The following is a 144,179-nucleotide window of genomic DNA, read 5'->3' as shown; positions in this document are numbered from 1 at the left end:
TTTTTTTTTCCTACGTTTGCATCCCTTTGCCCTGAAACTTAAGGAAAGGTTGTTGGCAAGACCGGTGGACATCACGTTGCATTTTGAAAGGGTAAGGAGAGGGACGGCTCAAGATTTGTCGAGCTTTCCTTGTCATCATGACAAGCTATCTACTTCTGCCTGTTAAAACATGTCACATCTGTTCTGCGAGGGATGGATGTAACCTCATCATCCCGAATTTACAGTGAAGAGGGCTGAGATACAGTTAACTAAGTGATGGAACTCGGATTTTGACTCATGTCCCTAACCACGCCGCCTCTCTACTTTTTCCTGTGTCGCCGAGGGCCAGAATGGTGGCCGACGTCGGTAGGCTTCTCTGAATATTGGTGGGAAAGGAGGCATGGTTATTCTCGCCAGACCATGATGCAATAGACAGAACTGCAGAGTCAAACCCGGCCGGGAACAGAGCTCAGGCCGCTTTGTCGTGGTCTCCCCTGCGGTCCAGGTGGCCTCGGCGATGGTTAGAGGACTACTAGCCTGATGCATCCCCGATTACCCGAGTCCTTCCTTCCCCAGAGGATCATGAGGGTCTGTGAGGCAGGTCTCTCGGCCTGGAGGGCTGAGTTAGTAGTATTTTTTGAGAACTCCCATCCAAAGTCTACCCCCAGGACTCACCGCGGACTCACAATTTCTTCAATCCGCGACCCCCAACCCTGGGCTGGTCCGGGGTGCTGGAGGCCAGCGGCGCGCTCAGATCGGTAGATTGGAGCGGGGATGCGATAATCCCATCGTTTCCCCGGGCGCCGCGGACAGAAAGAATCAGGCCGAGAATCCTGGGCGACTGGCTGGAGCGGCTGGCCTGGGTGGCGGGCGTGGGGAGTGGCTGAGGGCGGGCGTGAAAGGAGTGGAACCGGGCTAGGGGCGGAGGCTGGACGCGGGTGGCATGCAATGGGGGCCGGGGCCGCAGGCGCAGCTGTGGTTTGGGAGTTGGGTCGAGAGGTGCCGCCGACCCTTCGCGGAGGTCACCTGGCCCAGAGGCGCAAGTACGGGCTAGCCAGTGGCCCCCTCTCCCCCGGGCTACCTCCCCCCTGGCGGGGATCTCTGCAGAGCGAAGCTGGCTGTAACCGGCCTCTGCCCTCTCTGTGGGGCCCCTCCTTCCCCACCCCTCCTTTCCCACCCCGGCAACAGCAGCCGCATTCGCACGGTCGCGGGCGGTCCAGGCCCGGGCTTGGGGTGCAGGTGGAGGGGAAGTCGGTTCAGGACTCGGAGCTCGAGGGGTCAGTATCCCAAATCTCAGCAGCGCAGAGCCGACCCGACGCCGCCGGGATGCGGAGAGAGCCCCCCGCCCCGTCGCGCTGCTTCCTCCTGGGGCCTTGGGTACCAACAGGCCTCTTGCTGCTGCTGGTCCTTCTCTTAAGACAAACCTGAGGATGTCCCCTCGTCGAGAAGCTGGGGAAGGACACGGCTGCAACAAAAAAGCTGCAATCGGTGTCCGGGGCCCAACCCGCCTCCAACTTAAGCAGGCATAAACATTTAGTGGGGAGTGTGCTTGGTTTCCCTAGGGGCGGGAACTGGGGGTGGGGGGGTGGGGACGAGACAGGATCTGTATTTTTACCTCTCGGATGGCCCCAGTATATGCGGTTCAGGGACCTCACAGGGAGAGGGCAGCCCTGCGGGGCGGAGAGGCGAGGGGTGTGAAGTCTGGCCTCGGCGGGATCGGCCTGTCCTCGGACCCTCGGCTCCGAGGGCACTGGGGACACGGGGGCGGTAAAAGACCTGCGCTCGAGGAAGGGACAGCGCAGCAGTGAAGTCAGGCCTGGGACCAGAACTCTGCGTTTAAGCCTATTCCTCCAGCAAGGCCGCCGCGCTGCGGTGCGTGTGTAGCTCCGATGCGCCACGCGCGCCTCTGCCCCGAATCCTCGGTACCTCCAGGCCGCCTTGGTGCGGTTGAATCTGCGGGGCTGGGGATCCCACTGAGACTTTGCGGGGTGGGGGGCAGCTCAGAGCACTTTGAGGAGCATCTTTGCAGACCCAGTCCGGCGACCGATGTGGCCTTTGCCAACTGGGAGGGTGATCAAGTGGCTGGAAACTTGGAGGGGGTTGAATTTTCTCTAGTTTGGGTCTTGGCGCCTGTTTAGACTCAGAGGGTAAGGCATCTGCCTGCCAGGCCGTGGACCCGGGTTCGATCCCTGGATCAAGAAGATCCCCTGGAGAAGGAAATGGCAACTCACTCTAGTATTCTTGCCTGGAGAATCCCACGGAGGGAGGAGCCTGGTGGGCTCCAGTCCACGGGGTCGCAAAGAGGCGGACAGGACTGAGCGACTTCACTTTCTTTCTTTCTAACCTGGGGTACAGGAGCAAACCGGGCCCCAGTCGACTCGATGAGAACAGGGGCGTCGCTTCCTGCCCGCCTCCGCGAGGGTCACGTCAGGCTTTCCAGGCAGTCGGGTTTGCGCCCGGCCTTGCAGCCAAGGCGAGCCACCTGCGGAGGCCGCGGGCGAAGAGTTGAGCTGAGCCCACACCTGGAACGTTCCCCTCCGCAGTTCCCTCCTCAAAGCCCTTTCCTTGCCCTTCTGAAATGAAGCGAGAGGCTCTGCCCCTCCCTGGGGTTGAAGGCAATGAAGTTGTCAGAGATTCGCAAGCAAACAGTGTTTCCTCCCCTTTACCTATCCAGGTGAATTATTTGCGGTGACTTCTAATTTCCTTCCCCCAAAGAAAACCATGTCTTCCCACCTTGCCACCTTTTTTTCTTTTTTTCCCTTTAAGCTTAAATGCTTATGAAAAATTGATGGAAAAACATCTTCAGTGGCCTTTGGGTTCTCCTAGAAAAACAACCCAAACCCAGACCTCACTAGTAATAGTGAAGACTGTAAAATTCAGCTCTTTATCCCTGGCTTCCCCAGTTTCCAAACTGACAACTCAAACGTGTTTGGACTTCAAAATGCCGAGCTTGATATCTGGCTCTTTTGCAAAGATGGCTTGGCTGATACATGACTGAAAATGTAAAATGGTAATTCCAACAGATTTGGAACCCATCTCTTTGTCTGGTTAATTCCACTATCAGCTGGCTGAGTGGCCGTGCTAGAACTGAAAGCTTTGTCAATGTATTGGCAGTTTATAGAAAATTTTAAAAATGTAGGCTATCGAGCTAATGACATTTAGCAAGAATACCATTAGAATTTTCCCTTATTTGCCATCCCCCCCCCTTGGTTCTTTTACATGGAATTCCGTATAAAATAGAAACTATTTCTATGAAAGTTTGCAGAGTGTTACAGTAACCAAAAATACAGGGAATGAAACAATTAAGGAGCACATACAGGCATATTAATTACCCTGCCTCGCACAGGCAGCTATATGTTCTACGTGGAGTTTTTCATTACTACATGAGCTGTTAAATGCATAGAATAGGTACATTTGTGGGCACATTAACACACTATGAGAACTTGAACTTGTTCATTTCCTGGCTTTTATGGGCCTGGTTGGGCTGTATGGGCTTGCTTTGCACATGCTCACATGCCCTGAACTCACATTGACTTCTAGAGTCCCACCTTCATGGTAGCGGGAGACAAGAAGAAATGGCATACGCCGCATGGTTAAGTGTAAGCTTCGTTGTCATATGTGCTGTTTTCTATGCCTGTATGACACATTCTGTAGTGTGTCTGGCCCAGGACAGAAGGAAGCCCTTGACTCCTTATGAAGCTGGGCCCGGGGGCCTTTGTTCAACCCATTGTCTTTTCTGAGACCACATGATAAGTCCATCATTACCTTGGAAGTTTTTATGTTTTTGCATTGGTTCGCCTAGGCTGTTCTCCCAAGTTTACCTGTCAAATATGCAACCTGAAATGAAGCTGTCCTGCTCCCTCAGCAGAGTACCTGTCCTCTTCCTTTGTACAAATGAGTTTGAAATAATTCTCACCCCTTCTCTCCACACAGTGAGCCACCTGTCACTCTCACCTGAGCTTCTAGGTACCTTTATTCTCAATCACAAATTTGAAAATAATGTTAATAGGATAATTGTGCTATGTGCTTAGTTGCTCAGTTGTGTCCAACTCTTTACGGCCCCATGGACCGTAGCCCACCGGGCTCCTCTGTACATTGAGATTCTCCCAGCAAGAATACTGGAGTGGGTTGCCATGCCCTCTTCCAGGGGATCTTCCCAACCCAGGGATCAAAGCCAGGTCTCCCGCACTGCAGGCATATTCGTTACCATTGAGCCACCAGGGAAGCCCATTAGATTCCTAGAAATGGAATTAATTAATTCCTAGAAATGGATTACTTAGTAAAGATCAGGTAGATTGGCATAGAAATGAATAGTCTTGGGTGTTGCAATAAATGGAATTAATTTACATTGTCTCTGTTGAAAAGCACTGCTTATGTATTCAAAACTGTGGAAAAGACTGCATATCTCTATATTGCATATGTATGTATTTAATTTTTTATTGGAGTATAGTTGCTTTACAATGTTGCCTTAGTTTCTGCTGTACAGCAAAATGAATCAGTTATACATACACATAATTTCACTCTTGTTTTTAGAGTCCCTTCCCTCCATATTTTTTTTCTTAGTTTTTTTTTAAGAAATAAGAATCTAGCAAAATGTAGCTTGCTTGAATCTGAAATGAAGATAAAGAACAAGACTTTAGATTCTACTTGACATCATCTTACATAAATAAAATTTAAAGTCAGCTTCAAGATAAGTCTTGAAATAAATATTTAAGATATGATTTGGCTTACATGTAAATGTCACATGAAGGAAAATACCACAATTGTTTTAACGATGGCAAATGGCTTTGAAGAAAAGTGAAAAATGTCATTTGTCATTTTTATATCCTATTTACAGGAACAGATAGTCAGATATTTTGATGGGGAAAATATGGTGGTTTTTTGGTGTGTGAGAAACTGTTTTATGAACAGTCCACATTTTCATATTTTATCTGCTGGGTATTGGCAGTTTATAATGGATGATTGGGGTCTGAACTGAATATAGATAGTTTTAAAACACAGGACTTGTCATTTTTGTCTAAAACTACTCCATATGATTTTTTTAAAGGGTCAAATCAAATGTGGAGGTAACAGTTATCATTTGAAAGCTTCTCATGTGCTAGACACCATGCTTCATATCTTATAAATATTATTTCATTTCCTCCTTATGAAAATCTCTGATACTACCCCCACTTAAGAGATAAGAAGATTGAGCCTTTGTGAGTGTAAGGAGCTTCTTTATGGTTATATAGATAGCAGTGGAACTGGGATCAACTAACTGTAAGATTCAAATTTTACTCACTACTCTAAGCTGCATCCCTCCATTGACATGAATAACCATGTTTCACTGAACAGTCTTGAATTCACAGAAACTTGTATTTAAAAAAAAAAGTGTTTACTAAATTAAATGGTTCAAGTTGAAATGGTAGAATTGGCTATGAACTTAGACTTTGAGAAAAATTACCTGGCTTTCAAGAAGGTGGTCTTATTTGCTAGGCCTAAAATGTTTTACTTTACTGTTCTGTTTTGAAATGTTATGTTTTGGAGCAAAACCAGTGGTAAGGTTCAGAAATGGAGATGCCAATATGAAGGATGAAATGCTGGAGCTATTTCAGCTGTAAACTGGAGGGAGCTGAATTGGGGGAGTTAATATGTATATCAGTTTTCATATCAGACAGTTTCATATGTCTGATAGATTTCATATAGCCCCTTTCTGCTGAAAACATTTTTATTTAACATTTGTTTGCTGAAAAGTGCAACTCCACAGGCCAAATTCCCTGGCTTGTGTACTGAAGATATTCAGCGTTTTGAGTGTTAAGAGGAGCTACAAATTAATCCCCGGGAAAAATTCCTTCCATTTCCAAGTCTGCCAATGCAGGATTTTCAGAAAGGATAGTTGACCAAGTAAATTAAACTCCCTTTGACTATGCAGATGTCAAGAAAGAGCAAACTTTTCAGAGCAAAATTATGAAACACAAGAATTTTTTTTTCTTCTCTTTGAAATACATTTTCTTCTTGCTCTCGGTATCTATGTAAGTTTGAGTTTCCTATGCAACTTTTAGTTTCTTTATTCTTTGTTACTGTGTGGTACTGCTTTTTTTTTTTTTCTTAATAGCCCAGGAGCAATATTATATAAGGAAAAATGAAAAGTTCCATTACAATCTCCAACTCTCTTAAATTGAAAAAAAAGTAAACTGGAATGAACATACATGCCATTGAAGGTTGGAATTTTAAATTTGGTTTTAATAGTCTCAATACTTAGAAACAGCAGAATTATTTTGTGGTTGAAGATTCTTTATTTAATAATATTTATAGAATGTGGTGAACACAGGTTGAGCAGGTTAATGTGCTGCCTTTTTAATAGGGAGCTATTGCTACTGGTTTCTCCTCCATGAGGCATGTACTTGGAGTTGTTTTTCAGGGCTGTGAGTGCTAATGAAGGCCAATTTAAAGCAATTTTCTTCAAGATTGCTGCTCAGCCCTGTCTGACTTCTAATTCCAAAACTTATGCCAGGCAGGAGGGTGTAGCGAGGGGTTAGTAAATACAATTATATTAATACTGGTCTTATTTTAGTTACTTACAGCTCGGTTACTTTGAAGGCAACCAGTCAATGAATACAGACCTGATACATTCAGTGCATTCATTATACTAATAAGTCTCGCATTGAAACAGATGTTGAAAGTCAGTGTGTGAGAAAGGGTGCGTAACTATTTACATTCGGCCTGAGCTTGCTCTGAGCTGATAAGTGATGGCCAAAGCTTCTCTTTTAAAACTCTAAACTGCATTAGATGAGTCACTGGCCTGTGTTATCTCAGCTATGTCACTGCTACGCTTGCCACAAAATTATTCTATTGTCAGTACATTTGAGAGGTAAAATTATTTTACTCTGCTATAGATATTATTTCTGTCTGTCTTTTCTGAGCAGGATGTGCTCTTTCCGGACGGATTTATTAACTTGAGATCGGCTTGAGCTGAATGTTGTGAACGTACATCGTTCAGGCTGAGGCTAGTTCAGTGATCTTTGCACAGTGAAAATTCAGTAGGGTGACTTCATTACAAGGAAAATAAAAGAAAAGAAATGACTTTGACACAGTCTTCTGTCATTTTGTAGCCTCTCAGTCGTTTTCAGGTTTCACTTTTCATTTTAAAAACAAAATTTTACAGGCTCCCATCCAAAGTATGTGATTTACTTCTGGCAACTAAAAAGAAATAAGTTGCTTTTGAAAACTTAGAAAGGTACCTCTAGGATTGAACATAATATTGCATAGGACTTAATTGGGTATAATATAATATTTTATACCTTAAATTCCCTTGAGACCAAAAATGAAACATCTTCTCTAAAGGACAAAAGATAAAAATGATTTTAAATGCAACTAAAAGGTAATTATATAAATAAGGCACTTATGTTCTCTCTTATTTTTTAATTATGTCACCTTGTCTAAGACAGGATGAAAATTTCCAAGGAGGCAAGTTTAAGGATACCTAATTTGCAATCAAAACTAGTAGGTTGATATTTGCAAATTCTTTTGTAAATTTTGAGTAGTTAAATGGAGATCATTTGATTTCTCAGTGACATTTTGTGGGACTTAAAAAGAAAATGGATGGTGAATGCTACATAAATTTTGGTATTTGAAGAAAATTACTTAACCTCTTTCTCCAAGTCTCTGTTTATATCAATATATTACAATGTGCCCTTTTATATGAATGCTGCAATTATAGAGATAATGTAAATGAAATTTGAAATGAGGTAATTTAATTTTCAGCGTTAAGTCATTAATTTGCATTTTGTTCAATAATTTAATTTTTCATATTTGACTAATGATGAATTTTCCACATTGGGCCTTTTTTCTTCTAGTTTGTATTTTGACTTGCCTACAAAACAAATGCATTCCAAAAATTAAGACTTTGTGGTTGGCATTCAAAGCTTCTTTGAATATTAAGAAAAATGAGATATTTTATGAGTGCAATGAGCACTTTTCTGGTGTTCATTTGAAAAGAATATGGGGTTCATATCAATACAAATACTTTGAAGAGATTTTATTAAAATGTTCTCTCTCTCTGAGTTAGCCTTTGTCTTTCCATTTACGTGGAGAATAAGGAAGCATATATAATTTATTACTATTAAGGAACTTTATGAATGGCCTTTCTCATATTTCCCCCCTGGAAGCCATTAGATAATCTGTTTTTGTAATACTGAGTCAAACATTTGGTTTAGTATTCTTTTTTTCAGAACAGACCACATAATCATAGGATTATTAGGCATCTCATAATTTTTAGAGGTTGTCTTAAACCCATGCACCTTTATTCCAATGCTGAATTTCCTAAAGTTACAATCTTTAATTCTTGTTCTCAAAAGCAAACAAACAAAAAAATGTTACCCAAGATGCACATAAAACATGCATTAAAGGCGTTTCCTACTCTATGTTTTTTTATTATCCCTCTCCCTTACCACCCACCAGCCTTGTGGATTTAAGAGAGTCGACATAATTGAGTAAGTAAATTACCAAAACCTAGGCAGCTGCTGCAGACACCTAGCAACTGCCTGTTCCTTGGTTCTAATGTTCTCGTATTAGCACATTAAAACAAGCAGAAAGGGGGCTCTTAATTACGCCTTGCTTTATGGGAGCACAATAAATTCCTTTTGTTGACCTTACTGCACACTCAATGGTGTTTTTGTGCAGTGTTGTATTAAGAGATATCAAAAGTCATAGATTGAAGGATTATTCTGAGTATTTAAGGAACGTGTAAGTAGGTAGTAATGAACCCCCAATACAACCAAATCTGCTCGTCTCAATGCTAAAGTACCAGTTATTCAACATTTCAAACTGACAGCTTGTAAATGTAAATTTTATTAAATGCACAGCAATAAAAATTTGTAGGTTTCTGTCACTTTGAATTTTAGTGGCTCAAAATGAGGCCTCTAGCCTTTTAAATCACAGCAGGTAAAAGCAGAGTTCTCAAGCATTCAGCATTTTGAACCTTTTTTAGGTTTCACTGTGTGCATTTGCTCACATAATATCCTTTGCAGAATTCAAGAATGGATGTGTTATGTCACTAACAGGCCCACATTTTCCATCTCCTTTATATCACAGTTCACAAAATGTTTCTCTTACAACCCAAGAGGAGAGCGAGTGACAGATTTTGAAAGAAATAAGTCACAGAGATTTAAAAGAAAACATTAAAGCAATTATCCTCCAATTAAAAAGAAATTAAAAACAAAAATAAATCAAGAAAAATAAGAAAGTGCAACAAATAATATGAATGAACTGGTCAAGCTCATTCTCATGGAGATAATGGAAAATATAAATAAGCATGTAAAATAAGCATATAGAGAGACAATATAATGGGGAATAAAATCTTGGTTAAGATTTCCTAAAGATTTCTAAAACCTAGAAAGAAAGTGAAAAAACACACATATTTCAAGACTCACTTTATTGAACAAAATGATAACCGGTGTTTCACTTAAGGAAAGCCCAAAGCTAGATTTAAATAACAGTTGTTTGCTATGTTCTAAATTTAATGACAGGAGCATTTCATTTCTCTGTTTATTGTCCTATAGAGAAGTAGTCTCAATTGATACCTGACCAATATCAGAATTTAAACACAGTAATTGACTATGCAGTTTGTCAAGTAATATTACTTTACCTTAGTGAATATTATTGCTATAAATGACTTTTCTGATGAGACTTAGGAGAAAGCATTTGGCCACCTGTGGTTGTTAAATATCCCCCTGACACTTTTTGTAAGAGTTGAAGTATTACCCTGGTTTTGGCCACATTCCAGTTTGAGCTAATGGCATTCATCCTTTCGAAGTTGCCTTTGCAGTTTTAATTGGGTCTGACTCTTTTCTTCACTCTAAGGAGGCTTCACCCCTAAACATTCTCTTTCTGGCAGAAAGAGAGGAGACAGTCATCCTTCTTTGTCTAAATTTCTGGAGAGTATTACAATGTTCTGTGCATTGTCAAAGCAGTTAAAGATGAACTTCAGCAGTGCATGTGTACTTATCAGAGGGGTTTGTTGATTAGTCTCTCAATCGTGTCTGACTCCGCAACCTCACAGGACTGTAGCCCACCAGGCTCCTCTGTCCATGGGATTCTCCAGGCAAGAATGCCAGAGTGGGCTGCCATTTCCTCCTCCTGGGGATCTTCCCAACCCCGGGATCCAGTCTGCGTCTTCTGCATTGGCAGGCGGGTTCTTCACTGCTTAACCACAGGGGACGCCCCCATTCGTGGGCTTTAGCATTTATAGAATATAAATGTTATTTGCTGTGTTCATAGAATCTTCAAAAGATTTTACTTTTAGAGTACTTTGACAGATGATGTAAAGCGGTTTTGTTAACTTGAGTTTCAACAGCTTATCTTTGAAATGGTGGAAATCAAGAATGCTTTATCATAGTTCATAATATATGTAAAAATTATAATTACCAAGATAGTAATCACATTTTGTGGGGTTAATTCTTCTTTCTATGTTAAGAGTCAAAGTCCTTTCTCAAAGACCTGTGTGGATGAGCTAACATGTCTTTGACGCTGTTTCAATTTTAATGCCTCTTTTCTGCTGTATTCACTGAATCACAATGAGAGTTAAGTATAGAGGACACAGTAGTTGAATGGTTCTTAAGGTTTCCTTAGCTAATATGTTTAAATTTGAGAGGTAATCACTCTCAAGAATATTTCTATTTCTGTTTTCTTATCTTCCCCAATCACTTCTGCTGTTAAGGTCAACTCCCTCTCTTATTAGAACTAGCAACATTTTGGTGTATAGGTGGCTGTCCGAGGGAGGGAGATGAAATAAAAATAGAGGTGTGGCCTTAAAATCATGGAATTTCAGAGGTTGGAATGTAGGAGCTCACATGTAGCCAGCTCACATCTTAGTCCACTTCATGGTTTTTTTCTTTTTATTTTACATACGTGATATGTGGCTATTTAAAATATATAGACTGGATAAAGTAAAAGAATTTACTTTCTTTTCTCCTCTATCTTGTGTGCTGTGCTTGTGGTTTCTGACTCTTTGTGACCCCAAGGACTGTAGCCTGCCAGGCTCCTCTGTCTATGGGGATTGTCCAGGCAAGAATACTGGAGTGGGTTGGCATGCTGTCCTCAAGGGGATCTTCTCAACTCAGGGATCTAACTGGGTCTCCTTAATTGCAGGTGGATTCTTTACCAGCTGAGCTACCAGGGAAGCCCCTCTTCTATTTTGCTTCCCCCAGTCCTAGAAACCTCCCAGTGATAATTGCTTATATTACTTCGGTATTGGTCCTTCCAACCACAAATGCATTTTCACACATAATTTTGTTTCATGTGATATATTTCAAACATAATTGGAATCACTCCACATCGCTATACCATATGCTTTTTTTCACCTTGTAATGTTATCTAAGGAGCTTTCCACATTTGTACATATAGATATACCTACTTCTTTTAAATTGGGGCTTGTAAATCCATAGTATGAAGCACCTCCCAACTGTTGATTATTTCATTTTTATAACCAGGTCCCTTTACCCTTTTTATATAAATGGGGGAATTATTGCTCTAGAGTAAGTACCTGACTGACTGATTCAGAAATATCTGATGCTAAGACTTGACTCTTGTTTCAACTTGAGAAAACTCTGAAGAACACTTTGTAGGGTGGGCTGAAGCCTCAGTAGGAGCTGCATTCAGGGTCAGCTTCTCACTCCACCCAATCCAGAATTTCTTATAGAAGTATTCCACCAGAATGCTTGCTAAGAAACCTGCATGCAGTTCTCTGGTTCAAAATCTATTTCCAGGGAACCCAATCCAAGACACCTTATGGCTTCATGTGTTTCTTCCCTAAATGTGAATAATATGGCAACCAACTTTGGCAACTACTAATCTGTATCTATCAGATCTGTTCTTTTGTTTTTTTGAAATTCCACCTATAAGTGATATTGGGCTTCCCTTGTGGCTCAGCTGATGAAGAATCCACCTGCAATGTGGGAGACCTGGGTTCGATCCCTGGGTTAGGAAGATTCCCCTGGAGAAGAGAAAGGCTACCCACTGTAGTATTCTGGCCTGGAAAATTGCATGAACCATATAGCCCATGGGGTCGCAAAGAGTCGGACATGACTGATCGACTTTCACTTCCACTTCCACCATAAGTGATATCATACAGTCTTTGCTCACTCTGTGTGACTTATTTCATTTAGCATAATGCCCTTTAGGTCCTTCCATGTTGTCACAACTGGCAAGATCTCCTTTTTAATGGCTGAGTAATATTCTTTTATGTGTGTATATAGTGAAAGTTCAGAGGCAGAACAGGAAATGATTCAGAACTGAGGATTCAGTTCCTAGATGATTCAGTTGTTCAGAACTGGGGATTATGTCAATGGAATCCATAATTCCTATAGGCTCTAGGACTCAGTCTAAACATTCAGGGCTAAGCCCTGCCTGCAGTTAATACTAGAAGAAAAGGCACGGAAAGGATGAAGGGGAAGATGTAGAGAAGAGGAGAGCTGCTTCAAGTCATTTGGGGGAAGAAGATAAATGTTGATAAATAAATAGATGAATAAGGATGGAGGAATTTTGTTCATCAGAATTAGTTTCAGGTATATGACTATCTTTTAGGGACAATACAATGATTAGTATGAAGCACCCATTTCCAAACCCCCCTCTTGCCCTACACTCAATCCCAATATGCAGATGTAGGCTGGCAAAAAGAGCATGTAGGAGAAAGGAGGAGAAATCTAAAGCTCTAAGGGAAATTTGGAAAAAGAAGCCAGGGTAGCTGGGGGCTGCCTAGAAGAAAGAGGTTAGATGAGTGGCCTGGGTAAAAAAAAGGCTGAAACATAACATTTGAAGAACAAGAAGGTCTAAAGGGAGATCCGCTGTTTCCCATAAATTATGCAATTTCAGCCATCTTCCCCTCACGCTTTCTTAGATGAATGTCCTTCCCTGCCAAAGACCCTGTCTGCAACCCTGCCCTCCAGCTCCTGTTGGTTAGACCTGGAATGGACCCCTGAACTGAACCAAAGCAGTCAGATGCTCTCAGTGATTTCGAATTGGGATTCAGAGACAGAGAATTCATCTCTGTGTATAATTAGAATTACAGTCATGCAAGCCTGAAGGCTGAGGCATGGCTGTCTTCCAGAATGGGGCAAGAAAGCAGAGTATACCAGGCTAAATGGAGTGGAATAAATTATATGCCAAGAGAGAAATAAATACAAGAGATAGAGTGTCTCTCTCTCCTCCTTATGGATTTCTAGGTCTTGCTTAAAAGACCTCCTGTGGAACTTAATTCCATTCTTGTCCTTTGGTTCTATAGGGTACTCCTGTATCCCAGTAACAAAAATAACTAAGCCTAGTTCAAGGTACTGTCTACTAATTTAACCAAAAGAGTTTTCCACTTCTGAGAATTTATTCAAAGAAAGCAAAGGCACTAACTTGAGAAGATATGTACATCCCCATGTTCACTGCAGCATTGTTTAACATAACAAGACATGGAAACCACCTGTGTCTAGTTCAAGGGCTGAATGGATAAAAAAGATGTGAGATGGATATATGTATGTGTGTGTGTATGTATATCCATGTATATATATATATATATGCATACATAATGGAAAATTATTCAGCCATACAAAAAAGGAAATTTTGCCACTTCTGACAACATGAATGGAAATTGAAAGCTTTATGATAAGTGAAATAAGCCAGAGAGAGTGAGTAAAGACTGAAAGATATCACTGATATGTGGAATCTTAAAAAAATGAATCAATAAAAAAGAACAGAGCTCAAAGGTACAGATTGTTGTTTTTGTTGTTCGGTCGCTAAGTCGTGTCTGATTTTTTGTGACTCCATGAACTACAGCCAGCCAAGCTTCCCTGTCCTTCACTATCTCCTGGAGTTTGCTCAGATTCATGTCTGCTTTGGCCCCACCTCTTTACTTTTTCTGGAGCTATTAGTAATTGCCCTCTGCTCTTCTCCAGTATCATACTGGACACCTTATGACCTGGGGGATTCATCTTTTGGTGTTGTATATTTTTGCCTTTTCATACTGTTCATGGTGTTCTCACAGCAATAATACTGGAGTAGTTTGCCATTCCCTCCTCCACTGGACCACGTTTTGTCAGAACTCTCCACTGTGACCTATTCATCTTGGGTGGCCCTGCACAGCAGTGCTCATAGTTTCATTGAATTACGGAAGCTCCTTTGCCACAACGAGGTTGATGATCCATGAAGGAGAGATACAGATTGGTGGTTGCCAAAGTTGACCAAGTGGGTGGATGAAATGAGTGAAGGGGGTCCAAAGAAACATATTTCCAGTTATAAACTCAATAAATCCTAGAGATGTAATACACAGTATGGTGACTATGCTTAATAATATTATATTGTTTACTTGAAAATTGCTAAGATCACTGCAGATGGTGACTGCAGCCATGGAATCAAAAGATGCTTGCTCCTTAGAGGAAAAGCTATGACCAACCTAGACAGCATATTAAAAAGCAGAGACATTACTTTGCTGACAAAGGTCCATCTAGTCAAGGCTATGGTTTTCCCAGTCGTCATGTGTGGATGTGAGAGTTTGACCATAAAGAAAACTGAGTGCTAATGAATTGATGCTTCTGAACTGTGGTGTTGGATAAGACTCATGAGAGTTCCTTGAACTGCAAGGAGATCAAACCAGTCAATCTTAAAGGAAATCCGTCTTGAATATTAACTGGAAAAACTGTTGCTGAAGCTCCAATACTTTGGTCACCTGATGCAAAAAACTGATTCAATGGAAAAGACCCTGATGCTGGGAAAGACTGAAGGCAGAAGAAGAAGGGGACGACAGAGGATGGTTGGGTGGCATCACTGACTCGATGGACGTGAGTCTGAGCAAGCTCCGGGAGTTGGTGATGGACAGGGAAGCCTGGCGTGCTGCAGTCCATAGGGTTGCAAAGAGTCGGACACAGCTGAGCGACTGAACTGAACTGAAGAGAATAGATCTAAAGCTTCTCATCGCAAGAAAAAAAATTTAACTAAGATGATGGAAGTAAGCTAGACTTACCTGGGTGATCATTTCATAGTACATACAATACTGAATCACCATGAGGTACACCTGAAACTAATATGATGTTATATGCCAATTACATCTCAATTAAAAGAGTTTTAACTCAGAACATTGGCGTCTGAAGTTGGATTGCAAATAATAGCCCCTTGGGGATGAGAACTGTAGAATTGGCTCAGTTGAAGTGCTATAAAATGGCATGAATATGAAGTTTTCTCCAGAGTGGGACAGGAATATAGCTTGATTTTGTTACTTGCAACCAGGCAGATATGACTAATCACAGTTAGAGTGGGAAGATTAAAAATGCCAAGAGAAAACCATTTAACAAAAGCCCATAGAGATCACCGGAGAAAAGAACTAGATATGGACAGGAAGATCCAGTGTTTGTCAGGAAAAAGTATTCAGGAAGTGAACTGACAACAGTTTTTCTCTTCAGATGAAGAAAATCCTAGGTAGAAGTAAGGCAAATTTTACATTCAAATATGATTAAATATGAGCACTTATAAATGAAAAACGTAAAATGTAGCATGGTGTGTATAATTTGAAAAATGGAAGCATTGTGTATTTGCTTCCCCGGGGTGCAATGACAAAGTATCACAGGCTGAGTGGCTTAAGACACCAGAAATTTATTCTCTCATGGTTCTGAAATTGAGATGTCCAAAATCAAGGTGTCTCCAGGGCCATGCTTCCACTAAAGGCTCCAAAGGAGAATCTTTCTTTGTCTCTTTCATCTTTTGGAGGCTCTAGGCATTCCTTGGCTTGTGGCAGCATCACTGTAATCTCTGCCTTCTTCTTCACATTGCCTTCTTCTCTTTGTGTTTTCACAAGGTATTCCTCTCTGTGTTTCTTTCCTCTTCTAATAAGGACATTGGTTTTACTGAATTCAAAGCTCATGAAAATGTTCGTAACTCAGTTACAACTGTAAAGGCTATTTCCAAATCAGGTCACATTCATAAATGCTGGGGAATAGGATTTCCACATATCTTTTTGGAGGGGGACAATTCAACACAAAACATTGTATATAAATATATCTTTTTTTTATTATTATTTGGCCACCTGATGTGAAGAACTGATTCATTTGAAAAGACCCTCATGCTGGGAAATATTGAAGGTGGGAGGAGAAGGGGATGACAGAGGATGAGATGGTTGGATGGCATCACCGACTCAGTGGACATGAGTTTGAGTGAACTCCTGGAGTTGATGATAGACAGGGAGGCCTGGCGTGCTGCAGTCCATGGGGTCACAAAGGGATGGACACGACTGAGTGACTGAACTGAACTGAACTGAACTGAATTCAACACAAAACAGATAGTGTATAAATGCATCTTTTCTTATTCAGTAGACAGTTATTTTTCAGTCTGGGGCTATTGTAAATCATATCTTCAAAAAGAGGGCTACAAAAATGTCTCCCATCCTGGGTACCCTTCTGCAGTGTTCTTTACCACTCTCTCACTGGTAGATGGAGTGTAATTCCCCTCCCATGGAATCCAGCTAGTCTTGGTGAATTGCAATAACCAAGATAATGCAGCAGAAGTTTCATCACATGACTACTAAAGCTCCATCAGAAAATATTTTGCAGCTTCTGCCTAGGACTTCAGAGAAGGCATTGACAACCCACTCCAGTACTGTTGCCATGGACAGAGGGGCCTGGTAGGCTGCAGTCCATGGGGTCACTAGGAGTTGGACACGACTGAGCAACTTCACTTTCACTCTTCACTTTCATGCATTGGAGAAGGAAATGGCAACCCACTCCAGTGTTCTCGCCTGGAGAATCCTAGGGACGGGGGAGCCTGGTGGGTTGTCATCTCTGGGGTCGCACAGAGTCGGACACGACTGAAGCGACTTAGCGACTTAGCGACTTAGTCGTGTCCGACTCTGTGCGACCCCAGCCTAGGACTTGAGAATGCATGTTTCTAGTCACAGCTTTTTAGGGTACTCCCACTCAGAACACAGCCATGTCCTGTGGGAAGCCCAAGACACTGAGAGGCCACATGTAGATGTTTCTATTGACAGTCTCACTTGAGCCAAGTCTTCAAGCTGTCCTAGCACAAGATCCAGACATTGAGCGCAGAATGCTTCAGACTACTCCAGACTCAAGGCGTTTGTGTCACTCCCAGTCATTTGAGTCTTCCCAGCTGTAGCTTCAGCTATTGCGAAACACAGACAAGCCACTCCTGCTGTGCCCTGTCCAAATTCCTGATAAACAGAATCCCTGAGCATAATAAAATGGTGATTGTTTTATATTCCTAGTATGTGGTAATTTGTTCTGCTGCGATAGTAATTGGAATAGTGGGTCACAACTCATTAGTGTGATGTAAATGAATTTAGCGGGAAAATTAAACTAAAAGTTAAACATTTTATATTCTATGTCTTGAGATTTTTATTTTAAAATATAAATATAAATTTGCTGTTAAAAGTGATTGTATTTTGTCTTTGTGGTTTGGAAGGCTGTGTTAGAAAAATTATTGTTGTTGTTTAGTCATTAAATTGTGTCTGACTCTTTGTGACCCCATGTACTCTAGCCCGCCAGGCTCCTCTGTCTATGGGATGTTCCAGACTTTTGAACTGTGGTGTTGGAGAAGACTCTCGAGAGTCCCTTGGACTGCAAGGAGATCAAAACCATCAATCCTAAAGGAAATCAGTCCTGAATATTCATTGGAAGAACTGATGCTGAGTTGAAAGTCCAATACTTTGGCTGCCTGATGCGAAGAACTGACTCTTTGGAAAAGACCCTGATGGCAGGAGGAGAAGGGGATAACAGAGGATGAGATGGTTGGATGGCATTACCAACTTGATGGATATGAGTTTGAAAAAGCTCAGGGAGTTGGTGGTGGACAGGGAAGCCTGGCACGCTGCAGTCCATGGAGTCGCATAAACTGGACACAACTGAGTGACTGAACTGAACTGAACTGAAGCAGGAATACAGGAGTGGGTTGCCATTTCCTTCTTGGGGGATCTTCCTGACCCAGGGATTGAACCTGCATGTCCTGCATTGCAGGCAGACTCTTTACCACTGAGCTACAGTTATTCAAATGTAATAGCCAGCAGGAAAGATGTGCTGGAAAATCTACAAACTCAAGGATAAATGTGTGAAAAAGAACTTTTGACAATGGGAAAAATAGAAAGAAAAACAAATGCTTGTTATACAAGCAAACCCATAACTCCAGTTTGCATGGGCAGCTAGAGGATAAGAATGATTTCTTTTTAATCAAAAATTTTAAAATTTTAGTTTCAGATGTACAGTATAGTAACATCTGAAACTGTGAAACTATGTATACACACTTTTCCAGATTCTATCCCCTTATAAGTTATTATATAATACTGAGTATAATTCCCTCTGCTAAAAGCATCTACCTTCCAATGCAAGAGATGAGACAGGGGTTCCATCCCTGGGTCTGGAAGATCCCCTGGAGGAAGAAATGGCAGCCCATTCTAGTGTTCGTGCCTGGAGAATCCCATGGACAGAGGACCCTGGTGGGCTTTTGTCCATAGGGTTGCAAAGAGTCGGACTCAACTGAAGCAACTTCGCATGCCTGTACAACCCTAGACAACTCATTGGAAAAGACCCTGATGCTGGGAAAGATTGAAAGCAAAAGGGGAATAGGGCGTAGAGGATGAGGTGATTAGATAGCATCACTGACCCAATGAACCTGAATTTGAGCAAACTCTGGGAGATAGTATAGGACAGAGGAGATGGGCATGCTGCAGTCCATGGAATCGCGAAGAGTCTGACAAAACTTAGTGATTGAACAATCCCAGGAAGATTATATCATGCATCTAAAATTCAGTAGTTTCATCTATAAAATGGAGATTATAATAATACCTACTTCACAGAGTTGTTAAGAAATTACATAAGTTAATGTGCATCACCTAACAAAGAGCTCAGTTCAGTTCAGTTCAGTTCAGTCGCTCAGTCGTGTCCGACTCTTTGCGCACACCAGGCCTCCCTGTCCATCACCAATTCCCAGAGTTCACTCAGACTCACATCCATCAAGTCAGTGATGCCATCCAGCCATCTCATCCTCGGTCATCCCCTTCTCCTCCTGCCCCCAATTCCTCCCAGCATCAGAGTCTTTTCCAATGAGTCAGCTCTTCGCATGAGGTGGCCAAAGTACTGGAGTTTCAGCTTTAGCATCATTCCTTCCAAAGAAATCCCAGGGCTGATCTCCTTCAGAATGGACTGGTTGGATCTCCTTGCAGTCCAAGGGACTCTCAAGAGTCTTCTCCAACACCACAGTTCAAAAGCATCAGTTCTTCGGTGCTCAGCCTTCTTCACAGTCCAACTCTCACATCCATACATGACCACAGGAAAAACCATAGCCTTGACTAGACAGACCTTAGTCGGCAAAGTAATGTCTCTGCTTTTGAATATGCTATCTAGGTTCGTCATAACTTTTCTTCTAAGGAGTAAGCATCTTTTAATTTCATGGCTGCAGTCACCATCTGCAGTGATTTTGGAGCCCAAAAAAATAAAGTCTGACACTGTTTCCACTGTATCCCCATCTATTTCCCATGAAGTGATGGGACTGGATGCCATGATCTTCGTTTTCTGAATGGTGAGCTTTAAGCCAACTTTTTCACTCTCCTCTTTCACTTTCATCAAGAGGCTTTTTAGCTCCTCTTCACTTTCTGCCATAAGGGTGGTGTCATCTGCATATCTGAGGTTATTGATATTTCTCCTGGCAATCTTGATTCCAGCTTGTGTTTCTTCCAGGCCAGCGTTTCTCACGATGTACTCTGCATATAAGTTAAATAAGCAGGGTGACAATATACAGCCTTGATGTACTCCTTTTCCTGTTTGGAACCAGTCTGTTGTTCCATGTCCAGTTCTAACTGTTGCTTCCTGACCTGCATACAGATTTCTCAAGAGGCAGGTCAGGTGGTCTGATAGTCCCATCTCTTTCAGAATTTTCCAAGTGAGCTCAAATACATAAATAAGAAGCAGAAAATTCAGTACTCTGGCTTAGCTCTAAATAACTGAGGCAAATTAGTTGGTATGGTAGGCAGAATTCTAGGATGTTCCTCAAGATATCTACCTCCTGATGGATGCAGCTTGTGCGTGACTGTGATGGGATAGTCGATCCCATGCCTGGTTAGATTATGTGGCACAGGTGACTTCAGTTCAGTTCAGTCACTCAGTCGTGTCCGACTCTTTGCGACCCCATGGACTGCAGCACGCCAGGCCTCCCTGTCCATCGCCAGCTCCCGGAGTTTACTCAAACTCATGTCCATTGAGTCAGTGATGCCATCCAAACATCTCATCCTCTGCTGTCCCCTTCTCCTCCTGCCTTCAATCTTTCCCAGCTTGAGGGTCTTTTCAAATTAGTCAGTTCTTCGCATCAGGTGGCCAAAGTATTGGAGTTTCAGCTTCAGCATCAGTCCTTCCAATGAATATTCAGAACTGATTTCCTTTAGGATGGACTGGTTGGATATCCTTGCAGTCCAAGGGACTCTCAAGAGTCTTCTCCAGGTGACTTAAAGAATAGATTGTCTTTTCTATTAAAGAATAGACAGGTGACTTAAAGAATATATTGTCCTGGGTTGGTCTGACCTAATCAGGTGAACACTTACAAGGGCTCTTCCTAAAGCAAGAAATATGAAGCAAGAGATTTGATGCAAGGGAGGTTCTTGGTTGCGGGCTTTGGAGTGAAGGAAACCAAACAAGAAGGAATATAGATGGGCTCTGGGAACTAACAATTTATCTGATTCTTTCGGATTTTCGACTGTACACAGTCGTATCAATGCCAGATAATGACTGTTGTTTCTTAATGTCTGATCATTATAATTACTTCTCCTTAAGTTATGGTGCCAACTAGGATGGCCAGTACATCAGTAAGTAATATCAGTGACAGAGGGACCCCTCTTTCTAGGCTCAAATGGAAGCCTTGAATTATTTAACACAAAGTGTAGCGTTTACTACAGCTGCTGCTAGTGAAAGTTGCTCAGTCGTGTCTGACCCTTTGCAACCTCATGGACTGTAGCCCGCCAGGCTCCTCTGTCTATGGACTTCTCCAGGCAAGAATACTTGAGTGGGTAACCTTTCCCTTCTCCAGGGTATCTTCCCAACCCAGGGATCAAACCTAGGTCTTCCATGCTGCAGATGATTCTTCTTTTTTTTTTTTTTAATCTATAAATACAGAATTTATTGAAAATTTGGACATAAAGACCACAGAGGAACTGGGAAAGATCTCTTGAATATTAATATTTCTCTGTCTGTCATCAATACACTATCACCAGATTACAGATGGATTCTTTACCATTGGAGCCAAATTTCTTTATCAAAATAAGGGAGTTCCTTTCCATTTCCTATTTGTTAAAAAAAATTTTTTTAATCATGAAAGAATGTTGCCTTCTATTGAACTATAACCTTTTTATTTATCACCTGAGTGGTCATAATTTTTATTCTTTAATCTTTACATGTAATATATTGTATTATTTAATTTTATAGTGTCAAACCATCCTTGCATTCCTTGGATAAGCCCTACTTCATCGTGACTTTAGACCATTTTTCTCCATTTATTCCTTTCTCTCCCAGATTTATTTGCTATTTATTTGCTATTGTAGTGTATTTTATTTCTACACTTTAAAACAATATAGAATATTATTATTTTAATAACTTATAAACTCAGTATTCCTTTTTTTACACACATGTTGATCACTTTCTTTCTTCTTACATGTTAGTCCATATGAAATAATTTTTCCTGCCTCATGTGCAGCCTTTAAAATTTTCTTTAGAGTGAGTCTAATGATGGTAAATCATTTTTGTTGGCTTAATTTATCTCTTTGTACAGTACAATATTATTTCTGTGTATAGACATCTAGCATAACAGTTATTTTCTCTAGAACATTCAAGAACCCATTTGTCAGTCTTTTGACTTCTATGGCTGTTGAGAAGTCAAAAGTCCATATGCCACTCTTTTAATGATAACCTCATTTTAACACACTTTTCATCACACTGTTTTCATGATTGAGAATTTGGGATTGGCATGTACACACTGCCATATTTAAAATAGACTACCAACAAGAGCCTACTGTACAGCATAGACAACTCTGCTTAGTATTCTGTAATAACCTAAAAAAAAAAAAAGACACTTTCTTTGTCTTTGAATTGCACATCCACAGGGTGTATATGGATATGGATTTGTTTTTATTTAACTTGTTTGAGATTCATCGCAATTCTTGAAGCTGTGGATGAATGTCTTTCATAAATTTTTGGAAAACCTCATCCCTTATCAATAAAAATATTACACCTGCCCTGTGTTCTATTTCATCATGTTCTGGAGTTCAAGCTGGATGGTTTACCATTTCATTTTATCCTATGTTTCTCAATAGTTTATACTTTTCACCTTTTTTTCTTTCTGTTCTGCATTCTGGATACTATCATCTGGACTATCTTATTCACAAATTCTTTTTTTCATTTGTGTCAAATGTGTTTGTGTGTTTTTAATCTCAGTTATTTTAAATTTCATTTAAGAGATATTACTGGATTTCTGAATGTCTGCTTTGTTATTTTTTAATAAATTCCTTTTACCTGCAAAAATACTCCAGTTTTCAGACTTAGCTTTTATGTCTTTAAACGTACTGAGCATGTTTTTTTGTAATTTGTATTAATAATTCCATTCTGTTAGTTATTTTAGGTCTGTCTATGCTGTCTGTTATTTCTGGTGATTGTCATTCACAGTGCCTTATTTCCTTCTGTCTTAATTATCTTTGTGAACTGCTCATTTCTTCATGGAAAATTAGTCGTGGTGATGCTTTGTAACATAGGATAAGGGTGCCTTCTTCCAGGGATGATAAATTTTTGTTTTTTTCCTGTGCCTAGGAGCCCTAGGGCTGGAGACTAATTTTAAGCTAAATTCATGGTTTGAATTTTATCAGTTATATAAGTGGTGTATGTTTATTCTCATAGCTTGCTTTTTAACTTTGTTTACAGTGTTTTATCTTTTTAAACTAAAGTTGTTTTTTTTTATCTTAAGGGGATCATTATATATATTTTTTATCATTTTGTTTTTATTCTTGAACAGCTCCTTTCCTACCCCAAGTTGTATGTTGTATATTTTTATCTAAAATGATAGAAAGTTTTGATTTTCCCAACTATATATTATTTTAAAATATTTACTTACATTTGCTTATTTGGCTGTGTTGAATCTTGGTTGTGTCATGAGGGATCTTCCACTGTGGTGCATGGATGCTCTAACTGTGGTGCTTGGGCTCCAGAGCATGTAGGTTCAGTAGTCGTGATGTGGGGGCTTAGTTGCTCTGTGGCATGCGGAATCTCACCTCCCTAACCAGGGACTGAACCCATGTCCTCTGCATTGGAAGGCTATTGGACTACCAGGGAAGTCCCCAGATTATTTTTATTTACAGTGTAGGATGTAAATTTTTTTTCAAATGAATAACCAGTAGTCCAAGCATGATTTACCTACTAGTTCATCCTTCCCTCTCTGATTTGAAACACTGCACTTCCATGCATGTATAAGTCTGTTTCTGGATTCTCCATTCTATCCTAGTAGTGTCTTTGCCTCTACAATGTCTGTATGCTTTGTTCATCTTTTTCAAAATTACTTGGAACTTCAGGATTATCTTGTCAAGTACCATATTAATACTTGTTTCAAATTTAATCAAAAAGTATTTGGGGGCTTACAGTCCATGGGGTTGCAAAGAGTTGGACATGACTGAGTGACTAGGCACAGCACGGCACAGTATTTATGCAGACTTGGGGCTATTTTACAGTAATAACTTTAAAAATATTGCCTTTCACCTCTGAATATAGTATATATATATATCTTCATTTATTTCTTCAATGATGTGTTACAATTTTCTCAACAAAATTTTTGAACATTTTCTGTGTCTCATTACCTCATAGTTTTTGTGTTTCTTTTGTGAATGGTTTTTTTCTTTATAATTTCTAGTTGATTTAGTTGGCTTAGAAATACCATTATTGTGTGTGTGTGTGTTAATGTTGTAACCAGCAACCGTAATGAACTTTTTAGTATTATGAGTTTAGTGGAAGATTTACTTTGCTTTTCTATGTAGTTGATCATGTCATCTGCAAAGACAATTTTGTATTTCCTTTTTAATATTTATAAAGATACAAAGTGATAAAAATGTTAATCAAAGTGGGTATCAAGGGAACATATTTCAACATAAAAATGGCCACTTGTGACAAACCCAAAGTAATATCTTATTCAATGATGAAAAGCTGAAAGTCTTTCCTCTAAATTCAGGAAAAAGGACAAGGATGCCCACTTTTACCACTTCTATGTTAACACAGTTTTGGAAGCCCTAGCCATAGTAATCAGAAAAGAAAAAAGCCATCCAAATTGGAAGAGAAGTAAAACTGTCACTAATTATGCCACAAAAGCTGGCATAATACTTTGTATTGGAACTCTCAAAGTCTCCACCCCAAAACTACTAGAAGTGAATTCAGCAAAGTTGCAGGAGGCAGAATGATACAGGAATATACAGAAATATGTTGCTATTCTACACACTATCAGAAATAAAAAGTAAAAAAAAAAATTCCATTTAAAATCACATCTAAAAGAATAAAATACCTAGGAATAAACTTAAAGATGTGAAAGACCTATACTCTGAACACCATAAAACACAAAAGACCACTAATTGCCAAAGCAATTTTGAGAAAAAAGAATAAAGCTGGAGGTATTGTGCTCCCAGACCTCGGACTATACTACATAGTCACAGTAATCAATACAGCGTGGTAGTGGCACAAAATAGAGACACATAGACTCATGGGGTCACAAAGAGTCAGACACAAATTAGTGACTGAACAACAAGACTAGTGGGACAGAACAGAGAGCCCAGAAATAAACCCACACATCTATAGTCAATTAAGACAAAGGAGGCAAGAATATACAGTGGAGAAAAGACAGTCTCTTCAACAAGTGATGCTGGAAAAAATTAGACTGCTTCATGCAAACCAGTGAGATTAGAACATTTTCTCACACCATATACTCAAACTCAAAATACAGATAAAATAAACTTAAAGTGGATTAAAGACCTAAATTTAAGACTTGAAACTGTAAACCCCTTTAAGAGGAACATAGGCAAAACATTCTTTGACATTAAATCATAGCAATATTTTTCTGGATCTGTCCCTTGAGGCAAAAGAAATAACAAAAATAACAAATGTAACCTAATTAAAAGCTCTGGCACAGCAAAGGAAATCAATGACAAAATGAAAAGACAACACATAGGAATGGCAGAAAATATTAGCAAAGGATATGACCTATTAGGGGTTAATGTCCAAAATATATAAACAGCTCATACAACCCAACATCAAATAAAAAGAATCAATCAGAAATGGGTAGAAGACCTGAATAGACATTTTTTCTAAGAAGGCATATGGATGACTAATGAGCACATTAAAAGCTCCTCAATAATGCAATTATCAGAGAAATCGAAACAACAGTGAGATGTCACCTCACACCTGTCAGAATGCTGCTGCTGCTGCTAAGTCACTTCAGTCGTGTTCGACTCTGTGCGACCCCATAGACGGCAGCCCACCAGGCTCCCCTGTTCCTGGGATTCTCCAGGCAAGAGTACTGGAGTGGGTTGCCATTGCCTTCTCCAATGCATGAAAGTGAAAACTGAAAGTGAAGTCGCTCAGTCATGTCTGACTCTCTGCAACCCCATGGACTGCAGCCTACCAGGCTCCTCCATCGATGAGACTTTCCAGGCAAGAGTACTGGAGTGGGTTGCCATTGCCTTCTCCGCCTGTCAGAATGGCTATCATCAAACATCTACAAGTAAAAAATACTGGAGAAGGTAGGGAGAAAAGGGAACCCAAATATACTATTGATAGGAATGTTGGTAGGACATGGGTTTGAGCAAGTTCCAGGAGTTGGTGATGGACAGGGAAGCCTGGCATACTGTAGTTCATGGGGTCACAAACAGTTGGACACAACTGAGTGACTGAATTGACTGACTGAGGAATGTAAACTGGTAAAGTCATCATGGAAAATGGTATGGAGCTTCCTCATAAAGTTGAAAATAGAACCACCATGTGATCCAGTAATACCACTCCTGAGCACATATCCAGAAAAAACAAAACAACCCACTAATTTGAAAAGATACATACACCCCAGTGTGCATGGCAGCATTTATTTATAACAGGCAAGATATGGAAGCAACCCAAGTGCCCATCAACTGATGAATGAATAAGGAAGATATACACAGTGGAATATTATTCAGCCATTAAAAGAATAAGATCTGCAGCATTGTAGATGGACCTAGAGAATATTATGCTTTGTCAAATAAGTCAGAAAAAGACAAATACTATATGATATCACTTATACATGGAATCAAACAGATAATACAAATGAAATATTTGCAAAACAGAAACAAACTCACAGAAATAGGAAGCAAACTAGTGGCTACCAAAGAGGAAGACAGAAAGGGGCAGGAACAAATAGGGGCTTGGGATTAAGAGATGAAAACTACTATACTATGTATAAAATAAATTAGCAGCAGTGTGCGCAGCACGGGGAATTACAGCCTTTATCTTGTAATAACTTTTAGTAACTTTTAGTGGAGTTGCAAGGAGATCCAACCAGTCCATTCTGAAGGAGATCAGCCCTGGGATTTCTTTGGAAGGAATGATGCTAAAGCTGAAACTCCAGTACTTTGGCCACCTCATGCGAAGAGCTGACTCATTGGAAAAGACTCCGATGCTGGGAGGGATTGGGGGCAGGAGGAGAAGGGGATGACCGAGGATGAGATGGCTGGATGGCATCACTGACTCCATGGACATGAGTCTGAGTGACCTCCGGGAGATGGTGATGGACAGGGAGGCCTGGCGTGCTGCGATTCATGGGGTCGCAAAGAGTCGGACACGACTGAGCGACTGAACTGAACTGAATCTGTGAAAATACTGAATCGCAAGGCTATATACCTGAAATTAATATAATATTATAAATTGACTGTAAATTTTTAATATTTATTGTAATGTTTCGGAGTAATTTTGCCTCAGAGTAAGAAAGTTCCCTTCTATTCCTCATTTTATTAGAGGGTTTATTTTTTTTCCTAAATCATAAATAAATATGAACCCTTGGACTGTGCTTTTGTTCTCTGTAATCATAAGAGAATTAACATCTTTTGTCTTTTCAAGACCTGAAGTCGTTTATGCCTATAGTTTCATTTCTACCTACTGCTTTAACCTTCTGATTAACCATGATATATGTCTTGAATTCTATTTTATATGCTATTATTTAGTCTTATATGTACATAGTAGAGGAACTTGCCTCCAATAAAAACTTTATAGAACTATTTTAGCTAGGAGCTTGATTGATAGATGTTGTGGGTTGAATGGTGGCCTCTAAAAAGATATGTCTATGTCCTATGCTCTGAAACGTGCCAGTGAAACCATACGTGAAAAAGTGTCCTTACAGATGTAATTACATTAGGCATCTCAAGACAAGATCATCCTAGATTAACTAGAAAAGCTCTCAGTTCAATGACAATAGTCCTTCTAAGAGACATACAGAGGTCTTTTCCTCCTTGTCTATATCAGATAGCCATAAGTCAAGGAATGCTTAGAGCCGCCAGAAGCTAGAAGAGGCAAAAAAGGGTTCTTCACTAGAGTCTTCAAAAGGAGTATGGCTCTATGGACACTTTGATTTTGGACTTCTGACCTCCAGAACTGTGAACTAATACATTTCTCTTGGGGCAATTTGTTATAACACTTCTAGAAAACTCATAATATTCTGGTTATTCTTTTTCTATTTTCTTTTATGCAAACCTCTTCTATGAGCTTGTCTCTTGTCCTTTAGTGGAATATGGGTGGCCATCATCTTTTTCCACACAGTGAATCTCATTGTCTTCCAAAATGTCTCTGAGTTGGTGTTTTTTTTTTTTTTTTCTGGAAAGATTTGAAAATATTTTTTCTGAAATTAAGGTAAAGGCGTCACAGTGGTCACATGGAAAGGTCTGTTTCTTCTTATAGGCACTGACAGCAAGGAAGTTAAGTTGTCTCCTGACAAAAATACAAATCAGTTTCGTAGTTGATATAACATTATCGACAGTTATTGTTCAGTCGTTCAGTCATATCCAACTTCTTGCAACCTGATGGACTGCGTCCAGCACACTCTTCCGCTTCCCTTCACTTTCTCCTGGAGTTTGCTCAAACTCATATCCATTGAATTGATGAAACCATCCAACCATTTCATCCTCTGCCACCCACTCATGCCCTCAATCTTTCCCAGCATCAGGGTCTATTCCAACGAGTTGGCTCTTCACATCAGGTGGCCAGAGTATTGGAGCTTCAGTTTCAGCATCAGTTCCTCCAATGAATATTCAGCATTGATTTTCTTTAGGATTGATTGGCTTGATATCCTTGTTGTCCAAGGGACTCTTAAGAGTCTTCTCCAACACCACAGATCAAAAGCATCAATTCTTCAGCGCTCAGCTTTCTGTATGGTCCGACTCTCACGTCCGCACATGACTACTGAAAAAACCATAGTTTTGACTATATGGACCTTTGTTGGCAAAGTGATGTCTCTGCTTTTTAGTATGTTATCTAGGTTTGTCCTAGCTTTAATTTCAAGGAGCAATTTTCTTTCAATTTCATGGCTGCAGTCACCATCCTCAGTGATTTTGGAGCCCTAGAAAATAAAGTCTATTACTCTTTCCATTTTCTCCCCATCTTTTGTCATGATCTTAGTTTTTTGAATGTTGAGTTTTAAGCCAGCTTTTTCACTCTTCTCTTTCACCTACATCCAGAGGCTCCTTAGTTCTTCTTTGCTGTCTATCATTAGGATAGTGTTATCTGCATTTCTGAGGTTATTAATATTTGTCCCAGAAATTAAGACAAAGGACTGTACTTTCACATGGCATATGTGGGCAACATTTTTATTCACCTAGAAGAATCAGAGAGGGAAAATAAATCTATAAAAGTAGCTGACGTTTCTACATTGAGCATGTGCTCAGGTGAACAGTTCTGTGTGCATTCATGTGTGTGTGTGTGTTTTAAAGTGTGATTGTTTACAGTATTCAGGATATAGCCTTTTGTAATTTCCTGTACAATACTTTTTTAAGTCTGAGATATAACTTTTTTTGAAATAAACATTTCCCTTTAAAATGACTTAAATCTGCAAAATCTCGGACAGATAATATGGTACCACTATTAACACATGACTATTCATCACCTCAGAAATTAAGTACATTATGTGTAAGTAGAAAATTATTTTCAAGGTTTCTAGGATGGTATTAAATTGTCATTACTCTCTGAAAGCATGGATCTTCTGCTACCTTAGATCACCAGTAGAGGACCTTCCCATGCATTCCCAATAATAAGTACTTTTCTCATTGACTTAGAAAATTGATATTTTGGGTGAGGGCTTTGGAGAAAAGAAGCTGGAGTCTCGTAGATTTGTATATTATACAGTAGAGCTCAGAGACAGGTATGGTCCCCTCAAGTACTTCAGCTTGACCTGAACTACTGGAGTTCAGCTTCAACTTAATTGCAGCACAGCAAGGAGTCCCTTCTGGAAACCAGCTGCTTGATCAGGGATTCATTTATCAGGAGGATTATAACTCCAAACATTTTTCTAAACTGTTGTGGCCATTTAAAAAGGGAAAAAAAGAGGAGTCTGGGGAACTAATTAGGAAGGAGTGGCTCCCCTCTGAGTCCTGACCTTAACCCCACTGAGAAAGTGTGGGATTTGCTTTACCTAAGTAAGGAAAGAATATAAATAGTTGGCAAAAATGCTTTGTGGTATGAGTTCCAGCAAGTCATGAATTGGCCTGATACAGAGATGGAGAGAGGTAACAAAACACAAGAACAACTCCAAAAGCTTTAAAAGTAACAATTAAATGCATCATTGTAACACATCATTATTTTGTACTTTCCTGATTACAGGAAAATAAACTAATTTGAGTCTGTGATTGGTATATAAAATATGAAAAAAATTTTTTTGGTTTTTGGCAGATTATGAAGTGTTATCACAATAAGTCTAGGTGTTACTTTCTATTATTCCACTTAGTATATTGTGTTTTCCTATCTGCATTTTAATGTTTTTTATTAATCTGGAAAATGCTCAGGCTTAACCTTGTAGAATTCTTCCACATCTTCTCTTCTTTCTCCAACTCTGTATTACACCTTTTTTTTTTTAATCTTCTGTGTTTCTTAATCCTTCTTTCATTAAAAAAAAAAATCTCCTGATATATTTGAATTACATTCTGGGTAATTTCATTATGTCTATCTTCCAGTTACTGAGCTGTTTCAACTGGACTTGAGTTTGGACTGCTACTACTACTGCATAATCCATTCACTAAGATTTTCATTTCAGTGTTTGTAATTTTAATTTCTTAAAGTTCCATTTTTTCTTTTTTTTAATTTTTATTTTTACTTTATAATACTGTATTGGTTTTGCCATACATTGACATGAATCTGCCACAGGTGTACATGAGTTCCCAATCCTGAACACCCCTCCCACCTCCCACCCCATATCATCTCTCTGGATCATCCCTGTGTTGTGAGGACTTTATACAGTTTGCAAAGCTGCTAGGAGCAAATATTTAGCCTTTTTTCAAGCCTATTTCTGCCATATTAAGTAAACTGTAGGAAAAATGAAGATATAATCGCTAGGAAGCTCAAATGAACAAAAAGGAGTACCTCCTGGTATAGTCTGAAGAGTTCTTCAGAATATCGGCATTTAATTTGTCAAATTACTCTTGTGAGGTGCTTATTCTTATTTCCATTTTATGGGTAACAAAACTGAGACTTACCCAAGGCCTCCAAGCTAGTAATAAGTAGAGCTGAAATCAAACTCATGTTTTATGACTCTCATTTTATTCTATATTTCTTCCGATATTTATCCTTAAACATTTTTTACATTTATGCTATGAGTTATTAGAGTGTTGAGTAAGTAGGTAAAGGTGTACTATATTTCACTATGACACAATTAAACTTTCTCTGAAAAAAGCTACCTAAGCTCAGCCCAAGGTAATTCAAATGTTTCCTGAGTAAATGACAATGGGTTTTCAGAATAATTTTTTTCCCATCTTTTTTTTTTTTTAATTTCCTTACTTCCTACTTTGCTTTTCTATGTTTCTACCCCCTCCCTTAAGGGTCTTATATTCTGTAAAGCAATTTATAATTTGCAATTTATAAAAATTTAAAGTGAAAGAAAGTGAAAGTCACTCAGCCATGTCTGACTCTTTGCAACCCCAGAGACTGTAGCCTGCCAGGCTTCTCTGTCCATGGGATTTTCCAGGCAAGAATACCATTCCCTTCTCCAGGGGATCTTCCCAACCAGGGACTGAACCCAGGTCTCCTGCATTGCAGTCAGGTTCTTGACTGCCTGAGCCACCAGGGAAGCCCAGTAAATAAAAAATATCAAAACAAGACACTTTAATAATAGGGTCTAACACAGACTCACTAACACAGTTGTGCTGAGCATTGTTATCGTTCAGTTGCCAAGTCGAGTCCAACTCTTTGTGACCCCATGGACTGCAGCACCCCAGGCCTCCCTGTCCCTCACCATCTCCCAGAGTTCGCCCAGTTTTAGGTCCATTGTATACATACATATATTGCATTGTATACCTACCTATAATGTATGTATGTATAATATTGACAAACCCTATGAAGAAAGAATATTACTATAATCTGTTTTATAGATGAGGAAACCAAAACTCATAGAATTTAAATTACTTGTTCAAGCCCGTAAACTTGACCACAAATGAAATTAAATTTCTTTGACTCTAGGCCAGTGCTTTAACCACTCTGCTTGAGTAGATCTTCATGTTCTTACAATACGAATTTATTTGAGTTATAATTGCAAAGGCACTGAGAAAACTTTAAATACGTTCTGAATCAAAACAGTTATCAGTAAATTGAAGTCTTCACATATGTAGGGAGAAATTGAAATCTTTTTCATATGAATTTTGTATAGTGGAGATTTAAGTATTGAAAATCATTTGCTTACTGCTTTTAAGATTTCTTTCTCTATTGGAATTTTTTAGTTTTGGATTTTGTTTGATGTGTACAGTTTTAAAAATCTTCATTGAATTCATTACAATATTGCTTCTGTTTTATGTTTTGGATTTTGGTAATGAGGCATGTGGGATCTTAGCTCTTCAACCAGGTATTGCGGAGAAGGCAATGGCAACCCACTCCAGTACTCTTGCCTGGAAAATCCCATGGATGGAGGAGCCTGGTGGGCTGCAGTCCATGGGGTCGCTAAGAGTAAGACACAACTGAGCGACTTCACTTTCAGTTTTCACTTTCATGCATTGGAGAAGGAAATGGCAACCCACTCCAGTGTTCTTGCCTGGAGAATCCCAGGGACTGGGGAGCCTGGTGGGCTGCTGTCTACGGGATTGTGCAGAGTCGGACACGACTGAAGTGACTTAGCAGCAGCAGCAGCAACCAGGTATTGAACCTGCAGCCCCTGCATTAGAAGGCGAAGTCTTAACCACTGGACCATCAGGGAAGTCCATAGTTGCAGAGTTTCTGAAATAATGTTGTATACAACATTAATTTTATGCAATCTCAGTACAATAGAACTTTGGTCAAATAAGTTTGGGAAATTTGGGGTTAAAAAAGTCCAAAAGAGTGCTTTTTGCAATATTCTCAGAGTCTGTTAGGCTCAAGTGCATCATCATGTTCCAACAGTGGGATAGCTATAGCTGTTTGCAAACTTTATTTGAAAACCAATTCATGGGACTAGTGTCCCAAAGAACTTGCCTTTGGAAAATGCTATCCTGAAGGCAAGATGGTGTTTTATAATACCATCTTAATTGTCTGAATGTCTGAAACCTAATTTTAAAAACATAGGTAAACTGGAAATCCAGATGATGTATCTAAGGGACAATTACAGGTAAAGCAGTTATGATATATAGAGAAGAGCTGTGGAAAACAAGGTTTCTGAAGGGATCAAAGCAAAGGATATTAAGTCTTGGAGAATATCTGTACTGCTGCCAGTGCATGGAATCTGGAAATTCAGATTTTCATGAATACTCATGCAGTTCTCTACGCTAGTTCTTGATGGCCAGGGAAATGCCCATCCCCAAAGCTCCCACATTCATGTTCCAGGTAGTATTTTGCATTTCTACTGCAACTTCTAATTTTTGGGGGATGTTTTGACACGTATTACCTTATTTAACTGTGCCAGACTCACTGGTAGGTTGTGATAGGTCTGGTTTTCACAGCTGTGGAGGTGATTTGAGAACTCTCCTGCTTTACAAATTTTGGGTTTTGTCTGGAGCTTTGCTTTAGCAATCAATGAAGCACATCCCCAAGCAATGAGGCAGAACTGTGGACAGCTGGGAATCTGCAGCTCACACACCAGCCTGGGGTCCTCTTACAAACAAGATTTTTTTTTTTTCTTTTCAAACAAAGGCTCTTAGATGATTATGAAACCAACAGGTTTTCTATATTAGTGGAATCTTCTTGCCACACAATAAAGTTCTCATCTGCCCACTGTGAAAAGGGTTGTAGGTAACTATTTAGTCTTTTGTTGTTATTGATGTATTTTTGCATGTTGTTTTTCTGACTGCAACATACATTCACGTTTACTATAAAAATTTCATAAAATACAGAAATATATAACATGGAAAATGATAGTTTTCTATAATCTTGCTACTATTAATGGTTATAAATAACTTGGCTTAGAGTCAGATTTAGTTTCACTCTGCATTTGCTATCAACCATATATGTGTATCTTTATAATTTTTTTTGCCTGGTCCATGCAGCTTATGAGATTTTAGTGTCCTGACCAAGGATGGAACCTGGGCCCTAGGCAGTGAGAGTTTGAAGTCCTAACCTCTGGACCACTGGGGAATTGCCCAGTATCTTTATCATTTTAGTTTCAGAATAACATACAAAAAATTGTAGTAATTTTTAAGAATATACCTAAGTGAAGTATGAGAAAGTAGACAAACCAGTAAGCAACCCATTAGCCAAGTAAAAAAAAGAGAATTATACCAGTACTCTACATGCTTCTTTCGTGCCTTGGACTTCATCATTACCCACTTCTTTCTCCCCAGAGGTAACCATTATTTTGACTTTTAATACCACAGGGGTTTTCTTCAACTTTATGTAAATGGAACCATGGAGGATGTACTCATTTGTGTCTGAATTCTTTCATTCCACATTGTATTGATGAAATTCTTCCATATTGTCATGTAGCAATTTATTCATTTTCATTGCTGATGATATCTCATTATGTGAATATGTCACAATTCAATGGCTGATGGACATCTGGATATCTTCCAGTTTTGGAGCACTGTGAATAATGCTGCAATGAACATTCTTGCGCATGTCTTTAGCTGCATCTTGACTGCATAGAGAAGGGGATGGAAGAAGATGAGATGGTTGCGTGGCATCACCGACTCACTGGACATGAGTCTGAGCAAGCTCCGGGAGTTGGTGATGGACAGGGAAGCCTGGAGTGCTGCGTGCTGCAGTCCATGCAGTCACAAAGAATTGGACACAACTGAGTGACTGAACTGAACTGATCGGAGAGATACTAAGAAATGAAGTTATTGGACTATAAGTGAAGAGGAACTAAAGAGTCTCTTAGTGAGGATGAATGAGGAGAGTGAAAAAGCTGGCTTAAAACTCAACATTAGAAAAACTAAGATCATGGCATTCAGTCTGACCACTTCACGGCAAAAAGAAGGGGAGAAAGTTGAAACAGTGACAGATTTCATTTTCTTGGGCTTCAAAATCATTGCAGATGGTGACTGTAACTATGAAATCAAAAGACACTTACTCTTTGGAAGGAAAGCTATGACAAACCTAATTGTTGTTTGGTTGCTAAGTCGTGTCTGACTCTTTGAGAGCCCATGGACTGTAGCACACCAGGCTTCCTTGTCCTTCACTATCTCCTGGAGTTTGCTCAAACTTGTATCCATTGAGTCAGTGATGCTATCCGACCATCTCATCCTCTGTCACCCCAAACCTAGTCAATGTGTTAAAAAGCAGAGACATCACTTTGCCGACAAAGGTCCGAATAGTCAAAGCCATGGTTTTTCCAATGTCATATGGATGTGAGAGTTGGACATTAACAAGGTTGAGTGCCGAAGAATTGATGTGTTGAATCATGGTGCTGGAGAAGACTCTTGAGAGTCTCTTGGACTGCAAGGAGATCAAACCAATCAACCCTAAAGGAAATCAATCCCGAATATTCATTGGAAGGACTGATGCTCAATCTGAAGCTCCAATACTTTGGCCAACTGATGCAAAGAGCTGACTCATTGGAAAAGACCCTGATGCTGGGAAAGATAGAAGGCAGGAGGAGAATGGGGCAACAGAGGATGAGATGGTTGGATGGTATCATCGACTAAATGGACAGAAGTTTAAGCAAACTCTGGTAGATATAGCAGGATATGAAGCCTGGCATGTTGCAGTCCATGGGGTCGCAAAGAGTTGGACATGACTGAATGACTGAACAACAACAACCGGAAGGTCATATGTATCCAACTTTAGTACCTGATGCCTAACAACTTGCTGAAGGAGTGACAGAAATTTATGCTTAAACCAGCAGTGCATAGAATGCTCCACATTTTCAACACTTAGGGATGTCAGTCTTTGCAATTTTATTCTGGTGAGGGTATAGTGGTAGCCCATTGTGGTTTTCCTTTGCATTTATCTGATTATTAATGAAGTTAAGACTTTTTAAATGTTATTGGCTATTTTTTGAAATGTCTGTTCAAGTCTCGTGTCTAATATTCTGTTGATTTATTTGTGTCTCTTTCTTTTTGAACTCGGTTGTTGTTGCTTAGTTCCTAAGTGATGTCTGACTCTTGTATAAACCTTTTCAGTTCTAGATACAGTTCCCTTATGAGTTATATGAAATGAAGATATCTTTTTCCACTGTAGGGTTTTCATTTTTCATTTCCTTAAAGATGTTTTTTGATGAGAAGAGTTGTAAAATTTTAGTATAACTCATTTAATCAGCCTACAGTTGATTGGTTTCTTTTGGATTTTCTTTAAGAAGTCTTTGCCTACCCCAAGATTATGAAAATAGTTTTTCTAAGTTATCTTTTAAAACCTTTCTTATTTTTAAACTTAGCTTTATAAAATGCCTGGAATTGCTATGTGAATATGGTGTAGAATACAAGCTAGGGTTCATTTTTGTTTTCTATAAATATCCAGCTGACCCAAGATTATTCACTGAAAAGAGAGCCATTTTTCATTGCTTTGGGGTGCCACCTTTGTGATGCAGCAAGAAAAAAATGATCTCTTGGAATTCCAGTTATATATTTTAAAAATATTCTGTATATCTTCTATGGTCTTTTCTGTAATTTCTTCACCACTATGTTTCTGTCCTTCACTTATTTTCTTCTGAGTTATCTTTTGTCTTATTATTTCTCTCTTCAACTGTGTCTAATCTTCTATTAAATTTACTCATTGGGATTATTTCTGTTATTATATTTTTTATTGCTACTTTCCACTTGGTTCTCCTTTATATTTTCAACTTCCCTGACCAAATTCTCTATCTTGTTATATAAATCATTTCACATTTCAGTTATTTAACAAACATATTTTATATGTCCATTACCTGGATGTCTGTGGGTTGCTTCTGTTCACAGTTTCTCTTGATTTTTGGTTACAAAATTTTGGATTGATTGCTGGATATTGATAGTGAGAAATTGTAGAGATAATTTGACTCTCATATAGAGAGAATGGAGAAGGAAATGGCAACCTACTCCAGTACTCTTGCCTGGAAAATTCCATGGATGGAGGAGCCTGGTAGGCTACAGTCCATGGGATCGCAAAGAGTCAGACACGACTGAAGGACATCACTTTCTTTCTATAGTCCCTTTTGGAGAAGGAAATGGCAACTCACTCCAGTGTTCTTGCCTGGCAAATCCCATGGACAGAGGGGTCTGGTGGGGCTGCCGTCTATGGGGTTGCAAAGAGTTGGACACGAAAATCACTGCAGATGGTGACTGCAGCCATGAAATTAAAAGATGCTTACTCCTTGGAAGAAAAGTTATGACCAACCTAGATAGCATATTCAAAAGCAGAGACATTATTTTGCCAACTAAGGTCTGTCTAGTCAAGGCTATGGTTTTTCCTGTGGTCATGTATGGATGTGAGAGTTGGACTGTGAAGAAGGCTGATCACCGAAGAATTGATGCTTTTGAACTGTGGTGTTGGAGAAGACTCTTGAGGGTCCCTTGGACTACAAGGAGATCCAACCAGTCCATTCTGAAGGAGATCAGCCCTGGGATTTCTTTGGAAGGAATGATGCTAAAGCTGAAGCTCCAGTACTTTGGCCACCTCATGCGAAGAGTTGACTCATTGGAAAAGACTCTGATGCTGGGAGGAATTGGGGGCAGGAGGAGAAGGGGACGATCGAGGATGAGATGGCTGGATGGCATCACTGACTCGATGGATGTGAGTCTGAGTGAACTCCAGGAGTTGGTGATGAACAGGGAGGCGTGGCATGCTGCGATTCATGGGGTCGCAAAGAGTCGAACACGACTGAGCGACTGAACTGAACTGAACTGAACTGAACTGAAGCAGCTAACACACAGAGAGAGAATAGAGGTTTTTTTCTAGTACTCAGGGGCATCAGCATCTCAATTCAATGAGGAATTGCTGCTGCTGCTGCTAAGTCAATTCAGTCGTGTCCGACTCTGTGCAACCCCACAGACAGCAGCCCACCAGGCTCTCCCATCCCTGGGGTTCTCCAGGCAAGAACACTGGAGTGGGTTGCCATTTCCTTCTCCAGTGCATGAAAGTGAAAAGTGAAAGTGAAGTCGCACAGTCATGTCTGACTCTTCGCGACCCCATGGACTGCAGCCTACCAAGCTCCTCTGTTGATGGGATTTTCCAGGCAAGAGTACTGGAGTGGGTTGCCATTGCCTTCTCCGAATGAGGAATTTAAGTAACACAAAAATTGGCTTCAGCTTCTGTGGAGGTGATCTATTTCCACTTCACCCACCCTAACTCTTAAGATATAGCTTTTCAGGAACTTCTTAACCTGAAAAACGGGGACTGGTTTACAAGTGTTCCTCCTTTGTGATGTGCCTTGACCTTCACTGTTTCTATTTTATAATTTTAATTAACTTATTTTTGGTTGCACTGGGTCTTCATTGCTTTGTGAGGGCTTTCTCTATTTGCTGGTGAGTGGGGCCTACTCCTTCTTGCCATGCAAGGGCTTCTCATTGAGGTGGTTTCTCCTGTTGTGGAGCACAGACTCTGGGTGCTTGCACTTTAGTAGTTGTAGCACTCGGGCTCAATAGTTGTGGCTCACTGACTGTAGGGTGTGTGGGCTTCAGTAGTTGTGGTGCACAGGCTTAGCTGCTCTGAGGCATGTGGAATCTTCTTGCCCCAGGGATTGAATCCATGTCCCCTGCGTTGGCAGGTAGATTCTTAATCAGTTTTGCTAGCGGGGATGTCCTCGTCGTTTAACAAAATTTGGCTATGCTAAGACTTCATTGCAGTACGCTGGCTCTTCGTTACGAGCTTTTCTCTAGTTGTGGCATGCTGGCTTCTCTTGTTGTGGAGCACAGGCTCGAGAGCACGGAAGCTCAGTAGCTGTGGTATACTTAGTTGCACTGCAGCATATGGGATCTTAGTTCCCTGACCAGGGATTGAACCCAGGTCCTCTGTATTGGAAGGTGGATTTTAACTCTTGGACCACCAGGGAAGTCCTGACCTTCATTGTTTGCCGCTTCTTCTCCCAGCTCTGAGACTGTTAAAGTGCTATTTATTCTCTCCCTTGACTCTAGTCGTGAATCAGCAGGTACCTCCTGGGGAGAGTGGGCCTCAGGGCTTGTTTTTGATCTTTGAGCTTCCTTCCTCTGAGCTCCATAATTCCCCGTGTCATAACTCGGTAATTCTCTGATAATGTCAAATAGATTTAAAATATATTATGTATGCTGCTGCTAAGTCACTTCAGTCGTGTCCGACTCTGTGCGACCCCATAGAGGGTAGCCCACCAGGCTCTCCCGTCCCTGGGATTCTCCAGGCAAGAATATGGGAGTGGGTTGCCGTTTCCTTCTCCAATGCATGAAAGTGAAAAGTGAAAGTGAATTCGCTCAGTCCTGTCCGACTCCTAGCAACCCCATGGACCACAGCCTACCAGGCTCCTCCATCCATGGGATTTCCAGGCAAGAGTACTGGAGTGGGTTGCCATTGCCTTCTCTCATATTATGTATAACTTTTCTAATTTTCCTCATCTAATCTTTTTGTGGAAGCTTATATGATCCTAATGGTATTTTTTGCCACATGAGTATTTAAAATTTTATGTACACCTAAGTATTTAATTTTTTGACTGAGCTTCATGCCATGCCTATATGGTATGGCACTTAACTTTTTATCCTAATTTTTATGAACACACCTAGTGATGTAGACAGCTGGTAGTGATGGTGATGGAGCGGAGAAGGGAAAGAGTTGGGGACTAATAGCACCTGGGTAGTGACTATTATGGATGGCTCTATCTACAGGTGAAGGGACTGAGGCTCTACACTGGAGCCCTGGGTTTAAGGTAACCCGAATAGAAAGCAGTGACGCGTCAATACCGACCATATCTAATGATGTCCAGGAAGGTGATACCCGTTAGTACTGAGTGCTTATTATAAGCCGGCCATTGTACTATGTTACTTTGCAGTGGTTACTTTAATTCTCAACCCTATGAAAAAAGTGGTGCCTCTCTTTATAGATCAGGAAATTGAGGCTCAAGGTCACACCTCTAGTGAGTGAAGGTCTGTAATCAGAACTTCAGTTCGGCTGCCAGCGTACTTCCTTACTCTTCACTGCTTTCCCATTTGAATTCCCATAGTCTTTGAGAACTACTGTCTCTGAGCTAAGCTTTTTGTGACTTAAGCTTCCTAATTTGTAAAATGAGATAATTCTACCTAATTTATAGGGCTCCCATGAGGAGCGAACCTGATAATTCATGAAAAATAATTAACAAGGAGGCATAGTAGGCCGGCATTAATATTGTGTAATTTATCTATGTTGAAAAGTTCAATTATGTTTTTTACCTGCCCTACTGGACTGAGATCATCCAGAATAGCAGTTCTCGAAATTTTAGGGTTCAAGGCCTCCCTCACTCTTAAGAATTATTGTGGCCCCCCAAAGAGTTTTTATGTTAAGTTATAACTCTCATTATTGCATTGAAATGGATACCAAGAAACGTTTGCCCCTTTAGTGGTGATGCCATACAGATTATGCATCTTCTGGAAAACTTCTAAGTATATTTGTAAGCGCATGAACGTGAAAAAGGAAAGAAAAATGAATTATTAGGAAAGTAGTTTTGACTTTATTGGGATCCCGCTGGGTACCCCGGACCACACTTTGAGAACTGCGGCTCCAGCTTAAGCACTTCGTGAAGGAACCATCGGATTCCGCAGTTTGGCTAAGAAAACGCAGGATCTGAGGAGCAAAAATCGAGAAGGCAGCGCCAAGCCGACGTTGCACTCTCGCAGCATCGCCCCGCGGCAGTTACACTTTCTTAGCCATCGCTTGCTCCTCGGTTGCACTGCAGTTCTTCCCGGCGCGCGACCCTCAAGACCCACCCCGTTCCGAGGCCCCTCCTCCCCTGCGCGCGCTCCTCCCAGCAACCCGCGTCCCGGGCGCCCAGAGACAGGCCCCGCCCCGCCGCCTCTTCTCCGGGTCCGGACTCCCATGGCAACCGCGGAGCGCAGCCTGGATCCACCCCGCCCACCCGCCTAGTCAGGCTAAACCATTCGCTTCAGGGATCTCCACAGGGGGAGATGATGGAAAAAGAGGGATTTCACAGGACGTCTATGCGCTACTCTGCTCTTGTTTTTTCTACCTAGCTTAAATTTTTTTTCTCTTCATCTCGCTAACTGTGTGCGAGGGGTAGTGTCGAGTCTCGCCTGCTCGGTTCGAAGGCCCCCTCGGCCCAGGCCGGCACTTGGGCCGGCCCGCCAGGGAGGCTCGCGGTCTGCGCCGGTTGGCGCAGAGGCAGGGTCGCGCGCCCGACGTAGCGCGCGGTGGGGGCGGGGCTGCGCGCCCGACGTAGCGCGCGGTGGGGGGGCGGGGCCGGGCTCAGGGGGCGGGGCGGCGGGCAATATGGCGTCCGGCGAGTGATACCTCCAGTGGCCTCTGAGACACCGGCGCTGGGGGTGGGGGGAGTCCTGTCCCCGCTGCCGGGCTTCCTCCTCTCCCCCGCCCCCGGAGATCTCCCTCCTTCCTTTCCTTCTTCTATTTCGCGGGGGTGGGGTCGGTGGGAGGGAGGGTAGGCGGGCCTCGTTTCTGGGACACCATGTCGGACTCTGAGGAGGAGAGCCTGGACCGGCAACTGAAAATCGTCGTGCTGGGGGACGGCACCTCCGGGAAGGTCAGTCCTTTGGTGCGCCCGCCGTGCCAGGCCTGCAAGGAATCCCGGCGCGGCCCCGGCGCCTTTCAAACCTTCTCCTCCTCCCCGTTCCCCCGGGCGTCGCCTTATTTCCGCGAGTCCCGGGGCGTCTGGGCTCAGGCCCGCCAGGAGGTGGCTTGGGGCCCGACACAAATTAAACGCTTGAAGTCCGACGAGAGCTGTCCAGCTCCCTTAAAAAAAAAAGTCATTTCCTAATCCCTGCCTGGATCGCGAACTCTTACTTCTCTTCAAGACCTGAGCCAGCATCGCCTCCCTGGGAAGCTTTCCAGCTTCTCGCCTCTGAGGACTAGCAATGATCTGCCAAAACATCTTACCTGTTTTTCCTTTAGCCCGGGTCACACTTTGCGCCTTACCCCAACCCGGTTTACTGTTTCTGATGCCTCCGCTGCACTGGGAGCTCCCAAGAGCTTGATTCTGGAATCAGGCTCCCTGGGTGAGACAGCGGGGGCTCCCATCACTTTACTGGTCGAGTCACTGGAGGGCAAATTGCTATCCCTATTTGTGCTTCAGCTGTAGGATGGGTATGTTGATAGGGGTCGTTTCGGAGGGGTGAAGTGTGCGTATCCACAGTAAATGTAAACATCTACACTGCAGCTTGCAGCACACGGAGTGGCCGCACTAAACGTTAGTTTCTATGTTAGAGCATCATACCTGTTCATCTCTGTTCCCCAGCACAGCACCTGTCAACACAAGCATTCAATAAATATCTCTCGAGCTCCTCTTGTGGCCTGGGTGCTGAGGGCAAGGCTGCTGGCATGACAGATGGCATCCTTGCCTTAAAATCTGTCCTGTGATGACAGTTGATTGAATGAAGTGAGTGCGTGAGACTATCTAGCCGCCCGTCCCTTTACCTCCAAGGCAGGGGGTCTTTAACCCAGGGTCGGGGAGCTCCTGAAATGGAGTAAACATTGCCCGGACCTTGCTGTTTGAAGACCATCCGTAAGATCTTGAAGGATTCTGGATCCGCCCCGCCCCCCCAACGAGGAGCAGAGCCTCTGCCCAGGGAACCTCCACACCTGTCGCTTCTGTCAGTGGCGCCAACGCTGCCTCTGGTCATACTGCTAAAGTTTGTCTCCTTTCTTCTCCCGTCCCTTTTCCCCACCAGAGGCTCCAGAAACGGGAGTTTATTATTGTTACCAGGGTTCTGTTTTCCACTCGGTTTCCGTGTGCCTGGTGTAGTTTGGATGCTGGTTTTTGTGGTAACCACTGCTGATATGTCTTCCCTTGGCAGTTGGCACTGCAGCTGTTCGCCTCTTTCGTGCTTAGGGAAAGGTGTCATTCATAGGCAGAGTTTGGAGAATTCTGTTCATTTCTTTCTTGCCATCGTGATTCTTTGTTACTGATTTTTACTGTCGAGGAGAAACAATTCAATATTCTCTGATTACTTTTAAACATTTTGAGGAAGAAAAGAACTTGGAATCACTTTTCTTAGTCAAATATTATATACTTTTTGTACGTTTATAACAAGTTTTTGAGTGGATGAATTGCTTTAAATAAGTCAACATTGTTTCTAACACAATACAAACTTTGTTATATTTTTATAGTTTTTCTCATGATTCGTATATGCTTTTGAATGCCTTCTAATTTTTCACTTCCTAAATCTTTTTATCCTCCCCTCATAAAAATTTATTTCCTGTTTAAAATGATAGTGACTATAATACTAATACACCTAAAAAAAGACAAAAGTTGTCCATTATCCTATATTCTATCATAATTCTTTAAATTTTTGTTACTTTTTTCTCCCAGTACTCATTTGTTATCATGCATGTATTTCTCAATTGAAATCTGTTCATAACTTTTTACCTCCGTTTTTCCTCTAGCCTGTCATGTATTGTCCTCTTTTTGCTAATTTAGTGTGAATAATTATGACTTTTCATATCTAAAATTCTGTCTAATATGTGACAAAGTGTATTTTTCTCATTCTATATTATGGAATTAGGGATATTATTCTGCTCCAAAGGATACTGGTATTCTTTGTCATCTTGACTCATCTGTTTTAAAATTGTAAAGATGTTTTTTCTCCCAGAAATTTCTGGATACCAGCATCAGACATCTTACCTTTTTTTCATTGTTCATATGTCAAACTGCTATTTTTTTCCATGCCATATTCAGTTTTCAGATTATTGGCAGCTACCGATTCCCATTCTGTTTCTTTTACGGTCTTTTTCTTTTATGAATTCAGCCTCTCTTTCATTCTTACTTGTATCCTGATTTAACTCCTGTCCATTTTTTTCTAGCATCAGTTTTTTTTTTTTTGCTAGTTCTAATCAGGACATTTTTGTACACCCTCACAAAAGCAATAGAGTATTGCGATGACCACTAACAGTTTATGCAAGAGAAGTTTAGCACCTCCTTCCATTAACACATTTTTCTATTTCTTTCCTGTTTTGATTCCTTTGATTCATACTTTGAATTTTATTATATGTTAAGATTTTTTTTTGAGGCAAAATATCCTTTTATGGTGTCTTTTCAGTATTAGTAAAGGTAGTATGGTTAAAAATTGCTAGCAAAAGTTCACCAAACCAAAAAGAAAACTATAAAGAATCAGATTTGATAGATGGTTGCTCACTTCATAATTGTTTAAGAAAGGTATTTCTACAATGACTTCTGAGAAATAATCAAATGAGACAGATAACATAATATCTAGATAATTGGAGAGGAAGTGCCTCTTTCCTGCTGATTCAGATGCTCTTTAATTTTTGTAGTAAGATGTCTGGAGATGATGTAAGAACCTATTTTAATATTCGTTGTTCCTAATGACCTACACTTTTGACAAATTATACTTTATTCCAATTGAAAATTCTAGTTTTATATGTCTCAAAAGTGTGAGGGTAGGGCTATCAAAATCCAGAAGTCCTATTTTTGGGAAAAGAAACACTCTGCTGAAGTTACATGTGCCTTGGATTTCTCTTAGACTTATGAAAGTGTTTCAACCATCCATATATTAAACATTTTGAAATATCTGTAATAGTATAAGTATTGTTAATTACTTTCCTTTAGAACCCTTAGCCTCTTCATAGATAGTTTTGTCCTCTAAGTTAAATGAGTTCAGTGGCATAAACAGGCTAAATAATAAAAGGCTTTAAAAAGGAATGCTTACTTTTTTTTCTTCTGATCTCTCAGTTTTTATATTATCAAGGGAGCCAAATGAATTTTCATTTTGGTGTAGTAAGTTTATTTCTCAGAGTGTAGCAGATCATCTTATGGTACTCAATATATATTTGACCAAATATTTTAGCAATTTCTTACAAATGCTAATTATATAAACATTAGATGAATTGGAATTAGTGTGTGCAAATTGCCATTTATCTGAAAAATATGATTCTTATGTCAAAGGAATTTTAGGGTTTTTTTTGAAAGAAAGTTTGGCCCAGTTTTCTTTTGCACTTATGTCATAATTATAATAAGCTATATGTCATAATTATAGTAAGCTATCTTGCAAATTTTAGGTTTCATTATTTTAGGAGTTGACATCTAATTTTACTTTTAAAATAAAAAGGGTTATTTTTCTTTAACTTTGAGAATCTGTCTTGAAGAGCAGAAAAGCTTCATGACGCTCCCGTTCTCTTCTTTTAGAGGATGTTTACAAATAAATAGTGCATTACAAATGTTTAAGGAACTTTTGAGTTATTTCACTAGAATGATTAATTATTTGTTTGCATTGGTAAGAAATGGTACTGTAAAGAAACTAGGGTTTTGAGTGTAACTTTGAATTATTATTTAAAATATGTAGATATATATTTGTTCTAGTTATAATATTCTTGTGACTGTTAAGCTTTCTAGTTCTTGAATGGAATATATTTATTTTTGCCTGCTTAATATTAATCTTAAAAATTTCAATTTCTTCATTTAAAAAAAATACTATCAGTTCTATAGAATCATTTTCATTTACATGCAGAGAAAAATTAGACACATTTCTTAGGGGGGAAAAAAGAAATTGTATAAACAGGTTCTCCTTTCCTTAATTAGTTTTACTTCTTATTAGCTAAGGACACAAACTACTCAGATGTTTGACCTCAGAAATGAAACATCTGTGAAAGTTGTGTTGAGTTGATATATGGGGACATATAAAATTCAGATCTTTAATCATGTTGTTTTAGTTTTCTCTGTTGATAAATAGAAATTCTAATTTCTAGCAAGGAATAGGAGGTTGATAGTTAGGAGATATAAAGAGATTTAAAGAGATTTAGCTGATTAGTGTGTTGTTGCCACTGATAGCTGGTTGGCAAGTGAAATATACCTGGTGGAATGAAAAGTCCCTCTTCCCCTTGTAATTGATTAGAACTGCTTAAAGTTGCTTGGTATAATTGGGGTATAAATATTAAGATTATTTAATAAGATATAGTAGTGATTTTGTTTACATTTCTAAAGCCAAAGACATTAATTTTGATACTCTGTGCATCAATTTTTTAGACCTCCTTAGCTACCTGTTTTGCTCAAGAAACTTTTGGGAAACAATACAAACAAACTATAGGATTGGATTTCTTTTTGAGAAGAATAACATTGCCAGGTAAGAGACTAAAATGTCTTAACATAGAAAGTTGTTCACATCTGACAATAAGAGACATAAGCAGAAATGTGTAACATTCGGGTACTGTTTCTGTGTGAAAATATATGTAATCAGTAAATGTGTCTTAGGGAGGTTCTTTCATCAGCATCTATCGTGAAGACATACTGTTCGTGTGTGTAAGGAAGAAGTTTATATACTCCCCATGCTACACTGTTTTTGACCGTTGCACATTTTTTGAGGATAAACAATAGTTGCTTATAAAATTCTAACCTTAAAAACAAAATCATATGCCATATAATTATCAACAGATATTGTATAAACTAAATGTGAGAAGACTGGAAAGGATTATTTTTTTAAATGTTATTTTGATTAGCCTCTGCTTCAGTTTTTTGTTTGAGAGAAAGTTGGAACAGAAGTATAATGTAGCTATGGAACTTCTGTGCTCTAATATGTGAATGCTGTTTTATGCAAGGCAGCATGAAATTGCTGGCATTTAATAGACCACTAAAATTTAGGGTCCCTAGGCACTCATAAAAATACAGTTTGAGCATTCAAGATGTTTCAGTTCACCATGCAAAGAAACTATTTAGATGCCAGTTGCAGCACATTTTGTGGGAAATACAGGGAAATAATAACAAAAAAAGAGTGGTTTCTGTTTTAAGTTAGTTTCTGAACAATTGGGGCTTTAAAATGCTCTGTCCATTCACTTGTGCTTAAATTATGTGTTTAAAGTATTTTATTAAAAGCAGTTTGTCTTAATTGACTTCATAAACCAGTCTATCTCTCTTCTCTCTGAGGAAACACATTTGAATAAAAACAGTTGCAAGTGTAGTGTCAGATTCATGTACTGGACCGTGAGTGATATAGTGGGAAGGGGTTCAATAAATTCTAATATGATTGAACTATGTTAGTCTCTCAAATACTGCATCTATCAGACAACTCTCTATGAATGTTTTAGAACAGCTAATGCAAACTGTTGGTAATTGAAGGTATTCTGCATATCTCACTAGTAATATACTCTGTTATATTTTGATGGTTGTTACTCGACTACCAATGAAAAATAAGAAGATATAACTTCGGAAATGAATTCCAATTATCCATTACTAAGTTATTGTTCGAAAAGAGGTTTAATGAGAAACGTGTATATTTTGTTTCATTTGTATTTTTGTATGTATTAAAAACTGAAAATTTCCTTTTTATTATTAGCTTATGGATAGGTTAATGCTGATATAAATAGAATATTTACCCCAATCACTAGCAGAATACATGTAGAAATCAGATAATATATTTACTGAAAACTTATTTTACAACAGTTTCTTCAGAGATGCCAGCTGTACACAGAGAACCTCAGTATGTATTTAATTACTGTTTTGTTTCAGTGCTAACTAGCAGAAGCACTAACTTTCTGTATTATGAATATTATTTAATTTTTCTGATTTTTCAGTTCAAAGACTTAAGTAAAGGAGCAAGCACCTATTCAGACATTAAAAACATTTTAAGGCTGATTCTAAACATTTTATATGTGTAATACATGTTGATGATTTCTAGTTCTTTGCACAATACCAGCCATTTTTGAATTTTGATGACTTTGTAAAAAGTATTTGTTATTTTTGAAATCCAAATTTATAATATATTTTAGAGTAGAAAGTACTTAGGTTAAAGAAATGGCACTAGGAATTGCATACTCTTACTGAATGTATGTTTTAATTTTCCTGATTAAGCTTTTATTTTGATGGGCAGAGTTCCAGAAAAAAATTTTTTTTATATAAAGCAGTTGATTTTATTCTGTTTAGTGGATTTAAAATTATTGTATAAATGTTAGTAGGAAAAAATTGTAGTTTGATTTGATATTAATAGGTATATTAAGAAATAAGATGAATAAATGAAAGGTTTATAGTATACCCTTTGTATAGTTTAATTTTAATTCATTGTGCCCAGTGATTAATATTTATATCATTTGCTGAAACATTATAGGCAGCATTATTAAATTTATGGTGTAGCAGCACAGAAGGCAAATCTAGTATTTGTTAGTGTTCTAGTGAGTCTTCTATCCATTCAGATCCTTAGAGGTGTAATACCTCCTGTCCATCTATTGACATTCTCTTCATGCAAGTTTTCAAGGTCATTACTTTGCAAATACTCATCCATGTTAGTATATTTCATGATCTGGTATGCTGTATAGTCTGGATGCAACCACTGTGCAGATTTTACTGCTTAAAATAGTGTATCTGTTAGTCAGAGATTCTGCTGATAGAGCTTCTTAAGAGCCTAGTCAAAATACTTTCAGGAAGCTTGTGGGTACAGTCCAGTAAACAGCGTTCTACTGTGAAAAGGATTTCTAAGTCTTTAGTACAAGAAGTGGGCAGACTTGTGTTTTTAGTTCCATCTTGACTATGCAGCACTTTAAGTAAGGTTAACCAAGGCACCAAGTGTACTTTTACAAGGTCACTGTTGAATCCTCTTGGTGGCTTTGATTCATACCAAAAGCAACTTACCTGTATTTTGTCACCTCATTTATTTATTTTTTTCCCTAGTTAAATGTCATTTCTTACAGAGGAGCAGGAGTAGCATTTTGCATTTAGGATTAGATTGCTGACAGTTTCCTCCTTAACATTCTTTATTAGTTAGAAATTTATTTTAATGGATTATAGGATTTTAAAAATTTTGCAATGTTGATTATTTGAAAATTCTTAAATAGCTTTATGGGCTTGTCATTTTGAAAGTATACCAGAAGACTTAATATATTTTTGCTTGTTAGAACTAAAGGGAATATTAATTTGAATTCTGTATTATTTCCCAAATAGGAGGAACTCTGATTTATTTTTATGTGTTAATAAGCATAAAATTCAAATGTGGAGTTGAAAATACATTTCTTGATACATGAAACAACCATGAAGTTAATATCATTTGTTGAAGCTGTAACAAGAAAAGTTGTTTGTTTTTTGGTTAGCATTGTATATTAGTAGGTTATTAGTAATACACAGCTATTTTTATCTGAGGCACTAGAATATGTATATTAAAGAAAAACAAGCCAAAAACAATAAATAGTGTTTATTTGGAAAGGTATGGATTTAACAATTATTCCCTCAATATTGGAATATAAACCTCTCAGGTGGGAGATAGTTGAATAAATGATTTTAAGTCTTGAAATTATGTTGTCAGAATTTAAAAGTATGTAGTGAAGATGATACTTCTAAAGTTATAGATAGGATAGGGTCTAAATATCAGAATGTAAAGGAAAAAAAAGCTTCCTATTTCTTGATATAAAGTTGTTTATTGACCTTGAAGAAAATGATATTAAATGCCCTCTATTAAGTTTGCCTAAAATCTTTAAAAAGTTAACACTGTTGAGGACTGGTTTTTGAAGTAAACATTAACTAAAGAGTCTTGTTAGTAAAATGAATAGAGTACTGCCTGTTTATCTAGAGGCTCCTGAAACTATATGACATTCTTCTAGTGTCAACTAGCCCTTTCTCCCCTGCTTAATTTGAGACAGCATTGTAGCACAGTGAATTTTGAATTTAGATTTCTTAATTTTCTAGAATTTAATTTTCTTAAAATTTCTTAAAAATTTAGATTTTTAAGATACTGGCTTTATACAAGTTGTTGGGTGAGAATTCATCTGTAATGTTTTGGTTTTTGTGTTTGTAGAGCTCTAAGAACACTTCAGTCATTACTCTGTGAGTGTTGAAAGTGTGTATATGTGGGAAAGATGACTGGTGATAAACTTCAGTAGCTCTTATTAATGCTAATGGAAGTTCCTCATGTAAATCCTGCAGGTTGGCAGATGGAACAGAACTACATCCAGATAATGGAAAGGTTGTAATACAGACCCTACAAAACTTAGAGTTAAGGGTAAAAGTTGACTGGTTAATCTTGTGTTGTACTTTCTTTCCAGTTGCTAAGTTGAATGGTGTGACTAACATTCTCCAATTTTATTGTTTTGCATTGGTATAAAAATTCATATCTATATAACATTTTTTGGTTTGTTTTTGAAGTGAGACTAGTCTTCTGGTATCTAAGATTTTGAGTTTTCCTGATTTGCAAATCATTCAGAAAGATACATTTTTGGTGTGGGAGCTCATTTTGAAGGTGCTGATTGAGATTCTGTCCACCTTTGGAGAAAACAGCATAATTTTATTAGGAGAAACAGTCTGAAATGTTAAAATACAAAGCGTATTGAACTTGGTCCTTAAATTTTGTTGTTTAGTCACTAATTGCATTAATAATAGAGAATAAGAATAAATTTATAAATTTTTTATCAAGTAAATATTTTGCAAAATGGATGAAAGAATTTTAAAGATTGCCTTTTAGTAATTTAGAATGCTTTTATAATGTTTGTATGGGAAAGAGATTTGTGAAATCATCAAATAGATTTATTCTATTTTATGAGGGCTTTGAAGCACATATTATAATTAGTTTCCGTTGACTGCTTTGAACAGATATAAATGCATCATAACAATTTGTGATATCCTGGGTATAATCCTACATCAGTTCTGAATATGGCTGTCAAAATGTTTATATTTTATAAGTTAAATTTGAAAACATGTAATTTTAAAATTATGTTCACTATTGTATATAGTAGCTGACATTCAAATTTAAAACTTCATTTGAATTGAAACCTTGAGATTATTTTTGTAGTGTGTTGGTAATTTGTGAGTTTTATTTAGAATCTGTAGAGTTTAGAAGTTACAGCAAAATTCATTATATGCAATAAGGTAAATTTCAGTTTTAATTTTTAAATTATATCTTACTCCACACTCAAGTGCTGTATTGTTTTAGTCTCTGTATAAGAAAAAAAAAATTTTAAGGTTTAAGATGGTTGTGAATTAAAACTTTATTTATTTTCTTTTGTTTTGGAGGTGATTATAAATGTGGTTGCATGGAACTGGGGTTAAGTGTAAACCTAAATTTCCCACTGTTAATCTCTTTTGACAGCATTATTTCACAATTCCACTTATGTGAACATGCAGAATAAACATGCACATTAGGTTCAGAGTTTATCACTGTGACTTAATGTTCTGTGAAACTGTATTCAGTTGTTACATTGTTCCTGTTTTTCTTATTTTTATATTCTGTTTTATACTGTAGGAAGCTTGAATGTTACTCTTCAAGTTTGGGACATAGGAGGGCAGACAATAGGAGGCAAGATGTTGGATAAATATATCTATGGAGCACAGGTATGAAATGAATTCTGTGATTATTCCAATACTGAATATACTCTGCTTACAAGGACATAGACAGATACATACACACACCACACACACACATGCTGTTTCTACCTTGATTTTTACATCATGTGTAGGGAGACTGGTTTTACATTTGTGCTAATCCTTTTATTTCATCCTCCCTCAGAGTCATGTTTGGAATGATTTGGGTCAGGGAACTGGGTTAATCTTAATAGCTTTCATATGCTACTTGTATTACTAATATTACTGTTAGAAGTTTAATACATGTAGTAATAAATGATATTTTGATATTTAGTAACTGATTTTGGTCATATTCACCACTTACAGAATATATAAATTGAATGAAAATTATTAGAGAAGAAAATTTAATTTCATTTTAAATTGTAAGGACAAAAAACATATATCTGTATATACTTTTTATGATGAATTAGTTTCTTAAATGTTTATGTGTTCAGATTTAATAGATATATCAGAAAACTAAGTATGACTAACTGTATATATGAAGCACATACAGTTCTTTAACATGATAGTCATGTCTAGTGTGTGTTCAGAAGAAAGTCTATGTAGAGTAAGAAAAACTACTTGAATAATTATATAATAAAAATTCTTTGGCAACATGAGCTTATATAGATATATAGATTTTAAAATTAAATTATGCTAATAGAAAATATACATAGTAATCATTAATGTACTTAATTATTGACATGCTGTGTTTTTGCTCTTTCCTCCACTTTGAGTTAGTGTGTATCTTTTATATCATCATGAGGTATTGGGGGGTACTATTCATGATTCTCATTTAGTTCTTTGTTGGAGTTTGATGTTTTAAGTGGAGAATCATAACTTGGTTATGTGGAACTGTGTTGCTCATAAAAAAATGAATCTAGAAAATGAAGGCAGAGTTTTAAGCACTCTTCTATATGATGTTTGATGCTTAACAAATATCATTGCCTTAATTTTGGATGGAAAATAGATTCTGAGTTATTTTCTAAAATATGCAGAGAAGGCTGAGGCTCACATGGTTCTTGATCATGTCTGAAGGCCCTTGAGCTGTGTGTTTGCATTGTTGACATATAGATGAGGCTTTTAGGACTCCTCTTCGCCGTTTCTTCTACATGTTCTTTGTCTCCTGGAAAAAATTTCACCTGTGACCATATGACTTAATATTTTATGCCTGTTCATTTTCCTCTTAGAAAATATGTCTCAAGTTTTTGTGTCTGGCTTTTTTATTGTTGTTTCTTTCTATTTTAAACTGATTATGTTTAAAGTAGATAGTAAGGTAAAGAAAAATTATTGGACAGAGGTTTGTAGAAAGCCACAGTCCTTGTTTCATTCACCTAGTTGGCAAAATAGGATTTGAAAAATGACAGTTTCTTTTCTTTTTGCTCCATTAAAATCTATCTACATGGATACATATTTGATTTAAAAAAAATGAGAACTAGATTAGTCAAGCTTCTAATGATATTTGACTCTGAATGTAAAATAGAATAACTTTTTATGGTTCATAGATATATCTAGAGTTAGTGGTGAATGGGAAGTTTTTATGCATCTCAGAGTAAATAATATAACATTCAATTAAAAATTTTTTTTCATTTAAAAATTAGGGGAATATAATGTGTGTGGATTAGACTCTCTTAATTTTACCTTACTCCAAATCATTTAAAAATTTGATATATTTAGTGTTGGTTAAAACAAAATTTATCAAATTTGTTATTCGATTTATAGGAATTTAAAGTTTATTAATATTATAAAATTATTATATAAAATTAATATTGGTATGAAATTCACATAGTATACAAACATTTTCAAAATGTATAACCAGTGATGTTTAGTACATTTACAATGCTGTGTGACCATCCCCTCAAATCTTTATAGTTCTTTACAGTGTGTGTTTTATGCTATTATGTAGCTGGTTAAAGTCAGTAGACATTAATGGGCAAATTTGTAGAAATTTTGAAAACTTCCATCATCTTTGAGAATAGTTGAGTTTAGTAAAATGTCTGTATTCATTTCTAATGTAATTCATATTTTGGGAGAAAGAGAATGTCACATGAGATTTCTATTTTGAAGGTACTTGTTGATTTTATTTTTTGACAGTGCCTTACATTGTTTATATATTATAATCTCTGTAAAGCATATACCTTGGTTTATTTAAACAATGCAGTAAAGTATTTCTAGGAAGTACATGAACATTTTCATGAAATCATTCCAGGAAAGTAGAAATTCTGAAATGATAAAATGAATTGTCATAAATTTTTTCTGCTTTCCAGAAATTCTAAGTTAAATGCTATATAAAAATACAATAAAGTACAGTAGTTTCTTTTGTTAAAATATATGTAAACTTTTTTACCCAGACCAGAGAAGCTTTGACTACAGTTCTTTACTATAAATTGGGGAAAATGTTACTTTTAAAAACAATGCTAAAAAAAATAAATAAATAAAAATAAAAACAATGCTTTCATAAACATTTTAATAGTGTTTAATAATGTTGTATAATTATATAACTATTCCTCAAAGTAGATTTGTGTCTAGAATCATTGTAGATGCTGTATATTGCCCATCTAATGAATAGTTCAGATTTTTGTGCACATGCTATAGGGTAGAAATCTTTGAAAAATGTTTTGACAAGTTGTTTTGAGGACATCGGTATAATGAATTATTTAGGGTTTTGTTCTACGTTCTCTAACTTATATAATGTATATGGAAAGAATTATACATAATTGGACTATTAAGCTATGAATCTGTTTTTTTTTAAAGCATTTTTTATCATCCAGGAAGAAGTTTATTTGTTGGCTAGGAATTAACTTAGATTCAAATCAAACTGATTGTTTTACCTTCTTCACTTTTTACTGTCTTTACTTTTTCTCAACCAGCAGCATTGAATTTTAGTGATAGTGTATTGAATAGTGTTGGTTAAAACAAAATCGAGTTGACATCCAAGAAAACTCGTGAAGTATTTTGTCAAAAACTAGTTCTAAGAATTGAAGTACGTCCCAGTTAAATTCCCTGATTTTAAATTAACTTAAAATTTTCTAGGAGTCTTCAGAAAGATGTTATAGACTATTTTTCATAGTGGTTGCAAGCAAACACACAGCACATAGTGTTTAGTGCCGTGTAACCTGTGGCTAACAGAGGCTAATAACAAACCTCAGAGAAGGACTGGATGTTTCGTTTTTGTAGCTCTTTCCGCCCTGGAATCTAAGTGGTTTGCAAACACTGCTCTACTGAGTATAAACTCAATGAAGTGTAGTCATTTGTGAGGTAGAAGAACATAACTACTATTGTGTGCCAGTGCCCCACGCAGATGAGCCACCTTGTTAACCACCAGCAAAAGGATATGGTGCTTGTATGACAGCTGGGGAGATGGCAGATCTCGAACTTGGACTCCCTGAGACTCTGCTGTCTGTTACTGAGAATGTTTTTTTAGTTGGATATTTGCCAACTTGTAACTGATTATATTTACAGTCCTCTCTTGCATTAGTGTTGCTTCTTACAGGTTGTACTTATACAGTAAAATATATGTTATGACTATTGTATAATCTATATGATTTAATTCATTTCTATATTTAATTAAAATCTAAAGTAGATTATTTGTTGTACAAATAAGCAAGTAAAAATACCTGCATTTTGGGAGTGAGGAACCTTTCATTAAGTTGTATATATTGTATCTGTTAAATTTTAGAACTAAGTTTTGAAATACCTGATAATATTGTTAAGTGCTGCCACAGTGTTTGTTATTTCAAGATTGCTATTCATTATTCCTTTGAAAATGGTGTCCATTTGATTTACCGACTCATCATACTTATTTCGCATAGTGATAAGTGAAGCAGATGAAAACAAAGTGCTATCTAATATTATGTAGGTATCTACTAAAAGTCTTAAGGTTTATAAAGAGAAGAGTTTTTTTTTTTTTTTTACAATGGTGAAGTTAAGACAGAAAAATAGAGAAATTTTTATGAAGAGTTTATTAAGATGTAGAAGGACTAATTAAACTTAAGAGTGTGATTTCCAAAAGTCGTGGCAGAAAGATTTGGAAAGAAGAGGAGCATTTGGAGGGTCAGTTAGGAAGAGGAAGCACAGGGCAGGATAGGGATGAAGACATACATAGCAGAAGGATAAATGGTGGACAGATGTTTGATAGAAGAGGGTATCAGGGACATGAGACATGGTGGTGGGTTTAGATGGCTGCAAGGTTGCCAAGAGACAGTTATTTCCAGCAGTTCCCTGGAGATTCTTCTCAGAGTTCAGTTGTTGCCGAAATGTGTTGCATTTCAGAGGGAGTTGTACTTTCTGATAGTTTTCTGGAAGAGAGCTGGATTGATTGATGTGGTGAGAGACTCGGGGCTTTGAGGTGCTTGTATGATAGGCTCCCAAAGAGGTGAGTACTTAGAGGTCTGACTTTGGTGTGCTGAAGCTGGTGGGTAGAAGCTCTGGGAGTCTGTGGCAGCTTGTATGAGTTTTGGCAGTTTGTGTGTTTCAAAGCATTGGTTCATTTCATCTGTGTTCTCAAATTTTTGGCCGTGAAGTTGTTCATATTATTCCTTCATTATTATTTTAATGTCTATGGGAATCAGTAATGATCCCTCATTAATTTGTGTCTCTTTCTCAGTCTCTCTCTCTCTCTGGTCAGCCTGGCTAGAGGTTATCAGCTTTTGCTTTTGTTAATTTTCTCTATTGTTTTCATCTTTCCAGTTTCATTGATTTCTGCTCTAATTTTTATTATTTTTTCTTCTGTTTGTACTAAGTTTAAATTCCTCTTTTCCCTTAGTTTCCTAAAGTGGAAGCTTAGATTTTTGATGTTTCTTCTTGTGATATATGTATCACAAGAGATATATATATCACAAGATATATGTGTTACAGTCAGTGCTCTATATTTTCTTCTAAGCACTGTTTTTGCTGTATCTTCAAGTTTTGATAGATTGTATTTTATGTAAGATATTTTAAGTGTCTCCTGGGACTTCTTTTTTTTGACCCATGTGTTATTTAGAAGTATGTTTAATTTCCAAATATTTTGAGTTTTCGCAGCTATCTTTCTGTTATTGATTTCTAGTTTAATTCCATTGTAATCTAAGAACATGCTTGGTATGATTTCTATTCTTATAAATTTTGTTAAGTATGTTTTATGGCCCAGAATGTGAATGTTTGATGAATGTTTCATACAAACTTGAGAAGAGTGTACATTTTAATGCTGTTGGATGGACTGTTTTATAAATGATGAGATTAGATAAAGCTGATTGTTAGTGTTGTTCAGGTCAACTTTCTGACTTTCTGCTTGCTTGGTGTATCAATTAATGAAAAAGAGGTATTGATATCTCCAACTGTGCTAATGGGTCTGTGGGTTTTGAATTCCATACAGTTCTGTGAGTTTTGGCCTCCATATTTTGATATTCTGTTGTTAAGTATATATACACAAAGGATTATGTTTTCTTGGAGAATTAACCCCTTTATCATTATGCTGATCTTTATAAAACCTCATGATTTCCCTTATTCTGAAGTCTACTTTGTCTGAAATTTATATAGCTACTGCAGCTTTCTTTTTGCTTGTGTTACACGATATTTCTTTATCCCTTAATTTTTAACCTGTATCTTTGTATTTAAAGTGTGTTTCCTATAGGCAACATACAATTGAGTCTTGTTTTTTTGGAGTTTGTGTCTTGCAGCTCTTTCAAATATAGCCTTTTACTTATACTGGAGGCCTTTTGGTGTGTGGTGAAGTATGGAGGAGGGGAAACATTCTGTACCCTTATGATTAAGTCACAGCCTTGTGTGACTTAAGCATTTGTGCCCTTGAAAATGTCTTTTAATTGGTAAATTTAGACTGTTCACAGTTAAAGTGTTGACTGACATAGCTGGGTTCATAGCTTTCATGTTTTTTTCTGACCTTGTAATTGTTTCCCTCCCCTCCTTTCTGTCTTTTCTCATTTTAGTTGAGCATTTTATCTCTTTTCTTAGCCTGTCAATTATACTTAAACGTGAAACGTGAAGTCGCTCAGTCATGTCCGACTCTTTGCGACCCCGTGGACTGTATGTAGCCTACCAGGCTCCTCTGTCCATGGGATTCTCCAGGCAAGAATACTGGAGTGGGTTGCCATTTCCTTCTCCAGGGGATCTTCCCGATCCAGGGATCGAACCCAGGTCTCCCACATTGGAGGCAGACGCTTTAACCTCTGAGCCACCAGGGAAGCCCATTCTTTTTTAAGTAATTGCTCTGGAGTTCACAATATACATTTTAAACTAATTTAAGTCCATTTTCATACAATATTACATTGCTTCCTGTGCAGTTCATAAAATATTTCATAAAAGAATGTTCTCAGTTCATCTCTGCTGTCCCTGACGACATCAGTGTCTTTCATTTCGTATGCTATAATATAATCACTCAGTACATTAAATAGTTATATTTTAGATTAATTAAGAATAAGACAAATAAATGATTTTATTTTACCTTTTCTTGTTGCTTCTCTGATATGCTTCCTTTCTTTATATGGAACTGAGTTTCTGACGTGTATCATTTCCTTATTCTTGAAGAACCTCTTTTAACATTTCTTCCTAGGCAAGTCGTTTGGCTGTGAATTCTCTCAATTTTTGTCTGAGTAAGTCTTTTTTCTTCCTTACTTATGAAAGATAATCTTACATTTGAAATTTTAGATTGGTCCTTTTCTTCATTTCAGTGCTTTAAATATTTCATGTCATTCTTCCCTTGTGTGGTTTCAAATGAGAAATTCTGTATAATTCTTATCCTTGTTCTTCTACAGATAGGGTATTCCCTCGCTCCCCTCAGCTTCCGCCTTCTACCTTTTCTTAAGATTTTCCCTTTGTTTTTTGTTTTATGGAGTCTAAGTATATGATGTGCCTAGGTGTAGATATTTTTGTATTTATCCAACTTGGTGTTTTCTGAGATTCTTGGAACTGCGGTTTTGTGTCTAATTAATTTTGGCAATTTCTTGGCTATTATTACTTCACATATTTCTTAAGTTCCATCTTCTCTTTCTGATATTCTAGTCCCATGTATGTACACATTCAGAGTTGTCCCACAGTTCTTTGATATTATTCATTCTTTTTTCTCTTTTCATTACAGTTTTGTAAGTTTCTGTTAGGTTCAAATTTGCTGATTCTTTCCTAGGTTGTGTCTAGTCTACTGATGAGTCCATCAGTGGTCTTATTTCTGTTATAGTATCTTTGATATCTGGCATTTCCTTTTAATTGTTCTTTAGAGTTTCCATCTCTTTGTGTACTTTACTCACCCGTTCTTCCAGTTTTCTATCTTTTCCATTAGAGTCTTTAAAATATTATTCACAATTATTTTAAATTCCTGGTCTGATCATTCCAAAATCTGTCTCATGTTTGACTCTGGTTCTAATGCTTGCTTTTCTCTTCAAACTGCCTTTTAGTATGCCTTCTAAGTTTTTGTTGAAAACTAGACAAGATGTATGGACTGTTCAGTTCAGTTCAGTTGATCAATCGTGTCCTGCTCTTTGTGAACCCATGGACTGCAGCACACCAAGCTTCCCTGTGCATCACCAACTCCTGGAGCTTGCTCAAACTCATGTCCATTGAGTCAGTGATGCCATCCAACCATCTCATCCTCTGTCATCCCCTTCTCCTCCTGCCTTCAGTCTTTTCCAGCATCAGGGGCTTTTCCAGTGTCATTTCTTTGTATCTGGTGGCCAAAGTATTGTAGTTTCAGCTTCAGCATCAGTCCTTCAAATGAATATTCAGGACTGATCTCCTTTAGGATGGACTGATTGGATCTCCTTGCAGTCCAAGGGACTCTCAAGAGTATTCTCCAACACCACAGTTCAAAAGCATCAGTTCTTCGGCACTCAGCTTTCTTTACGGTCCAACACTTACATCCATACATGACTACTGGAAAAACCATAGCCTTGACTAGACAGACCTCTGTTGATATAGTAATGTCTCTGCTTTTTAATATGCTGTCTAGCTTTGTTATACCTTTTCTTCCAAGGAGCAAGTGTCTTTTAATTTCATGCAGTCACCATCTGCAATGATTTTGGAGCCCCCCAAAATAAAGTCTGTCACTGTTTCCATTGTCTCCCCATCTATTTGCCACGAAGTGATGGGACCAGATGCCATGATCTTAGTTACTTTGAATGTTGAGTTTTAAGCCAGCTTATTCACTCTCCTCTTTCACTTTCATCAGGAGGCTCTTTAGTTCCTCTTCATTTTCTGCCATAAGGGTGGTATCATCTGCATATCTGAATTTATTGATACTTGACCTGGGAATCTTGATTCCAGCTTGTGCTTCATTCAGCCCAAGATTTTGCATGATGTACTCTGCATAGAAGTTAAATAAGTAAGGTGATAATATATAGCCTTGATGCCCTCCTTTCCCCATTTGGAACCAGTCTGTTGTTCCATGTCCAGTTCTAACTGTTGCTTCTTGACCTGCATACAGATTTCTCAGGAGGCAGGTAAGGTGGTCTGGTATTCCCATCTCTTTAAGAATTTTCCACAGTTTATTGTGATTCACACAGTCAAAGGCTTTGGCATAGTCAATAAAGCAGAAGTAGGTGTTTTGCTGGACTTCTCTTGCTTTTTTTGTGATCTGACAGATGTTGGCAATTTCATTTCTGGTTCCTCTGCCTTTTCTAAATCCAGCTTGAACATCTGGAAGTTGTCAGTTCACATACTGTTGAAGCCAATCTTGGAGAATTTTGAGCATTTCTTTGCTAGCATGTGAGATGAGTACAATTGTGTGGTAGTTTGAAAATTCTTTGGCATTGCCTTTCTTTAGGATAAGAGCTCAAATAAATAGCCTTTTAATTAACTTGAGGTTGTATCTTAATTTGGCCAGGAGTTGTTCTGTGCTTAATGCTTACTGAAGCTTTAAATGCCAGAGACATGAAATGCTTTTAGTGTCCTTGTTTTTTTTCCTCCCCTGTCTTTTTGTGCGTCTTGAACTCTTCCTTAGTTGGAGTGTGTGTCTTGCAGCTCTTTCAAATGTAATCTTCCTTTCTTATCCTGGAGCCCTGTTGATGTGTGGTGAAGTATGGAGGGAGGGAAACATTCTATACTCTTATGATTAAGTCACAGCCTTGTGTGACTTCAGGATTTGTGTCCTTGGGCTATGACTTTCATAGGTATCTTTTAGCTTTTCTCATTTATGTGATATAGGTGGGCTAGAAGGGGCTGAAGTTGGAAAATGCCTGTGATAGAAAACTCTGATTAAGATTTTTTCCTGGAAAGTATGCCTTTTTTTGGAAAATGCTCTGGGCATATTTTACAGTGGTTACTTTCTCTTTCCTCCTACCAGAGCTATGAGGGTATTTTTCTTGATTCTTCACCATAGGTAAAACCCATGAAAGTATGAAGGTATCCCAAAAAGTATGTCTTCCAGGAGTTTCTGATCCTTAGGCTAGACCATGCAGACTTCAGCAGTTTGTCAAAATTACCATTTAAGTATGTCTACTATTTATTGGTTCTAGTGACTTTTTTTCCAGGTAAGCAGGATTTTGATGGTGACTTTTGGGATTCACTCCTCTTTCTCCGGATTTCAGGATGTCAATTTGCCCTACAAACTCAGCTGTCTGTTTGGTCTAAAAAAAAGTCTTTGATTTTCTGTTTGTCCAGCTTTTTTCTTAATGTAAGGACAAATGTGATGACTTCCAAACTCTTTACATGTCTGAGCTGAAACCGAAAGTCCTAGAACTTCTTTTGCTTTAATGTCTTTGGCTTTCTCATTTTCCTTTCTCAGTTTTTCACCACATTGATGTGATTCAAAACTGGTGCAAAGTTGTCATTTTAGGAGCAAAGATAAAAATCATAATTTTTCATTAAATGATATTGAAAAAGGAATATGTGAATCAATAGATATTTGGGTTGCTAGATTAATGGAAAGGTGTTTTTCTTTCTTTCTTTCTTATGAGTCGTGGACCAATTCATAGGTATTGCTGATTGGAGAATATTGGGATACATCGGTTTAAATGAGAAATTGGCAAACTTCCTTAAGGAACTAGATAGAAAATATTTTACGTTTTACAGGTCAGACTCTGTTGTGGCTACACAACTTTGCCCTCATAGTGCAAAAGCAGCCATTGATAAAACTTAAACAAGTGAGTGTGACTAGGTGTCAATAAAACTTTTTTTGTAAATATAGGCTATGAGCTGAATTTGACCTTGGGGCCATAGTTTACCGATTCCTAGTCTAGATCAGTTATAGTTTTTATTCTTTGGCTCTGGTCTAGTACTGATTATCAAAAGATGCTGGCCATGTTTTATTTGCATATATTCTATTATGTTCAGATATTGATCCATGTTGTGATGACTATTTTAATATATTGCTTAGAAGAGTTCTAAAAATTTTCAGGTTTAAGAGGCACCATAGGTCAAAATTACTGCAGATGGTGACTGCAGCCATGAAATTAAAAGATGCTTGCTCCTCAGACGGAAAGCTGACAAAAAGACAGTGTGTTAAAAAGCAGAGACATCACTTTGCTGACAAAGGTCCATACAGTCAAAGCTATAGTTTTTCCAGTAGTCACATACAGATGTGAGAGTTGGACCATAAAGAAGGCTGAGCGCCCAAGAATTGATGCTTTCAAATTGTGGTATAGGAGAAGACTCTTGAGAGTCCCTTGGACTGCAAGTATATCTAACCAGTCAGTTGTAAAGGAAATCAACCTTTCCTTCAGCGGAAGCTGAAGCTCCCAAATTTGGCCACCTAAGGAAAAGAGCATTTCATTGGAAAAAACCCTGACCCTGGGAGAGGTTGAGGACGAGGAGAAGGGGGCCACAGAGTATGAGATGGTTAGATAGCATCACCTACTCAATAGATATGAATTTGAGAAAACTCTGGGAGAAAGTGAAGGGCACGGAAGCCTGGTATGCTTCAGTTCATGGGGTCACAAAGAGTTGGACTTAGTGACTGTACAACAAATAGGTCAAAGCTCAATTTATGAGAGTGAAAGCTAGCTCAAAGTTACCTTGAAAATGATTCATATTCATTCAGAATAATAACAAAAAAGTTCCCAGTGATTGTGTAGTATCTTATTTTTAAATAAGTCTGTTTTTATTACTTCACGTAATAATGACAGGTATTATAAAGGTGGGTGACGAAATATTCCCCAAGATCAGTAGATGGTAGGGCCAGGACTATAATCCAAAGCTGATTTGACTTCCAGAGCAGAGCTCTAAGCATAATACATTGTATCACTCGTGTCAACTGAAGGTAGAGTCAATGGATTGAGTAGTAGCTTTGTTCAGAGGCTGTTTCTGGGACGTTATTTTTAGTAAGAAAAGTGGGATTATGCTTACTACTTCAAATAATTCTGTGCTGAGCATTATTTCAAAGCATTTAGGACTATAGAAATAGGTTTATAAGTTGCTAAAATAAATCAGACACATGATTTTGCATAAAGATTGTAGAGTCATTAAACTGGAAGGGATCATAGAGAGTGTTTAGGCAAATAACCTGAGACCCAGAGAAGCTAAGTGTAGTTTAACGAATGACTGTGCAATATATGTAAATTAAGCCTTCATGCTGTATGCCTTAAACTTATGTATGTCAACTATTTCGTGATAAAACTAGGGGGAAAAAAGAGCATAGGACTGAAAGGTCATAACAGTAGTGAGCTAGATCTGGATAGGGAGAGTCAGTTGTTAAAGTTTTAGGAATTTTTTTGAGCCAATTGTTGAATACATTTGTGATTACAATATATATATATATAAACTCATAAATTATATTAAAAACAAAGATTTATACGATCAAAATGTATCACTTACTGATTATTTTACTGTGTATTTCTGTTGTTTGTGCCCTTAAGGTTCTTTGTATCTAGTGTATCAAGTGTATCTATATAGTGGAAATGCTATATGGTGATGTCCTACCCAGCTCTGTTTGGTGAAGTAACATTGATAGATTTTAAATGACCACAGGAGAGTATTTATATTACAGAAATTGGCAAATGCTACAAATAACCCTCTCTCATCCTTTCCTCTCCTTACCATGCCTTAAGCTGGTTAATTAATACTTGCCAGCATACCGTTGCTGATGAGTTTTGTGTTATATACTTGTCTGTTTGTGTGCCTGGCTTTGTTGCAAGGCTGTGAGTTCCTTGAAGCTGGAATTTATGTTCCTAGTACCCAGCACAGTGCCTGGCGTATAACTGACTGACAAATGTTTATAGAGTAAATGAGTGGACTTTATATTCAGTCCTTGATTCAAATTCTGGCTCCCTGTGACCTTGTGTTTATTAGTGAAAATGAGGATAATACCAGTCTTGCATGATTTTTTGTGAGGAGGAATGAAAAGATCCAGATATCTCTCTGGAACATAATAGGTATAAGAAGTTGTCAACATTTGTGATTATAACTTAAGAAGAAGGAGACATAAATGCCATTAGGGTCCAGACTTATATATGCAGAGCTTTTATTAAGTGTTTGAGCATAAATTGGATGAGAATCAAGAATGTAGCAGTGTTATTTTGTGTGTGTACATCTCCTTCCCACACAAAATAATGGGATGTATTAAAAGGAATATGATATATAAGAGACAGGAAGCAATCCCTCTGTTATATTTGGCTTTGTTCAGACTCTTATTACAGTATCATATCCAGTTTAACATTGCTCATTTTAAAGAGGATGTCAAAAAACTATATGTAGCATGCCTTGGGAAGAACCAACAACTATGATTAAAAGGTTAGAAAATAGGTCCTTTGAGGCAAGTTTAAGGAATTGAGTTTGTTTATTCTGGAAAGGAGATGGTGAAAGAGTTACTTAACTATCTTCAAGTACATGAAGGGTTATTATGAGGAGGATACTCTCATGTTGTTCTCCTAATGCACAGAGGACTGAAAGAGGAAATCGACTTATTTCATTTAAAGAAAATTGTGTTAAACGCTGAAATTGACTATCAAGGGATGCGCCATGGGATCTCCATTTTTGAAAATATTTTAAAAGAGCAGCAGCAGATGGTTATTTATTAAAAAGTTTAAATGTTTGACCTTATGAAAGTGACAGGCAGAATTGTAGACCTTGCAGCTTTTTCCACCTCTATAATAAGATTTTCTTACATTTATTGAAAGTTATCAAGCGTATCCCAGATATCTTATTGGGATCTCACTTACAATTTGATATAATCATTCTTTATCTTGCTTTGTATCTTAACATCTTGAATGAAAACATTCAGTATTATCTGTCTGCTAATAACAGAATTAAAGTCAGATACAAACAGTCCTTGCTTGTATTTTTTATACTCAACATATCTATTACTTATGAGTATTTAGTATTAATATTTTTTAAAGCAGTATATTACAAATGTTGTGTAACTCTCTTATGACAGGGAGTCCTCTTGGTATATGATGTTACAAATTATCAAAGCTTTGAGAATTTAGAAGATTGGTATTCCGTGGTGAAGAAAGTGAGTGAGGAGTCAGAAACTCGGCCCCTGGTTGCCTTGGTGGGCAATAAAAGTAAGTTACAAATGTATGTTTATATGTAGTAAATATATTTGCCTATCTTCTAGTTTTTATCCCTAAAAGAAATGATGTTTGGAGACATAAGTAGCTCTTTTGGAAAAATAGCTTTTCTGGAGTGAGCAAGTTGAGAAAATTCATAAAGATGTGTGCAGTCTTTTCAGTAACAGTTCTGATGCTTGACCTGTCATAACTGCTCTGCTGCTTTGGCTGGTTCCCTGTTAAGGTAAGTTGTGTTCTGACAGTGTGTGTGTTTTGGCTTCCTGTGGTCTAAGGATGCAGCATGGACTATTGAGAACGGCAGCACAGCTGCAGATTTTTATGATATTGCACTGCAGCTTTAGCTCTGCCCCAGAGATTCTGAGAGATACATTTCATTAAATGGCACCCTGTTCCGGGGAAGGAAGCAGTGTCTGCATGGAATTCTGTGTGTATTATTCCTTGCCCTCATCGCTCATAGACTTTCTTTTTCTAAATTTTTGAGGTTTGCTTTTACATTATAATTTTTTTTTCTTGAGAAAGTGTATTATTGTGGGGAAGGTGTGGTGCTTGGTAGAAATGATGGATAATTTTTGAAATCTGTCTCTTGGGCTATGATATACAGCATGTAAGAATTATGAGACTGATTTCAGTACAGGATGGTTACTTGGTTCTTAGTCCTGCAATGCATTTACCCTGGAAAAGAGGACCTTAATAAGAGTTTTCAAATAGATATGATATGACCCAAACTTCTACAACTTATTTGAGGTCAGAGAAAAAGAAATGAATTTAAATTATACCATGGAGGATTCAGGTCAGAAACTGTTTCCTGACTGTAAGTGTTGTTAAATCAGTACCCAAGTTTACTATCAAGAGAATTATCTCCTCCAGAAGTCTTTAAACATATAGTGCATTTTTTGGGGGGGGATTTATAATTGTTTAGGAAATAGTACTTCCTGAAGGACCAAACCATGGTTTCTTCATTATGTGGTTTTGCACACTTAGATGAACATTTAATAAATCCAAGCCTTGCTTTAAAACCATTACAAAACAGGTGTGAATATAATTTCTCTGAAGAGTTAAAAATATAAATTTTATACTACTTTCTAGAAAACAGTATAATGTATCACAGAGTGGATGAAAACAGTTTTTATTAAGCTTTAATTAAATTTTGGTCATCTATTTTATAGATCTAACTAAGTGAATCAGATGCTTTTCAACTTATTGAAAACTCATTTTACAAATCATAAGTTTTGGTGAGCTTAGGTTCTATTTCTGAGTACAGCTTTTCATTTTAGAAGATCATTTGTTAGTGATTTGTCATGTCACCAAAGCATTGGCATACATTATAGTTAAATTTGTGCTTTATTGGAGGTTTCCCATCACCTTTTGGGAAATTACAGAGTAAGGAAGTGATGGGAGTTGGGATTTGTTTTTGTTTCTTTCAGGATATAATCTAACTACATCTGGAGTAATGGTGTGGTGGTGCACAATTATATACATTATGTTATGTGTTTATGCTATCCTGTGAGGCCTCCATCATTGGTCACTGTCAGGATGTCAGACTAGATGGGCTATTGGACTGTGCTGGTGATGCCATTCAGAGTTTTAAAAACAAACATTTACAGAAGTTATATGAACTTATGCAAAAAATTGTTACAGTGTTATGTTTGAGATTTAATAGCATGAAAACTGAAAGAATTTTTTTACTTTTGGAGTAATCCTTTTCTTGTATTTATATTACTAATACGCTGTTTCAGAATGAGATCATGTAATAGAGTATGTGATCACACATGTAAAATTAAGTGATTAGAGATGAACATTTATCTGGATACTGTTTACCATTATCTGTCACTGGCCCAGTTTCATATGATCAATATGTTCATGTAGTGAATGATCTTAACAGTTTGTTTCTAAGAGATAAGGCATTACATTATAGTAGTATTTTCTTTTTGAGGAGGTATAATCATATTAAAAAGCAAAGATTTTTTTTTTGATCAACACTAAGCTAGTTAAAGAGATTTTATTAAGAGTTTCTATATCAAGGGCCTCATGAACATTGGAAAGTCTTCCAAGTCAAGGAAGCAGCTCTCAGATTCAGAGAATGTTCCATAAGAAAAGATGCTCACAGTTATTCTGTCGCACCTTTTTCATTCATCACATGAGTGTCATATTTGTTCAGGCTATTGCTTCTCTTTTCTCCTCTTTTTCTTCCTTGGTTAATTGATTATTATTCCATTTTATCTCACTTATTGACTTATTATACATATTATATATTCATGTATTGTATTTTTAGTTGCTTCTTTAGAATTTTGGATTGGGTGGCCTATCCCTTCTCCAGCGGATCTTCCTGACCGAGGAATTAAACTGTGGTTTCCTGCACTGCAGGCAGATTCTTTACCAACTGAGCTATCAGGGAAGCCCAGAATTTTCAATATAGATCCTTAATTACTCTACCTTCAAATTATAGTATCCCTTTTCATGTGTAGCATTGTTTAACACTCCCTCAATCCTTTGTGTTATTTTTTTCAGACATTTTTAAATATTCTGTAAACAACTTTTGTTTTAAATAGTCACTTAGCTTTCAAAACAATTACAAATAAGAAAAAGGTGCACTTTATTTTGGTGTCCCAGGCGGTGCTAGTGGTAAGGAACCCATCTGGCAATGCAAGAGATGAAAAGAGATACAGATTCCATCCCTGGGTAGGGAGATCCCCTGGAGGAGGGCAATGCAACCACCTGTAGTATTCTTGCTTAGAGAATCCCATGGACAGAGAAGCCTGGTGGGCTACAGTCTATAGGGTTGCACAGAGTCAGACACAACTGAAGAGGCTTAGCACACATAGCACACACACGTTTTATTTTACCTTTAGTTATTACATTGCCAACACTTTCATTTATCTGTATACATCCAAGAGTCTGATAGTAGATTCTTTCTCTTTTAAGAACTTCCTTTAACATTTCTTTTAGAGTAGATCTATTGTCAATGAATTTAGGAAGACATTTGAAGCTGAATTATGATGATTATTATCTATATAGAGTCATTGTCTGCCTAACTGTGCTTTTAAAAATTCAACATTCTGTGCTATTCTGTGGAGCTTGAATGGAAAGCATATGTTGAAAAAGAAGCATGTGTAGACTAGGAAAATATTGACAGCAGTAGCCAACTTTCAGCCAAAGTTTAGCAAAAAGATAAGATACAGAGAAAATTTCTGTGCACAGAGTGTGTGTGATCAGCCCTGGGATTTCTTTGGAAGGAATGATGCTAAAGCTGAAACTCTAGTACTTTGGCCACCTTATGCGAAGAGTTGACTCATTGGAAAAGAGTCTGATGCTGGGAGGGATTGGGGGCAGGAGGAAAAGGGGACGACAGAGGATGAGATGGCTGGATGGCATCACCGACTGGATGGATGTGAGTCTGAGTGAACTCCGGGAGTTGGTGATGGACAGGGAGACCTGGCAGGCTGCTATTCATGGGGTTGCAAAGAGTCGGACACGACTGAGCGACTGAACTGAACTGAAGGACTTATATTACTTAGTTATAAAGTCATTTGTTTTTTATTAAAATATGGTAAATTCTCAGAAATTTGGGCTGAGGATTGAGGATAGTCCTAGGTAAAGGTGAATTACAGGTTTATTCATTTATTTTTTTAAATTTAGATTTATTTATTTTAATTGGAGGCTAATTACTTTACAATATTGTATTGGTTTTGCCATACATCAACATGAATCCGCCACGGGTGTACATGTCTTCCCAATCCTGAACCCCGATCCCTCCTCCCTCCCCATACCATCCCTCTGGGTCATCCCAGTGCACCAGCCCCAAGCATTCTGTATCCTGCATCGAACCTGGACTGGTGATTCGTTTTTTATATGATATTATACATAATACATCAGTACTTGAACCGTGAACTCCCTGATGTTCAAGCTGGTTTTAGAAAAGGCAGAGGAACCAGAGATCAAATTGCCAACATCTGCTGGATCATGGAAAAAGCAAGAGTTCCAGAAAAACATCTATTTCTGCTTTATTGACTATGCTAAAGCCTTTGACTGTGTGGATCACTATAAACTGTGGAAAATTCTGAAAGAGATGGGAATACCAGACCACCTAACCTGCCTCTTGAGAAATCTGTATGCAGGTCAGGAAGCAACAGTTAGAACTGGACATGGAACAACAGCCTGGTTCCAAATAGGAAAAGGAGTGTGTCAAGGCTGTATATTGTCAGTCTGCTTATTTAACTTATATGCAGAGTATATCATGAGAAACACTGGCCTGGAAGAAACACAAGCTGGAATCAAGATTGGCGGGAAAAATATCAGTAACTTCAGATATGCAGATGACACCACCCTTATGGCAGAAAATGAAGAGGAGCTAAAAAGCCTCTTGATGAAAGTGAAAGAGAGCGAAAAAGTTGGCTTAAAGCTCAACATTTAGAAAACAAAGATCATGGCATCCGGTCCCATCACTTCATGGGGAATAGATGGGGAAACAGTAGAAATAGTGTCAGACTTTATTTTCGGGGGCTGCAAAATCACTGCAGATGGTGACTGCAGTCATGAAATTAAAAGATGCTTGCTCCTTGGAAGAAAAGTTATGACCAACCTAGATAGTATATTCAAAAGCAGAGACATTACTTTGCCGACTAAGGTCCGTCTAGTCAAGGCTATGGTTTTTCCTGTGGTCATGTATGGATGTGAGAGTTGGACTGTGAAGGCAGAGTGCCAAAGAATTGATGCTTTTGAACTGTGGTGTTGGAGAAGACTCTTGAGAGTCCCTTGGACTGCAAGGAGATCCAACCAGTCCATTCTGAAGGAGATCAACCCTGGGATTTCTTTGGAAGGAACGATGCTAAAGCTGAAGCTCCAGTACTTTGGCCACCTCATGCGAAGAGTTGACTCATTGGAAAAGACTGATACTGGGAGGGATTGGGGGCAGGAAGAGAAGGGGACGACAGAGGATGAGATTGCTGGATGGCATCACTGACTCGATGGACGTGAGTCTGAGTGAACTCCGGGAGTTGGTGATGGACAGGGAGGCCTGGTGTGCTGCGATTCATGGGGTCACAAAGAGTCGGACATGACTGAGTGACTGAACTGAACTGAACTGATACATGTTTCAATGCCATTCTCCCAAATCATCCCACCCTCTCCCTCTCCCACAGAGTCCAAAAGACTGTTCTATACATCTGTGTCTCTTTTGTTCTCTCGCATACAGGGTTATCGTTACCATTTTCTAAATTCCATATATATGCGTTAGGATACTGTATTGGTGTTTTTCTTTCTGGCTTACTTCACTCTGTATAGTTGGCTCCAGTTTCATCCACCTCATTAGAACTGATTCAAATGTATTCTTTTTAATGGCTGAGTAATGCTCCATTGTGTATATGTAACAAAGCTTTCTTATCCATTCATCTGCTGATGGACATCTAGGTTGCTTCCGTGTCCTGGCTATTATAAACAGTGCTGCGATGAACATTGGGGTACATGTGTCTCTTTCAATTCTGGTTTCCTCGGTGTGTATGCCCAGCAGTGGGATTGGTGGGTCATAAGGCAGTTCTATTTCCAGTTTTTTAAGGAATCTCCACACTGTTTTCCATAGTGGCTGTACTAGTTTGCATTCCCACCAACAGTGTAGGAGGGTTCCCTTTTCTCCACACCCTCTCCAGCATTTATTGCTTGTAGACTTTTGGATCACAGCCATTCTGACTGGTGTGAAATGGTACCTCATTGTGGTTTTGATTTGCATTTCTCTGATAATGAGTGATGTTGAGCATCTTTTCATGTGTTTGTTAGCCATCTGTATGTCTTCTTTGGAGAAATGTCTGTTTAGTTCTTAGGCCCATTTTTTGATTGGGTCGTTTATTTTTCTGGAATTGAGCTGCATAAGTTGCTTGTATATTTTTGAGATTAGTTGTTTGTTAGTTGCTTCATTTACTATTATTTTCTCCCATTATTTTTGTAAAAATTGTGTTTTATTATGGTTAAATACAGAGAGTACCTAGAGTAGGTTAATGATATAGCCAGCAGAGGAAGGGACTTGCTTTAATGAAATAGAGTGTTAATTAGTAAGTTAATTATTTCAGTACATACTAAAAAGTATGTAATACATTTGACCCTTGAACATCACTGGGATTATAAACATAGTTCCTTCCTGCAGTCAAAAATTCACATTTTACTGAATTTTCAATTTCAATGACTATAGCCCCCTGTAAACATGGTTACTCTGTATCTGTGGTTCTGCATCCATGGATTGAACCAATCTTGGATCATGAGGTACTGTAGTATTTACTACTGAGAAAAAAATCTGCTTGTTAGTGGGTCTGCACAGTTCAAACCAGTGTTGATCAATGGTCAACTATACATAAAATAAAATATTTTATTTTATATTCAATTCTAAAAGGCTATAAAATACTAGTTAATGTTTTTTCTTTGTACTGTTTAAGATGGAAAATGAAGTATTTAGTCATGGTTAAGATCAGAGGGTTTTAAATTGAGACAGACTTTCCTTACAAGCCCCATTTTTCCCTCTACTAGAAGTGTAATACCATACAAGTTACTTTATTTCTTTAATTTCTTCATCTGGAAATAAGGATAATGGTTTCTGTTTTATAAAGTTGATTTAATGATTAAATAGGCTATTACATAAAAACACTTTTCCTATATACATAAGTGCTTGATAACTATTAATTATTATTATTAATCATATAGCCTTTTAAAAGCATGGACTATAACTTCAACTCCAGAAACCATAAATTACAGATTAGTAGAGCTGAAATAGAAATTTTACAAAAGTAGCCTGAAGGAAATGGTTCTTAAAGAATTCTTTCATCACCATCTTTTCTTGGTTTTTACCGTGATAGTTCTCGTACTATGTTTTGGGTTGGGCAGTTCATTCAGCAGACATTCTCGAGGGCCAGCTATGTGTATTCAGGTAGCCATTATTATTTTGCACAAGAGTAGAATCCAAGAGAATGCTTAAGCAATGTTTGGGACCTGCTAACCTGGGTCTTAATTATATTCTTTTTCTCTACCATCTTCAAGTTTTCTAGAAATTTGACCTTCTTTTGCTTTGTTTGGTTGTTGAGATTAATAAATAGTTATGTTCAAATTTCCATGGAAGGCCTTACTTTTCCCCAATGAGATTAAAAAAATTCGTTTGAAAGTAGTAACGTTCAGAATGGGAAAGAGGGTAAGCCATCTACTTATTCTGTGTGTTCTATGGAAGTTCGGTTGAAGTTTGATAATGTTTGCAGCTGCAAGTGCAGTGAGATGTCTCATAGACTACAATGACTATAGCCGCATAAGGACCTGGAGGCAATTATATTACCATCTAGGATAGCTTCTACAATTTGGGGAACCAAATGCACCAGGCCTAGACCTTGGTTTCCTGGCCTTGAAGGTCTTGCTGTCCCAACATTGGGGCACTCTCAGTTGACCAGAGCCTGTACTGCAGAGCCTAGGGATTTTCAGTTCATCTCCACTTACTACAGGCTTGTTACAAGTGGACCTGACCGTCTATCATGTGAACTATGGCACTAGCTTCCTAACTGTTCTTCCTGCTCCTAGCTTTGTTCTCCTACAATTCAGCTCCCAAACGGCAAATTGTGTTATATGACTTTTCTGCTTAAACCCCACTAGTGCCTTCTCATCACACTTAGAATGAAATCCAAACTCCTTATCCAGTTTCTCAAGCACAAGGTAATCTGGCTCCTACTTACCTCTCAGACTCATTTTCTACTAAATACTCCCTTGTCCACTATGTGTGTAAGGCACATTTCTTTTTTTTTTCTGTTCCTATAACATTCCAAGTTAATTTGTACTTTAGGGTTTCTTCTGCTTGATAGACTTTTCCTTCTGGCCTCTGCTTGGCTGGCTCCATTTTGTCATTTTTAACTCATCTTAAATGTCATCACCTCAGAGTTGCCTTCCTCGACCAATGAAATCTAAAGGAATCTAAAGTCTGTCAGGATGTCCTGTTTCAGTTATCTGCGTAGTCTCATTGTCATCTGGTATTATTTCTTGTTTGTTTCTTGTCTGTCTAAACTCTGTGAAAGCTGAGGATCTCATCACTTACAACAGTGCCTGAATGAATGAATACTGAATGAATGAATAAAAGCCTTTTCATGAAGACTCTGTTGAAATTAGAAGTGTTTATGGCCCGGGATATGTTATTCAGGGAAAATGGTTTCTTAATGAGGAAAAATACATATGTAGATACAGGGAATCTGTTAGATGGCCTTCAGACCCAACGGCCCTAGTGAATTCCACTCTGGTAAATAATGTCAGAGTTCCTTAGGAAACACATCGGGATTATATTATGCTGTATCATGTTTGAGATAAGATGTCATAGATTTTCTGTCATGATTTTAGATTAAGTAAATGTTAAAAAATGCAAATTTTGTTTCATTTTTTAAACTTTTACATATTGGTAGAACTGTACACTTTTAACTTTTAATTTGCAGATTAAAAATGTGTGTGTTTAATTTAAAAATCATAATCTGCACTCAAATGCAATTTTAGTTTTTCTTTTAGTGTTTCAGGGAAGGTTCAAATTAAAATGAAATGAACATCAGGAATATTAATTTTTTAAGATTAATTTTATATTCAATCCATGTTTTATAACTACATGACATTTTAATTTGTCATTTTGTTATTTTCTATCTTTAAGCTGTTATGTTTTCCTACTATCTGATCCATCACCTAGTTTCTCCCCTGACTAGCTAACATTCTCAGTTGGATAGATTGTAAACAGAAATTAACAGGGTTGCATAGGAGCTGCCCCCTTCCTGATTTATAGCTTCTTAGTTAGTGGAGGGGTGGTGGCTATCAGTAACTTGTATTGGGAGTAAGAATTATCACACTCCAGTATAGAGTGAATGGATGAATGATTTCTACTCTTAAAGATATTAAACAGATCCTTTCCCAAATAAAGACTAATAACTCAGATTTTTAAACAATCTTCATGACAGATGAGGGCATAGAGAAGAGTGCATCTACACTAATTAACAATGTTGAGTGTATATTCTTCTTAACAGTGATTGATTGTTCTTGGAGTACTATCTCTGCCCAGGAAGTGATGTTTTACACTGTGAGGTTCAAAGGTTGCATTTTAATGTACCCTGTAAGTTGTGTTCCCTGAACTCCATGGAAATGTATTAGTAAAACAAGTAAATTTTAAGTTGAAAATTTTACTGATCTTCTCAATAAAATTATCACAAGGCTTTTAGAGACTGTTCTTTATTCTTAGTAATAGAAGAGTGTAAGAGAAGGTTATAAGTCCAGCTTTAAGAACTTCAGGGGAATTTACATGAAAATACTTGCCTACACTGACTTTTTTGAGTCTTCAGAAATTCTTATTTTATCTGGAGAGTGGAAATGTGAAACTATGAAGTAAGTAACATTTACTTTGATTCCTGTTTTGAAGGATTAATATCAACTTCTATAAAAATTGTCATCTATAATATTAAGACAAAGTGAACAAATGAGTCATTATTACAAATTTGCGTAAGAGTTTACAATTTATAAAGCATAAACAAAAGCTTTTTTGAGGATTGGAAAAGTTCATTCTGTTTATACACTCTAAATTAAAAGTCTGCTCCTTATCCATTTATTTTAATACTTTGGTTCTTTTTGTTCCAGTAATAGTAATCCCAAGGTATCAGAGCCAAGTGTCTTTTTCAGATGGATCTGACAGTTCTGTTTCTGTGGCTTTATATGTATATTGCTTTCTCCTCTGTTTACATGTAAATTTTTTAAATAGAGCTATGATTATGTACTTACTGGAGGATGATGATAGCGTCTTATTCTGACGCTGGTAGCATCAGTATTCTGTATATTGAGTGAGAGTATTTTAATATAAATACTTATAGCTGTTCCTTTATGTGATACTTCACCCTACTACTGTACTTTTAAGAACATTTTGATAATATTTCAAGTTTAATTGATTGAGTAGTTTCCTCAAATAAACGCATAAGCTTGAATTCAGACTGGTATTGTGACTGATACGTTGGGGGGGAGAAAATGTCATATGAGTCCTCTTTCATAATACTCATTAAGAAACATTTTTCACCTGACAGTTGTTACAGTTATGTCATTTCATAGTTAACTTTTTTTTTTTAAGACAGCCTGCTTTAAACCATTTTTGCAGTATTATGGCTTACTTAGCTTGGGAAGTTTAAGGACTTTGTGGTTGTGTTTTTTCTTTTTTTTTAATTGGAGGCTAATTGCTTTACAGTATAGGGTTGGCCTCTGTCTTATGTGGTTTTGTTTTGTTTGGGAGGAGCTGTGTAAGGATTTTGGGCATAGCAATCTGTTTATATAATTTCTGTCTATCTTTTCTTGTCATGATATAGAAAGTTTATTAAATATTAAAGAAAGCATAATCCATCTTTTGTTTCTTTATGATGAATTTCTTTGAATTTAAGTTTTAGAAGAAAATTTAATGACTAAAAATTAAATTAATATTAAGTATTAAATAAAAGAATGCAGCTATAAAAACAGTTTTTTTTGTGTGTGAAAAAGAGATTTGAGATTTTCATCAATGTAATTTAAGCCCATTTAATAGTTTGCTTTATATTTGCAGTGATTATATAATAAATCCAATATGCATTAAAAGAATACTAGAGTGGGGATCAGAAAACTTTGTACTGCTGCTGTCATTTTTTTCTAACTTCATTACCTTGGCAGTTTATTCACTTAAGATGATCCTCATGTATAAGATGAGGGGATTGTACCAGATAATCATAAGCACCCTCTATTCCTAAAATATGATGACCCTAACTGTATTTAGATGTACGTCTGATTAATTGAGCATATTTGTTGATGTATAATTTTAAGAGAGTTTAACTTTACATGTAATTGAAATCCTGTCTTAATTTTAGGCTCATTTTATCATTCAGTTATTAATTATCCATTTTCCATATACATGAATAGATGCATATACCTAAAACAACAGTAATGATAAATCTTAGTATTGAATTCTTAGCTGTCTCTTTTGTTCCGCTGATCTATGTGTCTCTTTTTATGCCAGTACCATGCTGTTCTGATTACTGTAGCTTTGTAGTATAATCTGAAGCCAGGGAGCTTGATTTTAAAAAGCATTTCTTTTTAACTGAAGTTTGTTCTCGAGTTTAGAATTTAGTTAGTTTTCATTTTCTGTAACGTTTTCTAAAATTTCATATGAATGTCTAGTTTCTGCAATAAGTAAAACAATTCAGCAGTTATTTTCTTCGTCTGCTTTCTTATATCTTTTCTTATTTATTTCATCCATTCAGCAAATTGTCATTGAGCCCATACCTGTCTAGGTGTTCCAGTAGAGGAAGATAGGCAATAAATAAATAAGTATAATGTATAATGTATTAAATGGCTTTGTGTTGTGTAGATAGAGCAGGAAAGGAGAAAAAGGAATTCTTAGAAGAGAGTGTTAAGATTTTAAATATGGTAGTCAGGGAAAGTCTGAGAAGATTACATTTGAGCAGAGGCATAAGATGAGAGAGAGAGCCACATAGATACCTGGCCGAAGAGTTATCCAGGTAAAGGAAAAGAGTAGGTGCAAAGGCCTCCCTGAAGTATTTGGTTGTTGTTTCTTCTCTTAGAAACTGAAGAGGCACACATTGTCTGTGTGTACACGAGGGAGAGAAAGAAAGAGACAGGAGAGGGGGAGAGTCGGTAGCTGTGTGTATAGCTCTGTATGGGGAACGGTAACTGAAAGACTAGCATAGGATTGAAGCGTGATGAGAGAGAAGGGGAGGACAGGTCAGGAAAGACTGTTGGCCATTGTAAGGACTCTGACTTTTATTTGAATGAGATGAAAAGCCACTGAGGGGTTTGAAGAGAGTGAAATGATTTAACTTGAAAGGATTACTACAATTCCTATTTTGAGAATATACCATAGTGGTGAAAAGTGGAAGGAAGGTAAATGGAAACTTTTTGACAATCCAGGTGAGAAGTAGTGGTAATGGTGAAGTCCCAGGTGGCCCTAGTGGTAAAGAACCCACTTGCCAATGCAGGCCATCTCAAGGGCACAGGTTCAATCTCTGGGTCAGGAAGATCCCTTAGAGGAGGGCATGACAACCTACTTCATTATTCTTGCCTGGAGAATCGTATGGACAGAAGAGCCTGACAGGCTATAGTCCACAGGGTCACAAAGAGTTGGACACGATTAAAGTGAGTCTGAGTGAACTCCAGGAGTTGGTGATGGACAGGGAGGCCTGGCGTGCTGCGATTCATGGGGTCGCAAAGAGTCGGACACGGCTGAGCGACTGAACTGAACTGAAAGTGACTTTAACATCCATGAGAAGTGGTTGGCTTCTGGATATATTTGGAAGGTATTGATGGATATTTTTGTAGATTGGTTATGGAGTAGAGGGGAGAAGAGGCCATATAATGCCAAGATTTTTGTTCTTCGCATCTGGAAGGTTAAAGTTCAGTTTACTGAGATGAGGAAGAGTGTTGGAGGAGCAGACTTGGATAAGATTGGTTTTGGACATGTTAGATGTACTTATTAAGCCTCTATGTAGAGATGTTTAGTAGTTGGATCTATGAGTCTATCATTCAGTGACAAGATGAAGACTAGAGATAAAAGTCTGGAAGTCAACACCATATTCAGTCAGTTCAGTTCAGTCGCACAGTCGTGTCCGACTCTTTGCGACCCCATGAATTGCAGCACACCAGGCCTCCCTGTCCATCACCAACTCCCGGAGTCTACCCAGACCCATGTCCATCGAGTCGGTGATGCCATCCAGCCATCTCATCCTTTGTTGTCCCCTTCTCCTCCTGCCCCCAATCCTTCCCAGCATTAGGGTCTTTTCCAATGAGTCAACTCTTCGCATGAGGTGGCCAAAGTATTGGAGTTTCAGCTTCAACATCAGTCCTTCCAGTGAACACCCAGGACTGATCTCCTTTAGGATGGACTGGTTGGATCGTCTTGCAGTCCAAGGGACTCTTCCAAGAGTCTTCTCCAACACCACAGTTCAAAAGCATCAATTCTTTGGCACCCAGCTTTCTTCACATCCATACATGACTACTGGAAAAACCATAGCCTTGACTAGACGGACCTTTGTTGACAAAGTAATGTCTCTGCTTTTAGATATGCTACCTAGGTTGGTCATAACTTTCCTTCCAAGGAGTAAGCGTCTTTTAATTTCATAACTACAATCACCATCTGCAGTGATTTTGGAGCCCCCCAAAATAAAGTCTGACAGTGTTTCCACTGTTTCCCCATCTATTTGCCATGAAGTGATGGGACCAGATGTCATGATCTTTGTTTTCTGAATGTTGAGCTTTAAGCCAACTTTTTCACTCTCCTCCTTCACTTTCATCAAGAGGCTTTTTAGTTCCTCTTCACTTTCTTCCATAAGGATGGTGGTGTCTGCATATCTGAGGTTATTGATATTTCTCCTGGCAATCTTGATTCAAACTTGTGCTTCTTCCAACCCAGCGTTTCTCATGATATACTCTGCATATAAGTTAAATAAGCAGGGTGACAATATACAGCCTTGACATACTCCTTTTCCTATTTGGAACCAGTCTGTTGTTCCATGTCCAGTTCTAACTGTTGCTTCAGGTTTCTCAAGAGACAGGTCAGATGGCCTGGTATTCTCATCTCTTTCAGGATTTTCTACAGTTTATTGTGATCCACACAGTCAAAGGCTTTGGCATAGTCAATAAAGCAGAAATAGATGTTTTTCTGGAACTCTCTTGCTTTTTTCATGATCCAGCAGATGTTGGCAATTTGATCTCTGGTTCTTCTGCCTTTTCTAAAACCAGCTTGAACATCTGGAAGTTCACGGTTCACCTGTTGCTAAAGCCTGGCTTAGAGAGTTTTGAGCATTACTTTACTAGCATGTGAGATGAGTGCAATTGTGCAGTAGTTTGAGCATTCTTTGGGATTGCCTTTCTTTGGGACTGGAATGAAAACTGACCTTTTCCAGTCCTGTGGCCACTGCTGAGTTTTCCAAATTTGCTGGCATATTGAGTGCAGCACTTTCACAGCATCATCTCTCAGGATTTGAAATAGTTCCACTGGAATTCCATCACCTCCACTAGCTTTGTTTGTAAATCCTTGAGACTGGATGAACTTTACATAGAATGAGTATGAAAAGAAAATAGGCCAAAAGATTAGTCCTTAAATTAAGTCATATTTTAAAGTTGGGAAAGTGAAGAGAAATTAGCAAGGGAATTAAAGTGTAGCCAGTAAAAGTAGGAGGAAAATCAGGAGAGTGAAGTGTCCTGGGAGCCCAATGTACAGGATTTTTAAGGAGAAAGGAGTGATCAACAGAGCAGGTCTGAGGATGGTTAGATTAAGCAGTGCAGAGGCAGTTGGTGGTGACCTTGGCAAGCAGGTTCACTGGAGTTGTGGGACTGAAAGCTGAGTGGAGTGAGTTCCAGAGAGAAGGGAAGGAAATGAATTGTAGACAGTGAATGGAAGCAACATGTATATGTAATGCCATTGGGTGAGGCAGTTGACGAGTAGGGGAGCAGTGGGAGGGGACGTGGGTGAGGACCCACATTAAAGGAGGGACGGCAGTCCTGGTGCTTTATGTTTCTTGGAAAAGACAGAGACAGACATGGAGGGGATGGAGTTGTGCAAACACCTGATGATGTTAAATGAATGTTTCAATTTTTTTTTAAACTTGTCCTGATTTTAGATACAGTTTTAAATGTCATTTTTCTTTACTCTTTAGTTTGTTGTATTGATTCTCATTAAATGAAAAGGTAGAACATGAATGAAGGGTGTGTGTGAGAACTTTCCCAATTCTCTGTATAGAGGGTTGAGGAAAATAAATAGAAAAGGACTAGGTAGGACAGAATACTAGATAGTTTCTCCCTTGATTTTAATACTTATTAGCTGTTTTATGCTTTTTAAACTGTGCCATTTTCCTGAAAAAGTATCTCCTTTTTTTAGAGCAAAGTTTATTTCATTTTTCCCTTTGGGATCATGCAGGTGTTCTGTGACTAAAGCTCCATGAAGGCAGAGACTGTCTTGTTCACCGCTGTCTCTCTAGGGTCCAGTTCAATCCCTGGCCACAGGAAACGCTCAATAAATGCTAATACTTGTTGTGAATGACTACAAAATTATTAATTCTCAATCTCAGTAAAAGATGGAATTATGGAACTTTTGAGATGATAAAGAGAAAAAATAATACCCCCCCTCCCAGCTTTTGTAAAACTCTAGGCTAGGTTTTTCATTTGGAAGAGGCATTTAGTAACAGCTTCACTTACTGTAACACAAGATCATGTAAAAATTCTTTTATATTACACACATAGTTGTTTTGAAATCTAAACTCTTAAACCCTAATCACTTAATTTACATTCAAAATTTTAATTTTAAAAGATGAGAAGTTGTATTTATTTCCCCTTATTGATATTTGTTTTGTAGTGTGTTCTGTTATTATAAAAGCAGTATGAGTAGTGGTCAGGACAAAGACTTCTAAGTAAGATCACTTAGGTCAGATATGGGCTCACTTATTTAAATCTGTGACCATGGGGAGGTAATCACCCTCTTGTACCTCAGTTTTGTCATCTGTAAAACAGAAATGACAATACCACCTACCTTATAAGGAGGTTGTTAAAAGAATTAAACACATACAGAACTCCTGGAATCATGCTTGGTATTTAATAGGTGCTATATATATTAGTTGTTGTTTTATTTCCCACTGTCTCTCAGAATGCTGTCTTCTGGTTATGGGTAATGGGAAGAGATACTGCTCAGTCCATGTAGATTTTTAACTTAAGAATTTGAAAATCAAAAACATCAAAATTTTTATGAAATGTCTTTGAATATATTTCAAATGATTATTAAAGTTTTGGTTATAATTATTGTTTGGAAGCCACCCTTCACTTGTAGTTTAGAAGTACATTTTTTTCTGCAAAAATATTTAAATTCAGTTGATGGAGATGTTATAATTTTGGTATTCAATCTGAATGGTGAAAGCTGGTGTACAGTTGCCATTATTTTTTATCTCAAGTTTATTTTGATTTGTAGACATGTGTCTAATAAAAAAAAGATGCTACATAAACCATCGTTTGAGTTTGAATGTTCTTCTGTTTTTGGTTGAGGTATAAATGTTATTTCTGGCTGTGTCCTTCATACTTAGCTCTTCTTACAACAAATGGAAAGGCCTTAATTGTGCCTAAGGGAATAGTTAATCCACAGTGGACATATGGTGGACAAAAGCCGAGTCTAGTAAATGAAATAAAATTATAAATGGTAAACATTTGAATGCTTACAAAGTCTGGTAGCTATAAAAGATAGTGTATTGTTTGAGATTAGCAAATTTGTGTGCAGCATAACAGATCTTTTCTTGGCGTGTTTATGTTGTGTTGGTGTATGTAAATTCAGTTGAAAGACATACTCTTAATTTATGTATAAAGCATATTTGTTTCCTTTTAGCTTTGTGACTTTGACGTCAGCAATAAAGGCTGATGATCTCACAATTTTGGGAAGTTACTGCTCTTTTGATTGGGGGCAGTTAATTAGCATTAACCCAGAACAGCTCTTGGACTTCATGGATCTGAGTATTATATGGGGTTGCACTGCTCCAGCAAAAGGTTAAGTATTAATGGAAAATGGTCACAGCCCTTTTACTTAAAGAAAACATGTTCCTTGTAAGTTTTCTTTTGATTTTACTTTTACAGTTGCATTGAATGTCTTCATTCATTTAGCCATCCATAAAGCAAATATTGTTGCACATGAGGTGGATAATAAGTCTTTTTAGGACTACTTGTGTGGCATGTCACAGATCATTAACTGCAAGTAACCACCTGACTTGAGGGAAGCCTGGAAGCATCATTATAGTGAAATAAGCTTTTATTTAGGTATCACTGCAGCACATTGATTTATTGAAATGTCACCAATTGCTACTGTGAAAATACATTCTCATTATCATTCAGGGAATGGTTAAGATTAGCCACTGTATACTGTAAAAGATGTATTTTGCTAACAGTGGAAAAAATAAGAATAAATATTGTGGTCTGTATGTCTCTAATAGTTACTTTAAATGATTAATTAGATGGTTAATTAGGCTAAATTAAGTAATTCTTGTGGGGCTCCCTTGGTGGCTCAGTGGTAAAGAATCTACCTGCCAATGCAGAAAATGAGTTTGATCCCTGGGTCAGGAAGATCCCCTGGAGAAGGAAATGGCAGCCCACTCCAGTGTTCTTGTCTGGGAAATCCCATGGATAGAGGAACAGAGAGAGGACTGCAGTCTTTGGGGTCAGAAAAGAATTGGACATGATTTAGCAACTAAACAACAACAACAAAGTAATCCTTGTACAATGCTTTAAAATCTGTGTGATTCTATATATGTGTTAAAGACATGCTCTGAGTTCTTTCAAATTTGAAACACCTTGAAATTAAGCAGCATAGAAAGATAATAGCAAACTTAATTTAACTATTTAGTACAGTCAGTCTATAAAGTAACAAGTTCATTTTGTGAGCACATGGCTGCTTCCTGGGCACATATGTCATGAATCCAGCCTTCAGGAAACTTGTCTTGTGGAAGTAAGATTAACATAATGGGCAAAAAGTACAAAAGAAAAACAACATATTACTTAGCTCTACTTTATCAGTGGGCGGGAAAGGATTAAGAGGAATGTGGAACTCAAACTGAATCTTTGCAAAACTGTTAGGTTTGGATACATCTTGTTATGGTTAAGTCTTGAGCCAATTCAAGGGTATTGCTCCATTTGGAATTTAATGTTGGCTTAAATTTTTTTTTAATTTACTTATTTTTATTGAAATATAGTTGATTTACAATGTTGTGTTATTTTCGGGTGTATAGCAAAGTGAATAAGTTACATATATGTGTGTGTGTGTGTATATATATATGTATATGTACACACACTATTTTTAAAGATTCTTTTCCATATAGGTCATGGCAGTGTTGAGTAGAGGTTCCTGAGCTATACAGTAGGTCCTTATTAGTTATCTGTTTTATATGTAGTAGTGTATATATGTCAGTCCTAGTCTCCCAATTTATCCCTAGCCCCCCTTTCTCCCCTGGTGACCATAGGTTTGTTTTCTACATCTGTGACTCTATTTTCTGTTTTATAAATAAGTTCCATTTTCTTAAGATTCCATATATAAGCAGTATCATAAGATATTTGTCTTTGTTTGACTTAATTCATTCAGTATGTCAGTTTCCACATCCATTTGTGTTGCTGCAGATGGCATTATTTCCCTTTTTTATTGCTGAGTAATACTTCACTTTTTATACTACTGTATGTAATATAGCTTTATCCACTCCTCTGTTGATGGACATTTAGATTGCTTCATGTCTTGGCTATTGCAAATAATGGTGCAGTGAACGTTGTGGTGTATGTATCTTTTTGAATTAATATTTTCTCTGGATATATGCCCAGTGTTGGGATTGCTGGATCATATGATAGTTCTATTTTTAGTTTTTAAGAAACCTCCATACTGTTCTCCATAGTGGCTGTATCAATTTACATTGCCACTTACAGTTTAGGAGAGTTCCCTTTCTCCACACCCTCTCCAGCATTTATTGTTTGTAGGTTTTTTGATGATGGCCATTCTGACCAGTGTGAGGTGATATCTCATTGTAGTTTTGATTTGCATTTCTGTAATAATTAGTGATGTTGAGCATCTTGCGCTTTTTGGCCATCTGCATGTCTTTTTTGGAGACCTCCTGGACTAATGGAAATAAAAACAAAAATAAATAGGGCCTAATTAAACTTACAAGTTTTTGCATGGCAAACAAAACCATCAACAAAACAAAATGACAACCCACAGAATGGGAGAAAATATCTGCAAATGAAGCAACTGATGAGGGATTAATCTCTAAAAATACAGAGAGCTCATGCAGCTCAATGTAAAAGGAAAAAACAACCCATTCAGAAAATGGACATAAGATCTAAATGTTGGCTTTAAAAAACAAATCTCGTATGAACTCATTTTCGAGTTTCTTGGAGTATGAGTTCTATGTCCATATTTGGTGTTTGTTCTCATGCTACTGCTGCTGCTAAGTCACTTCAGTCGTGCCCAACTCTGTGTGACCCCATAGACGGCAGCCCATCAGGCTCCCCTGTCCCTGGGATCCTCCAAGCAAGAATACTGGAGTGGGTTGCCATTTCCTTCTCCAATGCAAGAAAGTGAAAAGTGAAAGTGAAGTTGCTCAGTCGTGTGTGACTCCTAGCGATGTCATGGACTGCAGCCCACCAGGCTCCTCCATCCATGGGATTTTCCAGGCAAGAGTACTGGAGTGGGGTGCCATTGCCTTCTCCGGTTCCCATGCTAGGAGGATCTAAATTACTGAACAATATTAGAGCCTGTATTAGCTTGCCAGGGCTGCCATAACAAAGTACTTCAAGCTAGGTGGTTTAAACAACAGAAATTAATTTTCTCAGTTCTAGAGGCTTTCAGTCTGAGATCAAGAGGTCTGCAGGGGTGGTGTGTAAATGGCTTTGTCTTCACATGGTCTTTCCTTGGTGCATGTCTGTAGTCAAGTCTCCTCTTATAAGGTCACCGTCAAATTGGATTGTTTACTGTAGCCACCTTTACCAGTTAACATAGCTCCATCTTCTTCTCGCAACTTCCCAAAACTTCTCTACGAGCACTTTCTGGTTCACCTTGTGCTTTCATGTTGATGGAGCATGGCTCCATCTCCATGGAGATGGCTTCTTTCCCTGGACCTTATTCATCAACTTTTGTTAGCTCCAAACGTTTCTTCTGGAGGTTCCTCACCTCTCTCAGCCTTCATTAGTTGAAGAGAGTGCCGTGCTTTGGATTTTGCTTTGACTTACAGGAATGTTATGGCTGGATCATTTTCTATATTGACCTCTACAACTTTCTCTGCATCAGGAAAATGTTAGCAAATGATGTGACTGACAAGGGCTTAATTTCCAAAATATACAGGCAACTCCTACAATTCAATAACAACAACAAAAAATCCCAATCGAGAAATAGGCAGAAGGCCTAAATAGACATTTTAACAAAGAAGACTTAGAGATGGCCAGTAGGCATGTGAAAAGATGCCCATTATTGCTAATTACTAAAGTAGTGCAAATCGAAACTACAATGAGGTACAGATGTACAGTGGAATACTACTCAGCCATTAAAAAGAATGAAATATTGCCATGCCTAAAAAGGAATGAAATAATGCAGCAACACTGGTGGGCCTAGAGATGATTATACTGAGTGAAATAAGTCACACACAGAGAGACAAATATCATATAATGTCACTTATATGTGGGCTCTAAAAAAATGACACAAATGAACTCACTTAGAAAATAGAAACAGACTCAACTTAGAAAACAAACTTATCGTTATGAAAGGGGAAAAACAGGGTGGGGGCAGATAAATTAGGAGTTAAGACTTAACATATATGTGTGTGTGTGTGTGTGTGTGTGTGTGTGTGTGTGTGTGTGTATACACACAAAATAGATAAAAACAGACATACTGTATAACACAGGAAGTTCTACTCTGTATTCTGTAATAACCTAAATGGGAAGAGAATCTAAAAAAAATTTACAGGTTTAGGTATGACAGAATCAGTTTGTTGTACATGTGAAACTAACAATAACATTGTAAATCAAGTATATAAAATAAAAATTTTTTAAAGTAGTAAAAGATTTTAAAAAGTTACCACGAGGTACTATGTCTGTCAGTTAGAATGATCATTACTAAAAGGTCTACAAATAATAAATGCTGGAGATTGTGTGGAGAAAAGGGAACCCTCTTACACTGTTGGTGGGAATGTAAATTGGTGCAGCCACCATAGAATACAGTATGGAGGTTCCTCAGAAAACTAATAATAATGTTACCATGTGATCCATCAGTCCCACTCCTAGGCATATACTCAGAATTATAGTTTGAAAGGATACATGTACTATTTGTACATGTACAAATAGTGCTCATAGCAGCACTATTTACATTAGCCCAGACATGATCAGTGCAAAGAAATAGAGGAAAACAATACAATGGGAAAGACCAACGATCTCTTCAAGAAAATTAGAGATACCAATGGAACATTTCATGCAAAGATGGACTCAATAAAGGACAGAAATGGCATGGACCTAACAGAAGCAGAAGATATTAAGAGGTGGCAAAAATACACAGAAGACCTATATAAAAAAGATCTTCATGACCCAGATAACCATTATGGTGTGATCACTCACCTAGAGCTAGATATCCTGGAGTGTGAAGTCAAGTGGGCCTTAGGAAGCATCACTATGAACAAAGCAAGGTTAGCTGATAGAATTTCAGCTGAGCTATTTCAAATCCTAAAAAATGATGCTGTGAAAGTGCTGCACTCAGTATGCTAGCAAATTTGGAAAACTCAGCAGTGGCCACAGGACTGGAAAGATCAGTTTTCATTGCAATGAAAGGCAGTGCCAAATAATGTTCAAACTATCACATAACTGTACTCATCTCACACGCTAGCAAAGTAATGTTCAAAAATCCCCAGGCTAGGCTTCTAGAGTACATGAACTGAGAGCTTCCAAATGTTCAAGCTGGTTTTAGAAAAGGCAGAGGAACCAGAGATCAAATTGCCAACATCCATTGGATCATAGAAAAGGCAAGAGAATTCCAGAAAAATATCTGCTTTATTGACTATACCAAAGCCTTTGACTGTGTGGATCACAACACACTGGAAAATTCTTCCAGAAATGGGAATACTAATAGCTTACAGTGAATGGTGTTGAATTTGTGATCTCTGAAGAAGAAGATTTAGCATTGGGATCAGGGACTAGGCTTGATCACTCACGAGCTTTTGTGTAGCAGAGTTTTACCAAAGTTTGAAAAGGGCCAGAGAAAGCTTCTGACATAGACATCAGAGAGGGGGATGGAGAATGCCCCCCATGCTAGTGTAAGCAAGGGAGTTATATACTTGTTAAATTACTCAGTTCTGTTCAGTCACTCAGTCATGTCTGACTCTTTGCGACCCCATTAATTGCAGCATGCTAGCCTCCCTGTCCATCATCAACCCCCGGAGTTCACTCAGACTCATGACTATCGCGTCAGTGATGCCATCCAGCCATCTCATCCTCTGTCGTCCCCTTCTCCTCCCGCCCCCAGTCCCTCTCAGCATCAGAATCTTTTCCAATGAGTCAAGTCTTCACATAAGGTGGCCAAAGTACTGGAGTTTCAACTTTAGCATCATTCCTTCCAAAGAAATCCCAGGGCTGATCTTCAGAATTGACTGGTTGGATCTCCTTGCAGTCCAAGGGACTCTCAAGAGTCTTCTCCAACACCACAGTTCAAAAGCATCAACTCTTTGGCGCTCGCTCAGCTTTCTTCCCAGTCCAACTCTCACATCCATACGTGATCACTGGAAGAACCATAGCCTTGACTAGATGGACCTTTGTTGGCAAAGTAATGTCTCTGCTTTTCAATATGCTATCTAGGTTGGTCATAACTTTTCTTCCAAGGAGTAAGCATCTTTTAATTTCATGACTGCAGTCACCATCTGCAGTGATTTTGCAGCCCCTGAAAATAAAGTCTGACAGTGTTTCCACTGTTTCCCCATCTTTTTGCCATGAAGTGAAGGGACCGGATGTCATGATCTTTGTTTTCTGAATGTTGAGCTTTAAGCCAACTTTTTCACTCTCCACTTTCACTTTTATCAAGAGGCTTTTTAGTTCCTCTTCACTTTCTGCCATAAGGGTGGTGTCATCTGCATATCTGAGGTTACTGATATTTCTCCCGGCAATCTTGATTCCAGCTTGTGTTTCTTCCAGGCCAGCGTTTCTCATGATGTACTCTGCATGTAAGTTAAATAAGCAGGGTGACAATATACAGCCTTGACGTACTCCTTTTCCTTTTTGGAACTGGTCTGTTGTTCCATGTCCAGTTCTGACTGTTGCTTCCTGATCTGCATACAGATTTCTCAAGAGGCAGGTCAGGTGGTCTGGTATGCCCATCTCTTTCAGGATTTTCCACAGTTTATTGTGATCCATACAGTCAAAGGCTTTGGCATAGTCAATAAAGCAGAAATAGATGTTTTTCTGGAACTCTCTTGCTTTTTTCATGATCCAGTGGATGTTGGCAATTTGATCTCTGGTTCCTCTGCCTTTTCTAGAACCAGCTTGAACATCTGGAAGTTCACGGTTCATGTACTGCTGAAGCTTGGCTTGGATAATTTTGAGCATTACTTTACTAGTGTGTGAGATGAGTGCAATTGTGCGGTAGTCTGAGAATTCTGTGGCATTACCTTTCTTTGGGATTGGGATGAAAACGGACCTTTTCCAGTCCTGTGGCCACTGCTGAGTTTTCCAAATTTGCTGGCATATTGAGTGCAGCACTTTCACAGCATCATCTTTCAGGATTTGAAATAGCTCCACTGGAATTCCATTACCTCCACTAGCTTTGTTCGTAGTGAAGCTTTCTGAGGCCCACTTGACTTCACATTCCAGGATGTCTGGCTCTCGGTGAGTGATCACACCATCATGATTATCTGGGTCTTGAAAATGTTTTTTGTACAGTTCTTCTGTGTATTCTTGCCACCTCTTCTTAATATCTTCTGCTTCTGTTAGGTCCAGACCATTTGTGTCCTTTTTCGAGCCCATCTTTGCATGAAATGTTCCCTTGGTATCTCTGATTTTCTTGAAGAGATCTCTAGTCTTTCCCATTCTGTTGTTTCCCTCTATTTCTTTGCATTGATCGCTGAAGAAGGCTTTCTTGTCTCTTCTCGCTATTCTTTGGAACTCTGTATTCAGATGCTTGTATCTTTTCTTTTCTCCTTTGCTTTTTGCTTCTCTTCTTTTCACAGCTATTTGTAAGGCCTCCCCAGACAGCCATTTTGCTTTTTTGCATTTCTTTTCCATGGGGATGGTCTTGATCCCTGTCTCCTGTATAAAGTCACGAACCTCATTCCATAGTTCATCAGGCACTCTATCTATCAGATCTAGTCCCTTAAATCTATTTCTCACTTCCACTGTATAATCATAAGGGATTTGATTTAGGTCATACCTGAATGGTCTGGTGATTTTCCCTACTTTCTTCAATTTAAGTCTGAATTTGGTAATAAGGAGTTCATGATCAGAGCCACAATCAGCTCCTGGTCTTGTTTTTGTTGACTGTATAGAGCTTCTCCATCTTTTGCTGCAAAGAATATAGTCAATCTGATTTCAGTGTTAACCATCTGGTTGACCAGTGATGTCCATGTGTGGAGTCTTCTCTTGTGTTGTTGGAAGAGGGTGTTTGCTATGACCAGTGTATTTTCTTGGCAAAACTCTATTAGTCTTTGCCCTGCTTCATTCTGTATTCCAAGGCCAAATTTGCCTGTTAGTCCAGGTGTTTCTTGACTTCCTACTTTTGCATTCCAGTCCCCTATAATGAAAAGGACATCTTTTTTGGGTGTTAGTTCTAAAAGGTCTTATAGGTCTTCATAGGACCATCAACTTTAGTTTCTTCAGCGTTACTGGTTGGGGCATAGACTTGGATAACTGTGATATTGAATGGTTTGCCTTGGAAATGAACAGAGATCATTCTGTTGTTTTTGAGACTGCATCCAAGTACTGCATTTTGGACTCTTCTGTTGACCATGATGGCTACTCCATTTCTTCTAAGGGATTCCTGTCCGCAGCAGTAGATATAACGGTCATCTGAGTTAAATTCACCCATTCCAGTCCATTTTAGTTCGCTGATTCCTAGAATGTCGATGTTTACTCTTGCCATCTCTTGTTTCACTAGTTCCAATTTGCCTTGATACACGGACCTGACATTCCAGGTTCCTATGCAATATTGCTCTTTACAGCATCGGACCTTGCTTCTATCACCAGTCACATCCACAGCTGGGTATTGTTTTTGCTCTGGCTCCATCCCTTCATTCTTTCTGGAGTTATTTCTCCACTGATCTCCAGTAGCGTGTTGGGCACCTACTGACCTGGGGAGTTGCTCTCTCAGTATCCTATCATTTTGCCTTTTCCTACTGTTCATGGGGTTCTCAAGGCAAGAATACTGAAGTGGTTTGCCATTCCCTTCTCCGGTGAACCACATTCTGTGGACCTCTTCACCATGACCTACTTGTCTTGGGTGGCCCCAGGGGCATGGCTTAGTTTCATTGAGTTAGACAAGGCTGTGGTCCTAGTGTGATTAGATTGACTAGTTTTCTGTGAATATGGTTTCAGTGTGTCTATTCTCTGATGCCCTCTTGCAACATCTACCATCTTACTTGCATTTCTCTTACCTTGGGCGTGGGGTATCTCTTCATGGCTGCTCCAGCAAAGCACAGCCGCTGCTCCTTGCCTTGGAGGAGGGATATCTCCTCACTGCTGCCCCTCCAGACCTTGAATATGGAATAGCTCCTCTAGGCCCTCCTGCACCCATGCAGCCACAGCTCCTTGGATGTGGTATTGCTCCTCCAGGTCGCTGCCCCTGGCCTCAGTAAATCAAATGATTGTCTCAAGGTTTTAAAGATCTTACTAGACCCACTCCCAGAATTTATATTTTAAGATAAAAGGATTAGCCAGAAGGTTTTCAGGAATTAGAAACTGTCCTCAAGCAGGATACACTGTTGTTCAATTCAGTCGCTTAGTCGTGTCCGACTCTTTGCAACCCCATGAATCGCAGCACGCCAGGCCTCCCTGTCTATCACCAACTCCCAGATTTCACTCAGACTCATGTCCATCGAGTTGGTGATGCCATCAAGCCGTCTCATCTGTCATCCTCTTCTCCTCCTGCCCCCAATCCCTCTCAGCATCAGAGTCTTTTCCAATGAGTCAACTCTTCGCATGAGGTGGCCAAAGTACTGGAGTTTCAGCTTTAGCATCATTCCCTCCAGAGAAATCCCACGGCTGATCTCCTTCAGAATGGACTGGTTCGATCTCCTTGCAGTTCAAGGGACTCTCAAGAGTCTTCTCCAACACCACAGTTCAAAAGCATCAATTCTTTAGTGCTCAGCTTTCTTCACAATCCTACTCTCACATCCATACATGAACACTGGAAAAATCATAGCCTTCACTAGATGGACTTTCATTGGCAAAGTAATGTCTCTGCTTTTCAATATGCTTTCTAGGTTGGTGATAACTTTTCTTCCAAGGAGTAAGCATCTTTTAATTGTTGTTATATAATCTAATCTAATCTAAACAATAGTTAGAACCAGACATGGAACAAAGGAGTAGTTCCAAATTGGGAAAGGAGTATGACAAAACTGTATATTGTTACCCTGCTTGTTTTACTTATATGCAGAGTACATCATGCAAAATGCCGGACTAGATAAAGCACAATGTAGAATCAAGATTGCCAGGAGAAATATTAATATCCTCAGATATACAGATGACACCACCCTTATGGCAGAAAGTGAAGAGGAACTAAAGAGCCTCTTGATGAAAGTGAAAGAAGAGAGTGAAAAACCTGGCTTAAAACTCAATATTCAAAAAACTAAGATCATGGCATCTATTCTCATCACTTCATGGCAAATAGATGGGGAAACAATGGAAACAGCGGCAGACTTTGTTTTCTTGGGCTCCAAAATCACTGCAGATGGTGACTGCAGCCATGAAATTAAAAGAAGCTTGCTCCTTGGAAGAAAACAATGATCAACCTAGACAGCATATTAAAACGCAGAGACCTTACTTTGCCGACATAAGTCCATATAGTCCAAGTTGTGGTTTTTCCAGTTGTCATGTATGGATGTGAGAGTTTGACTGTAAAGAAAGCTGAGCACTGAAGGATTGATACTTTTGAACTGTGGTGTTGGAGAAGACTCTTAAGAGTCCTTTGGACTGCAAGGAGATCAAACCAGTCAATCCTAAAGAAAATCAGCCCTGAATATTCATTGGAAGGACTGATGTTGAAGCTGAAGCTCCAATACTTTGGTTGCCTGATGCGAAGAACTGACTCATTGGAAAAGACCCCGAGGCTGAGACAGATCGAAGGCAGGAGGAGAAGGGGATGACAGAGGATGAGATGGTTGGATGGCATCACCGACTCAATGGACGTGAATTTGAGCAAGTTCCAGGAGTTGTTGATGGACTGGGAAGCCTGGTGTCTTGCAGCCATGGGGCCACAAAGAGTCAGACATGACTGAGTGAGTGAACTGAACTGTGACATGGACACAAGCTAAATATGAATGGATAGAGAAGATGTGGTATGCATGTGTGTATATATGTGTATATTCTACACACACAATAGAATAGTACTCAGCCATTGAAAGAATGGAATAATGCCATTTGCAACAACATGGATGGGTCTAGAGATTATAGTGCTAACTGAAAGGCATATTGTATATGATATCTCTTACATATCGAATCTAAAATATGGCACAAGTGAACATATCTACAAAATAAAAGCAGACTTACAGATGTGGAGAACAGACTTGAGGAAAGAATGGGGAATTTGGGGTTAACAGATGCAAACTATTATTTATAGGATGGATAAACAACAAAGTTCAACTGTATAGCACAGAGAACTATATTTAATATCCTGTGATAGACCATAATGGGAAACAGTATGAAAAAGAATATATGTATATAACTGAGTCACTTTGTTGTGCAGTAGAAATTAAACACAACATTGTAAATCAATTATAGTTTAATGAAATTTAAAAGAAAAAACAACTTTCTTCATGTTAGCAGTGAGGCTGTTTTGGTTTTTTATCATTTGTGTATTCACCAGAGTAATTTGCAATCTTATATGGGCTCAGTTTTGATGCTGATACTGTTAGTTGTTCTGTTGTGTCTGTCTCTTTGCCACCCCGTGGACGGTAGCCTGCCAGTCTCTTCTGTCCATGGGATTCTACAGGCAAGAGTACTGGATTGGTTGCTATTCTCTTCTCCAGGGGATCTTCCCAACCCAGGTATTGAATTTAGGTCTCATGCATTGAGGCAGATTCTTTATCATCTGAACCACCAGTGATGCTCCAAAACAATTACAATAGTGACATTGAAGATTGCTGATTATGGGTCATCATAATGAGCTTCCCTGATAGCTCAGTTGGTAAAAAAAAAAAAAAAAAATCTGCCTGCAATGCAGGAGACCCCAGTGCAATAACTGGGTTGGGAAGATCCCCTGAAGAAGGGAAAGGCTACCCACTGCAGTATTCTGGCCCGGAAAATTCCATGGACTGTTGAGTCCATAAGGTTGCAAAGAGTCAGACATGACTGAGCAACTTTCACTTTCACATTTCACTAACATAAGAAAAATGAAAAAGTTTAAAATATTGTGAGAATTGCCAAAATGTGACACAAAACCCAAAGTGAGCAAATGCTGTTGGATAAATGGTACCAATAGACTTGTTCAATGCAGTTTTCCCTCAACTTTCAATTTTTAGAAAATGCAGCACCTCAAAGCACAGTAAAGTGAAATGCAGTGAAATGAGGTATGCCTGTGTCTAACATTCAAGTGAATAAACTTAAAAAATATATATTTGGCTTAATTCCAAAAGATTGGCTGTTTTACCTCTTTTTGAGCTAATGGTTTTCAAGTTTAATAAATATAGGAATGTCAAGAGGGAGTCTCTAGACTGAAACTAAACAATCAGGTGCACTGTTTGAACTGTTCAGGTTGAACATTATCTCAAGATAATTCCCAGAGATAATAAATTGCTAATATGATAGTCATAACATTTAAAATTGTCAATGTGACATTTTAAATCAAATCTTAAGTTTAACCTAAGCTTTAATTTGTTTTTCTTTGTTATTTCACTGCTATAGTATTAATACAAGCAAGTGTTGAAAGGGAATGGAAGGGGAGTAGTACCTCAAAGTGATAATCCTACAAGGATAATCACTTGTGTGTTGTTTAGAACTGATGCCGCTCCATAGTATAACTACTCTACTGTCTTTCTTGCCACAGAACTCCGTGTGCATGTGTTAAAAAAAGAAAGAAAGAAAGAAAGAACAGTTGAACAGAATTCCTGAATTGCTAGAACCTGTAAAAGCCAAGAACTTTGTCAGAGGTTAAAAGTTTCTATTAATTCTCCACTAATGCTGAATATATTAAGATCTTGAAACAGTATATATGGACCAAATTTGGCTTTTTCTCAGAATTCCTCCTGGTCTTTTTACATACACACAGGTACACGTGCACACACATACACGCAGAGCACTCTAAAGTAGAATCTTGAGTGCTTTTCATGATGCTGGAGATTGACTTTGCTAGTGTTGAGGTTTCTGAGATAGAAAAATCTGCATTAAATTACCATGAAGGATTAAAGTATTTGAGGAAAACAGATTTGTTGACATAGTTTTATATGAGGTTCAGTCCTTAATTTTAGTAGTAGTCACGGGAGCTTAATTCCGAAACTGACTGCCTGCTTGCTGATATTTAAAAATTAAAAAAAATATATTATTAGGACTCTTATTTTTTTAAAGTAGTGTGGAAACAGTGTCAGACTTTATTTTGGGGGGCTCCAAAATCACTGACAATGGTGATTGCAGCTGTGAAATTAAAAGACGCTTACTCCTTGGAAGAAAAGTTATGATCAACCTAGACAGCATATTGAAAAGCAGAGACATTACTTTGCCAACAAAAGTCCATCTAGTCAAGGCTATGGTTTTTCCAGTGGTCATGTATGGATGTGAGAGTTGGTCTGTGAAGAAAGCTGAGTGCCGAAGAATTGATGCTTTTGAACTGTGGTGTTGGAGAAGACTCTTGAGAGTCCCTTGGACTACAAGGAAATCTAACCAATCCATTCTGAAGGAGATAAGCCCTGGGATTTCTTTGGAGGGAATGATGCTGAAGCTGAAACTCCAATACTTTGGCCACCTCATGCGAAGACTTGACTCATTGGAAAAGAATCTGAAGCTGGGAGGGACTGGGGGCAGGAGGAGAAGGGGACGACAGAGGATGAGATGGCTGGATGGCATCACTGACTTGATGGACGTGAGTCTGAGTGAACTCCGGGAGTTGGTGATAGACAAGGAGGCCTGGCGTGCTGCGATTCATGGGGTTGCAGAGTCGGACATGACTGAGCGACTGAATTGAACTGAAGGTTCACAACAAAATTGAGGGGAAGGTGCAGAGATTTCTTATATTCCCCCTGCCCCCACACATGCATAGCCCTGCCTCATTAATAAGCCCCTGGAAGTGGTTCTTTTGTCACAGTTGATGAACATGTAATGGTATATCATAATCATCCAGAGTTCACAGTTTACACTGTGATTCACTCTTGTTGTTACACATTCTGAAGGTTTGAACAAGTAGATGATGGCATGCATAGCCATCATTATGATAGCATACCGAGTATTTTTGCTGTCCTAGAAATGCTCTATGCTCCCCACCTGTCCGTCCCCTCCCTGCGACTCCTGGCAGGCACTGATCTTTTTGCTGTCTCCATAGTTTGCCTTTTCTGTAATATTATATATTAGTAGTTTGAATCATGTGGTCCTTTTCCATAATATTATATATTAATAGTTTGAATCATGTAGTGTGTAGCTTTTTCAGATTGTCTTCTTTCACTTAGTATATGTATTTGTAGCTCCTTCATGGCTTTTTCATGGCTTAATAGCTCATTTCTTTTTAGTGCAGTTTATTTATTCATTCACCTACTAAAGGACATCTTGGTTGCTTCTAATTTTTGGCAGTTATAAATAAAACTGCTGTAAACATTGGTGTGCAGAGTTTTGTGTGGACATATTTTCAAGTCATTTATGACCAAGAAGTGCAATTACTGGATCATATAGTAAGAATATATTTACTTGTGTGAGATATTGTCATGCTGTCTTTCAAAAGTGCTGTGCCAGTTTGCATTTTTACCAGCACTGTCTTGAGAGTTCTCTGCACTCCGCATCCTCGCTAAAGTTTGGTATTGTCAGTATTCCATTGCAGTAGGTCATGCCATTGCATTGGTGTTTTCTTTTCCATTTCCCCGAGTGATGCTATGATGTGGAACATCTTTTCACGCACCATTTGCCATTTGTGTGTCTTCTTTGGTGAGGTCTGGCTTATCTTCTCATTTTTTAGACATCATCTTTCCCAGAGTAGTTCTTAATTTTAACAAAGCTTTATCAACTTTTTCTTTCATGAATTGTGTCTTTGGTGTTGTATATAAAAAGGTGTCACCATACCCAAGGTCATCTAGGTTTTTTTCTGTTATCTTCTAGAGTTTTATAGTTTGGAATTTTACAAATAGTTCTATGATCCTTTTGGGGTTAATTTCTGTGGAGGATGTAAGGTCTGTATCTAGATTTTTCTTTTTTTGTTTGCATATGGCTATCCAGTTTTTCTAGCACCACTGGTTGAAAAGACTTATTACCTTATTACTTATTACCTCCACTGTATTACCTTTACTTCTTTGTCAGAAATCTGCTAACTGTGTTTATGTGGTCTATTTTTGGTCTCTCAACTCTGTTCCATTGATAACATTTGTCTTTCTTTTGCAGTTCCACGTGGTCTTGATCACTGAAGCTACATAGTAAGGATAGTGGTTGGGTAGTGTCAGTACTCCGTTTTTCTCTTTCAGTATAGTTTTGGCTACGCTGGGCCTCATGCCACTCCATGTAAACTGTAGAATGAATTTGTCAGTATCCACAAAGTAACTTGTTAGAATTTTGATTGGGATTGCATTGAATCTGTAGATCAAGTTGGATAGAACTCACATCTTAAAAATAGCAACTCTTCTTATCCATGAGCATGGAGTATATAATCATTTATTTAGTTTTTCTTTGATTTTGTCAGAGTTTTGTAGTTTTTCTCTACATGTACAATTCCTTTATAAGATATAGATCATATACATGATTTGTTAGATTTATACAAGGATGTTTTATTGGGGGGTATTAATGTCAATGGCAGGAGTTGGTGATGGACAGGGAGGCCTGGCGTGCTGTGATTCATGGGGTCGCAAAGAGTCGGACACGACTGAGCGACTGAACTGAACTGAACTAAACTGAACTGAATGTAAATGGCAGAATGAAAACCACAATCACAGAAAGCTAACCAAAGTGATCATATGGGTCATAGCCTTATGTAACTCATTGAAGCTATGAGCCTTGCCATGCAGGGCCACCCAAGATGGACCAGTCATGTTGGAGAGTTCTGACAAAACATGGTCCACTGGAGAACGGAATGGCAAGTTCATTCAGTTCAGTTCAATCACTCAGCTATGTCCGACTCTTTGTGACCCCATGGACTGCAGCACGCCAGGCTTCCCTGTCCATCAACAACTCCTAGAACTTCCTCAAACTCACGTCCATCGAGTTGGTGATGCCCTCCAACCATCTCATCTTCTGTTGTCCCCTTTTCTCCTGCCATCAGTCTTTCCCAGCATCAGGGTCTTTTCTAAGGAGTCAGCTCTTTGAGTCAGGTGGCCAAAGTATTGGCACTTCAGCTTCAGCATCAGTCTTTCCAGTGAATATTCAGCACTGATTTCCTTTAGGATGGACTAATTGAATCTCCTTGCAGTCCAAGGGGCTCTCAAGTCTTCTCCAGCACCACAGTTCAAAAGTATCAGTTCTTTGGTGCTCAGCTTTCTTTATGGTCCAACTCTCACATCCATACATGAAGCTTGGACTACATGGACTTCTGTTGGCAATGTAAGGTCTCTCCTTTTTAATATGCTGTCTAGATTTGTCATTGTTTTTCTTCCAAGGAGCAAGCGTCTTTTAGTTTCATGGCCTCAGTCACCATCTGCAGTGAGTTTGGAGCCAAGAGAATAAAGTCTGTCACTCTTTGCACAGTCTCCCCATCTGTTTGCAGTGAAGTGATGGTACTGGATGCCGTGATCTTAATGTTGAGTTTTACGCCAGCTTTTTCACTCTCTTCTTTCACTTTCATCAAGAGGCTCTTTAGTTCTTATTCACTTTCTACCATAAGGGTGGTGTCCTCTGCATATCTGAGGTTATTGATATTTCTCCCTACAATCTTGATTCCAGCTTTGAGTCATCCAGTCTGGCATTTTGCATGATATACTCTGCATATAAATTAAACAATCAGGGTGACAATATATATCCTTGTCGTACTCCTTTCCCAATTTGGGACCAGTCCTCTGTTCCATGTCTGATTCTAACTGTTGCTTCTTGATTGGCATACAGATTTCTCAGGAGGCAGGTAAGGTGATCTGGTATTCCCATCTCTTTAAGAATTTTCCACAGTTTGTTGTGATCCACACAGTCAACGGCTTTAGTGTAGTCAGTGAAACAGGAGTAGATGTTTTCCTGGAAAGCTCTTGCTTTTCTCTGCCCCAGTGGATGTTGGTAATTTGATCTTTGGTTCCTCTGCCTTTTCTAAATCCAGCTTGAACATCTGGAAGTTCTTGGTTCACATTCTGTTGAAGCCTTAATATAGAATTTTGAGTGTTACTTTGCTAGTGTGTGAATGAGTACAGTTGTGCAGTAGTTTAAACATTCTTTGGCATTGCCTTTCTTTGGGATTGGAGTGAAAACTGACCTTTTCCACTCCTGTGGCCACTGCTGAGTTTTCCAAATTTGCTGGCATATTGAGTGCAGCAGTTACTTGGAGAACCACATACACAGTATGAAAAGACAAAAAGATATGACAGTGGAAAATGAACTGGATTTAGAAAAGGCAGAGGAACCAGAGATCAAATTGCCAATATCCAGTGGATCATAGAAAAAACAAATTCAAAAAAAACATCTGTTTCATTAACTATTTTGGGATTAGTGCCTTTGACTGTGTGGATCGTAACAAACTGTGGAAAGTTCTTAAAGAGCTGGGCATACCAGACAACCTTACCTGTCTCCTGAGAAACCTGTACGTAGGATAAGAAGGAGCAGTCCGTAGAACCGGACTTGGGAACAACAGAGTGGTTCCAGATTGGGAAAGGAGTACATCAAGGATATATATTGTTACCCTGCTATTTCGCTTATATGTAGAGTACATCATGTGAAATGCCAAGCTGGATGACACACAAGCTGGAATCAAGATTGCCAGGAGAAATATCAACAACCTCAGATGTGCGGATGATACCACTTTAATGGCAGAAAGGGAAGAGGAACTAAAGAGCCTCTTGATGAGGGTGAATAAGGAGAGTGAAAAAGCTGGCCTAAAACTCAACATTGAAAGAAACTGAGATCATAGCATCTGGTCCCATCACTTCATGGCAAATAGAGGGGAAAAGTGGAATCTGTGACAGATTTTATTTTCTTGGCCTCCAAAATCACTGTGGATGGTGACTGCAGCTATGAAATGAAAGACATTTGCTCCTTGGAGAAAAGCTATGACAAACCTAGAGAGCGTATTAAAAAGCAGAGACATCACTCTGCTGACAAAAGTCCTTATAGTCAAAGCTATGTTTTTTCCAGTAGTCATGTATGGTTGTGAGAGTTGGACCGTAAAGAAGGCTGAGCACTGAAGAGTTGATGCCTTTGAATCGTGTTGCTGTACTAGACACTTGAGAGTTCCTTGGTCAGCAAAGAGATCAAACCAGTCAATCATAAAGGGAATCAGTCTTGAATATTCATTGGAAGGACTGATGCTAAAGCTCCAATACTTTGGCCATGTGATGCAAAGAGCTTACTCAGTGGAAAAGACCCTGATGCTGGGAAAGATTGAGGGCAGAAGAAGGAGGTGAAGGAGGCTGAGATGGCATCACCGACTCAATGGACATGAGTTTGAGCAAACTCCCAGAAGTAGTGAAGGACAAGAAAGTCTGGTGTGGTGCAGTTCATGGGGTCAGAAAGAGTTGGGCATGACTGAGCAACTCAACAATAGGAATATAGACATCTGCCTGTACTATATTTATGTGTAGATCTGGTGACATGTAGAACATCTCTTGACTATTTCTAGTTTCTCAGTGAAATGGGAAGCACAGTCCTGGTGGTTTAAATTCTTTTCCCCTAACAAAATACATTGAAATCTTGACCTCCAGAATCTGTGAGTATGACCTTATTTGAAAATATGGTCTTTGCAGATGTAAGCAAGTTAAGATGAGTTGTACTTGTTTAGGATTATTTGTAAATCCAATGACTGATATCCTTACAAGGACAGAGAAATTCAGACAGAGACAGAGACACTTAGGGAGGAAAGTCATGTGAAGATAGAGTCAGATTGGAGTCAAGGAGCTACAAGCTTTGCCAACGTTTGCTAGTAACCATAACAGGCTAAGGAGGGGCAAGAAAGGATTCTTCCCAAGAGCCTTCAGAGGGAGCTTGGTCCTGCCAGTACTTTGATTTATGATTTCTTGCCTCTGAACTCCAAGAGAATACATTTCTATTATCTTAAGCCACCTATTTTGTGGTTGTTTGGTTCCAGCAGTCCTTGGAAACTGATACCAGTCTTCAACTGTGAGTGAGAATAGGGGAAGGCTTGATGTTTTGATTTCTCATGGATTTTTAAAAAAACTTTTATTTTTTTGACCTAAGACTTTCCATGATATCAAGCTTCCTTGACATTTTCACTGGCTGGTGCCTAGAATGTTACTAGGCCAGTTTTTAATGGACAGAGCATGTCTTCAAGGCTACAGTCTTGGTGGTAGTTTTCTTACCTTTTTGCAATTCCAAGCATGTGACTTCTTGCAGGTAGGATTTAGAAAAGCTGATTGCCACACTCAGAACTGATTGACCCTTCTCCTCCCAATGGGCCTCTGTTGAATCAGTTTATGATTATTTCTTTGTTTTTTAACATTCTTATAAAAACTTTTAACATAGAGGGAAGTTGAACTTTGCAGTAAACACCTATATACTCACTGTCTAGAGGAAAAGTTTGGCAGACTTTTTCTGAAAAGAGCCAGATAGTAAATATTTTAAGCTTGGCAAGACATACAGCATCTGTCACAAACTGCTGAACTGTCCTATTGTGGTGTTTTTCCAGCCGTGAACAATTTATGAATGAATGAATGTGACTGTGCTTTATTTATAGACACTAAAATTTGAATTTTGTATTTCTTATGTCAGAAATTATTCTTTTTGTTTATTTTCAACTTTATTCAAAATACTGTTCTTAGCTCATGGGCCCTAAGAACAGGTGGCAGACCAGTTTTAACCCACAGGCTATATGTGGTTTATTGACCCCGATCTGGGGTTTGCAATGAATATTCTGTTTTGTTTGCTTGATCACATATCTATCCATCTATCCATCCCTCTGTCTGTCTAGCAGTTCATCTGTATTTTGATGCATTCAAAATTAGTTGTAGATAGTACCTTTTATATCTAAACACTTTCATTATACATATCATTACTTAGAGGTCAAGTTTGGGGGGAGTGTGGTAAAGTTTTCTTACAGTGAAATGAAAAAAGTCTTAAGTATATCATGTGTTGACTTTGTCAGGTCACGCCCCTGCATAACCTTTATCCTTATAAAAATATTGAACATTATCATCCCAGACGAGCCCCAGCCTTCCTCCCTGCCCTCCAGATCCTGCTGTAGCCATTGCTGTGAGCACAAAGCTGAGGTATTGGACTCAGCAGCAGCTGTTGCCACTGCTGTATCCTCCACTGCCAGAGTGGGAAGAGGTTGGTGATGACAAGAATGGGATGTTTGCATTTTTTTTCATTGTCCTTTATTTTCAATATTGGCTGTTTTCTTGAGGGTTAACAGATCTATTCCTCCCATTCATGCTCTTGATTTCTTAAGATCTGTAGACTCTTGCTTGTTCCTATTTAAATATGAATGTAAAAATTGAGTAGTAGTAGTACCTGATCTGGGCTTCCCTGGTGGCTCAGATGGTAAAGAATCTGCCTGCAGTGTGGGAGACCTGGGTTCAGTCTTAGAGTTGGGAAGATCCCCTGGAGGAGGAAATGGCAGCCCACTCCAGTATTCTTGCCTGGAGAATCCCATGGACAGAGGAGCCTGGCGGGCTACAGTCCTTGGGGTTGCAAAGAATTGGACATGACTGAGCAACTAAGCACACACACAGTAGCTGATCTAGGTTTTAAAATTTATGATGAAGGTTATTATTGGATTTTCTTAGTAGTTCTTACCTTGAAGGTGAGGACAGCCTTCAGGGTTTGCAATATATTTCACCCTGACTTTAGAGTATTGGTAGTATATTGACAATCAGGCTTCTAACATGGGTGTATAGACAGACAATATCGGAGACCCCTGTCCATTGTAGATGTTAGAAAGGAATTATTTTGAAATGACTTAGAGGAGTTTACCACTGTATACAACTGTTCTTCCTTTCTCTTTTTATACTTTATGGCAGTTTAAGGATAAGTGGGTATACTGCTGTTTCTCTGGTGGCATTGTACTTGGCTAAACTGGAAATATGTTTCCAAAATTTCCTTTCCTGTACTGGTCAGTTAGCACTGGTTACAAAAGACATTTTGTGGAAAAGCTGTAGGAGAGAAGTGAAGTGATAGGCATGCTTTGTGGCTCTCTGAGGGTCAGTGCTGTGTTCCAGGCGCTGTGGCAGCTCTCACACTGTAGCACTCATTTGCTAGCTCACCTTGTAGGTGTGAAATGGCAGGTGGACCTGCAGTTCCATCAGCACCTGTCAGATTTTCCCCTTCAGCATCTCTGAGTACTTGCCCTGCATGTGCAGCTCCCTAGAGAAGGGTGTGCGTTTCTCCTTTTGGTCGCCCTTGGCATCAGGCTTGGTTTGGTGAGAGACAGATGCAAGTTCAGTTTGTCATTACTGTCATCCTTACAGGTTCCAGTTAGTTCTTGCAGACTTCATGTCTCCTTATCAGTTCCAGCTTATCCTGACAGATTCCGGTTTATCCTTGCTCTTTATCCAATTCCCTTCCTGACTACTGGTCTGGCTGACCTACAGCGTGACTTCATGCTCAAGACCAGATGCAGGGGCAACAGCCTGTACCTGTTGCTCAGCAGCTCCCACAATGTTGCAGTCTGACCACTGTAATAAACCTTTCTTCTTATCATCTATGCTGTTCTGCCTCATTGATTGAACCCTAATTGATACACCTTGGATATTCTAAGGTTCACAGATTTATAGTATTAGATCCCATATTTGGAGAGTTATTTCTACCAGTTTATTTTATCTTCCAGAAGCTTTTCTGTTTCTCTTCTATTCTTGGCACCTTTTCTTTATTTATTAATTCCAGTGCTACTGTGTATTCTCATTTATAATACTTCTTCAGCATATCAGTGGCATTTCAAACCTTTAATAGTTTGAATTTAAAAATCCTTATTGTGCTTAAGTATTAGTTTTCAAAAACATTTAAACAGTTGTAACTGGAGAAGCCATGAAATTAAAAGATGCTTACTCCTTGGAAGGAAAGTTATGACCAACCTAGATAGCATATTCAAAAGCACAGACATTACTTTGCCAACAAAGGTCCGTCTAGTCAAGGCTATCGTTTTTCCAGTGGTCATGTATAGATGTGAGGGGTGGACTGTGAAGAAAGCTGAGTGCCGAAGAATTGATGCTTTTGAACTGTGGTATTGGAGAAGACTCTTGAGAGTCCCTTGGACTGCAAGGAGATCCAACCAGTCCATTCTGAAGATCAGTCCTGGGTGTTCATTGGAAGGACTGATGCTGAAGCTGAAACTCCAATACTTTGGCCACCTCATGTGAAGAGTTGACTCACTGGAAAAGATCCTGATGCTGGGAGGGATTGGGAACAGGAGAAGGGGACGCCAGAGGATGAGATGGCTGGATGGCGTCACCGACTCGATGGACATGAGTTTGAATGAACTCCGGGAGTTGGTGATGGACAGGGACGCCTGGCATGCTGCGATTCATGGGGTCGCAGAGATGGACATGACTGAGTGACTGAACTGAACTGAACTGTATCAGAAAGGCAGTGGCACCCCACTCCAGTACTCTTGCCTGGAAAATCCCATGGACGGAGGAGCCTGGTAGGCTGCAGCCCATGGGATCACTAAGAGTCGGACATGACTGAGCGACTTCACTTTCACTTTTCACTTTCATGCATCGGAGAAGGAAATGGCAACCCACTCCAGTGTTCTTGCCTGGAGAACCCCAGGGATGGGGGAGCCTCGTGGGCTGCCATCTGTGGGGTCGCACAGAGTTGGACACAACTGAAGCAACTTAGCAACAGCAGCAGTAAACTGTTGTTAACAGTCTTTTAAAAACAGCTGAAGTCTTTTTACCGTAAAGACCCACTTAAAATGGTGAGCTGGGAGTATACCAAAAACCCAAAGAAGTTTTTGCATATAAATGGCCTAGAGTGAGACAGCAGTGTCAGTTTAAATCAGTACTATGGCAGAGACACAGTGAGAGGTGTTTGACAGCCAACCTTGAGACTATTTTCACATTATGCTCTAGACATGTAATATTATGTGATCGATTATGAAGTAAGATGTTACACTTTTCTTTTTGGCAGCTTTAAAGTTTGGTCACCTATTTCAGTGACGTGATTCTGCATTGGGGTTGATTTGTGTATCATTTGTTTTCAACATGTTTGTTTATTATCAGTGTATTTTTTATTTCTGAGGTTGACGTTTTTTTGTTGGCAGTGAAGTGAAGTCGCTCAGTCGTGTCCTACTCTTTGCGACCCCATGGACTGTAGCCCACCAGGCTCCTCTGTCCATGGGATTTTCCAGGCAAGAGTACTGGAGTGGACTGCCATTTCCTTCTCCAGGGGATCTTCCCAACCCAGGGATCGAACCCCAGTCTTCTGCATTGCAGACACACAGTTTACCGTGTGAGCCACCAGGGAGACAGAATTGTTTAACCATTCAGGTTAATTGATGCCACTTTGGCCCCAAATGAGATTTTATTATAATGTTTTATTTTTTTTTTGAGACATATATAAAGGACTATGAAATAAATAATTGTTGAATAAATTATGCCAAATGGAGACATTCAAAAATATTATTACATTTTTAGAAATATATTATTAAATATCGGTGAAATAATTTTGTAAAGTACAAGATTATCCTTGATATGGTTTTTAAAAAATACTTATTTCCATGTATTTATATCTCATATTCAAGTATTAGCATACTGAATTCTTTAAAATTTATTACTTGTATAATGTAAGACATTGGCTTAAAATTGAATACCAAAAATGGTTGTATAGTTTTAGTTTCTTCTTTATTCCTACTTCTTCCCTACCCCTGCCATTTATATAGAGAAGTGTAATTGGATATGCTAATATATAGAAACTGTGAACTGAATTCTTAATCAGTGGAGATGAATGTTTTCTGGGCTTGCACTCAAGCTCACTCTTTCCTTCAGATCTTTTTTTTTTTAACCTTTGAAGATTACTGACAGCTATTCTATATTTTAATAAGTGGTGAAAATTGATGAAGTTTTATGTGTAGTCTTAGGTTCAGGAATGATATTTTTCTCTTTGAAACGTTTTTTTGTTAGGAATTATCTGTACTTGCAGTTTTTCTTAAATAGTTCCTTTCTTTTTGTAAGAGGAAGCATTTTTAAAAATCCGTTGTCTTATTATTTATTATTTCTTGGCTTATTGACGTATCAGGCTAGCACCATCTTCTGAGAGTTTGTTACATTACAGTTTAATACTAAAGTCTAAGATATATTTTATAATTAAGAAAATGCTTTCAGTTTTTGTGAGAACTTAAGAATTTTTTTCTATAATCAGTTTGGTTAAAATATGTTTTGATGATCATGAAAACATAACTACCTGTTTGAGTTGGACTTTGTTCTTACTATTGTGAGCAATTCAATTTCCTCTGACAATATTTTAAAGTATTCATTCGGTCATTCATTCATTAATGAGTGCCTTTGACATTCTGAGTACAGTGGTGTGCAGTTGGTGTGATGGCGGTGTCCTAGCACAGTGTACTTGGTGTACAGGAGCACTTGATGTACAGGTGCAGAAGCAGACTCTTAAGGGATACGCAGGAGTGTGCCACACGGAGAAGAACAAGAAACAACGGTTCAGGAACAAGTAAAAGAATGAATAAAGCCTCAGAAGCTAGGATATAGCCTGAAATATTAAGGGAAATTTACAACATTTTGTTGTAGCTGTAGTATAGAGTGTAAAGCAGGAAGAGTTGAGAAACAGAGACTATATTTTAAGGAGTTTGGATTTTCTCCTAAAAGCTATAGAAAGTCCCTCAGGGATTTTAAGCAGAAGAATGATTTGAGCATTGGTGTAGAGCAAGAGTCAGGAAACTGCAGCTTATGCCACTTTTTTGTATGGCCAACTACCTGAGAATGGTTTTTACATCTTTAAATGGTTGGAAGAAAATCAAAAGAAGGATAATATTTTCTGACACCTGAAAATTATATGAAAATCAAATTTTAGTGTCCATAAATAGTTTTATTGGAACAGAGCCACACTCATCTGTTTACATCTTGTCTATGCCTGCTTTTTCACTACAACGGCAGAGTTGAGTAGCTGCTGTAAAGAACATATGACCTGCAAAGCCTGAAATATTTACTGTCTGGCCCTTTACAGAGAATGTTTGCCAACACCTGGTCTAAATACACCAATTAAATTATAGTCAAAATGGGTAGAAAAGCAAGACCCAACCATATCCTGTCTATAAGAAAAGTGAAAGTGAAAAGTGAAGTCACTCAGTCGTGTCCGACTCTTTGCAACCCTGTGGACTGTAGCCTCAAGCTCCTCCGTCCATGGGATTCTCCAGGCAAGAATACTATAAGAAACGCACTTTAAATATGAAGATTCAAATAGGATAAAAGTAAAAGGATGAGAAAAGATAAGTTCTATAAACCCTAATCGAAAGAAAGTTGAAGTAGTTTTGTTAATACCAGAAACAAGAAACTTATCAGGGATAAAGAAGGCTATTACAATAATGATCAGAGGGTCAATTAAATAAAAAGCCATCACAATCCTAAACATATATAAAGCCACTGATAGAGCAGAGAAGAGTAATAGACAGATCTACCATTGCAGCTGAGACTTCAACACTCCTCTCACTACTGATAGGGCAAGTAGAAAATAATTAGTTAAGGATGTAGAGACGTGAACAACATCAACCAGCCAGATCTAACTGACATTTACAGTACATTTACTCTGACAACAGCAGAATACACATTGCTTTCAGGTGTATATGAAACAAGGCTGTATTCTGACCTATAAAAACAAATTGAAAAGAATTGAATATATTCTCTGACAGTAATGGAATTAAATTAGGAACCAATCACAGAAAGATATTTGTAATATCTCCAGTTATTTGGAAATTAAACAACTCACTTCTAAATAACCTAAGAATCAATAGAAAATTAAATATTTTGAACTGAATAAAAATGAAAGCACTGCATATAAAAATTTGTGGGATGCAGCTAAAGTAGTTGTTTAGAGAGAAATGTTTAGCGTTACTAAATGCTTACATTTGAAAAAAAGAAAAATCCTCAAAGTCCGTAACCCAAGCTTTCATCTCAAGAAAACAGAAAATGAAGGGCAAGTTAAATCTAAAGCAAACAGAAGAAAGGAAAATGTAAAGCTAAAACCAGAAATAAAAGACAGTAGAGAAATTAATGAAATCAAAAGCTGATCCTCTGAAAAGATTGATAAAATTGAATAAACCTCTAGCCAAACTGACCATAAAAACAGAGAGAAGATACAAATTACAGTATCAGGAATGAAAGAGGAGAATTTTTCATAAATCCTGTGGATATTAAAAGGAGAATGGGAAATATACTGAGAAGTTTTATTTCCATAAATGACAATTTAAATTAAATGAGCAAATCCCTTTAAAGATATAAACTACCAGAGTTTACTCAAGAAGAAATAGATAACCTGAATAGTGTGATATTTATGAAAAATAAAACAAAACTGAATCCATAATTTAAAATGTTCCTACAAAGAAAACTACAGGCCCAGATGGTTTTACTGGTGAATTCTGCCAAACATACATAGAAGAAATAATACCAGTTGTGTGTAAATCCTTTCAGAATACCGAAGAGGATGGAACCTTCTGAACTCATTTTGTTGTGACAGCAGTGTTAATCTGATACTAAGCCCAGGAAAAGACAAAGTAACTAGAGACTAATATCCCTCATGAACATAGACACAAAAAATTCTTAACAACATATTAATGAATTGAATTTAGCAGTATATAAAAAGGATACTACATCATGACTGAGTGGTGCTTATTATAGAAATGCAAGGCTGTTTTAGCATTCAGAATCAATATAATTTACTATATCAATAGGCTTCAGAAGAAAAGGCATATGATGATCTCAATAAATGCATAAAAAAGCATTTGATAAAAATTTAACATCCACTCATGGTATTAAAAAAAAAAAAGTCAACAAACTAGGCATGAGGATTGACTTCTTCAACCTGATAAATGGCATCTGTGAAAAACCTACAGTTAACATCATGCTGCTGCTGCTGCTGCTAAGTCGCTTCAGTCATGTCCGACTCTGTGCGACCCCATAGACGGCAGCCCATCAGGCTCCCCGACCCTGGGATTCTCCAGGCCAAGAATACTGGAGTGGGTTGCCATTTCCTTCTCCAGTGCATGAAAATGAAAAGTGAAAGTGAAGTCGCTCAGTCGTGTCCGACTCTTAGTGACCCCTTGGACTGCAGCCCACCGGGCTCCTCCATCCATGGGATTTTCCAGGCAAGAGTACTGGAGTGGGGTGCCATTGCCTTCTCCGAGTTAGCATCATACTTGATAGCAAATGAGTGAGAATGCTTTCCTACTAAGACCAGGTGCAAGGCAAGGATGTTCACTTTCACTGTTCACCATATTCAACGTCATTGTTGAAGTCCTAGCTATTGTAAAACAGTAAGAAAAAAGATATATGACATACAGATTAAAAAGGAAGAAATAAAACTGCAAATTCTCAGATGATGTGAATAACTACTTCAGAAATCCCTGTGTTGAGAAAAGTATACAGTTTAATATAAGGTTTAAATATAAGACCCAAATAAAAGATAACTCCCATGTTCAAGGATACAAAGACTCAATATTATAAAACTAACAAATAAATTTCATCTCAAATTGGTTTACTGATTCAGCATAATTTTTAAACCCAATGTTATTTATGTGTGGTATTTAAACTAACTGACTCTAATATGTATATGGATGGAAAAAAGGGCCAAGGATAGTTAATATGGTCCTGAATTACAAGGTGAGAACCATTTGCTATGCTAGTGATAAAATATAAACAGCTTGTAGTAAATACATTGAGGAATTCACTAAAGAAAATAGAGTGGAAATGCTAGAAACAAACCCTCATATAAAGGGAACTTTGGTGTTATAATGGAAGTGATATTGAAGATCTTCTGAAAGGATTGTTATTGTTCAGTCGCTAAGTCATGTCCAACTCTTTGCGACCCCATGGACTGTAGCCTGCCAGGCTCCTCTGTCCATGGGATTCTCTAGACAAGAATATTGGAGTGGGTTGTCTTTCCCTTCTTCAGGGGGTCTTCCTGACCCAGGGATTGAACCTGGGTTTCCTGCATTGCAGCCAAAAGATTTCTTTTTTTTTTAATTTTTTACCTTTTGTGCCACCAGGGAAGCCCCGTAAGTAATAATGTACACATCAAAAAGCCTAAGAAGTAACAGAGATATAATATGAATCTACAGGAATTCGTGTGCATTGCTGGGTGGATTGTAAATTGATAAAATGACTTTGAAAATAATTTGCCATTATTCTGTAAAGTTGAACATTCATAGACCCTAGGATTCAACAGTTTTATATCTTAAACAGACTGCTATACATATGTATCAGGTGACCTGTACTAAGAGTAGTCATGCTGCTTCATTGTTGATAATAGCTAACAATTGGAAACAATTTGAGTGTCCACTTGGAGAAAAGATATATAAATTGTGGTATGTTCATACAAAGATGTGTTATATGGCAATGAAAATGAATCAAGTATTCCACTTGGGATAACATGAATGAAACAGAGTCATGGGGAAAATGACAGTGGTAGAAGATTGTACTGCCTGAGGAGAAAGCTGAGTGAGAGTTAAGAATGCAGACTCTGGAGATGGACTCCGAGGGCCTTGAATTCTGGCTCCTGTCTTTACTAGAAATGTGTTCTTATATAAGTCATTTATCCTCTCTGTGATTTATTTTCTCATCTGCCAGATAGTGGTTATTGTGAGGATTAAATAATATGTGTAATGTGCCTGTAAAACACTTTCAGTTCAGTTCATTTCAGTCACTCAGTCGTGTCCAACTCTTTGCGACCCCATGAATCGCAGCACGCCAGGCCTCCCTGTCTATCACCATCTCCCAGAGTATACTCAAACTCACGTCCATCAAGTCGGTGATGCCATCCAGCCATCTCATCCTTGGTTGTCCCCTTCTCCTCCTGCCCCCAATCCCTCCCAGCATCAGAGTCTTTTCCAATAAGTCAACTCTTCGCATGAGGCGGCCAAAGTACTGGAGTTTCATCTTTAGCATCATTCCTTCCAAAGAACACCCAGGGCTGATCTCCTTTAGAATGGACTTTGGTGCTATATAAATGTTAACTATTCTTATTACTCTGGATTCTGTTGCTATTGGGCAGTTTTGTCTTTACTTTTTGTTGTGATTTTAAATCATGTTATATCATTCCCCCTCTCCCAGTGGATCTAATATATGGTCATTGAGGGCAATTAGAAAAGAGAGGAAAATATAAGAAATAATTAAACAACCATAGTATAATTGCTAGTTGAACCAGTTCTTAACTGTTGCCTCTGATCCTTGCAAGATCCCAGTCTATACTGGTATCTAGGAAAGACAAATACACTTTTTTTTTCATGCAAAAAAAAGAAGTGCATTTTTTTTTTAATGAAAGACATAAGTGAACTGGGACCTTGTTATACTATGTAGCTATCATGCCGATCTTTGCAAATAAACCTATGTAATACTGGCCAGTATGAGATTCTCCAGTAATAATTCCAATGGAGACTGCCTGAAACATGACTCAAAATAAGAAGAGTCAATATACAATAAAAGTTATAAACTGTCACAAATACAGAAAGAGTTGCTTACTCCATGGTATTATGTCCTCATTTAGACCTGCTGCTGCTGCTGCTAAGTCGCTTCAGTCGTGTCCAACTCTGTGCGACCCCATAGACGGCAGCCCACCAGGCTCCACTGTCCCTGGGATTCTCCAGGCAAGAACACTGGAGTGGGTTGCCATTTCCTTCTCCAATGCATGAAAGTGAAAAGTGAAAGTGAAGTCACTGAGTCATGTCCAACTCTCAGCGACCCCATGGACTGCAGCCTACCAGGCTCCTCCGTCCATGGGATTTTCCAGGCAAGAGTACTGGAGTGGGTTGCCATTGCCTTCTCCGTCATTTAGACCTATTATTAATTACATTTTAACGTAAAGTTAGAGGAGAGGTGGTTATCCATTACCCACCACCAGAGAGAATTTAGATAATTCAGTTAATGATACTAAATAAGTTGAAATAATATGAATGTTTCCATACTCTCCTTCCTGCCCTCTCGATTCTGCCTGCTGTTAGTGTTACTCTGGTGACTCTACTGAGTAAATGGTATTTATTATTATCCCCTAAGAATCCTTGTAGGTCTGGTTGTAGATATGTATGTGACTATACAATAGAAATACAATGTAAAATAATTAGGCAAATCTTAGAGCAATATAGAGAATCTATAAAAATATTAGAGAATTACTATAATGAAAAGTAATTAAAAACTGAAGGATCTGGAGGAGTCAGGTAATAAATAATTGAAGAGAAAATCCACAAGATTCATGACGTATATAGAGAGGTTGAAAGAGTATGATTTGATAATTAAGGGACTAGAGAAGTCCTTGGGAAAATTGTGAAAACCATGAATATTTTTACAGCAGTGACCTTTATGATAATGTGAAAAATTCAGTTTGAAGAGAAGATTGTCATATTAGTGTAATTTTATTAGACTTTTTAATATAATGATATGCACATACAGAAAAGTACATAAAATATATGTGTAGTTTAAAGAATTGCTGTTCCTGGGTCATGAAGTAGAGCATTGCCAAACACCCCAGATGCCAACCAGGTGCCTTTATCAGTCCTTTCTATTCCTTTAGAGTTAACTACTATCTTTTGTCCTAACGTTTTCCTTGATGTTCTTCTTAGTTTCATCATCTGTGTATTCTTCACTGATAGCTAATTTTATCATTTTAAAATTTCACATGAATGTTGTTATTTATGTGTATTTCTTAATGTCTTTCTGTTTTGCTCAACGCATTTGTGATGCTCATTCTTAATTGTGGTGTGAGACTCTAGCTCAGTTTTTCAGTCCTGTATAGTATTCCTGTAAAATGAAAGAATACGTATTAGCTTAGACACCTTTGATATTTTGTATTTGTTTTAAGAGCCTAAAAATGTTTTTCTTTTTTTTAAACATTTGTTTATTTTTCGTTGTGCTGGGTCTTTGTTGCTATGCGGACTTTTCTCTAGTTGTGGCGAGCGGGGACTACTCCCTGGTTCGGTGCACGAGCTTCTCATTGTGGTGGCTTCTCTTGTTGTCGAGCACGGACTCTGCGGCACACAGGCTCCGTAGCTGTGGCATGTGGACTCAGTAGCTGCAGTTCCTGGACTCTGGAGCACAGGCTCCGTAGTTGTGGCTTGTGGACTCAGTAGCTGCAGCTCCTGGACTCTGGAGCACAGGCTCTGTGCTTGTGGTGCATGGGCTTAGTTGCATGCAGGATCTTCCTGGATCAGGGCCAGGATTTGTGTCTCCTGCCTTGGCAGGCAGATTCTTTACCACGGAGCCACCAGGGTAGTCCCCAAAATATTTATCTTTATTCAACAAATATTTTTGAGTGGCTATTGAGTTTTGTGCTTTCTTAAAAAATTTGTTTTTGTTTTTAGCTGCTTAAAAAAGAACCAGGAAAGGTAGCTTAAGTAATAATGAGCTTATTTTCTCAGTGTATTTTATTTCATAAAATTTTCTGTGATCTAATGGATCGTGAAAAGGAAAATCCTAACTTGAGGGGAACGGTCACTGGAAAAAATATAGCAGATGTCCTTATAGAAAACACACACATTAATAGGATAAACATTAAAAACAGTAGAAATGGGGAAAGGAGGGAAGAGGCATTTCACAAAGAAATTATAAAAAGTAGTACATATGAAAAATGTTAAACTGCATTGAGGTCTTTTTTAAAGATTTATAGTAGAAATTAGTTTCTTTGATGACACCTTTTTTCTTTATGTATTTGTGGAACACAGTTTCAGGCAGTTATATTTTTTAAGAAGTTTGGTTTGAGAATCTCCAAAGTCAAATTCTGGTAATTTTTTATTTTCTTGTGTTAGCAATTCTTCTAATACAGTATGATTTACTATGTCATCACAGAAAGACAGCATTAGAGAGTGTCCATGGCAGGGTAAAATTAAACATATGCTCACAATCAAATTAATGTATTTCATCTGTCTTCAACTAATAACAATCTGTCATGTTATCTATCTGAGTAGGGGCATAAACAGTTTATTTTGTGTTTGGAGTAACTTCCTGGAGGTAGTTAATGTGACAAGTAGTTTGTTTGAATTGAGTATAACCAGATCAACACTCTAGATGTTTCCTTGATAACCTAAAAATTACTGTGAAAATCCATACAAGTGCTATATCTGTATTTTGCTTCTTTAAGTTAGGCAGCAACATATTTTGCAGTAACTTCACAGAGAATATTGTTTTTGCCATTATATATGGACTAAGAAGTGTAAATAGTTTACTTTTAATGCTTTCTTTCTATTAACAGGGAACAGACAATAATGTAATAAGTTACCATCATACAGTACTTTCACTTTTTTAAAAAACATGAAGTAATTCATTCTGGTCTGAATGAAAAAGTCATATTCATTATAGAATATGTTCTTACAGGATGTCAAAAAGTGAATATTTAGGAAAATAGAAATATCTTAGGTCAATATAAAGCAATATAGAAACTATTGTGATTTAAAAATTTTGCTTAAAGTTTTATATTATTTAGTTTAATTAGAAGCTCTGATTATTGTACATTTGATATATAGTTTATAGGCTATTTATTACATTTGGGACTGTATCTTGGGAGGCTGTTCTGTTTATTGCATCAACAATCCTGTAAGTAGCTGCAGTGGAGATCCTGAACATGGATGCCCAGATGCCAGTAAACAAATAGGACTAAGAAAGAGAAGTTGTCATATACTTGGCTTATTAGCATTAGTGTGTGTATATTAGAAGTCAAAATATATACATAATTTTAAGCACATGTAAATCAAATTTAATAAATTATTAAGGGTATTTTACTTGTCATGTGTGGGCTAATCATGATGGATCATTTTTAAACATTATGTAATTTCACAATTTGTATGTACAGCTGCAAGTACTTTGTAAAGGACTTTATATAATCAAGTGCTAAGGCAGAGTGTCTTATTTTGTAATGCTGATGGGATCAGTTTTATGATTTATTGTTATTAATGAATACTTTTAAAGTACTAGTAAGCAATAACCGGGTATATAATAGTTCACGTTTTTACGGTAATGAGGTTTTAAAGTTTGATGTCTTTATTCTTTTAATTAAAACTCTGAATAAAAGACTATTACGTGATCATCCCCCAAACTGAGGTTCCTTCTTCTTTGTGAGACGCTGGCTGGATTTGGAACAGGATGGTTTGGTTCTCTCTCGTGCTACAGATGACTAGCAATGGGACTTTGGTTCAGTCACTCTGAAACTCAGTGTGTTGTGTGTGAAGTTAGTTAATGCTTTACCTGTCTGTCAAGATTGTTATGGGGCCCCTAAACGTTCTGTAAATTTTGAAATGGATTTGAGGTTCTTCAGAAGTCTCCTGAAGTGGTTTCTCTGCATCTGTTTTGCCCTTCCGGCTCCCTTCTCCTCTTAGTAGCCAGAGTAAATTTTTCCGAAATGCAAAGATCACATTGTGTTCTTGCGTACAGCCCTCCAGGGACTTTGCTTTGCCGTGTTTCAGTGAAATCTTTGTGTTATACCACACATGCCCACACACGCTCAGTACGCTTCTTTGTTTTCCTCAGTTGTACTCAGTCATTTTCCTCTTTTACATTGTGTCCTAGTGACAGAAACATTTTTCTCTTCCAGCTTCCTCCTAACCTGGTTGGCTTATTCTCATCTTTCAGATCTCAGACCAAAGAGATCTTTTACCTTATAAAATTGTCATAGTTGCCATGGCGAATTCAAGTCAATGTATGGCAAAACCAATACAATAAAGTAAAATAAGTAAATTAATTAAAAAAATATTGTCATAGTTGCTATCTTGCTTCTTGTCACTCTATTACTCTCTATCTGCTCAACAACCCCCCTCCCCACACACAATTTCTGATTATAATTGTTACATTGACTTGTTTATGTATTTGTTTACTTGTTTCAGTCTTTCTCCCTCCTGAATGTGAGAGTAGGGATAGTGTCTATTTTGTTCTCTAATTTATTGCTTACACCTAGCATAATACTTGACATAATAGGTGTTTATATTTATTTAATAAACTAATTTTAAGGTGATCCATTTTCTTTTAAAGAAATACATGAACTATTTTCTTGGTAGCCTGTGATTTTTGCAACTGCATAGTTAATCTGAATCATCTTAGGTTGATTAATATGCAGTGTAATGATTAACGACTTTGTGTATAAGTATAAACCTTGCCATCTTCTATTTTTTTAAAGTTATAACATGACAGTGGCAACTATTTATGTATACAAGATGCCTGAACAGAAAAAAACAGAAAAAAACATGTCCTATTCCTGAAATCTCCATTTATCATTTACAGTTTTCTTTTGAATAGTCTCTGAAATTAGAAACAAATGTAGTCACTGTGTAGTTAATAGAAATATTTTGAGTCCAGCAAGGGAAAGTTGAAGGTTTTCCAGTGTATATCATCACCTGTAGGATTTCCTTTCAGTGCTTATATTTTGGCTCAGATTGACTGGAATATATGAGGTACGATAAATGACAGTGAGTGGTGTTTTTTTTATCTACACGTATATGAACCTCTTAGTATCCTATAAAGACCCTTATGCACCAGCCCTGCTGATTTTACCATCTCTTGGAAGCCAGGTTCTTCAGATGCTTTTGCACACGTTCCTTGGTAAAGAATGTGTGTCTCTGTTTCCAAGGCTGTCTGGGTAATTTTTCCTCATCCTTCAGGAGTTAGCTGAAGCATCAGCTTCTCTTGTGAGATCTTTCTTGTCCCCATGTGCAGTCTTAGAAGTTTTCTGTATTGCTCCTGTTGTACCTTATCTTATACAGACCACTGTTGTTCTCTTGGTCTTAAAATGTCATTGTATAATGTCTTTCCACATGTGTTCCTCTCAGTCTTCTTAGCAGTTAGCACTTAGAAGGCCCTGGATAAATAGTTCAGGAATAAATAGATTAATGACAGTAATACTTATTATATGCCGGTCACATACTGTGTACCTTGCTATGTACCAGTCATTGTTCTATGTGCTTTATATGTATTTAGTCATTTTATCTTGGAGAAGGAAATGGCAACCCACTCCAGTGTTCTTGCCTGGAGAATCCCAGGGACGGGGGAGCCTGGTGGGCTTCTGTCTCTGGGGTCGCACAGAGTCAGACACGACTGAAGCGACTTAGCAGCTTAGCAGTCATTTTATCTATTACATATTATTATTATATGGTAGGCACTATTGTTGTTGCCATTGCATGAACAAACTGAGAGAGGTTGGTTGTTCAAGGTTCCACAAACAGAAACCACAAGGCATCAAGCCCAGGCACTTTGGCTCTGCAGACTGTATTCTTTACTACATCTCCTACATCCTTTCCAAATAAATTGTGAATGATTGAAGAACCATAGTTTCTTCTGTTTTTGCCATAATGCAAACATTTGAGAAATTCGGAAAAATTATTTCTTTTATTGAGACTAGTGTTTATATATAATCTACCACTCCAGAGAGTAAAATAGTAACAAAGATCATCTATTGGAATATGAAAAATATTGTTGTAATGACACTTACTTTATGATGATATTTGACATAATGTCATTTTTATCAAGACTGTGTATTGTTTATTAAACACCATTCACTTTCTGTTACTCATCAAAATCTGTTTTTATATCCTGATATAAAGGCCACTTTATCCTGAAAGTTATCAAAATAAGTAAATTTTGAACCATCACATCAGTTTAGGGGATTAGTGTCCCACTGGAATCAGCAGGACCAAATGAAGGATGAAAGTGACAGCTTTAGATTCAAAATTCTCATGTGTTGCTTCTAAATCAAAGCTTTGTTCTTCATTAAAACCAAAAGAAAGCATCTTAAGAATATATCATAAAATATCATGGTTGAAATGATATGGCTTTGATTTGCTTTAAAATAAGAATGTGGATATGGATGAAACAAGATTTGTCATGACTTGATAATTTTTCAGATATTTTGTATCTTCCAGCAAAATGTATTAACAAAAGGAGAATGAACTTTTGTTTTCATACCGTTTTCCATGTACATATTACTTGAACTGTTTAATGGCAGAAGAAAGAACATTTCTCCAGTGGTTTATGTTTGGTTTGTATTTGTTTCCCTGGTAACTAAAAATGTAATTGCCTTTCAATTTATAATTAAGTTTGATGTAATTTTTAAACTGTTTAGTTGAATATGACATAATCAGAATCTAAGAGATGACTGTAATGCTGGATTATATGATCTCACTAATTATAGCTTCAAGTTTTCATTAGTTAATAACTCAAGACCCAATATAGGCTCAGGAAGAGGTTTATTGTTAACAAGAGTGATGAAAATCTATATTTTATATTAGTTAAGGTAATTAGTGGTAAAGAATCTGTTCAATCCCTGAGTCGGGAAGATCCCCTGGAGAAGGAAATGGCAACCCACTCCAGTATTCTTGCCTGGGAAATTCCATGGACAGACGAGCCTGGAGGGCTACAGTCCATGGGGTCACGAAAGAGTTGGATATGACTCAGCAATTAACACCACCACCAACAGTCTGTATTAGTTAAGGTAATGCTAAATGCTATAAACAGACCGTCCCTGAAGTTTCAATATCTTAACACAATAACAATTTATCTCTTACTTACATAATGACCAAACCCTGGTACTGCTTATCAGTGGCTCATCTCCCTTTCAGAAACCCAGACTCCTTCCATTTTTCTGGAACTGCCATTTTCAACAGATGGCTTCATAGATTACTGTGAAAAAGGAAAGTAAGGACTATCACACTAGGGGTCAAGCCTAGTAGTGATCAGTTCAGTTCAGTTCGGTCACTCAGTCATGTCTGATTCTTTGCGACCCCATGGACTGCAACACGCCAGGCCTCCCTGTCCATCACCAACTTCTGGAGCCCACCCAAACTCATGTCCATGGAGTCAGTGGTGCCATACAACCATCTCATCCTCCGTCGTCCCCTTTTCCTCCTGCCCTCAATCTTTCCCAGCATCAGGGTCTTTTCTAAGGAGTCAGCTCTTCACATCAGGTGGCCAAAGTATTGGAGTTTCAGCTTCAACATCAGTCCTTCCAATGAACACCCAGGACTGATCTCCTTTAGGATGGACTGGTTGGATCTCCTTGCAGTCCAAGGGACTCTTCAAGAGTTTTCTCCAACACCACAGTTCAAAAGCATCAATTCTTCAGTGCGCGGCTTTCTTTATAGTCCAACTCTCACATACATACATGACTGCTGGAAAAACTGTAGCCTTAACTAGACAGACCTTTGTTGGCAAAGTAATGTCTCTGCTTTTTAATATGCTGTCTAGGTTGGTCATAACTTTCCTTCCAAGGAGTAAGCATCTTTTAATTTCATGGCTGCAGTCACCATCTGCAGTGATTTTGGAGCCCCCCCAAAATGAAGTCAGCCACTGTTTCCACTGTTTCCCCATCTATTTGCCATGAATTGTAGTAAAAATTGTACATATTTGTTTTTCAAACAGCTTTCCAACTTCTTATCCAAATTATTCTTGTTAGCCAAAGTTAATTGGTTTCTAAGACTTCCATCTCATGTACCATGTGATTTTTAAGAATATGGCAGATAGATTTAGTATCTTGATAACTTATTTTCTTTTGTTCCATTTTAATTTCCAGGTTAACGTGAGTGAGCTAAGGGATTTGGGGGGGGCTGGGCACAGTTGGTTTTGACAGTGAAAAATTTGGGTTTTCTTGTCTGTCTAACACCGTCTTAGAATTTTTTCATCTCATGTTTTTTTAATCTCCATTTATGTCAGCTACAGAAGAAAGCCTTTGACATTGTTATTATTGATTTACTTCCTGCATTCTTATCCTATACAGTTCTGTCCTTCACTTTTCAGACCCCTGTTTCTGCCCTTTCTTAACTTGTGAGATTCTTCTATTGGGTCTTCAGGAACTTACAAATGAGATATCAGTAAAATTCCTATACTCTCAACATCTTCCTTGAAGCAGGCTTTCCTAGTAGCTCAGACGGTAAAGCGTCTGCCTACAATGCGGGAGACCTGGGTTTGATCCCTGGGTTGGGAAGATCCCCTGGAGAAGGAAATGGCAACCCACTCCAGTATTCCTGCCTGGAAAATCCCATGGACCAAGGAGCCTAGTGGGCTACAGTCCACGGGGTTGAAAGAGTCGGACACAACTAAGCGACTTCACTTCACTTCTGTCACTTAGCTCTCCTGTAAGGACAGCGCTGCCGTCTCCTGAAGCTCTTTCAAATATTGACATCCCCTCCTGTCTCTGCCTTATCACTAGTACTGGAGGGTGGGTAGTGACCTTATTGTTATTGCTCTTTCCAGATCATTTTTCATCTTGCCTAAAAACCTTTAGATTTGACTATCAAGCTGTATGATTATACATCAGCCAACCCCTGAATCACTCACTACCTTGAATTTCTTAAAGATTTTGATTCCTGGGTCAGTCACTGCATTACTGTTGCTATCTTGATTAGCAGTTGTAGCTGCATACAGATGATCCTTTTAATACTTTGGTCTCTCGGTTCCTTGAATTCATCATCTGCTATCATGTTGCCACCTATCAACACTAACATAGTTTTTTTTTAATTTATTTTTTTGTTGAAGGATAATTAATTGCTTTACCGAATTTTGTTGTTGTCTGTCACACCTCAACATGAATCAGCTATAGGGATACATAGTTATTCTGAAGACTTACTGTCTCCATAATATCAATTATCACTTTCATGTGTCCCAGTTTGTCTGTTATCTCTCATCTTTGGTAACCCAATTCCAGTAATTTTTAAATCCACTTAAGACTTTAACATTGCTTAATCTTATCAATTTTTCATTTTCTGGACCCCCCTTCTTATCTAACTTGAATTCCATGCTCTTTTCAATATAATCTACTCCTAACATTTTCTATTTTCAGTTACCTGCCCTTCTTTTCTGTAATTGTACATGATTGGGAAAACCCCAGCACTGCCTAATTGCAAATGTTTGTCTGCTCAGCACCTACCTACAATACACTGTTTCATTTAAAATCCAGGTTAAACTATCCTCAAGTGATTCTCTTTATCTTCTACATCCATGTCAAATCCATTAGTATTTCTTACTCACTTTTTATTCCCAAAATATATTGAGAATCTACCCTACTTTTTATCATCTCTCTTGCTCCTACTCTTGTCCAAACTACGGTCTTCTCTTTCCTAGAGTTTTACTGTAATCTTACTCAGTGTCTTCTCTGCTTTACATTTAATTACAGTTTATTTCCCAGTAGCTTAGCAGTGAAGAATCCACCTGTAATGCCGGAGATGCAAGTTGAGAAGATCCCCTGGAGAAGGAAATGGCAACCCACTCCTGATTCTAGCCTGGGAAATCCCATGGACAGAGAAGCCTGATGGGCAGTCCATGGGGTTGCAAAAGAATAGGACAGGACTTGGTGACTAAAACAACAAATAGTGGTTTATTCAGCAGCCCCAACCTTTTAAACTGTAAGATTACAGCTTAAAAAATTTTTTTTCCTTACAAACCTCCCACTAGCTTTGCATCTCTCTTTCAGTGACTTATATAGTTGATGGCTTTTAAAACTTCATTTCCTGGTGTTTCCCTCTCTTGCTAACTCATCAGCCACTCTGGCCTCCTGGCTTTTCTTTGAGTGTGGTAAGTGTGGTCTTCACCTTAAGGGTCTTCGGCCTACGTGTTTGAAAGAGTAATTCATCTCATGTATATTTTATTTTTTTTCAATAAGATATATCAACATTTGCAATACTCTGTTATTTACTTGTGTGTCTGTTTCTCTGAATTAGAATGTAAGGTCATTGTTACATATGCAGCTCTTAGGACAATGCCTAGCCATGTCTGTGTTTGTGTTAGTTGCTTAGTTGTGTCCGACTCTTTGCGACCCCATAGACTGTAGCCCGCCAGGCTCCTCTGTCCATGGAATTCTCCAAGCAAGAATACTAGAGTGGGTTGCCGTTTCCTTCTCTGTGCCTAGCCATAGTAGGCACTCAAATATTTGCTGAATGAGTAGAGTGAGTGATCAGTAAACTGGTTATCCATTGAAATTGTTAAGCATACTTTAAGCAGGGTTTAGTATAGTAGAGCTGAAAGTTGCGTATTGCAATGTTAATGCCCATGACCTTCAGTTGTTTAGATATTGGAAGGATATACACTAAAATGTTAACAGTAGTTGTCTCTAGTTAGTGACATTTTTTATATCCTTTTGAAAATTGTTTTTCTGAATATTTGGGAAATGTTTATGTATTAATGCTGTTGGGAGGTTTTAATTCCCTTTTTAAAAATAAAATACAGGAACTAGCTGTATTAAAATAAGAAAATAATAAGAGTAAGTATTTTATTTAAAAAAAAAAAATACTGGTTCACTGAAGCAGAGTCCCCAGCCCCTGGGCCATGGACTGGTACCACTCTTTGGCCTGTTAGCAACCAGGCTGTACAGCAGGAGATGAGCAGCGAGCCGGTAAGCAAGCAAAGCTTCGTCTGTCTTTACAGCCATTCCCTGTTGCTCACATTGCCTCCTGTCAGATGAGCGACAGGCATTTTCATAGGAGTGAGAACCCTACTGCTCTTGAATTGGTCATGGAAAAAATTGTCTTCCAAGAAACTGGTCCCTAGTGCCAAAAAGGTTGGGGACCACTGCACTGAAGGATATAAGGGAAATTAAATCATATCAGTAAGATTGTTAACACATGTATGCTAGATGAATACTGGATAATAATTTTAAGGATGCTTTCAGAAATCGAAGAAATGAAAGAATTTACCAGTATCTCACTGTAGTTTCATTGTCAGAATTTATTTATTTCTGGATTATTTAGAATGAATAGTAACTAGGGCTTTCCTGGTGGCTTAGCAATAAAGAATCCTCCTGCCAATGCAGGAGACATGGGTTTAATCCCTGGGTCGGGAAGATCCCCTGGAGAAGGAAATGGCAACCCACTCCAGTATAGTGCCTGGGTAATCCCATGGACAGAGGAGCCTGGTGGCTATAGTCCTTGGGGTTGCAAAAGAGTCGGATACAGCTTAGTGACTGAACAACAATGGACTCTAGTAATTAAGGCCTTTTAATTTTGCTCACTAAATTCTAACACAACAGAGGAAAACAATGGTCAGTCAAATTCTGCGAGGGCCTTTTCTGTATCTGCTGTGTCATTCTCAACATCTCGGTTATTTCAGATAACTTTTATATTTCTTAACTGTCTGTTATATTCCTAATACTGGTGGTAATTTTTTTAGGACCTGGATTTTATCTTTTTCCTCTTTGGGTTCTCACTGCCTACCATAGTGCTTGGTATATCATAAATACTTACTGAATAATTTTTTTATCAATTGATTAGTTATAGTTATTAGTCTCTAATGATTATCTTTGTTAGGAAAAAAACTTTTGGCTAGTAAATCCCCCAGTGCTATATAGATAAATTTATAGTAGTTTATCTATGTAAGTAGTTGAGGAGTTATCTGGTAGGGCAAGTGGAGAATGGAGAGAAGAAAGGAAGGAAGAAAAGACACAGCCGTGGCAGACTGTTCCGTTAGAAAAGACAAATGCCCATGCATGTTGAATGACAGACTTTATTTTTGTAATTGGACAGTGATCTCACTGGGGAATTTTCCGAGTGACATGATTTGTTCTTACTCTTGTTGAATTAGGAAAGTATTCTAACTTCAATATTATGGTAAACTAGATGTACAAATGTCAGTGCTAATAGCTTAGTATTTTAGTCATCAACAAATTGATGCCTGTGGTATCTGGACATTTTTTGGCCTCTTCTTGTAAATAAAGTCTCAGTGATGTTTAAGGAACAGCAAGTTGTGGCCCGAAAAGAAAAAAGGTGCATATTATCCTAGTTAAGCAGTATAAATGGGGCTCAGGAATCCCTCAGTAGATCAAAAATCTGCTAGAGAAAGATCTCTTGAGCTTACAAACTAAAGACCTTCAATGTAATTTCAAATAAAGCCTTTTACATAGTATGAGAGCATTTTTTAGTTGATAATCAATTGCCACTATTATGTAAGCTTACTAGATTTGCAAATTTACAAGTTTTTACAAGTCAGTTGGGTCCTTTCCTCAGGAAATCAGTTTAAGTTTTTTTTCCCTATATTGACTCAAAGAGCCTAGTTGTCCTTAAATCCTGTGAATATATTTGCCTTATAATTTGACGGCATTGAATCAACACCCTTATAGGGTTTGTAGTGTTGTGAAAAGAGAAACTGTTCAATAAAAGATCACATTTGAAAAAATTAGACTGTGTTGGATAAAACCAGTATTGGATATGAGTACTATGCTTTGCTTTAAAGCACCTACCACTATTCAAGAAAATATATTCTGGCCCATTACTGCTTTCCAAATGGACACTTTTAGAATTGGAAAGCAAATGAGCTATGTCTTTGTGAAATTAAGCAGTAACTGTAAATAAAGTAAGTATATAATGAAATATTGATATCTTTTGGCAGAAAATTAATAATGTGCTTGTGTTAACATTAAAGTTTATAGAGATTATAGAACTATTGTAATTAATGTATTAAGGTAATTAAATTTTCAAACCAAATATGCTGTGGTAAGTATATGTTACAATTAATCACTATGTTTAAATGCATTATACTAATGCATATTTTTGCATATCATCAAATGTGCCTCAAACTATATAGATAATAGGAATGATCTTTTAGTTTTCTGGGCACTTAACATGTGCTGGTCATTGTGCATGAAAGTGAAAGTCACTCAGTTGTGTCTGACTCTTTGCGACCTCATTGAGACTATACAGTCCGTGGAATTCTCCAGGCCAGAATACTGGAGTGGGTAGCCTTTCCCTTCTCCAGGGGAATCTTCCCAAGCCAGGGATTTGGCATTTCAGGCGGATTCTTTGCCAGCTGAGCCACCAGGGATGCCTCATTGTGCACTAAACATGGATTAATTCTCAAAAAACTTTGTATATGATGGGTCCATTTGTTTTTCCCAGCTTTTAGATTTAGAGACTGAAGCATAAAGAGACTAAAAAGAATTGCCCCAAATTATACTGCTAGTGTCTAAACTGGGGTATAATATTGGAAAAGAAGTCACATTTAAACTTGTTAAATATTTATTGATTAACTTTATTATTGAATTTGGTTCTCTGTTTTTGTTCACCTTTCTAGTTGATTTGGAGCATATGCGAACAGTAAAACCTGAAAAACACTTAAGATTTTGCCAGGAAAATGGTTTTAGTAGCCACTTTGTCTCAGCAAAGACAGGAGACTCTGTAAGTAAGATAATGAATGCCGAATATTATAAGTAATGTTTTACTTTTATTTACTAATATTCATAGGAAGTATACTTCCATTACTTAACTTTTAGATTAATTCCTATTGAAGACATAAAATACCTTAGGTTATATACAGCATGCTTATTCTGTTGATACTCCTCTTATTTATTTAAAATAATTTCATGATTCTTTTAGGGAATTAAAAATACAAAAGTTAAAAAGAATATAAATAGCTCATAATCTCAGCCTCCAGAGATGATCATTCATAACCTCATATGATAGTCTCATTTTCTGATGCTGCTGCCACCACGGCTAGTGGACTGCTGTTTACTGAGTGCCTACTTTGTGATGGGCATGTACTACTTTGATTATCTCTATTTAGTTGTTAATTAATTGCATTTGATTGGATGCTTATTCTGTAAATCACCATAACCATTTAAATAAGTTTAGAATGATGTTAAAATATTTTTGAATTAGTCTAAAATATCTTCATATATAAGTCAGATTTATTTTCCAGCAATCATAAGTAATTATCTCTGTTTTATAGAGTAGTTTTAGAGAGGTTATGTTGTGGGGGTTCAGGGTACACAGAGTAAGTGATGGAGATAGGATTTGTAAACCTAAGGATTGACCTTCCAGTGTTTACCATATTAACTATGCTAAATGTTTATTTTTAAAAAAATTGAGATCATAATATAGAAATAATTTTGTATTTTTTTGTTTAATATGTTTATTCATAGAAAATTTTCTCATGTCACTTAATATTACTAAATAGATTAAAAACCCACTAGATTTAATAATCCATTAAATAAATGTTCAGATTTATTCAACCACGTCCCTATTGTTGGATATATAGATTGTTTCCAAATTCAAGACATTGTAAAATTTTGCAGAATTTCTGATGTAAAATTTTGTCTGTAAGTTTTGATTATTTCCTTGGAAGGGAATTGAAACCTTTTGCCAAATTACCACCAGAAAGCCTAAGTTAATTTATACTACCATCAGCATTGTATGAAAGCCATATCACTGTAATCTTTTTTAACATTCAGAATTTATTTATTTTTAAAACTTTGTCAGTTTGATAGACAAGGGATTAAAAGGTATTTTACTATTTAAATTTCTTTGACTGCTCTTGAGGTTGAAATTTTTAAAATTTTATTACCTACTTTCTGCTTATATCTGTTTATAATATTATATACTTATTATAAGTTTATTTATTGTTGATTTTCTGCTTATTACCTGTTTATTGTATTTTTGTTGCTTTTTAAAATTTTCTAAGACCATTTTTGTGTTAGGGATAACATAACAGCCATTTGTCATAATTTTTGCAAATATTCTCTTTCTACTGCCCAGATTTTTGTTTGATCGTTAATTTTCTTGACATTTTCAACCAGAGGACATTTGAATTTTTCTGTGGTTTAATCTTCTTGATGTTTTTCCTGTATGATTTCATTGATGGTTTTTATGCTTAGGAAAAATATTAAATAATATAAAAGGTATTTATTCTTTTGAGGGATCAAACATTTAAAAATGTGATATGTTAGCACCCTTTACCCAGGATAATGCTAATGTGGGACACCTACCTACTTTAAAAATGTATACAGTATCAATGTTCCTTGATAAACCCATCCATGGATTGGGTTTTTACCCTCACTTATCTTCCTGGGGGTCTCTTATCAGTTTAGAATTATTTTAACTTCCAGTATTTTAGCTTGTGTTTAACCACTTAGTATATTTTGTGTACTTATGTTGAACGACTTTTAAAAATCCTCATTGTTTTCTTTTTAAATGCAACTTTGAAATGATTTGTTCTTGTGAAATCAGTTTATGTCATCTCCAATCACAGATTACTTCATTTCATTGCTTGAGAAGTTGATCTCCAGTCTTACTGTACTTTCTCTGATACTACCTTTGTCATAATTCTTAGTGGTGTCAGTATTGTTGTTCACCACCCCACCTCATCCATGCACCCCCATGCTACTGTAGCCCTTCTGTTATCTCCTGTCTCAGTATCAGGCATGCAAATCACTGACCAGCTTGAATGCCCTAGTCCAGTCAGTCTGCAGCCCCAGCAGGGCCTACGTGACAGTGATCCTAACACTTGCCCCTGACCTTTCGTGTCCTCATTTTCCTTTCTTCCTTACTCGTGGTCAGTCAAAATCATTACCATGCAGTACTCTGTCTGTCAGTTTCCTTTCCCGTCAGTCACTTTATCTAACTTATTTGACTAAACCTTGACCACGCCCCTTTATGTGGTTGCACTCATGTATTTGAACATGATGAGAGAAAAAAGCTTAGAGGCATGTTGGAGGTTTCACTACTGTCCATAGTCAGCTCACCTCAAGTGGACCTTAATGCTGCTTAGAACTTAGGTCTTTAGGCCATTGTCTCTCTCCTTCACCTAGACGAGTGTTCCATAGCTTCTCTTCTCAAATTTTCAAACCTTCATCATCCGTTCTCTTAGCTGATTCCCTTGTTTCTTATTTTATTAAAAAAATATTGAAACAAAGGGAAGACACCTTTAACATACTCCTGCCCCCTCGTTTCCCCCAGCTCTCCTTCCCACCCACTGTCCATTCCCACCTCTCTGTCTCCTCTGAGATTCCTGTGGGTTGGGCTGTCTCTGCTGGTAGCTAGGCTCAACTTCTCCCTTGTGCATTAGTCCCATATCTCTTTGCCTAGTAACAAACATGGCTTAAAATTCTCACTCCAGCATCGTTTTTTTCCCATCTAGTGGATTATTCTATCAGCACACGAAATGTTATGACTTTTCTTACCTTAAATATAAGAAAATGCTTGATCACCCACATCGTTAGCTGTTTCTTACTCTTTGCTACTTACCAGTAGAATGTTTTCAAAGAGCTGTCTCCAGTTCTCTCCTCCCGGTTTGTCTTGAACAGTTCCAGTCAGACTTTTGCCCCTAATATTTCACCCCCAGATGCTCTTATTAAGGTCATCAGTGACCTCCTTTTTGTTCAATTCAGTGGCCAGTTCTTAGTCCTCATCTTACTTGATTTAGTTGCAGCGAATAAAATAGTTGATCACTCGCTCCTCTTTGAAATACTTTGTTCACTTAGTTTCCAGAATACTACATCTTCTGGTTTCCCTCCTACCTTGCTGACTACTCTCTTATTGCCTTTGCTGATTCCTTCATTGAATTGCCCTAGGCACAGTCCTTGGATATCTCTCTTTTTTAAACTTATTCCCTTTGTGACCTCATCTAGTCTCATGGCTTTGGCCAGACTTCTTCCCTGAACTCCAGACTCATATACCCCAGCACTCCTGCTTAAGTGTCTTAAGAGTCAGTCCCAGTTTAATGCAGGATTCAGGTCCAGAACTGAGCTCTTGATATTTTTTCCTCAGATCTTTTCCAGTCTTCCCCACTTCAATAAATGGTAGGTCTCCTATCTTGCTAAGAACAGGAAAATTTGGGGGTCATCCTTGACTCCTTGTGGTATGTCTTTGACATACCACAGCACTCACCAAGTCCTGTTGGTTCTGCTTTCAAAATGTGCCCATAATCTGGTGACTTTTCTTGCTATTGCCACTGCTGCTACTTTGTTTCAGGCCTCCATCATCTCTTACATTAGTGTTCTTGCCAATTTCTCTTTTTTACCCTTGATCTTCTATAGTGAATATTCAGTACAACAACCAGATTGACCTTGTAAAAACCTCAGAGTGAATGAAAGCCAAAGTCCTCCCCATAATAGCCCACCAGATCTTACCTGCTTTGTTAGGCTTGCCTAATGCTCTTAGTCACTCTGCTGTTTTTCTTTTTACAGTCTTCCCTTTCTCTCCATTTCGCCACACTAGCTTTCCTGTTACTCCTTGAACTTTGACCATCAGTGAACTATAATATGTAATGCTCTTTGGGGTACAAATGACAGAAGCCTTTTGGGGACATCATCTCTTTTTGATTAGAAGTTAAAATTAAGTTGTTGAAAGTGAAAGTCGTTCAGTCCTGTCTGACTCTTTGCGATGCCATGGACTGTACAGTCTGTGGAATTCTCCAGGCCAGAATACTGGCGTGGGTAGCCTTATTGAAGTTGTGATAAATATTCAGTAAGTAGTCATGAGTACAAAAAGTTCTTCACGACCCAGATAATCATGATGGTGTGATCACTCACACTCACCTAGAGCTAGACATCTTGGAATGTGAAGTCCAGTGGTCCTTAGGAAGCATCACTACGAACAAAGCTAGTGGAGGTGATGGAATTCCAGTTGAGCTTTTTCAAATCCTAAAAGATGATGCTGTGAATGTGCTGCACTCAATATGTCAGCAAATTTGGAAAACTCAGAAGTGGCCACCAGACTGGAAAAGGTCAGTTTTCATTCCAATCCCAAAGAAAGGCAGTGCCAAGGAATGCTCAAACTACCGCACAATTGCACTCATCTCACACGCTAGTAAAGTAATGCTCAAAATTCTCCAAGCCAGGCTTCATTCTGCAATATGTGAACCATGAACTTCCAGACCTTCAAGCTGGTTTTAGAAAAGGCAGAGGAACCAGAGATCAAATTGCCAACATCTGCTGGATCATTGAAAAAGCAAGAGAGTTCCAGAAAAACATCTATTTCTGCTTTATTGATTAAGCCAAAGCTTTTTTGACTGTGTGGATCACAATAAACTGTGGAAAATCTGAAAGAGACGGGAATACCAGACCACCTGACCTGCCTCTTGAGAAACCTGTAATGCAGGTCAGGAAGCAAGAGTTAGAACTGGACATGGAACAACAGACTGGTTCCAAATAGGAAAAGGAGTACGTCAAGGCTGTATATTGTCACCCTGCTTATTTAACTTCTGTGCAGAGTACATCATGAGAAACGCTGGGCTGGAAGAAGCACAGGCTGGAATCAAGATTGCCCGGAGACATAATCAGTAACCTCAGAGATGCAGATGACACCACCCTTATGGCAGAAAGTGAAAAGGAGCTAAAAAGCCTCTTGATGAAAGTGAAAGAGGAGAGTGAAAAAGTTGGCTTAAAGCTCAACATTCAGAAAACGAAGATAATGGCATCCGGTCCCATCACTTCATGAGAAATAGATGGGGAAACAGTGGAAACAATGTCAGACTTTAATTTTGGGGAGCTCCAAGATCACTGCAGATGGTGACTCCAGCCATGAAATTAAAAGACGCTTACTCCTTGGAAGGAAAGTGATGACCAACCTAGACAGCATATTAAAAAGCAGAGACATTACTTTGTCAACAAAGGTCCGTCTAGTCAAGGCTATGTTTTTTCCAGTAGTCATGTATGGATGTGAGAATTGGACTATAAAGAAAGCTGAGCGATGAAGAATTGATGCTTTTGAACTGTGGTGTTGGAGAAGACTCTTGAAGAGTCCCTTGGACTGCAAGAAGATCCAACTAGTCCATCCTAAAGGAGATCAGTTCTGGGTGTTCATTGGAAGGACTGATGTTGAAACTGTAATACTTTGGCCACCTGCTGTGAAGAGCTGACTCCTTAGAAAAGAACCTGATGCTTGGAAAGATTGAGGGCAGGAGGAAAAGGGGACGACAGAGGATGAGATGGTTGGATGGCATCACCAACTCAATGGATATGGGTTTGCGTGGACTCTGGCAGTTGGTGATGGACAGGGAGGCCTGGTGTGCTGCGGGTCATGGGGTCGCAAAGAGTCGGACACGACTGAGTGACAACTGAACTGAACTGAGTCATGAGTAAGTAGGGGTCAGAATAAACTCGGATATTTCGGGAGCAAAGACAGAATATGCAGACAAGCAAAGACTGTATTGGAGCTCCAGGAATCCTAGTGGACCCCAGATAAGCTATCGGTGTAGGAAAGGATGTTTATAGAAGTCTTTGCATGTTTTTGTTTCATGATTCTGGATTGTGAAAGTGAAGGTCACTCAGTGGTGTCCCGACTCTGCGACCCCGTGGACTACACAGTCCATGGAGTTCTCCAGGCCAGAATACTGGAGTGGGTAGCCTCTCCCTTCTCCAGGGGATCTTCCCAACTGAGGGATCGCACCCAGGTCTCCCGCATTGCAGGCAGATTCTTTACCAGCTGAGCCACAAAGGAAGCCCAAGACTACTAGAGTGGGTAGCCTATCCCTTCTCCAGTGGATCTTCCTAACCCAGGAGTCAAACCAGGGTCTTCTGCATTGCAGGCTATCAGGGAAGTCGTATACTGCTACTTTTCTGTTTGACAAAATACAGTAAAGGTTAGTAAGTTTTTTGCTCCAGAGAGAATTTATTAAAATTGATTAGAACCTTAGAGATTATGAGAGTGGAAAGTAAGACCTTTCAAGGTAGGCTAATGCCATATCGAAAGATCAGTGTAAAATTGGCAGTGAAAAACTTTCCCCAGGTAGTAAAATATAGACTACTTTCATTTTCTTCAGGACTTACAGCAGTTTATTATTTGGCTAGTAGTCTTTTTTTTTTTTTTTAATGTCGTAGTTGTAATTAATTATGTTAACTCTTTAAAAGTTTCAGTTTTTCAGGATAAATGTGTAAATTTAGACCAGCTCAGTGAAGTGTATGAATTTTCAAATTATGGTTTAATCATTTAAAAAATTATTATACTTAAAATGTTGCTGTATTTGACAAATAGAGCTATTTTTGAAACAACCTGGTACATCATATTTTTTGCAGTTCTTGCTGTTTATCATTTTTTAGAAAGTTCAATTTGTTTGAAGGTAACTTAGGCATGCCTGTTTTAAATCATTTAAACCTGTTTTTGTTATGCAGGTCTTCCTGTGTTTTCAGAAAGTTGCTGCTGAAATCCTTGGAATCAAGTTAAACAAAGCAGAAATAGAACAGTCACAGGTGATTATGTTGAACTGTATACTTAAAAAGATAATTTATTTCTTAAAAGACATTAATTTTCACTCTGAATCCTTTTACATTTATGCATTCTATGTACCTATCCCTAACAGCCTTAAAAATAGATTGTGTGTATGAGTCATTGTTTATTGCAGAAGATGGAGGATGTTAACTTTTTGCCAAATGATGATACCCTTGAAACCTCATTTTGTCTTTTTTTTTTGTCGGAAAAATGAGATTAATGTAATAAAAATTTCATCAGCAGTTAAATAATGGCTAAGGAACTGACCATCTTATTTTGTACTTTTTTATTTAAGTTCTTCCATGATTACTATATAATATCTTTTTTATGTTTTGTATAAAATCCCAACTATTTATTAAAGTTTAGTCTTAAGTAGTAAGAGTTTACCCAATTTGGCATCTTCTGTGTTTGCTTTGGTGAAACACTATAAAATATAGTGTTTCTCTCTGTTCTTCTGTAAAATATCCTGTGTTATAATATTAATTCTTGATGTTATTTTATTGTTAATTTAATAATGGTATTAATTATTGAGGATTTCTGAATTCTCCCACGATTGCTAGACAGTTCTCTTAGACTAAGAAGTAAACATGAATACCAAGTCAGCTGCTTAAAGATACAGCAGCACACTGCTTTACATGTTTGATTGAATAAAAAAATCAGAGCAAGAGCCTGTAGTTTAAAATTAGACTTCAGAAGTGGTTTGCTTAGAAGCAACATATATTGATAAATTACATTTTCCCTCAACCGACCCTCTGCTTTTTCCCTGCTTTGTGAAGCTACAAAGGTGTAACAGTCTTTCTCCATCCTTAAATTTTTCTTTAATTCTTTCTGAATTAATTCTGTGTCTTCTTTTCATGGTCACTCTTTGTGTGTGCGTGTGTGCATGTTTTTAGACAATTTGAGTAAATATCAATTGAAACTGTTATGCTGATATGGCTGTTTCTAGAACTTCATTAAAATATTTGGAACTCTGGAAATCTACCTTTACTTCTCACATTCAAAAGACATTTCAGCACTTACTGTGGCCAGACACGGTGTTTAGCTATTTGTGCCTTATAAATTGTTCCCAGACACAAAGTAGTTACTTGATTTTGGCCTAGGAGGATGGATACAAGAAGAGAAATCAGTGATTTGCTTGACTATACAGAACTTGGCAGATTCAAGAAGTCACGTGATGCCTCTGCTTTGTAGCTTCACTTTCTAAATGATATTTGTGCCTGGTTAACTAGGTAGTCCGTAAGTGATTTTCAGACGATGATAAATGATTAATTGATCATATAAGTGTGGTTTACTGCTGGATCTAGAGGAGATTTAAGAGTTTAAGATGCAGTGAAGACAATTAATAAACGTGCCAACTTCTGTTATATCATTTAATCCTTATAATAACTTTGGGGCAGGTGGCACTTCATCATTTTATGGTTGGAAAACTGAGACTGCAGAAAGGTTAAGTAACTCGATCTGCTTATCCACAGCTGGGCAGTGGTGGACCCAGGATTTGAACTCGGGTCTGTCTGATGGCAGTGCCCCTAACGTTTCCATGCTACCATACTGGGAGAAGATTTACTGGGTGGTTTGGAGTGGGGAGTTGAAAAAGAAGCTAGCACAAGCAAGTTGAAAAGTTTAGATTGTATTTTGGAGAGAGAAGAGCTGTTTGGTAAAAATAAAGGACTATTTGTGTTGGAGTGTGAAGGAAATTTGAGGAAAGATTATGGAGATTTATGAATGCCAAGTTGATAAATTTTAATCTCACATATTGACAGTGGAAAATAATTTTAAGCAGGGAAATAAGCAAAAGCAGTTTTTAGATGGGATTAATCTAATGGAATTTGTGTGTGTGTGTGGATGGGTGCCAGAGAGGTTGAAGCAAGGAGACTGGGTTACTGCCCTCGTGTGATAAAGACCGGAATCGGATGGAAGGGAAAGGATGGATGTAAGAGACATTTTGCAGAAGAATCAGTAGGACTTGTGGAATGACCAGATAAAAGGGAGAAGTCATCCCAGATCACCTTGAGGTTTCTCAGCTGGAGGAATGGAAAACGGGAGACCCAGTGATGAGCCCCTCTAGAGGAGACAGTGTGCCCGTGCGGTGCTGACAGCCCCCGGACAAGGAGCCTGTACTCGCCCGAGCCCGCCGCAGTGCTCAGGCTCTAGGGCATCTCCAGAGAGGTGGTGACTGGGGCACTGCTAAGAGGCAGAATTCTAGGGATGCTTGACTCGTGTTTTTAGCTCACTGTTAGTCAAAAGAGACAGAAAGTTACTCTTTGAACTTCTGGAGATCGACTTACCAGCTAGGCACGTTTTAACTAAGCCCGTGTCAGCGGTGTTCACTCCAGAGCCCCTCGCCCTCCCTGGGCACGCTACCTGTTTGTAAGTGCGCCCCAGCCTCTTAGGCCGTGAAGCTTGGCTCTGGTTTCAACTTGCGGGTGTCTACTTTGACTGCATTCATTTGAAGACGAATTCCAGCTACTAAGCCCTCCTTCACTGGGTCTGTCAGGGCCTTCGTGTAGGGAAACCTCATTCTCCATTCCTGAGAACAGTGAGTTTGGTGCCTTTGCCAGTTAAATTATGTATGTCACAGTTTAGTTTTCTCAGTGGAAGGAAACATTTTTGAAGGTTCATTATTTTTAAAAGATGTTTCTAAGAACATACTTGGAAGCTATCTTGAGCACAGTATTATTTTTTATTGAGATATACATGGCACAAAACATTATGTAAATTTAAAGTATGTAACATGTTAATTTGATATCTTTATATATTATATGATTTTGCCATTATAGCAGTAATTAGTACCTCTATCATGTTACATAAATATCTTTGTTAGTAGTTGGAATAATTAAGTTCTAATCCCTTAGCAAGTTTGATGATTATAAAGCAATATTGCTTTCTGTATTGACTATACTATGCATTGTTTCTAGGACTTATTTACTAATAATGGTAAGTTTGTACCCTTTAGAAGACATCTTTCCTATCCCCTCATCCTCCGGGAACAACCATTTTATTCTTTTCTTTTTTTTTGCAATTTTGGCTTTTTGAAATTTCATGTGTAAGTAGTATCATACAGTTCTTGCCATTTTCTGTCTGATTTATCTCATTTTGCACAATGTACTCAAAGTCCATCCAAGTTTTTACAAATGGCAGACTGTTACTTCTCATGGCTGAATAATATTACATTGTGTGTGTGTGTACATATGTTTATATTCCACATTTTCTTTATTCATCTATCAACAGGCACTTTGATGTTTCCATATTTTGCTTATTGTCAATAACACTGTAATGAACATGGGAGTGCATGTATCTTCAGATAAATACTCAGAGATGGAATTGTTGGATGGTATGGTAGTTCAGTTTTTAACTTTTTGAGGAGACTCCATACTGTTTTCCAGGGGCTGCACCAATTTACATTCTCATTCAGGGTTTCCTTTTTTTCCACATCCTCTCTAGCACTTATTTCTTATATTCTTGAGGACAGCCATTTTAACAGGTGGGAAGTGATATCTCATTGTAGTTTTAATTTGTTGATTAGGGATATTGAGCCTCTTTTCATGCACCTGTTGGCCATTTGATGTCTCTGAAGGTTCATTTAAAAGCAAAGAAGTTCAGATAATCTGAACTTCGTTTCTATATATAATTTATATACAGAAAGTGGAGGAGTAGGGTGCAAAGGAAGGGAGAGAGTGAGAGCTTGTGCACCTGGGTTCTGTGGTTTTATGTCATTCGAAAGAGTCCTGAAGGAACTCAGTGTCACAGAGTGATAAAGTGATTTGTATTATTCTATACAGAAGAAATTAGATTGTAGACTCACCAGTCACATGGAAATTGATGCTGTAGTAATTTTGTGATAAACATTTATAATAAGGCCTTAGTCTTAGTTCCATTCACTGATTATTTAAAGAGATTCTGCTATTTTAGTTTTAACCTAGATTATTCCCATTTTACAGTCATATAAAATGAGTTATCAACACACTTTACAAGCTGTTCAAGGAAGAGAAGGAGAAAAGAAGGAATGAAGTTTACTAAGACAGCAGACGTTTTTTGAGGGTTTTATGCCAGCACACTAAAATCTGGGGATACAGAGATGAATAAGTCACAGTGCTTGTCCTCAGGGAGCTCCCAAATTACATGAGGGCAGACAGATAGGTCAAGTATGCTCTAGATCTGTTTTTTATAATTCTCTATTAGTGACATTTCCACTGGCCAGTTAATAAATTATGACTTTGTTTGCTTTGAACTAGGTATGTGTTAGTTTTAGTGATCCTATATTTTTATAGATTATACTTTATATAAAGTTATTAAAAATAGTAACTTTACATTATTTCCTTGTATTTTATTCATTTTTATCCCTAATAGGTTGTACCTCTTAATCCCCGTCCCCTGTCTTTCCCCTTTCCTCTTCTCTCTAACTACTGGAAACCACTAGTTTGTTTTCCATATCTGTGAAGCTATTTGTTTTGTTATATTTAATTGTTTGTTTGTTTTACTTTTTAGATTCTGCATGTAACTGAAGACACACAGTATTTATTTTTCCTTTATCTGACTTATTTCCCTACACATAATAACCGCTAAGTCCATCCCTGTTGTTACAAATGGCAACATTTCATTCTTTTTACGGCTGAGTATATTCCTGTGTGTGTGTGTGTGTGTGTGTGTGTGTGTGTGTGTGTGTGTGTATCACATCTTTCTTACCCATTTTGGGCTGATGAACACACGTGACTTCCATATCTTGTTTATTATAATTAATGCTGCTGTGGACATTGGGGTGCATATATCTTTTCAGATTAGTGTTTTTGTTTTCCTCAGATATATACCTAGGAATGGAATTACTGGATTATATAGTATTTCTATTTTCAGTTTTTTGGAGAGCCTCCATAGTGTTCTGCATAGTGGCTGTGCCAATTTGCATTCCCACAGCAGTATAAGAGGGCTCCCTTCTCTATACAATCTTGCCAACACATGTTATTTCTTGTCTTTTTGATAGTACTTATTCTAACAAGTGTGGAGTGATACCTCATTGTGGTTTTGATTTGTATTTTCTTAACTGTTAGAAGTATTGAGCATCTTTTTCATGTGTTTTTTGACCATCTGTATGTCTTGTGTGGGAAAAATGCTTATTTCAGTCCTCTGAACATTTTAATTCTGTTTTTCTGTTGTTTTGCTTTTGATATTGAGTTGTATGAGTTCTTTATATATTTTGTATATTAACTCTTCATCATATCATTTGCAAATGTCTTCTCTCATTCAGTAAGTGGCCTTTTCATTATTTAATGATTATTTAATGTGGCCTTTCATTGATGGTTCCATAACCATCACCCATTTTGTTGATGATTGGTTCCCTTGCCTGGGGAGAAAGTTCCAAAAAAATATTGCTAAGCCCTATGTCAGATCATATTCCATTTTTTTTCTTTTTTTATTCACTTAAAAAAGATTTTTTTTCCATATAGTTTCAAAACCAAATGGGATCTTAGCAGCCACATAGATAAACCTTATGTTTTATAGATTAGGAGAGTGTGAAGACCAAAGAGGTGAAGTAGCTTGCCCAGAGCTGTGACTGTTACTGACAGCCTGTGATTGCATATTATGTGGTATATGCGTATGCCATTACATGGAAGGAAAAGGAGAGTCGCTTTCTTTAAGCTCCTACTGTGTGCATGGTACCATGCTTTTAAAAAATGCTATATCTGTGCTTTGAGTGGTAACCTGTAACCTTTTGCACATTGAATTTGTATCAATCATAGTATTCTTTAATAATTTATGCATTTGTTTTCCTTGCTAAACTCTTAATGAATCTCAAAAAAAAGAAAAAGAGATCATGATTGCTTGTTGGAATGTTTCCAGTACCTGGAATAGTGATTTGCTTTGAATGAGTGATAGTGACAGGTGTTATAGCTGTCAGAGTATGTGTCCTCTCTATCCTGAGGTGACCAGCTATGACTTTTGTAAGGTAAATATGTTTCTACTATCTGGATTAGAGCACAGTTGCAGAAATGACTAGATTTATCTTTCCTGAGTCCATCTCTACTGCTTATACCTTACCACTTCAACTCCTAAGTTGCTTTCTTGCTTACCCTAGTGAAGAGCCACCACTTCCACTTCTAGTATCTGACTCTGACAACTCTGACAAAACAGGGGTTAAGCTGGTGTTCACCCACACGGCTCCCTTTCTCTTAGGGCCACTGCATTGTTTTCATTCACTTGACTAATAGCGGAGAACAATTGAGTTTACTCTGTTGCTCCAAACATAAAGCTGGTGTTTTGTAGGTAACACTTTTCTCTGAAAACATCAATGACTGATTTGTAAACAGGCAACTACTGTGAAGTCCTCTACCATGAAGTTTATATCATAGAAATTATGCTTTATTTACTCGGAGAAAGCAAAGTCCTGAATATGTAGAACTTTGAGTCTGGCTTCCAGTTCAGAAATTTTGTACAGAGCTTTATGTCAAACAACCAAGGCCCTCAAGAAAGATGTTGCCTTGTTAGTTCTTAATTAATTTGATGAGAATTAGTGGTGAAAATCCAAGTCATTTATGTTAGTCAATACTTTGACCAGAATGTCTTGACCACAGGTCAGTGACCTGGTTGTGTTTATAAGACAGGGTTTAAACCATCATTTTGAAGGATTAATGAGTTGCTTGCTGATTATGAAAATCCCTTCTCTTTATTGTAACCCATAGTTTGGCATGAAGCAGTTAGGTTTGGGGAGGCCAGATGATGGTGTTCAACGGGTCATTGATGCGCCCTCCTCATATGTCATGTGGCAGGCAGTTGGCAATGCTTCTGTGATAGCATCAGGCTGAGTGCCTAGTAAATCATGAGTCTTGTCCAGAAGTTAATACTGCTTGCTGGAGAACTGGAGCAGAGCCTGTCCAAGGCTAATACACCTTAGTGTCCTGTTCATTTACTCTCAGTTGTTTATCCAGGCTTTATAAACATTATCACAAGCAGCAGCCTGATTAATATGTTTTCCTCTATGTGCTAATTAATAGATGCTATGATGAAGGAAGATCTTTCCAAAATAAAATATTTGAACTCATTAAAAGTGGGTATAGTTCCAGGTCTAAAAACTTTGGGGAATGTGTTATCTCTGTCATATTTGTCTTATGTGGTCTTCTCATCTTAAGGGTTATAGTAATCAAAAAATCTAACTAGTTTTGCTTTGTTACTTAGCAGAATTCATTTGAAAACATCAGCTGTCATGCTTAAAATATGGTATGTTTTTTAACTATAAAAAATGTATTTTGATCTTACTTATTTCTATATGAAATTTCAAAACTTGGAGGTTAGGGCTGTGAGAGCCGGGGAAGTGACCATCAAAAGGAAGTCTTTGACAGTAATGAATATGATTAAATGTAAAAACCATAAATGGCATGCAGCATCCTCTCCCTACCTTCAAAGAAAATGAACCACTGTTTGTTCCCACACAAATCCACTAGTATATGTCTTACCTGGTATGATGGTTAGCTGTCTGCATGTTCCCTTCCCATGGCAACTTGTGAACAAATCCTGTGCAGTTCATCATTTGTTCCCAGTGTAGAGCGACCGGCCCACGGTAGATCCTCAGTAATGTTTGTAAAAGGAAATTGAATGAGTATCTCTGCTGCACTTTAGTAGAGAAAAGCCCCCAAATTCTTTGTTGTCTTCTGAAATACTGGACATTATATGTGTTACATGTAATTGTGATATCAAAAATAGAGCCCACAGCTTTTCTGGGAGGCTCAGTAGACATGTCCATTTCAGTAATTAAATAGAATTGTAATGTTTCTTGAATCTTGGTTCATTTTCTTTCCTTTTATATGTATATATTCTGCTATTTCCTTTGTGGCTTGTTTAAATTTATGTGCATATTTATTTTTCTGCTTTGGCGTTCCCATCTATTTTCAGTCATTGAACACACTTTCCATTTTTTTTTTTCTTTCTTTTTTTCCCCCTTTCTTCTGCATCTTGTTTCTGTTATACGGAATTGACAGCATATTGTCAGGGCAGAAATAGTGAAGTATTCGGAAGAAGATAACCAACATACCAGCTCTGCTCAGAGCAGAATCTGTTCAGTACAGTAGTGCAGGTATTAATCGATAAACTATTGCAATTTGTGGGAGGAGGGTGGGGAGAACTGGTGAATGTTATCTTGTTCTTTATGAATAAAAAAATTCAAAGATTTATTGTACATTCTTGGGAATTAATATTGCATAAGTCCTGTTCTGGAACTTTGAAAAATTGATCCTTTGCCAGACTTACAACTTAAGGAATTGGGAACAAATGAAAATAACATTTCATTTACTTTCAAATGTGTTTGTCTTTATGGTCGTGTTTATTACATGTGCAGTGAAGTGGAGAATTGAAGCAGTTATTTCATTATTCTCTCCTTACTGTTTTTCCTGAAATAGCGTGGTAACTGAAAGAGTATTTTTAAAGTTTGCCTTGAATTACCCTTCTTTGTCTGCTTATGTGTGCAGACTTAGTAGGAGTTGAAAACAGTTCAGGATTTGTTTTTCCTTAAATGATTACTTAAAGAAGAATGTTAGAGCATGTCACTAAATTCATTGTTTAAAATATTCCTTGAAGTTGTGTTAGAGGAAAGGAAGAAAAAGTTAAGAATATCTTTTGATTTAAATTATTTTAAACTCATGAATGTGAGGTAATTTAAGTTTCTCATTATTCTATATTTTGTTAGAGTCATTATTCATGACCCAATAGTGCAGCCATTTGGAACTAAGTCAGGGATTTAGGAGAAAAGTTTTAAAAATTGGAAAAGTTCTGCTCAAAACATTTCTTCCTTATATGTGACTTCTCTTTAATATCTTTATTTCTTCTCACTAACTCACAAATTGATAAACATTTTTAAAAGAGTTATGCCTGAGTATAATAGTATATGGAAATATTAATAAATAATATTTTTACTTTGAAATGATGAGGGCTTATCTATGAATCAAAACTTATAATGATTAATTTAAAATCCTTTGCTTTAAATTATAACCAGGGTTTAGTTTTTCATATTGATTTGCCAGTTTTTTACTAGACTTGTGATAACCACATAGATATCATAAAACCAGAGAAGACTAAATTAAAAAATTGCTATTACACCCTTAACAAAACCAACCCCTTCCCCACCCCCTTCCCCCCCACCCCCCCAAAAAAAAAGAAAAGAAAATCCTAGCTTGACATGAGTTGATTCTGGCTGATTCTTTTAATATCAGCTTCTGCTTCATTTATGATGTCTGTCATCAGGAGTTCACGAAAGTTCAGAAAATAAAAATATACTTTAAGGAGCTCTTTCTAAATGTTCTGATGTCCTGATAATAACTCTGTTTTCTTTTATGACAGAGAGTGGTGAAGGCAGATATTGTAAACTACAACCAGGAACCCATGTCAAGAACTGTTAACCCTCCTAGAAGCTCTATGTGTGCAGTTCAGTGAGCACATTTTTCTTTTGTATTGATAGTTCTGACTGCCCTCGCCTCTGTGTGGGCCCCGAGGACCCCTAGGAACTTGTTTTATCAGTGACCATCTCTGTAGTTCAGTTAACACTTTCTGCTCAACTCGCTTCATCATTGCATGTTGCCTCAGCCGCAGGCAGCTCCTCTGACTGGAAAGAATTCAACTTCGGGACCACACACTTTGAATTCAGCTTGGAAAGCCCATTCTCTGGAATCAGACTGCTCCATTGAGAAAGAATAATGTTGGCTCTCTTATGGCCTCACTTCTTTTTTCTGTGATGTAAATTTTTGTTCAAACAAATATGAAAACTATCCAGGTCTTGATCATCAGCCAGGATTTTGCTGCAGCACAGTTTCATTCTCTTATCTGAACTCATACCTGGCAAAGTACGCTTCAGAGTGCAAACATCTGAATGAGTAATATATTTTATCTACCGATACTTAAGAAAGGATTCTTTTACTATCTCTTGTGAGTAAAAATATATAAAGCGGTATCTAACTGAAAATGCTTGAAATAAAGCTATAGTAGAAATATTTTCTTCATTTTTTTAAAAAAAGCCTAACTTGTTTATATTTTAGCTGTAGCTCACAAAGTAGTGAGTATTTGATAGTGTGTTTTTATTATTGTATCAGGGTCATTATGTCTTGTGTAATACTCTGGTTAGATGGTTTTGTGATTCTGATGCTCCATGCGGACTTGCTGTGTGAGAGTCCTCCCAGAATGAGCTGTGACTATTGTTGGATCATTGTGGATCAGACTGTACCTGACGGGCAGATATTTTTCTCCTGCAAATAAATTTATTTAAATTACTTTTGGGGGAGAATTTTCTTTCAGCCACGTCCCCTTTCGTTATAGAAAAGGTATATTTGGATACAAATCAATGGTTGTGTGAAGTTTAATAAACATTCAGTCACTTAGAGTTGTTAGGACTTCCCCACTGGCCCAGCGGGTAAAGAATCTGACTGCAACGCAGGAGACACAGGAGACGGGCTCAGTCTCTGGGCCAGGGAGGATCCCCATGGCAACCCGCTCCAGTGTTCTTGCCTGGAGAATGCCACGGACAGAGTCGCAGAGAGTCGGATATGACTGAGCACACGACCCGCACTCACTTGGTAGGTAGGTAGAGCTGTTAGGGAGCTTAGTTGAAGTGATGAAAATCCAGACCTCAAAGGCTGACGTTCAGGGGTTCCATGTCAGTCGCATTCTGCGCCCTGGACACAGCCTCCCACTGTGCCAGCGGAGTCACGGCCACGCCTGGATGCTTTGAGACACGCTGCGTTCCTGTCTGCCCTGCACAAGTCCCCCTGCCTGGAATTCCTCCACCCTCTCTGTCTCCCTTCTGCCATCAGCCTTCAGGCACTGTGAAGGCAGGTGGCTTGGTAACAGTTTTGTTTTTTTGTGCTCGGGCACAGTCCCTGGCATGTGGGTGCGCTGTGTTGGCCACATCAAAACAGGATGAATGCTGCCCCTCTGCAAAACGTTTGTTGTGCCCACAGCTGCGAATTCCGCATGAGCACCTCCCGGATGGCCATTACCCCCTTCCTGCCTGGGATCACGGTTATTTGTGTCCTTGTGTTTTATTGTTCATAGGCCATAAGTTTATTGGAGAACATATCTCTCGTTTGGTCTCACATCCTTCAGGAGTGCCTGTCAGGGCACCTTACTCATAGGAGACCTGCCAGAGAGGTGTGGAGAAATTTTGGACTTCTGATTTTACAACTAACAGATTTTAGAAAGCTTGCTACTTCCATCTTGTGTGGTTAAAGAAACTGAAGTCTGGAAAGAAAAAGGAACTTGCCAGAGATGGGGAAGCCGCTAGGGGTTCTGGAACTTTGCTTTTTCCATGATCCAGTAGATGTTGGCAATTTGAACTCTGGTTCCTCTGCCTTTTCTAAAACCAGCTTGAACATCAGGAAGTTCACGGTTCACGTATTGCTAAAGCCTGGCTTGGAGAATTTTGAGCATTACTTTACTAGCGTGTGAGATGAGTGCAAATGTGCAGTAGTTTGAGCATTCTTTGGCATTGCCTTTCTTCGGGATTGGAATGAAAACTGACCTTTTCCAGTCCAGTGGCCACTGCTGAGTTTTCCAAATTTGCTGGCATATTGAGTGCAGCACTTGCACAGCATCATCTTTCAGGATTTGAAATAGCTCCACTGGAATTCCATCACCTCCACTAGCTTTGTTCGTAGTGATGCTTTCTAAGGCCCACTTGACTTCACATTCCAGGATGTCTGGCTCTGTGTGAGTGATCACACCATTGTGATTATCTTGGTCTTAAAGATCTTTTTTGTACAGTTCTTCCGTGTATTCTTGCCACCTCCTCTTAATATCTTCTGCTTCTGTTAGGTCCATACCATTTCTGTCCTTTATTGAGCCCATCCTTGCATGAAATGTTCCCTTGATATCTCTAATTTTCTTGAAGAGATCTCTAGTCTTTCCCATTCTGTTGTTTCCCTCTATTTCTTTGCATTGATTGCTGAGTGAGGCTTTCTTAACTCTCCTTGCTATTCTCTGGAACTCTGCATTCAGATGCTTATATCTTTCCTTTTCTCCTTTGCTTTTTGCTTCTCTTCTTTTCACAGCTATTTGTAAGGCCTCCCCAGACAGCCATTTTGCTTTTTTGCATTTCTTTTCCATGGGGATGGTCTTGATCCCTGTCTCCTGTACAATGTCACGAACCTCATTCCATAGTTCATCAGGCACTCTATCTATCAGATCTAGGCCCTTAAATCTATTTCTCACTTCCACTGTATAATCATAAGGGATTTGATTTAGGAGAGTGAAAAAGTTGGCTTAGAGCTCAGCATTCAGAAAATGAAGATCATGGCATCCGGTCCCATCACTTCATGGGAAATAGATGGGGAAACAGTGGAAACAGTGTCACACTTTATTTTTTGGGGCTCCCAAATCACTGCAGATGGTGACTGCAGCCATGAAATTAAAAGACGCTTACTCCTTGGAAGAAAAGTTATGACCAACCTAGATAGCATATTCAAAAGCAGAGACATTACTTTGCCAACAAAGGTCTGTCTAGTCAAGGCTATGGTTTTTTCAGTGGTCACGTATGGATGTGAGAGTTGGACTGTGAAGAAAGCTGAGCACTGAAGAATTGATGCTTTTGAACTGTGGTGTTGGAGAAGACTCTTATAAGGCCTTTAGACTGCAAGGAGATCCAACCAGTCCATTCTGAAGGAGATCAACCCTGGGATTTCTTTGGAAGGAATGATGCTAAAGCTGAAACTCCAGTACTTTGGCCACTTCATGTGAAGAGTTGACTCACTGGAAAAGACTCTGATGCTGGGACGGATTGGGGGCAGGAGGAGAAGGGGATGACAGAGGATGAGATGGCTGGATAGCATCACCGACTTGATGGACATGAGTCTGAGTGGACTCTGGGAGTTGGTGATGGACAGGGAGGCCTGGTGTGCTGTGATTCATGGGGTCACAATGAGTCGGACACGACTGAGTGACTGAACTGAACTGAACTGAACTAGGGGTTCTGGCGCTGGGTAAGCCGGACTGCTTCTGATTCTTCTTGCCATCCCAGCCCTCTGTGGAGGGGCTGCTCCAGTATAATCATTTTTAAGAAAAAGAAAAGGAACTTGCCAGAAGTCATGGAATCACAGAGGTAGATCCCGTAGGAGATCTTCTGTCTCAGCTCGGGAGACACTTTTTCAAGAGTGGTTGGAAATTTATGAAATGTAAAAATTGTGACTGCTGTATTATTAGGCACTGAGTTCACTTTTTCCCTAATTTCTGTGTTCATTTTTTAGCAACTAAGGAATCTTTTAAGCTCTTTTCCAAGGTGGCATGCCCTTCAAGATAGTTCGATTTATCCTTCCTTTCAACATCTAATATATCCCAGTCAGTCTGCTAGGACCTTTAGGAGAATATAAAGTGAGACAGAAGATTTTAACCCTCAGGGACCTTACAATCTAGTATGAGAGATGTTTGTTGTCATTGCTGCTATTTTAAAGCTACGACTGATTGATTGAACTCCACTATTGAACTAAACTTGCCCAAGGCTTTACATTCAGTAAGGGGTGAGGACATGCCCTTTTGATCATTTCGTGTTATTTATATACCTATGTGAAAATTTTGAGGATTTACAAAAGTGGGTTTTTTTGAGTTTTTTTGTTTGTTTGTTTGTTTTTTTCAGTCTCGTTATTGTAGTACTAAAATGTGTGACTTAACACTCATATGTGATGGTACAGGCATCTGGAGGAGACAGAAAAGACAAAAAGATCTGCGATCAGACCAAAATACTTGAGTTGTGT

At 38.2% G+C, this 144,179-nt stretch overlaps 1 protein-coding gene across 2 annotated transcripts; it reads left to right on the top strand.

Annotated features, from left to right (window-relative positions):
* The first annotated feature begins 41,007 nt into the window (after nucleotides 1-41,007).
* On the top strand, nucleotides 41,008-140,654 carry RAB28 (RAB28, member RAS oncogene family). Of its 2 annotated transcripts, none has more exons than XM_068975231.1 (7): nucleotides 41,008-41,244; nucleotides 45,697-45,793; nucleotides 50,885-50,973; nucleotides 64,277-64,406; nucleotides 123,557-123,660; nucleotides 130,371-130,448; nucleotides 139,786-140,654. In XM_068975231.1, exons 1-7 carry the CDS (start codon nucleotides 41,170-41,172, stop codon nucleotides 139,876-139,878), a joined length of 666 nt encoding a protein of 221 aa, XP_068831332.1. In that variant the 5' UTR covers nucleotides 41,008-41,169; the 3' UTR covers nucleotides 139,879-140,654. The 2 variants fall into 2 exon arrangements, with proteins under 2 accessions (XP_068831332.1, XP_068831333.1); XM_068975232.1 differs by lacking the exon at nucleotides 139,786-140,654 and adding an exon at nucleotides 138,432-138,521.
* The last annotated feature ends 3,525 nt before the right edge of the window (nucleotides 140,655-144,179 follow it).

The sequence above is a fragment of the Capricornis sumatraensis genome, chromosome 7, assembly GCF_032405125.1.
Source record: "Capricornis sumatraensis isolate serow.1 chromosome 7, serow.2, whole genome shotgun sequence".
Classification (NCBI taxonomy): Eukaryota; Metazoa; Chordata; class Mammalia; order Artiodactyla; family Bovidae; genus Capricornis; species Capricornis sumatraensis.
The sequence above is the reverse complement of the archived record's forward strand: the minus strand, read 5'-3'. Positions and strand labels throughout refer to the sequence as shown.

Coding starts and splice junctions, on each gene's coding strand:
- RAB28 (XM_068975231.1), top strand. CDS start 41,170: ATGTCGGACTCTGAGGAGGAGAGCCTGGACCGGCAACTGAAAATCGTC. Junction 41,245..45,696: donor GGGACGGCACCTCCGGGAAG/GTCAGTCCTTTG, acceptor TCAATTTTTTAG/ACCTCCTTAGCTACCTGTTT. Junction 45,794..50,884: donor GAGAAGAATAACATTGCCAG/GTAAGAGACTAA, acceptor TTTATACTGTAG/GAAGCTTGAATGTTACTCTT.